The sequence below is a fragment of the Rattus rattus genome, chromosome 13 (assembly GCF_011064425.1).
Source record: "Rattus rattus isolate New Zealand chromosome 13, Rrattus_CSIRO_v1, whole genome shotgun sequence".
In the NCBI taxonomy this organism is placed as follows: Eukaryota; Metazoa; Chordata; class Mammalia; order Rodentia; family Muridae; genus Rattus; species Rattus rattus.
This window is the reverse complement of record NC_046166.1, coordinates 42,507,551-42,651,729: the sequence shown is the minus strand read 5'-3', so window position 1 is coordinate 42,651,729 and position 144,179 is coordinate 42,507,551. Positions and strand designations below refer to the sequence as shown.

The following is a 144,179-nucleotide window of genomic DNA, read 5'->3' as shown; positions in this document are numbered from 1 at the left end:
CCCATTAGCATTCCCATAAGTAAGATTACAGAGGAAATAGCCTTGGGAAGTGGGGAGCCCAAGGAATCATATCCCAGACAGTACAACAGCTTTACCCATTGGCTTTCAGCCCTCCAGCTGCCCCAGTGGTAGGCTTTTTAGGGAAATTCTTTGTCATAGTGATTCACACTGATTCACCTCTTTGAATACTAATCTAGCAATCATTTTTCTATAGCTAAGAAGTTGTCAGAAACTAATAATGAGGTTGCCAGTACATTAATAGAGTCATTAATATGGTGGGTGAAAATCTGGTGGAGTGATCTAACTTCTTAGAAATGTGATTTTATTTTTAGTACTATTTGTTCTGCTGAGGAACATAGAAGTTTCTAAGTTTTTGCAATTAGTGATGTATAAATGAGAGTAATTGTTTATATTAACCATGCTGAGTCTCCAGACAAACTGAGACATCGCCAATCTTGTTTAGAACCATTTACCACCATATACTCAGTATTTATTTTATTGATCACACAGCACATATTTGTTTTCAGTATAACATTGTCATTGACCTTGACAAGTGAGGTTTTATAGAAGTCATTTGAGAATTGAAAAAGGATGAAAACAACTGGAGATCATTTTAAGGGGTTATGTTATAAGTATTCATAGAAACGGTTTTTAAGTTTGTTAAAATGGTGTCATACATATTTTTTGTTATTATATACTCATTCACACAAGAAATTCAAGTGACAATGTTTTGAGTATTATGGGTTTGCTGTAATCCAGATGAGTGTAGAGGTGACTTTATGTGTGTGTCACTGACATTTGTGTGGGTAGATGCATGCAAGTGTATGCAGCAGCAGAGGACAATCTTAGACACCGTTTCTTAGGCACCTTCTACTGTTGTGCCCAGATCAAAAAATCCCCAAAGAGACCACCAGGAACCACAACTCCAATGCAAGCATATGAGAGTCTTTATTTGAGTTCAAGTTTGGGCTGCAAACTTCCTGGACTCAGTAGAATACAAAACCAGGGCCTGAGGTCTAAGGGAAGGGGGTTTACAAAGGGAAAAACTGCAAGTGGGGATTTCTAAGCCTTGGTGTTACATGATTGGGTAAGAGGGTAAAAGGAATGTTGGCCTTTAAGTTAGTTCACAGCATCTGGTCAAATCACAAGGAGGGACCATACATCTAAAAGGAACATCTTGACCTGGGAACGACTTATATTTCCTTAGCCCACTCTGTTGTTATCAGCTAGGTGTGGTTGCTGTGTCTGTTTTGCAACTGCCAGGGACATTTTGTGGTTTTTGTCAGAACTCAAGAGTGGGGGCCATGCCTCTCTGAGGACAAGTTAACTTTAAATGGAGTCTGAAAAACAAAATGAAATTTATTATGCTACTTTTATAAGACCCCTGACCCTCGGTCAGTGCTACTTACTATAGCCAAAGGGGTAAAACAACACTGGCGGAAGCCTGTTCAACCAGGTGATTATCTGGAAGGCAATGACATCAACTGTCCCTAAGAAGAGTAGTGCAAAAATAAATGGCATGGGGGACAATAAAATTCCACACTTATTACCACTGACAAAATCTGAGTCAGGTTTTGAGAGAGATCAAGCTGAAAAGACGGAAGTGTGGGAGGAACATGAAAAGTACACGTTGCTCTTTCTCAGCCTCATAGCAAGGTGGAAGCAGTTAAAGGGCAAAACATGTGACAAGAGTTCAAGCACAAAGCCCAGAACAAAGCAGCCAAGGGACTGTGGTCCTTTCCTTCATAAACATCCTGGGGCCCTTAACTCTAAGGCCTCAGATATGAATGGAGAACTGAGGTGTGTTTGGATTATTACTGATCAAAAGAACAGTAAATGTGGGTACTCAAAGACAACAGACTTCTGTGGGAAGCCACTTTGTGCTCGAGAGTCTTAGTAACAAAGTCTGTTTCTCTTGGGCAGGGTGATGCAAGAAACAGCATGTGCCAATCTAATTGGTGCATTTCCAGGAAAAAGGATAACACACCCCTAGTAGCAGGAGAAATAGTTAAGGAGATGACACCTGGCATTCCAAGGCTATACAGTGATGGGGGACATTAGCATACCTGGGCTGTCACAACAAAATACCTTAGACTGGGAGGACCAAACAATAGAAACTCAGTTCTGTTTTCTGGATCAGTAATCCAGGTGGAGGAACGGATGGTCCAGTGGTCATCTCTTCAAAATGCATTCACATGCCTCTCCTGGGTACATGCGGTATGACCCCTCCGAAGGCAGCACTGATGCTGATAAGCCAGGGCTCTGTCCGCATCATCTTTATTTTTACTTTCTTAAGGTGGTGCTCAAATTCAGCCACATTGGTTATTGAGGCCTTTGCTATACGATTGGGACAAAGGAGAAAAACACCGAGTCTATGTGATAGGGGCTGACCCTACAAGAAAGAAGGCTTTGAAGTACAAGTCAGGTTATAAATAATCAAATTCAGATTGCCACTAACCTTTGAATAATTAAGGGACTTTGGAACTGTTTGATCCAAAGTAAGACCACGGAAATGATCTGCCAATTCAGAGGGGCTGGCCTTCCTAGGGAAACTGGCCCCTACCATTTTCTTTCCTTTCTTTGAAAGAAGGGAAAGAGAGATTTGGGAATGAAATACTCCCTAATTAGTGTCAGCACTCAGAGCTTGTAACAAGTGGGAATGCTGAGGAGACCAGATCTTGGCAGAATCCTGGAGTGACTCCCAACCACCCTATCTCTGCTAAAAAAAAAAAAAGCTCCCATACATGGAATCAGTCAACCAAGGAGTTCTTCTTCTTTCTATGTTTCTTTGAATCTTTCTTTGTATCATCCTCCCTCCCTTCCCCCTTCCTTCCTTCCTTCCTTCCTTCCTTCCTTCCTTCCTTCCTTCCTTCCTTCCTTTCTTTCTTCCTTCCAATGTCACTTACTTAGTGAGTTACCTTACCATGATCATTATAACCTCAAGAACTACCGCTGATGCTGCAGGAGTCTGCTGAATCAGGAAGAGGCTGTCCAAGTTAGGAAGCTGGTCCTACCTACAGCATCATGCAACCCTCTCTCATTATAACCCATGATGGTAAAGCCGATTGTGAGCTGTCTTCACCATATGAATCAGTTGCAAGTCAGACTCTTTAAGGTCCTGGCTGGGGAGGGCTGGGATCACTGGCAGAACTGGACTGCAGGCTCAGATATATTAAAAACAACTCACCATCTACTTTGGAAGGAAAGACCAAATTCTTATTTTCCATGAAGGTCATGATATGTCCTCAATCTTGTTTCCTCAAAATCCGATGGTTGAAACCTTAATCTTGGTCTAGAGACAGAGACTCCAGAGAGATGATTAAGATGAAATGTAGGCACAGGGTAACTCAGTATAAGATTGGTGTCAAATCAGGAAAGAAAGAGCTATTCCAAGGACCTAGCCCGCTCTGTACACATACAGAAAGAAAGTCATATGAGAACAACCCAGGAAGATAGGCCTCATTGAAAATCAATACTAAAGACACCTTGCTCTTGGACATTCAATTTCCAGACCTGTAAGGAGATACATTTATGCTGGGCTCTGTTGCCAGCACTCAGTTAGGGCTGGTACAGCAAATCACTGCGGTATTCAATTTTCATCATAACCAGCATCATCTTCAAATATTACAATAATTTGAAAAATAAAAGGTAGATTGATAATTCGACATATATATGATACATATTTGATATTTACCTAATGCTCTTTATAATTCCACATTAAAATTAATTACCATAAAATAATGCATTTCATTTGGCATTTTCATACATGTGTATCATGTACTTTGCTTATATTTGCCCTGTAATTCATTTTTCTTGCTTCCTGCCCTCTCCCACCAGCCCTTCTCCACACCTGCTATCACTCTTTCTACTTTTGATTGACAAAGAATATCCTTAAAATATGATCTTATTAGCAGATCCCTAGTGACACAGAAGCAACCAATTTTACAGCCAGAAACTCTCTAAGGATAATGATTATATGTGCATGTGGTGGGTCTCTATTAATCTCTCTGACTTCTCTCTTCTTCTTCCCAGGAACTTATGATCTAGTTAAACACATGAAAATATCAGAGCAAACAGAAACATTAGGCAAGGCATAGGAGAATACAATTATAACAAGACATAATTTTGTGAACACTTCTGTTAAGTTTTTACATAATTAGTTTTCAGGTACTATTCCAAGAAATAGAGAATTATTACAGCATGTATTTTTTCCTCTTTAACCATATTTACAATATGAAACAATTTCATATCAGTGAGAAGTGCTTTACCATAAAATTGCAAGTGTATGCATGTATGATACTTTATTAGTCTTAAAGTTAGGGACTTTCTCCACTGCCTCAGGATACCCTTCAACATGTGATTCTCATGCCTCAGCCTTCAGAGTGCTGCGATCACAGCCCTGTGTTGCCACACTGGGTGTCGTACTTCACTCTTATACATTGCATGTTATGTATAATATCTTGTAAGATTCTTACTCCCTGTTTCTCTTTTGATTAGTTATCAGTCCTGCTGCCACATCTAGGAACCAGTAAAAGCTTGTGTTTATCTTGTAGTAAGAGGTAGAATACAGCACCTCAAACTGTTTTGTCATGATTCTAAACATCCTCCTTCCTTTCTTCTCTAGGTATTACTTGAAATAGAATTGAGCAAAAGAAGAGTTCCGGTGCTTTTAGTAATATTACTTCTTTCAGATTGTGTTCGTGTTTCCTTAGTAACACATGTGCTGGATTCTCCTGTAATCCTGGTCATGACTTAGATCATGTCAAGGGACTACTAGGGAAAGGAGAGCCATTGGTGTAGCGCACAGAGCTGTCTTTCCATCCAGGCTTACCTGTCACAAAGTCAAGACCTAATGAATTAGAAGTAACAAGTCAGCTTCCTGAAGCCTTTTTTATGTAAACATTTTACACTGGAAGCGATATTACATAGTTACTATCTGTTGCAGGTTAATTCAAGCAATGATAGATGATTTTAGAGACTAAAGGTTAGGAGAGAATGCTACAGGGACAGATGGTAAGTGGGAGCCAGGCCTCTCTGGGAAGGCAATAAAGAGATCCTGTGAATCAATACAAATTTCAAACTCTAATTTCACTATTTATTTTATTTCATGTTTCTAAAAGTGAGGTCCCCAAATCTTCATAGGGTTCATCTGCCTTTAACTTTAAAATATTGACTCCACCTTCCTGGTGCCTTGTGATGAAATCTATGAAATCTACCCAGCACTATTTATATATAATGAAAACCATAAACCATTGTAAACATTTCTGCATAGGAAACCATAATGGTCTATTGTGGGGTGGTGGGCTGTGAAAGGTACAATATTCCTGGTCAAGATAGGTCAAACCCCCGGGGACCCTAAAAGGGACGGCAGGCTCAATCCCAGTCTCCCAGGATATCAAGGTCTCATGTAGCTGCACCCCCACAGATCCATGTAGAGAGGTTGACACAGACCAGTCACGTAGGACAACGCCCCAAGCCCCTCCTCCACAGGTAAGGACATGACCACAGGTCACATAGGGAGATCAGTCATAGAAACAGGACCATGCCCCGAATATGTAGATGAAGTCTTCCCAAGCTCTCAGGCCAAACCAATAGGAAGTACCTGCTGTCAGACATTGACCCATCCAAAAACTGTATTTAAGAGTCGTGTTCAGGATTAAAAATATGCAGGAATTATTCCATCGTCTGAGAGCTTCTGTCATAAGAGCTGTAACACCACTGCTTGGGGAAGAGATCTGCTCTCCTGAAATCGCCACCAGAAGCTCCCGTGTACCCCTCGCTGACTAGTCAGTCTCCTGCTGACTCAACCCAGTCAAGCAAAAAGTGGCAGTGGTAGAAAGGAGAAGGACTAGCAGCAGAAGGCTGTGGAAGAGTCCCTCCTCCTTGCCTGAGTTCTCTCCCCACTGACCTGAACCCACATACATAGCAGGGCCAGAGATCACCATGGAGAGCTCCAGGTGCCAGAGCCCTACAGTCTATAAATAAGCAGTAACTTTGTGTTGAAAGGTAGAAGTTTTAAGGTTGCCCCCCTAGACAAAAGTTTAGAGCAGAAGAAAGAAACTGGTTGGGCCCTGGAACTGCAATCACACCAGCTGGTTGGACAACTAACTCTCTCCCAGGAACTAGCTGACCATAAAGTTAGATTAAAATCTTAGAGAACAATCTTGAGAAGCAGGAAGCTTCTCCCAGGAACTAGCTGGCCATAAAGTTAAACAATCTTGAGAAACAGGAAGCTCCTCCTTGTGATTTTTCACTGGTATTCTCGACATCTTCCAATGACGCCCTCCCTACCCCCTTGGGTTGTGGTTTCTTCCTTTAAATTCCCCTTCTCTTAGCTACTGGTGGTCGAACTCCATTGCCCCTGCATGGGATATGAGTCTCGACCCCAGTGCACTGGTTCCTATCAATAAACCTCGTGTTTTTACAGCAAGGACGGTTTTACATGAGTTCTTGGGGGGTCTCGTCATCCCGAGACTTGAGTGAGGGTCTCTCCGCTCCAGGGGTCTTTCAGTGTGTATGCCTTCAGTTACCCATATTGCTATAACTGTTATTCAAATGATCTGCCACATACCACAGAGTAGCTATGGTTAGACACATTGCACACAGCTGAACCCACCTCTTTATGCTTCCTATCCTCAGTCTTCCTATGATTGAATAGAGCATCCCTTCCTTCTCCACAGTTACCCTTACAGCTAGAATTACACGCTATGGCATGATTCATCCATTAGTATTTTAGGGCAAACTTGAGAAGCATTGAGTTGAATAATCTACAGTTAATGGCAATTACCTCATACCCATCCCCATAGCATTAAACTACAGTGTATTTTGTGATGTTATTGTATTTATGATACTCTATACGAAGCACACATACCAATATGGAACAACTGTACTGTGTGGTTGCTACTTTTATATGAATGAATTCACCATTGAGGAAGAAATTATATTGTAAAAGAAATTGAGAATTTGCCTGGACGTCCAAAAATTGTAAAAACAGTTACCATCAGATGATGGATTTCATGTATTTCCAGGTATAGTGTTTCATGTATTTTGAGATATACATCTGAACTTGACCCTCTAAGTTCTGAGTTCATCCCTTGGGCAACTTAAAGGACACTTCCCAAGACTAAGTTAAGAAAGTTAATAATCAAGCCTGAATATTGAGAGGATAATTTAAAGACACATACGAGTGAAAGTATTGGTTTGTCTCAAGGAGAAACAAAGATATGGGTGAGAAGTAGGTAGGAACTCAAAACCCAGGTTCAGCTAAGAGAAAGTCAGAAAAAAATGTACACCCAAAAGCTTTACGAGTTTAAATACTGAGTGTACGGGCTCTTTAAAAAGATGAGCTCTTTTGTTTCATATAAAGTGTATCAAGATGTGTATAAACATAGCATAGTTTACTCTTAGCCAATCTAGTAACAGTTGAATGACTTTGGAAATGCCCACGTCCTAATTTCCAAAGACCATGGTGGATGACAGCAAGAAGAACTGAGGATTCACGTAAAATGTGGGTCAAATTCAGGCTAAAGTACATCTCGCTTTAATATAAACTGAGACTAGCCACACTACTAGGTTTCTATAACCAGGTCATCTGAAGCATCCTTGTGGGGTACCATGGCAACCATATGGCAGGTTACATCCTACACCCCCCATTTAAAACGCCCATGCTCTTCCCATCCCAAGGAATCTAATGTGTTTTTACTTCAGAGCCTTACAGAAGCCACCTTAGTCTCTGAGCGGTGCTACAGATTTCTTTTCTACTTACCTCTCTAGTTTAGGAATTCATTTGTGCTCGATAAACATTGAGTCTTTCTTATTCATGCAGCCATACAGAGACACAGTGACAGAATAGCAGATCCAGGAGTGAAGTCCTGAAAGCCATAAATGTTCATCTGTGGCAAAATTCCTGAAAGTAAAAAGGCTCCCTGGAGCAAGTCTAACCAAGGTTGGGAAGCATTTATCGAAAAATGACATTTCCCCTGCCATCAGCCGCCTGTCTGAATGGCTCCATCTGAGTTTCCTGGCAACAGTTTTAAATATGAAAGTGTCGAGCTCTGTGCTTACGGAAGGTGACCTGCAACGGGGCCAGGCCTCTGCTGAGCCCGTGATGAGCTGTTTGAGGGAGGGATCAATGGCTTGCAGGTTACCAGGCAGAGTAATGAAAAGAACTGGGACAAAGGCAAGCAAAAGTCAGCTGGAGAAATAAGGCTATTGAGCAAGAGTGGCTACCAGGAGGGCAGAACTGCAGGGAGCTGGGACACGGGGCAGTAGGAGGTTACTGGTGGACACTGAGTGGGAATGACCAGGCTTCTTTGAAAAGTAAAACCTTATTAACTTTGAACCTTTCTGTGCCTTAGATGAAATGACTTTCTGTGGTCTTGCTGGCCCCCAAAATCACTCTTGGCCCTGACATGCATTAAAGATGGAAATTCATGAGGCCTGAAGAGACATAGGGCTTGTAACATGCAACGTATTTGGAATGCAAAACTGAACACACGCATGAAATGTTGCAGTGTGATTAGTAATTATATATATTATATATCTGTATATATACATATATACACACACGTATATACATATATATATATATATAAATATGTTGCACATGATGCAGACAGTCACAGGAAGAAATTGTCAATCTCAATAGAAAGGCCAGAAAGGATGCCCAAGGCATGGACAAGGGAGTCACATATGAAGAGTGGGTGTCCAGGAGATGTGATAAAACCTTTCCAGAGGGGAGCCGAGAAGGCGAGAGCAGAGGGATTCTGAACACCTGGCGGTTGCCCTGTGATGTGACAAAAGGCTGCAATGGGCAGCAAAGGACCAGACAACGATAGTCTCAGAAGCTCAAGGGAAGGACCTGTCTATACCCTGATTGTGATATATTACATGGGGAATTTCTTTATGAAAAGACTATCTTGGAGTGAGCAGATCTTTTGACCAAGCTAAAGATGGTATTTATGGACTATGTTTGGAAAACACAGAAGCCTACAGGAAAGTCGACTTCTAAGACTGTGTACATCCTGACTGCCCGTTTGTTTTAGCTATGATAGTAGGTTGAAAATGCAGGGAACTGTTCAATGTTGCAAAAGTGGCAATCCATTTCTAAAACATCTTTTTCTCACATTGAACAGTTCCCTGTATTTTCAACCTACTATCATGACAAGAGGATTCCTAGTTTAATAGAATACAATTATCTTGCTGGCTTGGGGTTCATTTTACTCATCACTGAAGGGGTGTGTGTGTGTGTGTGTGTGTGTGTGTGTGTGTGTGTGTGTGTGTGTGTTTTGTTTTTGTTTTCGTGTACTTTAGTGGTTTTACAGAATACATTCATTAGGGAAATGTAAGGACCAATGTGAACTCTGGTAGAAAACATCACCTAGTTCAACCTTATACAGTTGATTCTGAGGTTAGCCAGTTAATAACTAATAACAGAACAATCAACTACTTTCCCCTGTCCTTCTCTCCAATAGCAATCTACATTCAGTGAATATATACCTAGATATATTTATCTCTTTAACATATGAAGAGAGCTAATTCTAGCTACCTGGTAGGCACAGGCATTGTGCACTGAGAATTATACAGACCTTGGTTGCTTCCCTTTATTATTGTTGTTAGGAGGAGGAGGAGGAGGAGGAGGAGGAGGAGGAAGGGAGGAGGAGGAGGAGAGGAGGAGAGGAGTGATAGTAGTAGTAATTTACTTTACATTCTAATCAAAGCTTCTCCTCTCTCCTCTCCTCTCAGTCCTTCCCTCTCACCTCCTCTTTCCTCACCCCACCCCCTCCCTTTCTCCTCAGAAGGGGAGGCCTCCCACAAATATCAACCCACTTGGCATATCCAGTTGCAGTTGCAGTAGAACTAGGCACATCTTTCCAACTTCTCCTATTGAGTTTAGACAAGGTAGCCCACTAAGAGGAAAGGGGCTTGAAGGCAGGCAACAAAGTCAGAGACGGCGACTTCTCCAGTTCATAGGGGTCTCACAATAAGAACAAGCTGCCTATCTGTTACAAAAGTGTAGGGGGCCTAGGTCCATCCTGCGCATGTATTTTGGTTGGTGGTTCAGTCTGTGAGCCCCTATATGTCCAGGTTAGTTGATTCTATAGGTTTAGGGTGTCTTTGACAGATCCTCTTTGGCAGGCGATTGGGGGGAAGCGGTTTTACCTGGTAGTCCCTGGTGCCAGCAGGCCTCTGGGGATGCAGGCAGAGTTGTGGTTCAGAAATGGAGTGCAGGGGACAGGGCATAATTCACTGCTGCTGGGTGTGCCCAAGGGGGTCTGGTGGTGGGCAGGGTACCTGGGACAGAGCCCTACCTGGTTGTCCCAGATGTTGACAGGCCTGATTGTCCCTAGTGCCAGCAGCAATCCAAAACTGCACTCAGAGCTGGATCAGCTGTTTTCTTTATGATGTAAAATAGTTAAAGACATTGGCACATGAACAGAAAAAGACGAAGACATAATTTATTTACCTTACAGATATAATTTAATTATTAATTATATAACAAGGACAATACTATATTTTACAAATTATTTTGTTTCCTCCCTGGGCACCCTGAAAGTTTTCTATTGCTGTTTGCAGTTATCTGGAGACTACAAAGACAGTCTCAAATCAATGAAGACAGATATTATGTATGGTTATTTCAAACTTGCTTATAAACCTCCTTATAGATGTTTTCACATTGTCCTTGGCTGTGTACGTAACCTGGAAACTATGCACAGAAATCAGAATCCATAACGTTAAGAATCCTGGATTCCCAAGTCATCACTTGGAAGGAACATACATACACAGGAGTGCCACCATTTAGGTCTATCTAAAGTGGATGTTGTGTGAATTAGAGAAGGAACATTTGGTGTGCCGAGGTTTGAGAATTGTTACAGTGGCCATTTTTCCTGAGTAATGTAAGCTACTGAGACTATTAAAGCAGGCTCAAGCCTCATTTGAAAGAAAACTATACAGAATAGGTTAATGTGAGGGAACTTTCTTGATTAGGAAATATCACTGGTCTAATACTAAACTCCTAGTATAAAAATGTAAGAGGAATAAGATGTCAAGAAGTTTTTAATCTGTGTGTGGATAACTATTGTCTTCATTTGCTTTGATAGGTACTTCTGTGATAAACACCATGATGAAAAAAAACTTGGGGAGGAAAGTTGGGTTTCTTTCGTCTTACAGTTTACTCTCCATTACAGAGCGGGCCATCAGAGCACAAACTCAAGGCAGGAACCTGCAGGCAGGAATTAAAGCCAAGGAGGACGAGGGATGCTGCCTACAAACTTGTTCTCCATGGCTTCTTAATGGCTTTCTGTAACTCAGGACCTCCCACCCAAGGATGGCACCACCTACACTTATGTGGGCCTCCCCAAATCAATCATTAATAATTTACCTAAATCCAGTTTGATAGAGTTTGTCAAGTTGACAGAAATAGCCAGCACAGTTATGTTTGGCTAATAGCTCAGGTAAGGGTGTATCTTAGTGACACCCTGGTGGCCTAGCTACACAAGGTTTTGCGTTTACTTCATATTACTGTTTTTAAACATGAGAAAACAAAACCCAATACGGGGAATAGAGTACCTTTATTTTTGCTAAGTGTTGTCTGAACTATCCCAAGCCTATAAATTTAGATAATTAAGATCATAAAAGCATAAAATGCAAGTTGGCCATAGAAATGAGAGTTTCTACTTTGAAACTTTTTATATTTTAGATAAATATTTAGAATTTCCTCTTTAATATAGCTTTAAATTTTATTAATGATATTTAATATTACAGTAGTACTAAAAATGTAGTTGCTGCATATTATTTCTTATAGATCTATAAAAAAGAATTAAGGATTTTAAAACACATTTATTCCCCCCTTTAATGGCAGTTTTTGCATTTATATCAACAAAACGATGTGAAATAGAATTTTAAAGGTCTGGATTATGCTAACGTTTACTACTAAATGTCTACCAAAAGATAAATTAATAAGATAGTAATGGTTTGTGTCAAATATCTAGGTGTTAGGACTAAAAGGTAAGATGATGTTGAAAACTGAATTGTAACCTTCTTTGATGAAGCTACTGTGAGGGGGTCCATAAAATGCTACCCATGAGGCATGTCAAGACCTCATTCAAGAGGAAAAAGTTGAGCTAGGGAAACAGGTACAGTACAATGGCTGCCACCAGCCATGGCAGATGGGGGATTCATTGTACAAAAGGTAAGCCAGGTGTATCCAGTTGGGATAGCTCTAAGATCACATGGTATATACCTATTAAGTGGAACGGGCATACAGAGAAAAGTTATTTGATACTCAGAAATGGGTAGCATCCACATAATTTTTGGCAATTTAATCCAAGGCAGAAATACAGAGAGCAGGGCCCTGGAGAGGAGGGGTTGGTAACAGTAGCATTGACAAAGGAGCCAGATTCTGGAAGGAAAAAATTTGTTAAGTTGACAAAAACAGCCAGCACCATTACATTTGGCTAATAGCTCCGGTAAGAGCGTATCTCAGTGACAAAACTTGAGATGGATAAACAGAAATTTAGCTGAGGCTCAAGTTCAGAAGGAGTGTCTGTGCTTTAGGCAGAGGAAGTGGAAGCATAGACCCACTGGTGTGGACTGACTCTCATCATACTCTGATTATTGATAACGCAGCTAAGAGTATTAGCAGACGCCACCTATTGCGTACTTACTGTGTACAGAAATGCATCTCCCTTCATTTCACTTTAATCCTCACTGTAATCCACTGAGGTTATTTTACCAGTGTCTGCATTTCGAAAGATAGACAAATCTTGACAGATTTGAAAAATCGAGCAAAGTCACATACCACAGACCAACACATAATTTCAATGAAGATTTGAGTTCCCAGCCTGTCTCCTGGATGCCACCCAGCATGTCTGATACTAAATTCTCTGGCAATGCTGCCTGGTCAGGATCTGAGGGGGGACGGGATGGTCCAGATCAGTTGCCGGAAGCATCAGAGCCTTAACAGTGCAGGACTTTGAATCATTGTCTCTTTTGTCTGTAGCCTTAATTGCAGTGCTTTTTTTAATTCAATAAATGGATGTTTTTATTTTTATTTTATCGACTTTTATTTATTTATATTTTCAGTGTGGCGAATGAAGACCAGTGCTTCACGAATGCTAGGCAGGTGATTTACCATTGAGATAACAACTCAAGACTTTTGGATTGGCTTCTAAAGAAAAAAAAAGTAAGAAGATGAAAGAAACAATAAAAAATTGAAAATAAATAAATGAAAACAAACAAACAAACAAAAAACCCAACTACAAGCCTTCTTGGTAAGCCCAAGATAGACTTATGGCTAGTGAAAGTGAAATCTCTCCCCCATGAAGGCAAGACATGATATATATCTGCCCATAAAATTCATGCATGAGCCTTCAGGATCTATTTGCAACCCTCCAACTGTACACCTTTGAAAAATCAGTCACGTCCACTGTTCCAATTCAGTGCATTTATGTGCAAATTGGATTAGGTATCTATTGGCTAGCCAGATGTGTTAACTCAGTTTGTCTCTTCAGATATGCTGTTGCTGTGGGTGCCTGATGCATACTAAGTCGTCAATAGTTGGCCCCTGCTCTAATTTGTGTTGTTATTATTGTGTACAATGTAATCAATGCTATTGCTACAAAGGCTTTAGATTGAAGACCCCATATTAAAGTACGTCTGTATTTCTAGTGGCCATTAGCCAGGACATCATGAGGGACTTTAGAAAAGATTAGCTAATGAGTGGTTCAATCCATTAATGAGACAGCTCAGCTGTGCTTTCCCCTCCCTTAATGGCAGATCTTCTTACTCTCCAAGGCGCTATTAAAGCCATTAAAATAACTAATAAGGTCATTACCATTGTCAGAAAAGCCCCAGCCTGAGCAGATATTTTTCCTAGTAAATGTTTCATTCGTAAGTATTTGTTCGAGTAGAACTCCTTAACACGCTTAATCAAATCAACAGGGCTCAATAACAACAGACCAGGGATCTGGTTCTAGGACATTTGGGTCAGAACAATGAGAACATATTTGCCTACAGTTTAGATTTTTTTAGTGAGATAGCGTGTGGTTCCTTTTGCATTGCTCTAGCGAGGACCTGAGAATGAGTTGGGGGAAGAAGGATGTATGTTGGTCCTGTTTCTCAGATTTCACTCTGTGGTACTTGGTCCCATTAATTCTGAGCGTGTGGTGAAAGTGAACATGTCCATCCAGGGCCTGGGATGCTTTGCATCATGGCTGACAGGAAGTAGAGAGGGAGGAAAGAACTGACTCTGAGCAATTTGCTTCTCTCAGCCAGGTCCTGCCTTCTAAAGAACCACCCAAAACAGCACCAATAGCTGGGGCCACACATTCAGTGCATGAGCTTGGGTGCCATGTTTTAGAGTCAAACCATAACAGCCCTTCATGAAAGGCGATTGAAAGGTCAGTGGATTTTCTACTTTAAATCATAAAAACACAATAGCTTTACACATTGATCGGTCCTACATTAAATACATATCGTATCCTATGCGGGTTTCAGGTTACAATGGCATCGTTGGCATCAACATCTATGAGTGCCACGTCCATCAGATGTAGCTCCCTGGCCCACTTTTTGTTGAGTGGGAAAGATAAATCCACATAGCTAGTCCACTAACATAGTATATTACTCCAAGAATCCACTAGTAGGATTGCACGAAGCTAACAGCTTTTGCACAGCAGATGATACTGTTAGTAGCGTGAAACACTCAAGACTCTGAAAGCTGAATTTCCATGTCTCCTTTCTCCTTTGCATGGCTGTATTTTGTGCCATTGTGTTTTCTTGAAAAATTGTCCCCATGCAAGAAGTCTGCTTATATTAAACTAATAAACAGGTTCCTCTTCTCCCATTCTTACGCAAATTTGGGTGATCAGTCTTGGTTTAACTGATACATATTTGATCAAATATATTACGTCCTATATGGATTATTTTTCTCTTTTGCTACTTTAGAATATCTGGCGGAAGGAAACAAGTTAAGGGAGAACAGGCTTGTTTTGGCTTACAGTTTCAGAGCCTTTTTCAACCCTGGTGGGAGAGGCATGACGGTCTTCATGGCCACACATATAAGCATATGATGGTGAACCCACAATAGCAGCAGGCTAGGAAGAGAACAGAGCAAATCCAAACGAGAAAGGCATGCACCTGGTGATTTAATTCCACTATCTCCGTGCTTCCTCCTAAATGCCCCACAGCCCTCAAAATCCGCCACAAGCTGAGGACCAGCATTCAGAACATTAATCTCACTCTTTTGAGTCTTGGCTCCAATATGACAAAAAAAAAAAAAAAAAAAAAAAAAAAAAAAAGGAGAACAGTTGAGCCAAAAGGGCCACGTCCATGTGCAGCCAATTAGCTGCACCAACTGTGCCAGTGCATGCCCAAGGATAAGGCCATTAAGAAGTTTGTCATTCGGAACATTGTAGAAGCGCTGAAGCAAAGTCTTCGACACTTATGTGCTTCCCAAGCTCTATGCCAAGCTGCATTACTGAGTGAGCTGTACTCAGGAATCAATCTCGTGAAGCCCAGAAGGACCGAACATCCCCCCACCATGATTCGGACTTGCTGGGGCTGCACCACGACCTCCACCAAAGCCCATGTAAAGAGGTGATTTCATGAAGGCAGAAAGAAAAATACCTTGGAAAAATAAAACGGAAGTTATACTTTAAAAAAAAAGAACATTAATCTTAAGGACATCATAAAATCTAATCATAATGCCTTGGATCCTTTTAATATAATCATGGGAACTCACATGGGTGTTTCAAATAGTATTATGTGTTTTTATCAAATAGGTTGAACTATCAAATTATAAATAGTTAAATCCAATGTGTAGGCTGCTGTTTTGTCTTAATGACAGTGTCCCTTGCCTTACAGAAGGTTTTCAGTTTCATGAGGTCCCATTTATCAATCGTTGCTCTTAGAGCCTGAGCCATTGGTGGTCTGTTCAGGAACTTGTCTCCCGAACCAATGTGTTCAAGGCTATTTCCCAATCCCTCTTCTCTTAGATTTAGAGTATCTAGATTTATGTTGAGGTCTTTGATCCAGTTGAACTCGAGTTTTGTGCAGGGTGATAGACACGAATGTATTTGCATTCATCTACATGTAGACATCCAGTTAGACCAGCACCATTTGTTGAAGATGCTTTCTTTCTTTCTTTTTTTTCATTGTATGGTTTTGCCTTCTTTGTCAAAAATCAAGTGTCCATAGTGTTGGTTTATTTCAGGGTCTTTGATTTGATTCCATTGATCAGCCTGTCTGTTCCTATGCCAGTACCATGCCGTTTTTATTGCTATTGCTCTGTAGGACAGCTTGCGGTCATGGATGGTGATTCCTCCACGTGTTCTCTTTTATTGTTCAAGATTGTTTTAGCTCTCCTGGGTTCTTTGTTTTTCCATATGAAGTTGAGAATTACTCTGTCAGGGTCTGTAAATTTTGTTGAAATTTTGATGGGAATTGCATTGAATCTGTAATATTGCTTTTAGTATGATGGCAATTTTCACTATGTTAATTCTTCTGATCCATAAGCATGGGAGATCTTGGGTCTTGGGGACTTTTATAGATGAGTTGGGGAAAGGATTGAGGCTCTGAAGGGGATAGGAACTCCACATAAAGACCAACAGAGCCAACTAGCCTGGACCCTCAGGGGCTCTCAGAGACTGACCCACCAACCAAAGAGCAGCGTACACGGGCTGGACCCAGGCCTCCTGCACAGATGTAGCAGATGTGCAGCTCAGGCTTCAGATGGGTCCCAAGCAAATAGAGCGGGGACCATCCATAAAATTGTTGCCTGTCTGTGGGATACATTCCCTGATTTGTCTGTATTGTGTGGCCTCAGTAGAAGAAAATATACCTAACCCTATAGAGACTTAATGTGCTATAGTCAGGGGCTACCCAGGGAGGGCCTTTGCTCTCTGAGAGGAAAAGGGAAGGAGGTATAGGGGAAGAGACAGTGGGAGTGGTGCACCCGGAGGGGGAACAATGATTAGGATGTAAAGTGAGTGAATAAATAAATAAATAAATAAATAAATAAAATTGTTTAATCTTTGAATTTTATCAAATAAATATATCTTCATTCCTAAATACATATATATATTTCATGGGGGAATTTTGTGCACAAGTTTCTAATTAATTTGTATTTAGCTCACCAAATGTTCAAAAGTAGGAGTTTTGAACATAGGTCACTGAGAATTAACTTGTTTTCAAATTCTGTAAATGATGAATAATTTTCATTGTGTATCTTGGTAGGTCGACATGTAACTATGACTCATTAGTACATATGGATCCACAGTATAAACTATAATTTACCTAGCAAGAGTTTTAATTCTCTTTCCCAGAAAGCCAATGAATCAAAAGAGCATATCATCTAAATTGAGGAAATTGATTATATTTAATTCATTTCAGTAATTAAAATACCTTCTGTCCCATAACAATTTAATGAGACTTCCAAAGGACAAAAACCAAAACACACTTCATGATGAGAATATAAAGTTACAACTAGGTGATATTAGAGAAAAATATAGCTAGCGCTTGCCCAGTGTGTGTAAGAACCTGGGTTCAATTATCAGCAAGACAACGAAAAACACCGATGGAGTCTACTGATCATCTCTTCAAAGACCAGGTCTTAACAAGGCTTTGTTGAAGTCCTATCCAAACAAGTCCAAATGCCAACTCAGACAGCAGGCCAGAGCCAAGACACTAGGGTAGTATAAAGAGTACCACATACTTCAATAGAAACATAAAGCCGGGAATATGGCTTCCAGTTGGAATACTTTCAGTTATGAAATGGAAATGATCCTCTCAGGCACTGTGTTCCTAGGAAGCAAATCTTAGTTGGAACCAGAGTGCATATTGCTGGGCTTGTCCTCACTCAACCAATGGGGCAAAAAATTGGGAAATTCTGGTGGCCACTCAACACAATATTTTTAAAAATTAAGACTAATAAGAAATAGCAAAACTCATGGAAATGACTGTCATATCACACTGAATTTTCCATATCTTGAAAACCCATGCAGTGTTGTGATTTAGATGTGGTGTAATTACTTAATTGTTTTACCTAAGAATCGACTGTGATTGAAGATTTGGACCTCAGTGTAGCAGTGTTCGGAGATGAAGCTCAGAAGGAAGAAGTGAGCACCTTCTTAGAAAATATAAGAAATGCGAACTCTAAGCCGGAAGGAGGAAAACTTAATGAATTATAATTTAAAATCGGAATTTTCACAAAGTTCCAAAGTGGGAGTGGGTGACACCATGAATTGTTGAAGCATGAGTTAAGAAAGGAGGTAAGTAATCTAACAAAACATGCAAGGCATGCTTGCCTGTTCTCTCTCTCTCTCTCTCTCTCTCTCTATATATATATATATATATATATATATATATATATATAGATAGATATAGATTGATATAGATATATGATATAGAGAGATGGATATGGATATAGACATAGACATAGATAGATAGATAGATAGATAGATAGATAGATAGATAGATAGATATCTCTCTATATATATGTAAGTGTTAAGTGTTGATTCAATTAGAACCTACAGGTTAATCTGTCTTTACTGTAAAACAAATTTTAAGCTAAATGTACATCTGAATTAAACATTTTCTTCATAAACCATTTTCAATCTCCTTAATTTGTTCAGAGATATTTATGATATCTGATTAAGCGTCAATGAAACTTAAGTAGCAAGTCATCTCTGGATAATTTGAACTTCCCTGAAAAGCATTACAGCCATTGATCTACCTACCACTTCTTGATCATAGTCTTTATGCCTTTGCAAGCTACAGCCAGTCCTTTTTGTGTATTCTTTGGGAGCTGTGTGCTGTGCTAATTAAGCATTTATTTTTATCAATGCCATGAAAATTCTGTATGATTATCTATGAATTAAGACTAATTTTCAAAGAAGGAGTTATTCTTTCAGGAAAGTGATTGTCAGCTAACATCAAGGAGGGCAGAATGTGCCACCATCCTTTCTGTAGTGCCTCCTTCACCCCACCATTCCCTCTGATGCTCAAGCTTTTGTCTTCTAAGTAACTACTCAGTTTTGGCCTTCTGATTCAAATGTAATTACTTCTATTAATTCATACTCACTGTCAGAAAGAATAAATTATCCTCATTCTTTGTTTGATGTTGGTTAGCAAAATCCAAAGACTCCCCAAACAATGTAGATGTTATCATTGATCTTGGCTGACTCTCAGAACCTGAAGGTTATACCCTATTGCTGAAGATACTACACATGTCTGACACAGGACTATGGGGAATTGAAATTGAAATGACCTGGAAGACTCCTCCCTGAGAACTAGCTTTCATAGGACCTGAAGGTGCTATGTGAACTGCCCATGGGAGAAAATCAAATAAAATTTCTACCTAGCTGTAGAGCCCACAAACCACAATGACCAGGGTGACAAGATATCTCCAAGGGTTAAAATAGTGCTACTTATGTCTTCGTGGTAACCAGTAGCCACTTAATTGAGCTTAAGCCCTGCTTAATAAGAGGAGATTCGTGCTTAGTACTGTAAGCCTAACCAACTCTCCGTGGCTGGCGAGTCATGGATGCTAGAGGATACCCTACTGTAGCCACTTTCCTAAATGAGCATAATTTATAACTCTATTCTAAATACTTATCCTTGTACCCACAGATAAGCGTGACCCTTACACTGCCTAAGAGAAGCTCTTACTGAAATACACAACTCATCAAAGCACAGAGAACTGACCCCGGAGTGCCCAACCTTAGGCTTAGGAACATCGTGGAAGACTATAAGAGGTGTTTGTTTGTTGTTTATTGTTGTTATTGGTAGTATTTTTTCATTGAAAATTGTTTTCTGATACAATGTATCCTGATTATAGTTTCCCCTCCCTCTACTCCTCTTAGTTCCACTTCCCCTCCCCTTGAGATTCACTCTCTTTCTGTCTCATTAGAAAAGAACAGGCTTCTAAGACAACAACCAATGAGATAGAATAAGGTGAAGCAAAAGCTGTAAAATCAAAGTTGGACATGACAATCCAACAGAAGAAAAAGAGACCCAAGAGCAGACACAAGAGGCAGAAACCCGTTATTCTCACAGTCAGTAGTCCACATAAAAATATTAAGCAAATAGTTATACTACATATACAGATGATCATGTGCAGATCCATGTAGGAGTGCTTGTTGCTACAGTCTCTATGAGACTGTACCTAGTTTAGTTGATTCAGGAGGCTTTGTTCTCCTTGTGTCCTCCATCTCCTTTGACTCTCACAAACTTTCTGCCTCCTTTTCCACAGGATTCTTTGAGCTCTGAGGGGAGGGATTTGATTGAGATTTTCCATTTGGACACTCAGCATAACATCTGGCTGTGCGTCTCCACATCTGTTCCCATTTGCTGCCTCTCTGATGATGACTGGATAGAGCACTAGTCTATGAGTGTCTTAGTTTGGGTTTTACTGCTGTGAACAGATACTATGACCAAAGCAAGTCTTCTAAATGGCCACATTTAACTCGGGCTGGCTTACAGGTTCAGAGGTTCAGTCCATTATCATCAAGGCCAGAGCGTGGCAGCATCCAGGCAGGCATGGTGCAGGAGGAGCATCTTCATATGAAGATGGCCAGGAACTGGGGCATCCTTAGACAGCTAGGAGGGCAGTCTCCAAACCCACCACCAGAGTGACACACTTCCTCCAACAAGACCACACCTTCTAATAGTGCCACTCCCTGGGCCAAGCATAGGCAAACCATCACAACAAGAATAGCAGAATATCATTAGGAGGCATTTTATTGTTTTGTCTTGTTTACTTTAAATCTCTGGATTATCTAGTATCTGGGTTTCTAGGTTTGGTTACCTCACTCTGGATGATGGTTTTTTTCTAAATCCATTCATTTGTTGGCAAATTTCAGGATGTCATTTTATTTTAACATCAGAGTAATACTCCATTGTAAACATACCACATCTTCCTTTTCAATTCTTCTGCCCTTTAACATCTAGGTTGTTTCCAGCTTCTGGCTATAAAGAATAAAGCCATAATGAACATGGTTGAGAGAGTGTCCTTTCAGTAGGCTAGGACATCCTTTGAAAATATGCCCAAGAGAGTTATAGCTGGGTCTTGAGGTAGAACAATTGCCAATTTTTGGAGGAATTGCCATATTGATTTCCATAGTGGCTGTAGAAGTTGGTCCTCCTACCAGCCCTGGAAAAAAGTTCCCCTTACTTCACCCCCTCCTGGATAGCATGAGCTGTCTCTTGTGTTATTTATTTTACCCATTCTGACAGGTGCAAGATAGAACCTCAAAGTAGTCTTGAGCTGCATTTCCCTGTGGCTAAGGATATTGAACATTTAAATGTTTCTCAGACATTTGAGATTCCTCTATTGAGAATTCTTTATTGAGATCTATTATCCATTTTTCAATAGAATGAGTTGGGTTTTTTATATCTAGTTTCTTTACTTCATTATACATTTTGGACATTAGACTTCTATAAGAAATGAAGTTGGTAAAAAAATCTTTTTCCATACTGTAGGCTGTTGCTTTGTTCAATTGACAGTCTCTTTTGCTTTACCAAAAGGAGCTTTTCATTTTCATGAGGTTCCATTTATTAAGTGTTGATTTTAGTGCCCAATATACCAGTGTTCTGTTCAGAAAGTTGTCTTCTGTGTCAATGCATTGAAGGCTCTACCTCATTTTCTCTTCTATCAGGTTCAGTGTGTCTGGTTTTATATTGATGGCTTTAAGTCAAATGGACTCGAGCTTTGTGCAGGGTGGTAAATATGAATCTATTGGCATTCTTCTACATGCTAACATCAAGTTTCACCAGCACCAATTGTTGAAGATGCTATCTTTTCTCCAATTATTTCTGGCTTTTTGTCAAAAAGCACATGCCTATAGGTGTATGAATTTATGTTTGGGTCTTCAATTTGATTACATTGGTCGACATGTCTGGCTTTATGTCAATACCTGTAGTTTTTATCACTATAAATCTGTAGTTGAATTTGAAATTGGAAACAGTAAGTCCTCCAGCAGTTCTTTTATTTACAGGATAGTTTTAGCTATCTTGAGTTTTTGTTTTGTTTTTCTATGTGAAATTGAATATTATCCTTTCAGGGTTTGTAAAGAATTGTGTTGGAGTTTTGATAGAGATTGTGTTGAATTTGTGAATTGCTTTTGGTAGGATAGCCATGTTGACCTTACCAATCCATGAGCATGGGAGATCTTTCCATTTTCAGTTATCTTCTTCAAAGACCTGAAGTTTATATTGTACAAGTCTTTCATATGTGTGGTGCCCCCATGTGTTTGAATCCTTGGCTTATAGGGAGCTATTAGGAGGTGTGGCCTTCTTAGAGTAGGTGTGGCTTTGTTAAAGAAGTGTGTCACTGTGGAAACAGACTTTGAGGTCTCATATTCTCAAGCTAGGTCTAATATAGCAGTCTTCTGTTGCCAGTGGATCAAGGTGTAGAATTCTGAGCTCCTTTTCCCACACCATGTCTGTTGCTGTTAGTGGTAGTGGTTTGTGTGTGAGTCGTGTGTGTTTCCCTTCTTTTGTTTTACTTCTGTGAAATTATTTCCTTTGTTTTCATGGGTATAGTTAACATCATCAGGTTGGAGATTTTCTTCTAGCACCTTCTATAAGATGGGATTTGTAGATAGATATTGTTTAAATGTTACTTTATCCTGGAATATCTTATTTTCTTCATCTATGGTGATTGAAAGTTTTGCTGAGGACAGTAGTCTTGGCTGCATATGTGGTCTCTAAGAGTCCACAGCCCTTCTGGCTTTCAGAGTCTCTGTTGAGAAATCAGGTGTTATTCTAATATGGTCTTTTTATGGTACATGGTCTTTTTCCCTTGCAGCTTTTAGTATTTTTTCTTTGTTCTGCATGTTTAGCATTTCAATTATTATGTGACAGAAGGACTTTTTCTGGTCCAATTTATTTGGTATTCTGTATGTTTCTTAGATCTCTATAGACATCTTCTTCTTTAGGCTAGAAAAAAAAATTCTTCTATGATTTTGTTGAAAACATTTCCTGGGCCCTTAAACTGGGTTTCTTCTCCTTCCTTTACATCTATTATTCTCAGGTTTGCCCTTTACAGTGTCCCAGATTTTATGGATGTTTTGCACCAAGAGTTTTTTTTTTTTTTTTTTTAGATTTATCATTTTCATTTATAATGCTTTTGACCAATGTATCCATTTTTTATCGTATATTCAATGTCTGAGATTCTCTCTTCCATCTCTCATATTCTACTGGTGAAGCCTGCCTCTGTAGTTCATATTAGAATTTGTAAAGTTTTTATGTCCAGAATTCCATCAGTTTGGGTTTTCTCTATTGATTCGGTTTCCACTTTCATGGCTTAAACAGTTTCATTCATTTCCTTCCACTGTTTGTTTTTCTGAATTTCTCTAAGAGATTTGTTTCTTTCCTCTTTAAGACCTCTATCATATTCATGAAGGCTGTTTAAATGTCTTTTTCTTATGCTTCAACTGTGTTGGAGTATTTAGGGCTGTGTTAAGATAGCTGGGTTCTTGGACTGACCCTGGGCCCAACCTCATAGGTAGCAATGAATAGCCTAGTAAGAGCAATTCAGTGAAGGGAAGCCCTTGGTCCTGCCAAGGTTGGACCCCAATGAATGTGATTGTTGGGGAGGGCGGTAATGGGGGGAGGATAGGGAGAGGAACACCAATATAGAAAGGGAGGGGGAGGGGCTAAGGAGATGTTGGCCCGGAAACCGGGAAAGGGAATAACAATCGAAATGTAAATAAGAAATACTCAAGTTAATAACGATTAAAAAAAAAAAGATAGCTGGGTTCTAGTGAAGACGTATTGCACTGGCTGACATTGTGCTTTTGTTCTGATTTTTAGGAATCTGCGTTTGAGATGATTATAGGTCTAGGTGCTGGCTTCTGGGTTTGTCTTTACTGGGTGTTTTCTTTCTTGGTTTCTGTTTCCTCTCTGGGTTTTCACAGAGTGTGAGGCTGTGTCCTGTGTGCTGCCTGGTTTCCTTCAGGCTCAGTCTGGTGTGTTCAACACCTGCTGGTGTTGAGCCGGAGATACTGGGTTGAATTAGGGGAAGGAAGGTTGGAGGGAAAAGTCTTTGTGAATCTTTGGGCATGGGGTAGAGAGGAAAGGGAGACCACAGCAGGTTTCTGGGGATGAGACTGAGGGATTGATTCACAGGAGCAGCAGGAGTGGTGTAGGTCTGCCTTCAGCTTGCTTGTTAGCCTGGAGGAGGGACCCTTGGCGTAGAAGGGGCGCCTGTTAGATTGGAGTCTGGGACAAAGCAGCAAGTTGAGGGAGGTAGGTTAGGAGAGGAAGATCTGTGAGGCTCATGTGAGATGGGGTCAGGAAAGGCTGCCGTGGGTGTTCTGCTACAGAGCTGGGGATAAGACTATGAGATTGACTGGGTGAAACAGAGAGAACTTGTTTGTTTGTTTGTTTGTTTCATAACAACTTCTCACCACTTGGACCAGGCTAGCTAGTTTCTAATTGACAGTGATCCACTTGCCCCCAGTTTTATACATAAATATATATATATATATATATATATGCACACGTATATACATATTTTATAAAGTGGGATAATAAAAATAATAAAAGAGAGGCTATAAACTTGAGAGTAGTGGCATAGGAGGGGTTCAACTGAGGATAACTCGAGGGGGCTGGAACAAGAAAAAAAGGGGGAAATGTAATAAAACTATATTTCAATAGTTGGAACTTTTTTAAAAAACTAAAGAAAACAAGAAAAGAAAGAAAAGAAGGTCATGAGAGCCAGTGAGCTAGGACATCTGTGACAAGGCAGGATCTTCTGTATATGATAGAGAAGATATGGTCCCCTAGACAAAACTAGCACAAAGACACTGGTTGACATGCCAAAGTGGGCAGGTAGGGAAAGTCTCCCAGGGCCCCACCCAAAGATGAGAAACTACAGACAACCAATGACTACTGAGTGAGGAAAAGTCAGTCTTCTCCAGTGATGAGCCCTTGGGTTCCCGAACCACTCCCTGATGGTCAGCCTAAAACACACACAACACACACACACACACACACACACACACACACACACACACACACACACACACAGAAGGATACACTCACACACGCACATGAACATATGAATGGCACCATGCCTGCATCACAAACACACCATGCACGGACCTCAAATGAATCACGCATGGACCACGAACACACCACACATGCACACACTCGTCCATGCACCGCATTCAAGCACACTACTTAATGGGCTCAGCAGGGTGTGTATGCATGTATATATTTATATATCTAACATTGAACATTAAAGAAGTCACGACTTAGAGAGGAAATGGGGAAGGGACAGAGGAGGAGTTGCAGGAATAATGTGATCCCAGGGTTTGTATATTAAATCTCAGAAAACTTGAATGAAAACAAATGAACACCTGACTTGCCCATTTCAAAAACCTGCTGTAAAGAGGAAAGATAAGTGTGATTTGAAAGTTGTTCTGTGTGAGGGAGCTATTATGGTGTTAGTGAGGTAATGGCGAAGTTTTGGTTTGCTATACTGTAGACATAAGAAGAACATCAAAGACAAACAAAATCTGTAGAGCAGAACTTAAACATGTTTATTCCCCCAAAGAAAATAGGTATAGTACTTAAGAGAAAAAAATTAAAATACTATCAACAAAACAAAAAATACCTTTGTTTCCACATCTGTGTAGAATCTTCATAAATTTGAGTATTAATATAACTGCAGTCTTAATAGTGGCAGCATAGTTAAATAAGCTGAACTGAGCTTGTGAGACATAGTTTAAAATCAACCACATCGCCAGTTCACTTGTGACTGTGGAACCATCCCTGGCCACTTGCACCTCTGGAAAAGGTAGCTGAGTGCTAATATTCTACCCAACTCTGACCGAACAGTTTCAAGGCTGCAGATAACTGTCTTTGGAGGCAAACTGAAACACTCAGGAAACCCTGGGGCGGTCACAGACAGTACCTTGAATACTTGGCCTTTACAGTTCCCTTAGTAATTTTGCAGACACCATTTCTTCTCTCAGGACCTTAGTATTTCATTATTGAAAAGGACAACAGTTGGCATTCATCCGGTCAGTCTTGTGAGTGTTTCTTTTATAAATCAATAATAAATGTTTCATCAATCAGTGTGTGCTCCCTTTGGTGTGGAATTGTTTCACAAGGGCACCAGGTCCCATTGTCAAGAGTTCTATGATTAGACTTCCCTCAGGAGAACTCTATGATGAGCAGCCACCCATTCATCATGTGCTTACCACAGACTCCCCTCTGACCTTCAAAAGAGCCCCTGACTCCATTTTCATACTTCACGTGACCCAAGGCCATTCAGACTCAGAGCACAGACTCACACCCACCAGGCTGTGCCTGGGGGCATTACATCCTAAGCAGTGTGAACTTCTCAAAGATGAGCAGATTTTGTTAGTTAATTATAGATTTATGCAAATACTGGGCAGATAGAATAGCGTTCCTCTATGCCCTCTTCTTCCCCTGCATAGCCTCTCCTGTTACTAACATCTTCCATTTTTGCAGTATGCAAGTATGAATCATACTGATGAATTATTATTACCCAACATCTACAGTTTGTGTTAGAGTGAACTTAGGAGCTTTCAAGAAATGTTTATGGACATATAAATACCATTATAGTAGGATAGAGAATATTTCACTTCCTTAACATTCCTCCATGTTTCACGTATTGTCTCTTCCCTCCCTCTGAACCTGTGGTACTCACTGGTCTTAGGTCATTTAGTCCAGAGACTTTTCAGACTGACTTTTTACTTGGTTCCCCCATATACAATTTTTTCACTCATTCATTAATTTATTTAGTTTACATCCTGATCCCAGTTTCCCCTCTCTCCTCTACTCCCAGTCTCTCCTTCTCTCCTCTCTTCCCCTCCTTTCCATCTCCCCAGAAAAGGAGAGACCTCCCATGGATATCAACCCACCTCGGCCTATGAAGTTGCAGTAGAACTAGGCACGTCTTACTTTGACAAGGTGGCCCAGTTAGGGGAAAGGGGTCCAAAGGTAGGCAACAGAAGCAGAGACAACCCTTGCTCCTACTGTTAGTCCCCTATATATTTTAATGGCTACACCTTGTTTGTTCTAGTACTCAAGTTGAAGTTTGTCTATCCATTAGCCACAGGGAAATACCAATAACTTCCCCTGTTGGCAATCATAGCTAGAGCTACTATAAAATCCATATGCCGGTCTTTAAATTTCAGTTCACTTGCAGGAGTGCCAAACCATGATCTTTTGTGAAGAACTGCCAAAACGGTGCTTTAACTGTGTTGGTGGGGCTGGGAGCATGTCCCAGTTGGGAAAGGCTCACCTTGAAAGCATAGGGACCCGAGCTCAATCCCTAGAACCTACAAACAAAATCTGGGAATGTGGGATGCACTTGCAATCCCAGCCCTGGGAGGACAGAGACAGTGGGTCCTTAGGGCTCACTGGTCAACCAGATTTGCTGACCTTCAAGTTTCAGGAAAAGATGAGGAAACCTATCTCTAAAGTAGTGCCTGGTATATGGAAAGACGACATCTAACATTGACTTTTGATTTCGTCCTTTTCTACACATACATACACATGCACGTGTAGCCGCTCGTTTGCGCGAGCACACACACACACACACACACACACACACACACACACACGGGAAGGGGATGACAATGACAGTGAATGAGTAGCACTGGTGGGCCTCGTTTAGGTTTTCTACCATTCTAAGAATATGTAGTGTTTACATCACTGTGTGAATTTTCTTTCCTCTAATGTCCAAAACACTGGACATCTGTAAACCAGTTTTGTGGTCCTTTGAGAATTCTATACATGGGTTCTGTCTTTGCATCATTTCCAGTTCTCTCTCTCTCTTCTCTGCCCCTACCCCTTGACTTCCTCTAAAATCTATTACATTTGTCCCTTTATTGTTGTTGTGCACATAAACTTATGAATATATTGTATGGTAATAAATACACATATAACTTGCTGAGTCCATTTAATGTTAATCATATGTGTATATGTTTAGGGCTAACCACTTGGGATTAGATTACCTATTGGTTCCTGCCTGAGAAGACTAAGTCCCTCTCTTGGATTTTGATTGTCAGAAGCCTTCCTCTAAGAATGGCGCCTTGTGAGATTTACTCCCTTCTTGTTGGGATGTCAACTGGTGCTGCCATTTTTCAGGTTGTCTAGATTTTATGGGTGCAATTTCCTGTCATATACAGAAAACTCTATTTCCTATAGATATCCTGGTTCTCTGGCTCTTAAAATCTCTTCACTGTCACTTTCTGCAATGTTCCCTGAACCTTAGGTGTAGAAGTAGTAGTTGTAGATGAATCAGTTAGGGTTACGCAACTCATGGTCTGTTCTATATTTTGACTAGGTGTGGACTTCTGTGATGGCTTCCAAATGCTGCAAAACAAGCTTCTTTGATGAGGATTGAGAAGTGCCCTTATCTGTGGGTATTTAGAATGCTGTTGGGAATTATGCTGCTTTAGTAAAGTAGCTTTAGTAGGTTCTTGGGGTCATGGCCTCACCAGTCACAAGTAGGTGGCCAGGTTTACAGTACTAGACATGAATTCAATTCTGTTGATCAGGACTTAAGCCCTATTAGGTGACTTTCAGGTACTTCTTAGATATAAATACCACTGTTGCACATTGGGTATGCTGGTCATCATTGTGGTTTGTAGACTTTACAGTTGGGTGGGGTTTTTGACTGTTGGCCTCCCCTGGCAGTGTGAGTATCTTCAGATGTTATAAAGGCTAGTCGGTCCTCAGGGAGGAGATCGCCAAGTCATTTACAGCTCAATTCCCCCAAGTCTGGTGTCTGAAGTGTGTAGGATCTAACAGCAATAGTTTAGATTGCTTTACGAGTCTCTTGAAGTCCTATAATCAACAACCAGAGGGGAGGTTTTTCTTAATGCCTAGCATGGGGTTTTTATTAAATAGTCAATGGGTCTTGGAGTAAGCAGTTTTTTTTGTTATAAGTATTTCTTTGATGAGGTGTCTTGCTGTTTTTCTTTTGGAAGCATTGAGAACTAAGCCCTGGACTTTTCAAACTGTAGGCAAGCTCTCAACTGTTGTGATGCATTCTTATTTCTTCCTGGTTCTCAGTGAGGTCTCAATACAGCTACAGGGCTGGCCTTGAATTGTCTCCAATTGGTTATGATTAGAATCTTGAGCCAGCAGAACCATTAGATCCCCTGCTTGCCTTTAATTGTTCTTATTTCTTATTCTTGAGAGACTCTTTCTAAGTATTGGGTTCAGTTCCTTATCAACAATGTATTCTGCGAAAATCACCTCTTTGGCTATGGTATGTTTGTTCATTCCCTGACAGTAGCTTTTACAAAGAAGAGGGGGTTTTTTGTTTTGTTTTTATTTTAATGACTTATACTTTTCTTCTTTTATAGATCTGACATTTGGTGCTTTGATCACCATATCCAAGAGTACTCAGATTTTCATTCATATTTGGGGAATTTATCAGTTTTCATCATTTGGTTAAGGTCTTTGATCCAGTTTGGGGTGTGTGTTTGTGTGTGTGTGTGTGTGTGTGTGTGTGTGTGTGTGTGTGTGTGTGTGTGTGTGTGTAATGTGTAATGTTTGTGGTAAGATTCCTTTATGTGCATGCAAATAGTTTACCATGAGTTCCTTAAAAAATTACACAGGCCAACCTGCCCACTGATTTTCTTGGTTCTTTTGCCAAAGAGCAGCTCATTGTCCTGTACTTCTCTTTCTGGACTCTCAGTTCTGTTCCATTCGTCTGCCTGCTCCTTCTCCAAAATCACTCCTCCTTGTCCTCAGGAATACAGTAAGTGGTAAAGTAGGGACCAAGTCTTCCTATGTCCTTCTCTTTCAACAGTCTGTGCCTCGCTTGGACCTTCTGCCTCTGGTGCAAGTTTAGAAGCAGGCTCTACTAAGGACAGGGGAACATTTCAAAATACTGTCCTTCCCTAAGCCTGAGGGAAATGTTCATGCTTTTCCTGTGAGGCTCCTTGGAAGTCAACTCAAAACCGGGAGCCCTGTAAGATAGGGAACCCCTGTAGCATTCTTACCTCTCAAGCTTACCCTCACTAACATGATGGAAATTTCTTAACTACAATTGTTTTCCCCTTCCATTAATCTCTATTCCACGATGCTGGGATCCACTTATCTGTTAGTCACTTCCATTTGGGAGATGGTTCCTCCATGTCCTCAGTTCTCAACAAGATCTAACACATCACTTACTTATAGTTTGGTTGGCTCTTAGAAGAGGAGTGATGTCCTTAAGTTCCTTATAGGCTGGACCAGAAAGTGGAAGTCCTGTTTACAATTTTAATAGTGAATAGAGATTATCAATGGAAGCAATTAAATATATTTACAAGGTAACATTTACTATGATGAATGTTTATGTAACTTCTTGCCTCTTAACTCGAATTCATTGCCATTCTTCTCTATTAATAATTAAAGCAGTGTAGTCAGTAAAAATACAACAAAAGTACACAATATTTGGCAGAAACAAATACGACCTACAATTTCAGCAACCATCAATAATCTCTGTGGATATTCTGATGTATTTTATTCCAGTATGTATGTAAACCTTGTTCTATTTTTCTCCTTCCTTCCTTCCTTCCTTCCTTCCTTCCTTCCTTCCTTCCTTCCTTCCTTCCTTCCTCACTTCTTTTTTCTTTCCTCCCTGCCTCTCTCTCTTTCCCTTGCCCCTTCCTCCCCATAGGCTCACATGCTGAACATGTTGTCCTCAGTTTGTGGCACTATTTAAGGAGATTGTGATACATGTAGTGGGTGTGTCCTAGCTGGAGGAGGTGGGTCACTGCAGGAAGGCCAGTGAAAGTTAGACCTGTCCTTGGTTTCTTCCTCTCTTACCACTTTCTGTGTGGCATGAGGTGGAACATCTCTGCAACAGGAGCCATAGTATTCTCTCAAAGCCTGTGGGGACAAGCAGTTGTGAGTGAGACCTTTGAAACCTTGAGTCAAAATAAGACTTCCCATCCTTAAATGTTTATGTCAGTTCTTTTTAAAGGGAAAAAACCTATATTATACAATTTATAAAATACTATAGTATATACTATATTTTCATAGAAAAATACTATATTATGTTTTTTTTACTATTATCCCTTAGACACCTGTTTTGTTTTCTAAAGAGACAGAAAGGAAGAGGATGCACACTGGCGGGGAGGTCGAGAGGAACTGGGAGGAGTAGAGAGAGAGGAAACTGTAACCAATGATGTATTATGTGATAAAAACATATCTGCTTTTGATAAAATAAAAAAGATCCCAGAGTGCACAGGATTCTGTTTCACTAGCATTGTCTATAAATCAGCCAGATATGCCTGTGTCTGTTGCAGTAGCTGCTGGATGACTGTACTCACACTCAGTGTGGGAATTCCGTGAATAGCACTGAACTGCCAACCCTAGCAAAAAATCCCTTAAGAAGCCACACTTGCTGACATGGTTTTAACTCCTGTGCCTCAAAATGAATAGAAGAGGAAAGCTCGATGCCATTGATTTAGATACAGCGGATAAACAGAAGCAGCTTTTTCCTCTCTTTCATTTTCAGTCCTGGAAATACTAAGGTAAGAGCTGCTTCTAAAGTAGTTCACCGCAGTTCGACTTCAGCCCAAGCACTCAGTAGCCAGCGATGGGAGAATCTATTGCCAAGCCCTTTGCTGCAGTCAACACCGTAAAAGCCTGATCCCTTCCTGCTAAATACAATTAAAGATCGGAGGGAAGACCTTGGACAATAGGGTTGGCACCTGTTTTGCCGAAGATCTTCAGCTTCTAGTCTGAGAAAAATGAGATTGTTTTTCTCTAAGAAGTCTGAATTGGTAAAAAGTAATCTCGAGTCAGTAATCAGTGTGGGTTATGAGAAAGAAGGCACGAGAAAGGGTTGTCATTTCAGCTAGACAAAGAGGAAAAGAGGGAAGCCATTAACCAGGATTAGGTTGTACCACTCTCACCACCCACCCTCTTCCTATCTGTGTGGCTGCAACGGAAAAAGCCATTTGTGTGAAATCCTCTCTGTAAAAGGTCAGCTTGTTCTTCCTTCCTTCCTTCTCTTTCTTTCCTTCCTTCTTTCTTTCTTTCTTTCTTTCTTTCTTCCTTTCTTTCTTTCTTCCTTCTTTCCTTCCTTCCTTCCTTCCTTAATGTATTATTTTTGTTATTTATTTACATCTCAAAAATCCCCCTTCCTAGTTTCCCCTCCCCCAAACACCCATCCCATCCTCCCTCCCCCCTGCCTCTATAAGGGTAACCTCCCACCCACTCCCACCTCACACCCTAGCATCCCCCTATGCTGGGGCATCAATAGGCCCCACTTTCTAATGTGATTTTCTATATCAGTCCAAACATCTACACTCCTTATAGCTGGGGACAAAATTTCAAGACAGTTTACCTTATTCCTACACAAAAAAACCCTGCCTTCTGTCCACATGCACACACACACAAACACACACACTCACACACACACACACGTGTGTGTGTATGTATATATATGTATATATATATATATATATATATACATATGCGTGAAAGATTTGCAAAGTCGCAGTGTGCGAGAAGGTATTATGCTCTGCCTCTGTGCCAGGGAAGGGGATGTGATTAGACAGAAGGAGAGAAGGTTGAACTGTGTGGCATCAACACTCAAAGCTTTGGCTTTCGTTTGCTTAACTTTACAGAGTCCTACTTTCCCCATTTCTGAGTTTTACCAGGTGAAGCTGTTCTGTTCTCTATCAAGCCGTTCTCTGCACATTTCTAATCACAGTATATGAACAAACTCGGCTCAGCGTGTCTAAAGCTTCCTCTTCATGTAGAAAATAAGGTTAACATTTAGTAGATTGATTCGGAATCGCTTCCCATGAGAGGGCGCAAGCACCATGACACAGAAGTTGAGGGTTATGGATAAAGCCACGGTAAGCTGCCAGCCAACCTTTCTCCTTACTGAGTGGCTGCCTCCACACAAGTTACCAGCCAGTCCTTGACTAAGTTTATTAATTCATAAAGTGTTGGAAATATTAACTAACAATGCTTGCGTATTATTAAAACTATTAAATAAGATAATCTTCATTAAAGCAATATAGCGCTAACATCATAATAAGAGTTTAATAAAACGTTGCTACTGTTAGTCATCCTAGTACACACATTTGGGGATTGTTTGGTATTTTTAAAAGACAGATTCTCATATAAATTACGCTGGTCTTAAATTCACTGTGTAGCCAAGGCTGGTTTTGAATTCCTAATTCTCCTGCTTCCTACTTCCAAGTACTGGGAATTACAGGCGTGTGTAGATGACCAGACATAATTCAATTTTAATACCATCTATGGCAGTATGGCTACCTTACAGGTAGAGTAATCCTGGAATACCCCCTCAGTGTCATTTAAAACCAAACTGAAGAAAATAAATGAGAGGGGAAGACAGGGAAAGGAGGAGGGAAGAAAGGCAGACAAAGAGAACCCCCGGGATTCCTAAATACATCCCATCATGACGGCATTCATGTGACACCTCTGGACCAGACCCTTGGTTCTTAGTCTAGCAGAGTCCTCTTCCTCCCATAGAAGTGGCTCCGTCAGCTGTACTCTTCAGTGTTCTTTCTTTCTCCCAGCTTCTCTCCACTGCTTCCAAGTCCTAGTCCCGACTTCCAGTTCTTCAGGCCTTATGAGCTCTGTGGTTACTTTTGTCATTGCTGTGATAAGTGCCTATCAAATGCAAATTAAGGAAGAAAGAGTTTCCCATGGCCCATGGTTCGAGAGGATAGAGCACACCATGGCTGAGAAGTCATGGCAGGAGTGGGAGATGACAGGTCACGCTGCATCAACAGTCACAAGCAGAGAGAAAGAAGTGCTGGTATTCCACGTGTTCCCTCATCATTGTTCAGTCTGGAACTTAAAGTTCATGGGATGATGCTACCCACATCCAGGATGGCCCCTCTTTCAATTAAACCTCCTTTCAAATGTTTTCAGATTCGTTTAGAGGTGTGCCTCCTAGGTGATTTTAGATACAGTCTAATTGACAATGAACATTTACCATCGTGCTAATCAAACCTCTGTAGACATAACTGAAGAGAAGAAAGTTGGATGAAAATATAAAAAATTAAGCTAAAGTGGGCTGTAATCATAACTATGGAATGCAAAACTATAAACCTGCCAAAAGATGATAAAAAATACTTTAATAACCTTTGGTAAGGATTGTCATATATAATTCCAAAAGCACAAGCCATTAAACAAAAATAGGTAAAGCAGGTTATATAAAACCCTAGGTTTCTTCTCTGCAGAAGGCAGTCCAAAGCTTTGGGGATAAGACATATAATAAAGATATAAAACAAAAATAAGAATCAAAGTCCTCTTAAAATTCAATAACATTAAGTAGACAACCTCTTTTTGCTCTTCATCTCTGTGACAAAAAGTTTGCAGAAATGACCTAAGTGGGAGAAAGGTATGATTGGCTCACAGTTTCATAAATTTTAGTCTCAGGTCAGCTTTCTTTGGGATTGAAATGAAACAGAACATGGTGGCCATTGGAATGCATGGCAAAAAATATATACTCCATGCTGGCCAGGCAAGAATAGTAAGAGACCAGGGACAACTTTCTCCAGCTAATTCTCTTGAAGTTTCCAATAATTCCCCTGTCTTAGTTTGGGTTTCACTGCTGTGAACAGACACCATGACCAAGGCAACTCTTACGAAGGACAACATCTGGCTTACAGGTTCAGAGGCTCAGTCCATCATCATTAAAGAAGGAGCATGGCAACATCCAGGCAGGCATAGTGCAGGAGGACCTGAGAATTCTACATCTTCATCCGAAGGCCAACAGGAGAAGGCTATCAAGTAGCTGGAAGGAGAGTATCAAAAGCCAACCTCCAAAGTGACACACTTCCTTCAACAAGGCCATACCTTCTAACAGTGCCATACCCTGGGCCAAGCATATTCAAACCAGCACACTTCCCAGATAGAGCATTTACAGGGGACCAAATCTCATGGACATGAGTCTGTGAGCAACTGTTTCTATTCAAAACATAACCCAATCCCATAAAAAAATGAGAAGTGATCTGAAAGAAAGATACTTCACCAGCAATTAATAAGCACATGAAAATATTCCACCATTATAGACTCCCAGAGAATATAAACTATGAAATTCTAATAACACACATGGGAGACTGAAGCAGGAGACCCATGAACTACAGAGTATGACCCCACCCAGAAGTCACAGAAAAAGAAAAGATATGCCATCAAAATTACACGTCAAAGTGGCTAAAAATAAAAAACAGGAGAATGGGATAAGGCTGAGCATGTGAAAGCACTTGCATGTCATGCAAGTGTGAAACCCAGAGTCTAGATCTCTAGAACTCACATAAAAGCCAGACAGGCTGCAGCCCTAACGCATGGGTGCTGAAGATGGAGAATCCTTAGAGCATGAAGAATGATCAGAGAAGTCATCTGATATCAGTGTTTGCCTTTTACCTGAATGCTCACGTGTGCACTTGCATTCTACATAATTTTGTGTACACCCCACACCGTGAATACACATATATAATGCACACACTCAACACGCAAACACATGCACTAATAATAAACCAAACAGAGGACTTGTAATAATTAGACAGGTTTCACCAAGGTAAATATCATTATACAATGCAATCAAGCCATTGTACTCCAAGTTGGAATTGTATTCCAGTTGGAATTATCCAGCCGATTTAAACATTCACTTCTGTAGCTTTACTGTGAATATTCATTGCTGCTTTATTCAAAAAGGGCAAGGAAACTATTAACAGTTAGGGCATAATTCTGCAGATTAACGGATAAATAAACTGAAGCGTGTAATATTCGATGAGAAACATGAACTATGAAGCCATATAAAGATAGAGGCATCTCTCGCTAATTGAAAGACATCTATCAAGGCTGGCCTCAGTGTGGGGTTAAAGATGTGCTCACCATGCCCTGCTAAAATTGGGTTGAATGTGTAACGGAGACCCAAGGGCTGGGATTGGCAACAGTTGAAAGAATTTGGCCAATGTGAACTGGAGTCCATGGAACACAGCTTTTGCCAAACTCATCTTCTATAAGTATATAAATAAATGTTTATAACCACTTTACATATTTAAATGAATGTCTACGATATTTGAATGGAAGGTAGTAAAATTATGGGGAAAATTTAGCTTTCTCCCGCATTCTCGTGTTTTCTGCATTTTCTCTCCATACCTAAAAACCAACTAGCAACACCGTCTCATTATGGGAGAATGAGACCCTCAACCCTTACATATCCAGAAGTGGGTTTTGATGTAGTGATCACTACTTTCCCACAAACAGAATAGTGAGCCTTCCCCCTGGTGTTTGTGGGTATGGGACACCATGCACATTGTTGGGAGTAGAAGAGCAGAGCCCACGATCTCTTTTCCTCGATAAGGTCAGACTTAGCAGGGCACTTGAAGGCAGACCTCTCACTACCAATCAAAGGCACACAACAGGCAACACTGTAGCTCAGGGGGTGGAATTTTACCCAGTTTTAAGTTATAAGTAGGTATATACGGCAGTAAAAGATACCATGGGTATTAGAAACGGCAAATAAAATGTCAGGACCACTAAAGCAGGAGAAGAGGAGACTAGATTTTGCTATCGTATTAACGGAGAGGGTATTAGGAACCAAAACTGAAGAGAAGAGTGAGGAGGAGCAGATGCCTTACATGTTTTGCTGAAACGTGTGTGTGTGTGTGTGTGTGTGTGTGTGTGTGTGTGTGTCTGTGTGTGTGTGTGTGATGTGTCTGTGTGTGTGTATGTGTGTGTGTGAACCTGTGTGAAGACATCCTAACAGCCCAGCAACGTGTGTCAAAGGAGGGGCTGCGTCTCAAAGAGATTTGAGAACAGGTTCTGTGGCTTTTCACTGGAGAGACCATGAGGAGTTCTGCTAATTCAGAGTGTAGTTTCTAGTCTTGACCACACTCATGGAAGTGGTTATGTTCTGGAATTCACAGGCTGTAAAATATATTTAGCACTGAGGGATTCTAAATTTGTTCTGAAAAATCCAAACAGAATTTCATTTTATTTGGTACTTTTCATACCAAACATAAAGTATCAGTTAAGGCTTCCTGGTTGACACTCCTTCAATTGCCACAAAGTCATCTAAGAAGAGGAAATGAAGATGCATTGAAAATATAGAATTTGTCTATCATTAGCACAAAATATATACTCATTTAATTCTGGCACCTACAACGGTGTCAGCCAAGGATCACGTCACGAATTATTTGTTGAGTGAGTGAATGAACAAGTCTTTCAGTGAGTACTTATGTTGGACCCACACCCCACAGCTGAGATAGATGTCCTTGGTAAAGCCAAGTGCATGGCCTAAGAACAATGTTACGAAGTTCTGTTTTACAATTAGAGGTGAATTTCTTATACTCACTTTCCCACTGTATAACAATGTTCATCAAGGACAGACACTGTGTATCATTTCATGACCCAAGTAAGCATGGGAGCCAGACAGCCGGGATTGTGTTTCCTAGTCTGCATCTTATATGTTCTCACATTGTTTCTGTTTATTTAATTCAATCTTCGTGTTTACAAAATAAAGCTAAGCACAGTTTCTTCTAATGAATATATAGTTAGCAACATGTAAGTACGATACATTGGACTTCCCATTAAAATGGATAGATTGAGATTCAAAGGCATTAATATAAATGTAGCAGAATCTTTTCTATTGACGTTACAGAATCCATGTTACATAATGCAACAGAGTTAGCAGGCAAATTCAATACCTTGAGAGGAAAAATAAGCAGTGTGTTTTAAAGCACAGGATGCTATTCTGATAGAAGTTGTATCATATGGAACTGAAGTTTATAGATGTACAGTCAAAAAGTCCTCAAGGAAGAGGGGATGAGGTATTATGTACTTTGGTATTTTAGGGATCATAGTAAACTAGACTAAACAGGGGGTGGTAAGTAATAAAGATGAGAGGGAAAATAAATAAAAGAATAGAAAAACAAAAGAAAAAATCAATGAGAGTATCTCGGCTTTTTGAGACTCTATAGCCAATAAGCCTTTGGTGAGTCCCAACAGGAAAAAATAGAGACAAGGCACAAGTTACTAAAGCTCAGACTTTAAAAGAGAGATTACTCATGACCTTGTAGGAATAAAAGTCTGACACAAAGAACCCAACTCAGATGAAGTAGATGAACTTCTGAAACACCCAGCTACCGAAACTTACTCAACAAAAGGTACATAAACCTAAATCAACCTATACTTCACTAAGAAATTACATTGTTAATTTGAAATATTTCACAAAATGATTCCCCAAAGCCAAAAGTCTTGGGTTATACATTTAAAAAATTAAAAGCCCACATCAAGTCTTCATAGCATCTTTGAAACAGGAAACAGGGCTTTCTCCCTACCTCCCTCCGTACAACCATTATCATTCCAACAGTTCAGCCAGAGGTGTCCCCATACAGCAAAGCCACTTCCTGACATCCCTATAGACTAAGATACTTCCAATAAAATATTGGTAAAAAGAATCAAACGATATATAAAGAAGGTTAGATGTTGTAACCAAGAGGGTTTTATTGTAGTGACACAGGGTTTGTTTCACATCCCAGAATCAATCAGTGTAACACTTGGTAAGAATAAAGGATAAAACATTGTGATCATCTTAATAGCTGCAGAAAAAAGCACTCAGCAAAATCGAGCACCTTCTCACAATAAAAATGCTTATAACCTACAAATAAGGGGAACCTTCTCCACTTGATAAAAAGCATCTGTGAAAAACACAGCTAATGTCACACTTAATGGGTCAGGTCGAAATGCTCTCCCCTCGAGATCAAGAGCAAAAGGAAGATGCTAACTGTAGCCACTTTACTCACGTTACATTGCGTGTCATTGCCAGGGCAATTATAAAAGGATTTCACAAAGCTTTGTATATGAAGATTAAAAGCCACTATAAAGATAGCATGGATATGCGTTATAATTTAAATATGAAATGTCTTCAACAGGATTGTGCATGTTTTGAATGTTTTTTCCCCTGGTTGATGACTCTATTCTAAGAGGCTTCGGAAACCTTGGAAGGTGGGGCTTAGCTTGAAAGAGCAGGTTACCAAGAGCAGGCCTCTGAGTGTTATATCTCTTCACCCCTGGTTCTGCTGCATTTGGCGTTTCCTAGACTGCCATGATAGAGTGAACCTCTCTGAAACCAGGAGCCAAATAAACCTTTACTCCTATAAATTGTTCTTGCCAGGTATTATGTTCCCAGAAACCAAAAAGTAACTAACACAGAAATGGGTACCAGAAAAGTAGGGTTGTTCCTGTGAATAAATTTGACCAGATGGTTCTGAAACTGGTTTCCAGAAAATCTTGTGGCTCTGCGGGCCACAGGAGTTCTAGATTATCCAGCATGCAAGGTATGGAGACCACAAGGACAACGGATTCGGCGTCCTTCTCAGCTACATAGTAAGTTTGAAGCCAACCTGGACTATATGAGGTCTTGTCCTGAAGAAGGGGAAAGAGGAGGAAGACAAAGAGGAGGGGGAGGAGGAGGTGGAAAAAAAAGGAAAGAGGAGGAGAGGGAGAAGAAGGGAAAGAGGAAAGAGAGGGAAGGGGGAGAGGAGGGGAGAGGGAGGAGGAATTTGGGTGGGTATTGGAGGAAGGAAGAGGAGGGAGGGAAAGGCTGCCAGGGTACAATATATGAGCAGAGCTTACTGGTTGAGTCTGATGGGGTTAAAGACAAGAGTTCTAATAGAACTATAGACAGTGAGTACTAGGATCATGAATCTTCAGACGGAAACAAAGATTTTTATTGGGAAGTGGACTAGAAGCCTTCCCTTTAATGTTACAGTCTAGGGAGGATTTGTGAACATCTTGTGAACATCTGTCCTAAAATTCTCAGGTGGATTAGGTAGCTTGGTGGAGGAGACTTCGAAGCAGCCAAACGTTCAACCTGTGGCGTGGTTACTGCTGTCTGCTTCTATCCGGTTGATGGGGGAAACTAGGACAAAGAGCAGAGCAGAAAGAAATATGTGAAAATTAAGCAATTTCTCAAGAAAAAGAGTTGTGTGGGCAGCTTAAACTGTGGGTAAATTTATTATCATTAAAAGAGGCTCTGGGCTCTCTGTTGATACAGTAAGAAAGGTGTCTTGGGGGATTTTTGTTGGTGAGACTCCATTCATCATGCAAGCCAGTACATAAAGCACAAATTAATTTAAAAGAATTTCCTTCGAAAAGAGAGAGTCTTAATGGGGGTGAGGGTGGGAGGTCTACTGAGGGAAGGATTTTCCCATTTTCAGCTGCCCAGAGACTCAGAAGCTGTAGGCATCATAGAGCATGGAGAGCCATGGCTGCCACAGCCATAGAGGAGGCAGAAAGTCCTCGGTCTAACAGAAGAGATTGATCTCATCCGTGTGGTGCTGGTTTTCCAAGCACACACAGTGCAAGAGGTATCAAGTCATTGACATGAAGAAGAGTAAGAAGATTAGTTATCTTGTTTGACAGCATGTGTGGGGAGAGCCGCCAGTGAATGTGAACCCATATGAGAGCCAACTTCGCACTTCAAAACTAAGACTCTCATCAGATGCAAGCATTGTAATCATCTTAGCAAGAATGAGGGTGACCAAAGAGTCATTTGTAAGCTTTGGCTGGTGATCAGAGTACTGTAACAATGGACTCCAAGGAATTGGAATATCCCTAGAATCTCACTCTGTAGGAGAGCCTGAGGTCTATGGACTAGCCAGAGTGGGAGCTTATCTCCAGGTAACAATCACATCTTGCAGGAGACCTTGCCTCAGATTGGTACTGTGACCATTGCAATGGGCAGGACCCCACCATGACCAAGGTCGCTTAGTCATACATGCCTCTGACTCTCCACTTAAACCTTATCCTCATGATAACACCCCAAGAGCAGCCTGGGTGTGGCACACAGGACCTCCTTGTTCTTCTCAATGCACCTCATTGAATGAATTTCCTTTTCTTTATTCATTTATTTTTATCATGATTTATATCTTTAACTGGTTCACTAAGCATGGGTGATGCATGTTAGAACTGACAGAGCACAGGCTCTGACCTTAATAACACTGGGACCAACACTAATGTCCCTAAATGCAAGTCTCTGATTTTTCTCCAGTGTAATTTTACTAATATCCAGGCAGGGAGCCTGGTGCCCTCAGATCCTGCTTGAGTCCACCTCTCTCCCGCCCTTTTCTGCAGGGAGCGACTCCGTGCTAGCAGTATCTGGGATAGCTCATGAGGCTCCACTGACTGGGGTGTGGGGTACAGGCAGAACTATGGAAACAGCATCATTTTGTTCTTCTTTATTTCAAAACGCCTTCCAGACTCACCTCAAGCCTTATACAAACAAGTCTTTAAATCTTAGCATTCGGTTAACCTTCCATAGACTCTCTCTGGAGACGAGACAGGTTCATGAAGCCTGTGGCTTGCCATATGACCCTTCATGCTTTCATTTAGGACTGATGTCTGTCTCTCGTGCACAGATCTTTCAGGGTACGTACCTTGTCTTAGGAAGAAAATTATACATAACCCGAATTGCCATGAGCAAGCATGGGGGAATAGAAAAATGCTGTGAACTAAAGTATGTTTCTCAGGTTTTATAAAGAAATGTTTATGACGACCAGTGTGGTGCAGTGGGCTTTCCAAAGGAGGGTTTGTTTCCTCACTCGTGCAGTAGAGAGCTTTCAGAGGCTGGCAGGAAAATCAACAACGGTAAGAATTTTATATCATGATAAGGGCTTTAAAAGGGGGAAGTATTGAGCTAGCAATGGCTCAGGGTCTAATTATTACAGGTAGGAAAAACTTTGTCCTGGTTGTGGCCATTGAGACACCACACACACACACACACACACACACACACACACACACACACAAAGTGTGAGAGCACTAACATAAAAGAATAGAGAACATTGGTCAGGGAGGGACTGAGAAAGATTAATGCCTGGGTTTGTCAAAATATCAAAACCCATGAGTTCATGAGCAAAATAAGAGTTGTGGTGGCTAAGGATTCCAGGGTCCATACTCTAGAAGATTCTAAGCTGGCCAGCTTCCTCAAAGGCAGCCTTTTCTCCCTTACACCCTCACACCAGGAAGGTCTTGTTGCAAGGAAGTAGCTAGCTGTGTGTTATCTTCTGTCAGCAACTTCTGAAATCTCTATTCCCTGCTACCATCTTCTTGAAGAGAAGTAGGCAACTTAAAAATCCAGAGGGATCTCTGTAGCCCATTTTTAATTGGGTCACTTGGTTTCCTGGAATCTCACTTCTTGAGCTTTTTGTGGTTTTTGGATATTGGCCCTCTATTGGATGTAGTGTTGGTGAAGGTCTTTTCCCAATCTATAGGGTGCTGTTTTGTCTAATTGACAGTGTCTTTTGCCTTATAAAAGCTTTCCAGTTTCATGAGGTCCCACTTAACCCAATTAAAAAAATGGGGTACAGAGCTAACCAGAGAATTCTCAACAGAGGAATCTCAAATGGCCAAGACGCACTTAAAGAAATGTTCAACATCCTTAGTCATCAGAGAAATGCAAAGCAAAATGACCCTGAGACTCCACCTTACACTAATCAAAAAAGCTAAGATCAAAAACTGAGGGGGTCAGCACATGCTGACAAGGAATGTGGAAAAAGGGGAACACTCCTCCATTGCTGGTGGGATTGCAAACTGGTACAACCACTCTGGAAATCAATTTGGTGGTTCCTTAAAAAATTGGAAATAATTCTACCCGAAGACTCAGCTATACCACTCCTGGGCATAAACTCAAAAGATGCTTTACCATATCACAAATACACATGCTCCACTATGTTCATAGCAGCCTTATTTGTAATAGCCAGATGCTGGAAACAACCCACATGTCCCTCAACCGAAGAACGGATACTGAAAATGTGGTTCATTTACATAATGGAATACTATTCAGCTATTAAAAATGAGGACATCATGGGTTTTGCAGGCAAATGGATGGAACTAGAAAGTATCACCGTGAGTGAGGTAATCCAGACCCCAAAGGATATGTATGGTATGTACTCACTGATATTAGCCAAAAAGTACAGAATATCCATGACCATATGAATACACAGACCATATGAACCTTAACAAGAAGGAAGATGACCCAAGTGTGGATACTTCAACCCCACTTAGAAAGGGGAACAAAATAAACAAGAGAGGCAGAGGGAAGGAGAGACCTGGGTGGGAGAGGGGAGAGGGAGGGGAAAACAGGGACAGGGTCAGGTATGGGGGTAGACAGGAGAGAAGCCCAGAGAGCCAGCAGAATGAATAGAAATATGCAGCAGTTGGGGGGTAGAGGGCAGGGGAAACCTCTAGAAACCAAATACCAGGGATGTGAGAGGCTCCCAGGACCCAGTGGGGATGACATTAGTTGAAATGTCCAAGAGTAGGCCCCCCAGGCCTCTACTGTCTGCAGATCTCTCTATAAGAAGAAGGTGTCTCCTCTCAGCACACTTCTCGTTCCAGGCACACAACAGGGCACCTAGGAGCTGGGGCTACACAGTGAGCAAAGGCAGACATAGACATGACCGTCTTCAGTGCTTGGCCTTCTTTGCCAGGGCTTCATACAATGTGCGGGTTAACAAGAGAGAAGCCAAGCAAGGCTATCACCCTGGCAGTTCCCATCAGACCAGTGAAAAAAACTACTTCTGTCTTGGAAAATCACTCTCAATCTACTCACCGGGTTAAGCTTAGGGTCGGTATGGAAATACTATTCCAACAACAACAGGAAGTCCAAGAATGACAAGGCAAAAGGGAGCAAGGCGTTTCAGACTAGAGAGTAAAGCCAGCTGGATTCCACTGACACCTGCTGGTCTCACATCTGGACAGTTGAGCAGCTGTCCCCCAGCAGGGGAAGATCTGCATCTGTCCCAAGGGGTGAGTTAGAAAGACCTTCTCTCTGTGTGAATCACCCATCACCTTCCCGCTCTGCTTGTTCGCTCGGTGGGCCATTCGAGCCTGCTGGCCCCTCGCAGGCAGGGCACTGCAGCACGCCACTCTAAACAGGCCTGGGAGCCAGACACACAGATGTTCGCTGTATCTCGTCAGGGAGCTCTCTGCACAGCTTGATCTCCCACACTGAGGGCAGGATCTGAGGAAGGGCTGATTTATGGCCTTGTTATAGGGTGCTCCAGCTGAGATTGGCACCCTAGGGCTCCCTGCAGAAGAAAGTGTAAATGAAATTGAGCAGGGAGTGGGTTTCCAGAGGTTTCTCCACCTCTTTGGAGGGTGGACTAAGAGCTTCTAGACAGAGTCGCTGCGCCCTCTGGTGGGCTTTTTGTGGAAGCGCTGAGGGCAAGGAGGGGGCCAAGGAAACGCAGCTGGTAGGAAACCTCTAAAGAGGGATCTGTCCCTTGGCATGTTGGGGTGACTGAATCTGTAACTGCCTATGAATATGTACGTACTGTATGTGTGTGAATGTGTGTATGCGTGTATGCAAATGCTGTGTGCATATGCTCTGTGTATCTATGTGTATGTTGTATTGTATAAATGTATATGCATATTTTATTGCTATGTGTGTATGCATGTATGCAAAAACGCTGTGTGTGTGCTCTGTATCTATGTGTATGTGTGTGTTGTATAAATATATATGTATGTTTTATTGCTGTATGTATGTATGTATGTATGCAAATGATGTATATATGTGTTCTGTGTATCTATGTGTATGTGTGTATATATTTGTATTGTGGTATGTGTATGTATGTATGCAAATGTTGTATGTATGTGCTCTGTGTGTATTGTGTATGTATGTGCATGTGCCGTGTGTGTATGCACTCGTGTATATACATATACATGTGTGTGTTTTCATGTGCTGTGTTTTTGTGCATATGTGTTTTGCGGTATGCCAGTTGGTTTTGTGTTATTATACAAAATCATACAAGAGACAGACACATCTTCATAAGAAGAAAGAGCTCTATTTAGCTCTCTGCCAAGTTCGAAGGCTGAGTGCCTGCACACTCTAACTAGGGATAACGGATGGCCGGGATATCATGGTTGGAGTGTGTGGGCTAGAAGCAAACCCTCTAGCAAGGAAGTGGAGAACCACAGACTGGTGTTCCACCCTGCCTTGAGGGGCAAGCCTCCATAGACCTCCCATTAGATTTGACTTCTCAAAAGACCCCAGAGCCACTTCATGCAGCCACCCTGGAGGCCAAATCTGTAACAGTCACCCTTTGCAAGGTGCTCAGTCAACCAACAACCAAATGTACTCCTTGTTCTGAAGTCCTTAGTCAGCCTGTTTCCAAAACAGTACAGCATAATTTGAGAGTTACTGGTAAGTAATCACGGTGTAGACTCTGCAGATTGGACGCAGAAGATGCTGCAGCAAAGAGAGATTTGAGGAGGACAGCAGGCAAGACTGGCACAGAGCCTCAGGAGGCAAATGACAGTACTTCTGATGGAACTCCTACTGCTGTTTTAGGGGCGTGTGGGGAGGGCAGCTTGATGCTACTTTGTAAAGAAAAGCGGGAGAAACTGCTTGCTAGGGAGTAGATATTTACAATTATATTACATTTGGAAAGTCAAGTATCTCTGAATTGAAGCAGTTTGATTTAATAGCCCCTGATATTACATTCACAGATTATTTGTTTAAACCTGCAGACTGTATTCTCTCTTGCTTGCATTTTTGATGGCAACACAGAAGTATAAAGGCGCCATCTAGTGGCCAAACAACAAAATATTTGCAAGCTGAACTGTTGGCCTCAGCTGGTGGCTTCATGGCCGGGCGAAACTTTAGGAGATGGGAGACACCTGGAGGAAGTAGTGCACTTCTTCCTGTCCTGCCATCTGCTTCCGGCCCACCAGGCCCCAGTGTTGGGGGTCAAGTTACAGTAGGCTGGACTGAGAAGCCTTCTCTGAAGTTCTTGATGTTGAGCGGTGAGTCTCAGGGACCAGAGAAACAGCTAGTGCATAGTTTCAAACAATAACATTCTACAGGTCAAGGCGGAAAAACACTTTGGTGAAATCCATTGTTCTGTAACAGACAAAGGAAGCTTGTCTATGGGAATCAGAGCTAGCTGCAGGAGAGAGAAGATTGAGTGAGGAAAGTGCCGGATAGTCTACAGAGGTTCAGTTCGTTGGTGTGAGGAAGTGAGTCTTCTCATTGCATTTTTTTTCCTTATAACTCATAGCATTCTTTATATATCACGATTAAGATGTTGCACTTGTATTTAAAGTTAAGATGTAAACATTTCTGAAATACTCCCAGAAGACAGAATACCTCCTCAATTCTCTATTTGAAATGAAATCAATAGGTTATAAAAGGTCCTAGTTGCTTGCTAGTTGTGAAGTTATGGCCACACTTGATCCCGGTTTTGCCTTACTCAAGCATTTTGGATCCAGCCTGCTTATACCATTTCAGTTACACTGATCTCTGGTCTTTGCTTGTCTGATGTCTTTGCTTTGTCTTGCTTTCTACCCCACTCTCTTAGCTTATGCTAACTCTTCTTCTTCCTTGTTGTTTCTTAGGACCCTTTGCGTCCTGAACATCTCTGTTAGAAAGTATAGATTTTGTACAACTGTTTTCTTTGGTTTATACTAAGTCAACAAACAAACGTCATGAAGCAAGGCATAATTTATTGGCTGGCGCTTAAATTCCCAAAGCTCAACAAGACATTCTGACATGATTGTGCTCCATAAACAGTTTCTATTTGGACATGCTGACTGAACAGTATGTGGGCGTAGTTCAAATACTACATTATTGCCCCGTGTGAGGACAAAAGTCAGGCCCCCAGAATACAGAGAGCTGTTTTGAAGAGGCTGAAGCCTCCAGCGAGACCACGCTCACCTCCACATTATCTTCCCCTGTAGTAGGCACACCTTCAGCACTCATTTCTGTCCAACACATTCATTCTCAGCTCTTTGTAAACTCACACTCACTGGCAGACCCTGGTAGGTTTTGGCTCGCCTTCCTTGTCTCCATCCGTCTGTCCTTTCCCTCAACACTGCAAAGGAGCACAGGCTACGCTGAGAAATACTTCACGAAGCAAGCAAATCAGTAAGGTGCGTCTTCAAGGTACCACTTCCTGGCAAATTGTTCCTCCTATAGGCAGCCCATATGGAGATTAGGAAGTCTGCACTACACCTGAAATTGTGCTCATCCAAACCAACTTGAGAAGATGCAGAGAGGAGATTGAAACGGCCACTGGAGAGCTCAGTCAGTAAAAAATGCTTGCTAGGCAAACTTGAGGACTCAAATTTGACTCCCAGCATCTACAGGAAATCTGGACAGCTGGCTTGTGACCTGGCTAAGAAGGTATAGCCATTTGTCACCAAATATGAACACCTAATGTCCATCCCTGGATCTTACACAGTGGAAGGAGAGCATTGACTCCTGAAGATTGTCCACTGACCTGCACATGCACTTTAGGACTTGAACATTTGTGCGTGCACAGCCATACCCAAAGACAGGCGGGAGGGATAGAGCAGGGAGGGAGGGGAGGGACAGGAAGGGGAGAGGGAGAGAGATAGAGAGAGAGAGAGAGAGCTGAGCACCATGGCACGTCCTTCTTAATTCCAGTTTGGGGAGGTAGAGACAGAAAGGTCCCTGTGTTTGCTGGATAGCTAGCTACCCAATTAGCAAGCTCCAAATCCCAGTAAGACACTCTGTCTTTGAAAAACTAGGGTGGAGAGCACACGAGGAACAATGCAAGGTTGATCCCCCCCACCAGGCACCTGCACACACCTAAACATGAACACACACACACAGACACACACACACAGACACACACACACACACACACACACACACATAAAAACCTAACAGACTTCTCAAAACCCATCACGGGATTGGGTCGGTCTTCCTTTACACAGGAGGGACATTCATATAGGCAGAGAAGAAAAGATTCCTGTAAATGGACATTTGGAGCTCCTGTCTGCGTTTCTTCTGGGTTTTCGATCTTGCACTTAACAGCTCTTTATATGGTTTCCACCACCTTTCTCTTGGTGCCAGCTAGGACTGCCTCTAGCCAGAGGTGCTATCTGGGAAGGTGGGAGTTTAGGGAGTGTGGTGTCATTGGAAGAAATAAGTGATTGACAGCAAGTCCTTGAAGGACCATTCTTGTCCCCAATACCTTCCTGTTTCCATTTGCTTCCTGGTTACCATAAGCTGAGCAAACTCCTTCCCCACCAGCCAGTGTTGCCATGGTGTTCTGCCTCACCTCAGGCTAACAATAGAGCCAGCCAAACAGGTCATCGCTGAACCCTCAGGAAAGGTGGGCAAAAGACCTTTTCCCTTTCATGAACTGCTTAAGGTATTTGTCCCAAAGACTAAAAGACAAACAGCACCATTACTCGATACTTTCCTAGTTTATCTGCTGTGTTTTTATTTTAAAAATCTCCTCGATGTATTGGTTTCCTTGTGAGTAGCTGGATACAGAAAGCAACCTGTGACTCTCACAGATCGGGAATTCTGAAAATAATGGTTTTCTTTCTGTGCGTTCTTACATACTTCAAGCCCCTCCAGTTCCTGACAGTGAAGATACAGCATCCCCGTGTCTTCATGAGAGACATCAGGCTCTCTTCTGTGGAATAGTCTTCCAGGGCCACGGAATGACACCTGTTGAACTCTTTCATTCCGACTGAGTTTTCTCCAAAATCCAGTCCACATACTTGGCCACGTTGGTGTAGACACCCGGCCTCTCTTTCTGGCCGCAGCCTTCACCCCAGCTTGTGATGCCCACCAAGTGCCAGACCCCATTGTGTTTGCAGGACAGGGGCCCTCCAGAATCTCCCTGTCAAAGGGGGAGAGAAAAAGACACATGCCTGGATCACTTTAGGCACTTCCTGAATTAAATAGGTATTGTTCACAGCAATTTTACCTGATATTCTGGCCCTCTGGCAAGCACCTACACATCCACGCACTCTCCCTGAACCAGCTTTCCTATTGTAGAGTTTAGTTTACCTGAAAAAATAATCCCACCAAGTGTCCTGCTTGTGATGGCTAATCTGAGTTGTCAACCTCAGACACCCGGGAAGAGAGAACTTCAGCTGAGGAACAGCCGCCATCAGCCTGGTGTGTGGGCATGATGTTTCTCGACTGCTAACTGCTAAATAAATATATTTTTACTAAAGAAAAGTAGCGGAACAAGAGACTAAACACAAGCCAGTAGGTAGCACCCCTCCATGGCCTCTGCTGCGGTTCCTGCCTCAGGGTCCCTCCCTTGACTTTCTCCTATGGTGGACTGTGTTACCTGTAAGCTCAATAAACCTTTTCCTTCTCTGAGTTGTTTAGTCAGTGCACTGGCTGGTTTTGTGTGTCCACTTGACACAAGCTGGAGTTATCACAGAGAAAGGAGCCTCCCTTGAGGAAATGCCTCCATGAGACCCATCTGTAGGGCATTTTCTCAATTAGTGATCAAGAGGGGAGGGCCCAGCCCATTGTGGGTGGTGCCGTCCCTGGGCTGGTGGTCCTGGGTTCTATAAGAGAGCAAGCTGAGCAAGCCAGGGGAAGCAAACCAGTAAGTAACATCCCTCCATGCCTCTGCATCAGCTCCTGCTTCCTGACCTGCTTGAGTTCTTATTCTGACTTCCTTTGGTGATGAACAGCAATGTGGAAGTATAAGCTGAATAAACCCTTTCCTCCCCAACTTGCTTCTCGGTCATGATGTTGGTACAGGAATAGAAACCATGACAAAGACAGTCAGTGTTTTACCACAGCAACGGAGAGCACCCCAGGACACTGCTCGACGGTAGAGCGGTTTGTAAAAGTGCATTAAGCACTCACTCCAACCTGACATAACCGATTGCTTGGGCCAGTCTTACCTTACACGTGTCCTTCCCTCCTTCCTTATATCCTGCACAGATCACCTTGTTGGTTATTTTATGTTTTCTGTATCTTGTTTGACATTCTTCATTCGACACCAACGGTACCTTGGCTTTCTGGAGAGTACTTTGTACTTCATCTGAAAAAGGTCATATTAATGTTTTAGTGGAATGATTATTATTCCACTCAATTGTATATGTACAATTATATTTAAAAGCCCAATTTTTACATAAAAATCTAGAAGGAAAAATTACTAAGCTCAATTCATAGGTCATTTTTTTCTAAGTATGGAGTATAAAGAAAGACATCATTTCTACTATTGTGTATATAATTTTATTAATGTTATTGAGTTCAAAATTAATTGTGACATTAAAGTAGAATTTCTTTTCAGACAAAAATGATTAGAAACCAGGCTAGAACTTTTGCATAGAGTGTTAGGTCCCACACTAAAAGTCTCCTGTTAAAACAGTTTTTAGAGGGGTTTAATCATATTTAATGTTTCTGATCAGATGTACTGATCTTTGTTAACAATCTTCTTGTATTTGAGTAGTGTCACTTTACTCACATTTTGGACATATGACTAGATAGAAAACAGAGGCAATGTTTAAGCTCTGCTCTTCGATTTCAGGATCAAGCAGAGACAGAAGCATGGTTTGTTACCTCTTGATTTTGTGTATCCCCATCCAGTCACCCAGCATTCTGTGTGCACTACGTTTCTGTCTCCTTTGGAAGGCAGGCATATTGGCCGCTGAAAATCTAATTTTGAAAATCACAGTTTAGTCACTAGAAGCCGCTATGGTTTGGATCTGAGGAGTCTCCCCAAAAGCCCATGTTCAAAGACTCTATCGCAATTTTTGGCACTGCTTAGAGATGACAGGAAGCAGGGCCTAAGGAAGGAAGTTATGTCATTGAGGGTGGGCCTTTGAAGTGGCTATTAGGAGCCCAGCCCCTTCCTTTCTTCTTCCCAGCATCCGGGAGGTGAACAGTTTGCTACTCTGCACATTTCTTACCAAGGGCTCCAAAGCAGTGGAGTCCCCCAACTGCAGGCTGAAGCCTCTGACATCATGAGAGCCCATATTACCTTTCTTTCTAACAAGGTGGTTCCATCAGGCATTTTGTCACAGTGGTGAAAAGGTGACCGATGCAGAAAGAAAGCCAATCACTTTTCCCAGGAAGGATTGTTATTTCACCTAATCATTAATCATGCTTTCTTTCTTTATGATGTTCATGTTACCTTTTTCTCATGTATTTCATGTCTTATGTTCAGTGGTGTATATCAAACAACCCCAGCAGAAGGGACAAGAGAAGGATAGGACGTGCCTCTTTACACAAACTTTCGTTTTAACAAGGTTTAATATTCTGTAGCATTTGCTTGACCATGCTATCCAGCCCTTTGTTACTAAAGCAACATGTCAATCATTACTATTACTCCTGTATTTTATAAAATGATGTCATTCTATGTACCTGAAGAAGCCCGAAGGCAAGCATCTATCTGCACTCTTAATGTGTGATCTAGTATTCTAAGGCAAAACTGTCGGTCTCAATGAAGAACTAGAGTTTCAAAAAGGTTAAGGGCCGGACGTGCCTGAGGGAGAGCCAGAGATAGGACTTGCCGGACCAGCTATCAGCCCCAAGGACACTGACCATCTGGAGCCATCCCCTCCCCTTCCTTCACTCCCCAGAAGTGAGTCATCCCCTCCTTGAGTGAGATAAGCCACCCTGCCTGCATTGCTGAGCTGCTAGATAGCACATACTCCTTGCTGATGTAATTTCACGCCGAAAGTAACTGTGCACCATTTGAATTGACCAATCATGTGTAACCGCGCGAATGCCCCTAACCTCCCCTATATAAACCCCCGCATTTGGAAGCTCGGGGTCGATTCCTCTGTCTCCTGTGTGAGATACGTGTCAACCCGGGATCCCGCTAATAAAGCTACCTCTTGCTGTTACATCAAGACCGGCTACTCGTGATTCCTGGGGGCACCCCACCCTGCGATTGGAGCGAGAGACGCGGCCCCCGTTCAGGGGAGCGCTCTTTCATCCACAGAGGCCATCTTTCTAGACTTTCCTTGTCTGGCTGTTGATTGGGTCCCATAGGTGAGACTGTGAGTCTCCTAACATGAATGTTTTACCTAGGTCACCTTTATAGATCCCTTTCCACCTAAAACTCTATGTACCTGTGTAATTCATGGCCGGTTCCAGTTTTAACAGGGCAATATCAAACCCACTTTCTGCCGACGTATATTGATCATGAATTATCATTTCTTGAACCCTGAAGAAAGCGGTATCTTCATTTATTTCTGATTGATTTACAATACCACCGTAGACACGCAGAGTTTTAGGTGTGTCTATCCTAAGGAACAAACAGTGGAAAATAAATCTAAGCGATTTCCAAATATTTGTGTTTCATAGTTTTTTGTTTTTGTTTTTGTTTTGTTTTTTTGTTTTTTTGTTTTTTTGTTTTTTTTTTTTTTATAATCTGCAGTTTCTGCCTTTAGGTGGGAAAAAAAGTGATTTTATTCTTAAAAAATTTTGTCATACGTTTCCCCTGCAAGGAAAGCACTGGATTAGTACTTTATACTAATATCGAATACATTAAATAAATGGTCTTTTGATTGTCCAGCACATCCCTGCTCAGGAAGAGTTGGGTATTAGTCTCGACCTTGTCTGGGACAGAATAAAGAATCACTGGGACTTTCTGTATTTCCTCATAGGTGCTTGTAAAGGGGACAATTGACCTCATTTCATAGCATTGTAATACAAGTACGTGCACGCATGCATGAAAAAAAATAACAAACAAAACCAATTAGCATGTACACCTGTGTCTGGAAACAACAGACACACTAAAAGCACAGAAAAGTTTCGCTCAACCAAATTTCCTTGAGATATACACTTCCCCCGGCCTAGATACTTATGTTTGGCCAATACTGAAAAGCAATGTGAGTGTGGGATTCGTGTGCTGAACTCTATTTAGAAAAAGAGAACATAGGGGAAGGATTCAAAGAGCTGGAAATTTTGAGCTTCCTTCTGGCCCTGTGCACTGGCGCCAGGAACCAGCAGGAAGCCATTGAAAATTATTTGCATTTGAATGAAAAGGCAGAATGGCGTCCAAGCAACAACACTCCTGCACCTGTTCTATTGCGGCCAAACATGAGTACTGGGCCCTTCTACACCCTCATCTCGGCCCACACAGAGAGAATTAATTTAGTGAACAGGATTGTTTCTATTTTCAAAGTGTTTATTTACTATGATGATAGTCCCAGGTTTCACCTGTACTTGGTGATGACGACCCCAGGCGAATATCCTTAATACTAACCCAGAGAAACAATGAGCTGCTGTCAATATCCACTGGTTTCCAATGATGGAGCCTCCACACAGGTGTCCCTGGGTGGTGTGCAGGGTCACCTGCCATGGCCACTCGCCGTGAACAGACGCAGCTCCTCCGAACACCCTGGGCCTGATTTTGGTTGTGCACACTACAACAGAGAGAGTGCACAGTAGGTTAGCAGTTACTACGACTACACTGTCCCGGCCATTCTGTAACGGGAGAAATCCCTCAGAAGAGTATCAACCTATAAGCAAGAAGGTAATGTTTAGAAAGTTAAAGGGAGAGCAGTAACTAGGACACATTATCAGTAATCCCAGGGTAAGCCTTCAGGAAAAGTTCTATCTTGATGTCTGTTCCACTAGCTTATACAGAATGCTGAAAACTTACAGAGCTCAACATTGCAATTGGGATGAAGAAACACTTCTAGCGGCGTTACTAGGTGTCTTTAGAAAGTCAAGTTACATCAGAGACCAACAACAGTAAATATGACAAACACCTCTGTTAGATGCTCCCTCTTACCAAAGGGTATTGTAGCCTGATGCTGCACAGTGTAACCTACTTCTCTAATTTAGGCATCAGAAGGCATACAGTTTTATTACCCTCCATATTTTCTCCTCTATCAATCCACAACCGATCTGTTCTGTCACCTGTACAGGCCAAAGTCTATAAATTCAAAGAGACAAACACAATGGAGGCAGAAGAGGTAAGAAATGTAATCTTCGATTTATCAAGGTGCCTCTTCTAGATCCCAGTTTTTAGAGCACACTCACATCACTGAACAGTCTTTTCTCATTGTCCCATCTACCTCTTAGAAGTAGAATTAAGACAATACTTGTTTTGAATGTCCCTTCTTACTAGGTAAATTTATCACTAGCAAAACACAGAATATATGAACTACAAATTAATTAACTTTCTTGGCGCAGGTCACCCAGAGAGTCCATCAAACCTCTGAATTCTAAGAAGGCGTGTTTTCTGGATGGACGTCACAATTGTTGGGACCAAACATCTGAATGTGCTTTACATCAGGTCCTCAGAAGTTAAGGGTAGAGTCACCTTAACTCCCAATAGCCCAACGATGTGACACAAAAGGTTTTGTACTTTTAAAACTTTCACAAGGAGTAATTAGTGTCATACTTTGTTCATTAAATCTCAGCTACATCATCACAATTCACAGGGTAACTTAACACTGGACATTATGATATATAGATATATATCATGTTTCACTGAAAGATCCAGTGGGAAGAAAATGAATAATTTAATGGACTGATTGGTAGTTTAATCTCTGAGAATTAAAACAAAAAACTATTGATTTTGAAAACAAAATCATCCCTCTGGGTCTGTCTCATCAGGAAATGCCTCTTGAAATGACTAATATATGCATACACATATACATACATATTATGGAAAAACCCCTAAATTTGATAACTTACAAACCACTTCTCTTCCCATGTCTATTTTGTTGTCATTTTGCTCTTTAATCCAACCTGGCATTAAACTTCTGATTCTCCTGCCTCAACCTCCTGTATATAGGCCTGTGCTGCTGTCTCCACCCCTCTATGGTTGTGGTAGACCAGCCTTTCGTGGACATGACGCTGACCATTTCCCTTCAGCTGTATTATTTTCAAGTACTCGCCATTATCCATTTTGCACAGCCTCAGCGTGTATCCAGAGATGCCTCCCCTCCCATGAAGTATTCTAGTTGGAGATCCGTTTGAAGAAAGCTTTAAGTAACATCTGCCCCTGCGGTTGAAAACAAAACTGTGTAAGCAAAACGCATTCCGCAAGGAGGTGCTCCAGGAGCATCCACCTAACGCTTGCTTGCCTTACTTCCTCTCACTGCAAGATCCTCGAGAGGGATAATAGGTAAAGAACTGGCAGCGGACGTTATCGGAGCACATTTTCTGGCAGGATTCTTTGCCTTTCACATCGACGATGTCCAGTTCTTCTCCCAAGAAATCAGTGTCGTTGTAAAAGTTCGGATGACAGAATACTAGACAACAAAGCACATGCCAGGTTTGAAATGTGTAGCCTTTGCAGTCGCCTGGTTCCTCAGGACTGCTGAGCTCAAGGAGAAGGAGAGCCTTCGCCGTAGCCTTTGCAGTCGCCTGGTTCCTCAGGACTGCTGAGCTCAAGGAGAAGGAGAGCCTTCGCCGTTTACCTGGGACGCTGTGCCTGCAGTGCTGGAGACTGAACCCGGAAAGGGCGTTGCTCTTTGTGATGCGTGTGCTTGGAAATCCGCTTTCAGATGTTTTAAGGAGGCAAAGATGTCTAGAGGACCAAAGGGGGTGTATGAATAGATCACGTAAAATATGCCAAAGAGAAAGACCACTGTTACAATAAGTATGGAAAGTAAAGGTAACTCGGAGAAGAATTTAATAGCAACCACACCCCTAACACCACTTCTCCAGTCACCAAGTCACGTCCCGTGAATTGTGTTGTCACTAAGAACTTTCCAGAACAAGTTTGAACCTTGCTCTATTGTCAGTGGTCCCAAAGTCTGTCCTCCCTGTTGATGCTGTCCGTTTCAACAATTCAGACCTACCTCAGAGTCCAGAAGCCTCCTGCTCTTTGCATAGCTCCCATCTTGGTTGTGCAGCACGCTTCGATTGGCTGGTTTTAAAGGAGAGCAAATGACCCTTAATGGTAGCTCCTTACCTCTGAGATTCTTTTGGCCACGCTTGGGTAAAGAATGTAAAAAACAGGCACGTGGGGTGATGCGTGCAAATGCGACGACAGACAAAAGCATCTGGGGCCAACACGCTGTCAATGTTAAGGTCTGCAAGCACGGTGTTCGGGAAAATGTCCCTGATACAAGCTGGACGATGAGAGAAACTGCGTTAGGAAGGCGGGGGCACCAGACAGTGTGTGTAAATTATATTACAAATGGAGAATTTCATCCGAAGACCTTTATTTATTTATTGTTGTTATTGTCGTTTATAAAAAAAACAAATTAGAAGTTTAAGAAGTCCTTTCCAGAACTTAATGAACTGTGTCACACGAAGACAGTGAGAGGTTACTGGATTCACTTCACGAGTGAGCATCAACGGTTTTTAAAGTTAAACGCCTTATCCTCAGCTTCATAGGGGCTTAACGGTGCCAGCATCTCACTGAGTTAAAAAATGATAGTTACCCAGGTTCGAAAGCCCACAGGACTTCAGTGAAAATCCAGATACCACACTGTCGAGCTTTGTTATTGAGGTTGGCATCCCCGTTTGGGTGTACTTCAAAAGACACATTTTACTGAATAAAAACAGAAATGGAAAAATATTATTCTTTCCAAGGACATAAAAGCAGGAGAGGATAAGAAGTTACCGTCCACAGGGGGGAAATGACTGTGATAACAGGGGGATTGCCCTGAAGAGTGTCCACCTGCAGGGCGAGAATCCTGGCGGCTCTCCTCACCACAGGGTGGCCCTGTGGACTCGGGAACGATGTTATCTCACCAGTGAATGGACGACCCAGGAGACCTGAGGTGGTGTGAGGTGACTGTGTGAATGGGTTCACTTTAGCCCTCAAATACGCTTTTGCATAAACCCTAGGAACATTTTCCTGGCTTGCAGCTCACATTCTGTGAGGTCTAGGATGTAAAATTTGTCCTCTGAGGGGAGATAAAGAGGGCCATAGAAGGCTACTTCCCAATTATTTTATTACTCATTTTAAAATTCATCTTTAATGCTTTGCTTCCCACTCGTTTTTTTTTTTTTCAAAATTACAGAAAGTAGTGAATGAGGAGTCAATGTTAAGATTCAACTATCATATAACCTTGGTTTACTGTGCAAACATAGATAATGTCAAAGATTCCTAAATCTAAAAATGAACCTTGAGAGACGGAGAGATGGCTCCTCTGGCCTAGACAGCTATTTGCACAGGTGTGCATCTAAACACACAGGCACACACAAACATAGACACACGTACCTACACGCACACACACACACACGTAAAAATAAAATATTTTAAAAAGAACAAGTTATATACTTTTCTAATAAAAATTTAAATCTGAAAATGCACACACAAATATAAAAATAAAATATTTTTAAAAGAACAAGTCATATTTTTCTAATAAAAAATTTAAATCTGAAAAGGCAGATCTAATCATTCATTCCCCTTAGCCATATATCTTTATATAATAGGTTTCTTCCTGGAAGAGTGTTCAAAATCCCACACCGAACAGGATAAAACTTTGCACATGGGTTTCAGTTACTTCTTCTTGGGTAAGGAACAGGATTGTACTTCTAGGTAGATAGAGAAACAAACTTTAAGTTTTGATTCCCTGGGTCAGGACATTTGTTAGACTGGGAAGAACATTGCCAATCAAACCAGTTGCAGGGCTCTCAGAACTACAAAAGGAAAACTGTAATGCTTTTTGAAGTTAGTTAGGATATAGGGGAAGCTTATGTCTGCTCTATAGCAGTGTCACTGAAACACAGCATCTGTGGGGCTGCATATATGTATTATATATGGTATGTGGGGCGTACGGGGTATGTGGGTATGCAAGTGTGAATAGAAGTCCAAGGAAGGACCTTAGAGTTCCTGCCCTATTACCTCCCTGCCTTTCCCCCTCCAGACAGGATCTCTTATTAAGCCTGTCACTAACCAGTGAGTCCCAATGATCCTCCCTCTGTCCCTTCAGCCTCCCATGCCCCAAGCACTGGGCTTAAAGGCATGCACAACCACATCTGGGTGCTGGGATGCAAACTCGGGGTCCTCCTGCTTGCACAACCAGTGTGTTTACACACCGGGCCATCTTCCAGCTCTGAAATCTGAATATGACTTAAATGTGTGTTAATTAGACATGCAACGACCTCTTCAAGACAAAACAGTGATTGCTACTATGCAAATATCTTGGGGTTAAAAAACAAAGTTTAGGCTTCAAGTTGATGAAAATACCTAGTGAACCAGTGGTTTTCTTTCCCCAGGCAAGCTTGTATCCAGGGGCTCGGATCCGGCTCACTCACCGATGGTCCACACTGGGAAAATGCCCCGTTGCGTATGTGAAAAACTGGCAGTGGGCATCATTGGTGCATCTCTCCTGGCATTCGCGAGCATTCTTCACAGCAGAACTGTTATAGTTCATGCCCTTCATGTCCAGGTTCACGTACACATTTTTGCTGCAAGCTGGAAATAAAGGCGGAGAATCCAGGCGGCAGCAGAAGCCAGGGGCAGCTACAGTACGCTGCCTTGGCGGAAGCCCTCCTGAGGTAAATGTTTCGTTTCTCGCCCACTCTCCCGTGTAAGTTCTTCGTTTTCTTTCACTCGGCATAATTCCCACTTCCACTAGGAGGTAGGATGAGGACGCCGATGTGCTTCTTAAACTGGAACAGCTTTAAGCTTGTACATGCGAGACAGGAGAGGTGGCTCAGCGATTAAAACCACTGGCTACTCTTCCAGAGGACCTGGGTCTAATTCCCAGCACCCACATGGCGGCTCACAACTGTGTGTAACTCCAGTTCCAGGGAGTCTGACACGCCCACACAGACACGTGGAGGCAAAACACCAATGCATATCAAATAAATAAATAAATTTTTTAAAAACATAGATGCTTGCGACTTTGTATTTCGACTTTCTGACCTACTACCTAAACCGCACTGACCGGTTGGTTCACTCCTTCCTGAAAAGTGCCCATTTCACTATTAAAATGTGTGCCACTTCAGTCTGCATTTTCTCCTTTTGATTTGAATTAGCATTTATAATAAGGGTGTTTGTGTGCAGTTCTAGGCTGAGAAGGAAAAATAATAAAAACTGAGGTGATAACAAGCTTCTCTGAGGTTAGGAAATGTTGTGAGGGACAGTGTGCTCATGGGAAGAGGAAAGGGGACAACCATGTCCTCTACTCTACATAGGAAGATGGTACCTTAGTGGGAAGTTTAGTCCTAGGTGGTAGTATCTTATTTTATAGCTACAAAACTATACCTGAAATGATTACATGTGTATATTATAGTGGCTAGAATTTATTGTATTTGATGAGAATCTTACCACTTAATTGCTGAGGGCACTGCTTGAAGGAATATCCAGAAACCGCTCCTGTCACGTGTACCATCGGCAATGTTTCTGTGAGACTGTCCTTCAGGATGCAGGCAAACCTGTTCTTTTAAAAAAAAATAAATTAAATTAAAATAGCATTATTCAGCGGGAATTAATGCTTTCAAAGTGTGGATCCTAAGGTCAAAGAGTAGGAAACAAATGGCTGCGTTTCCTGGCAAAACAAATGTTTGCTTAGCAAGATTTGACTTTGCTTTTGATTACAACATCCCTACATCTAAAGGAACACATATGACCCTCCATTCCAATAGGACATGAACAGGAATGGATGGACTCTGTCCTATTGCTAAAATGTTGTTTAAAACCTACCATTTTTGTGTTGTCCTCTCTCTCTCTCTCTCTCTCTCTCTCTCTCTCTCTCTCTCTCTCTCTCTCTGTGTGTGTGTGTGTGTGTGTGTGTGTGTGTGTGTGTTCAGATGCATGAGAAAGGCGAAAGGCAGAAGATAGCACTGAATCACCTGGAGCTTGATTTACAAATGATCGCAAATCTCTGGAAGCTGGGGTAACAAACCGTGGATCCTTTAGAAGATCAGCCAGTGAACTTAACCACTGAGCCACCCCTCTAGCCCGCATATGGTTACACTGTGAAATAGTGTTAGAAATACAGAACATTCTTCTATTTGCCTCTAGCTCAACAAAGCCTAAAGTTTTATCCCTGTCTTGCCAACCTCTGCTCTAGATTCCAGAAGAATAATTAATGCTTATGACAGTATGTAACTATCTGAGAAACCAGCAATAACAAACAAAGATATTGGCAACTTAATTTAGCATAAGAGGTTATATATTAACATTTCAAGTTTAGCATAGAGACAGATGCAATATCTAATGTTTTTTAAATGTGAGTAGAGAGGGAAAATATAGCCATAGGGAACCTGCAAAATTTGACTAGAATTTAATTAACAGCTGAAATGAACATTTCAAGTATGTTTAACTTTGTTAAGCTTCTTACAGTTTCCTTACTGTGAAATTCGTGTTGAAGTATTTAGAGGTACAGGGCTATGGTATTTTAAAATCACTTTCAGTATTTACCTATGATTACATAAAGGTAGGTAAAGCAAACATGACAGTGTTGGGGTGATGTTTCTTACATTGTATTAAGGTGTATCTCTGTATTTTCAATTGTTGATCACCATACTGTAAAGAGCTAAGTTCCGGCAAGATTTTGGCATCATCATTTCTATGGCTTATCACCAGCTTCCGATTTGTAAGTGCTTGTCCTTCCATACCTGCCCAAACAGCCCATATTGCCAACAGACAATCAAAGAGATGTTCCAGCATTGTCTTACTGCTGATTGGTTATAGTAAAGATCTGACAGCCAATAGCTGGGACAGGAAGTACGAGGGCGGAACTTCTGGGGAGAAAGCGGGGGAGGAGGGAGGGAGAGGGAGAGAGAGAGAGAGAGAGAGAGAGAGAGAGAGAGAGAGAGAGAGAGAGAGAGAGAGGAAGAAGAAGGAGGAGGAGGATGAGGAGGAGGAGGAGGAGGAAGAAGAAGGAGGAGGAGGAAGAGGAGGAGGAGGAGGGGGAGGAAGGAGGAGGGGGGGAGGAGGAGGGAGGAGAGAGAGAGCCAAGGACAAAAAGCTTAGGTGGGGAGATTCAGAGCAGACAGGGAAAAGGAAGGAAGGAGATAAAGAGTTAGTGGCAGACAAGATAAGTTTAAGAGCTGGACCTGCCCCAATGAAGGGCCCAGTTTTATATAAAATCCTCATTGAACCACTGGTAGGAGCAAAAGCCATTACCATTTGGTAGGATCGTCAAAGAAGATGAATATTTAATAGTTCACTTTCCAGCCGAAGTAATAACATCCCATTTTGTAAAATGACAGGAGGGTGTTTGTAAGTAGGTAATCCGCATTGGTGAGTAACTGGGCTTGGAAATCAGTTCCTCCTCAGAGAGACATAAACCATTACCATTTGGTAGGATCGTCAGAAGATGACTCAGTCATGAACGTGAAGAGCAAGCAGCGTGGGTGGTGTGTGCAGACCAGCTGGCAGTACGTGGCACTCGGTGTGAAAACGGTACTTAGGTCACCTCCTTGAAAGCTGATGTCTTTGAAGACCTTAGTGATACATTCTGCAAAGAAGAAAGGTGGGCCCGCATGACTGTGTATTTTGGTGGGCACTTATCTTGTTACATGGTCTGTTAAGAAGCCAATGCAAAATGTGCCTGAACTTGGACATCAGATCAATCAATGCTCTTAGGATTTGCTTCTTCAGTGAACACCCTCAGACGGAAATATAAATCACAAACATCGTGGTCTCAGTGGCATCACATTCATGAATGACTGTCTTGGGAAGACTGTGGGAGTAATTCAGTGATTTCTCAGCTGTCAACCAGCAACACATGCTCCTCAAGGAACCCCTCTGGGTCAGCAATGGCTTGCTGTGTTTTCCTTCATTCGTTGTTTTGACACAGAAACAAACTAAAAGTCAAGACTGATGGCCCCTTACATGATGTCATGTTAACATTAAAAATGGACTCTTTACCAACATTTACCAGGGAAAAGTCATTGAGTTCTATTTAGCTAAAACCTTAGATCAGTTTTATTTTTAAAAAGCCAAAATGCATAAAGATTCAAAAGTCCTCTGTTGCTAGAAGAGATACCTAATAATTTAATATAGTATGTGACCTTTTAAGGGACTGTTGCCTAATGACTGAAAAAAAGGTTACAGTTCTTCATGCAGCCGTACAGGCCCATGGAGAGGTATTGCTAACCCATTTCTCTTTATAACATTGAAAACAAATATCAGACTCACGTGGAAGTGAAATCTAACTCAAATAAGGACTGCTGTAACGACCATCAATAATGTCTTGAGAAGATCATAGGCACATAGCAGTCAAAACTGTCCCGTGAGGCTTGTAGGACTTAGGTGACCAACGAACTCAAAACAAAAATCCTATGTGGCTTTTCATTGACCTCTAACTGAAATGGGGTACGTACATACCTGTATTATTAATGTAATCAATTAACAGGATTAACATTTGTCGTGTCTTTGATGATGACAACACATCACATCACTATGATTGATCCAGCATTTGTCGGTTATTTCTACTCAGTTTTAGGCACGCCACTAAATCTTGTCGAGTAAGGTGTTAACTCAGAGCCACGGCTAATTCTGTATTGAATATTTTCCAGTTTAGGTGATCATATTTCAATATAATGAATTTCCCCAGTAGCCCTATGTATTTTTATCCGTGCATTTAGGAGCATCATTCCAAGGACAGACTCCATAGTATCTGTCTATCAGGTTGCTGAAGGGATTTGTGGGGAAGAAGAGCAACCTCACCACAGATCCTTCTCCACAATTCAAGTTTTCTCCACCACTGGCAAGTATCCCAGGAGCTCTGAGGGGATTAAACTTCTTTTTCCGAGTCCTGTGTTGTCTCCCACCAAACACAGCAGCCACTTCCAGATAATTGGCGGTCTATTCCCACCTCACAGTTTGCCTGTGAATTCTAAGAAACTCAACGTTTTACCACAAAGCCATTGCGACACTTTAAAATGTTCTTATCAAGCAGAACACCGGGATTTGATAAGTTGAGCTGATTTTTAAAGGATTAATAAATGTCCAGTCTTGCTTAGGATTGAGCCACTACTTGAATCGTTTAACCTGTAATATTGATTTTCATAATCTCAGCACAGTTCCTAGTACTGGTGAAGGTTGGCTACTGCTCTAGGGCCTCAAATGTGCCCTCTGCCTTCTGAGTCCTGAGACTACAGGTCTGGGACTCCACTCTTGGTGGCACCTTGAGTTTGTAGACTCCCTGCTGATCTGCCTGAAATAGTCGGTGTTCATTACTCTGAAGTTTTCTATGCACCTAACTGTATTTATGGGAAGAGTCGGCTAATTTCCTTCTTTCTCCTGACCCATGGGTCCTTTTGCCTTCCCTACTGTGGCCTGTAGGGTCTCTAAGGTTTGAGGGAAGTGACCGTAGATCGTCTCTCACAACATTTACATTCATTGTATATGAATGGCATATATTCATTGCACAGTGGTGTGTACTTTGACTGTATTTATTCTTCCTATCTTCTCAGTTTTCTCTTTCCTTCTAGTCTCCTTCATTCCCCTAGAGTGTGTCAGTTCAACTTTCCTCTCTCTCTCTCTCTCTCTCTCTCTCTCTCTCTCTCTCTCTCTCTCTCTCTCACACACACACACACACACACACACACACAGGATTTTATGCATCTATATAGGATCTAGAATCCACAAATTTGAGAAAGCGTTATGCTTATCTTTCCCAATCTGACCTATCTCACTGAATAGGATGATGCCAATTGCAGCCGTCGTCACCTACATGGGACAGTTTCATTCCTCATTGTGGCCAAAGAGAACAAGAAGAGCACAAACTGGGTAGGCACAGAGTGGAGGTCGGGGGGGGGTCTGGGAGGAGTTTGGGGAGTCGAGGTGAATTCGAGCAAAGTACAATGTACGAAGTTCTCAAGGAATTCATGAAAATTTAACAAGCAACCTTCCTAGCTAACACAGAACAGGCCTCCCCCTACTGTGCGTACATCCAGCATTTGCTTTACGCACTCGTCTATTGATGGACACATGGGCAGACTCCCTAACTTGGTTCTTGTGAGTAAATTTCCATGCTAGCGAGGCTGTGGGCAAAAAAATCAAAATCTGTAATGAGATTCCACAGTAAACTAAAAGGCGAGCTGTACCCCTCCTGGGAATACACATGATGGACTCTAAGAGCTTGCACCTCTCTGTTCCTTGTTTCCTGTGCACAGTAACCAAGTTGTGGATCTCCTTGCCTTACCCCAGCACCTCAGAGAGACACCAGCTCAGTCCCCATTAGGTATGAGTTTTCTTGAAAGCTTTTGGTTTGATTTCTTTTCTAATTCTTTTTGTGGTTGTTTTACAGTACTATTTGGTTATTGGGAAAGTTCTGAGTTTGCTAAACTATTTTTTTTCATGAGTAAAATTTTCTCAAGACAAAAATATTAAGTATTAAAAATCAAATAAAGGGGTTGGGGATTTAGCTCAGTGGTAGAGCGCTTTGCCTAGGAAGCGCAAGGCCCTGGGTTCGGTCCCCAGCTCCGAAAAAAAGAACCAAAAAAAAAAAAAAATCAAATAAAAACTTGCTGCATGTGTTAGATGATATTAATTTTGTTTCTCTATGGCAAAACGTATATGACATAAAAATCAGCCACTTTGACCTCTTTCAGGCCTATAGAGCTGTAGAGTGAAGTATGTACACTGTATACAATTACCACCACAATTCTAGAATTCCTTCAGTTTTTCCAACTGAAAATTTGTACGCATTAAATGATCATTAGCCTTAACTCCTGGTCGGTTCTCTTTGGTCTTCTGTTTCTCTGAAATTGGCATCTCTGGGCACCGAACATTAGTGGAATCATTCATGTGCTCGTTTGTAAACGACGCATTTCATTTAGTATAAAACCACGAAGGTTCAGCCAAGCCACACTGTGTGGTAGAATGTCCTTCCTTTCATGCTGAATAATATCCCGTTTTGCATTGCATGTGCACACTGTGATATTATAGTTTAAACTTCTGTCCGCTGATGAATGCTCAGGTTGATGTGGGTGAGTGTCAAATGCCCACGTGTTATGCCTTGCCAGTACCTGCAGGACAGCAGGACGACAAACAGCAAGTGTCTGCTGGAGTCTCTTCTTTCAATTCTCTTGGGTCTACGTTACATCCATTGATTCTCTTTTCATATCAAAGTAACTCCTCACTCATGGGTTTAACCAGGCTCTGCCAAACTATGCCAATGTAATTGGCCTTTTTATTTTATATCCTAAAAAATTTTTTAAAACTTTGTTATTGTGTATGTATGTATGTGTGCATACATGTATATATGCCACATGTGCGCATGAGTATGTGTGTGTGCCTGTGTGTGTATGTGTGTGAGTGTATGTGTGAGTGTGTGTGTATGTGTGTGTGCGTGTGTGTGTGTGTATTCCTTGAAGCCAGAGTCACAGGAAGTTGTGAGCTACCTAACGTGGGTGCTGTGGATTGAACTGAGTCCCGTGCAACAGCAGGAAGTGCTCTAACTACTGAGCCATCTCTCAGGCCTCCCGTTTATTTTCCTTTAATATACGCATTGGCTGGTTTGGTGTAGCCAATTTTGAGACAGTTTTTTGAAACAGAACCTTGTTATGAAACCCATCCTGGTCTCAAACTTTCAATCATCTTGTCCCAACCTTCTCTGTTCCGGGATTTTTAAGTATGATACAACCACAATGGATAATATTTCATACTGCATATATTCATTTCCAAAAAAGCCTTATAATTCTCAGGATGTCCCTGTGAACTTAGCATCACTGACATTTTGAAATGGGATGCAGAGCGTGAGCGGACACACTTCTAATCTATGTTCTGTTTAATTCAATTCTGCTAGTTCCCCCCACCCCTGTCTTCTAACTCCTTTGCATCCACTTCCTTCCCCCTCTTGAGCACTGATTTTTACCATTTCTCTATCCTAATGAATATGCATACATTTTTACAGGTCATCTTAGTCCCAATTTGACTGCATTTCAAAGTTTCACATTCCACATATTAATTATTTAGATTTAAATAAAAAGTTATTGTGATCTCGTCATTGAATCATATTTAAGAACACTTAGTTAACCCAACACTTGGAACTTTCCAGTTATCATTTTGCTACTTTTTAGCATGGTTCTTTTACAACTAAATAACGTGCTCTGTTTAATTTTTACCCTTCTAAAATGTATAGAGACCTGTGAGGCACTGGGAGAGCCTTGATTGAAAGTGTAAAGGACAGGTGAAGTCCTGAGTGGGTGTGTATTATTTGTTATGGGCATGGTCATGTCAAGGTCAGTGCCTCAGACCCCTGGTAGTACCAAAGCCTTACTCTGAGGTGAGACTGGGAGAATAAGAAAACCTTCCTCTGGTCTGAGTATGAATGTTGGGAATATGTACAAAGACCAGTGACCCCCGCTTCCTCCTCATGGACAACCGCAATCTGAGACTTCTTACCTATTTCCTGCCTCGCCTGGCTAACTCACCCCTTGTGCTGTACACAGTGAAAGCACTGAGGTTCCAGGCTGTATTGCAGCTGCTGCTGCTCCACCAGAGTGAACACAGCTCATCCAATCTGTCTTACTGTGAGCGTCTGTATATCTGTCCTTTCTTCAATCCCTAGCGGCCCCAGCTAGGTTTCCAGGACCAAGCCACACAGAAGGAGGCAGAGACTTGTTTAGAGTGGTCAGTACTTGTCACTGTCTTCTATGTACACATAAATATCCTGTGTATGTATCAACATGGTTGTGGAATTCAGTGTTTAAGATGTCAAGACAGGTGACCGAGTGATGGTGGTGCACACCTTCAATCCCAGCCCTTGGAGGCAGAGGCAGGCAGATCTCTGAGTTTGGGGTCAGCCTGGTCTACAAATCGATTTCCAGAATAGCCAGGGCTATCCAGAGAAACTCTGTGTCGAAAAACAACAACAACAATGAAAATGTCAAGACAGTACTATACAGGACGGTACAAATAACAGTGGAATTTCAAAACATTAACAATGAAGGAATAACCTGAACATTGATCTAATCACAAAGAAAAATGAAGCTATAAACTGTATAGTTTAATAAGCTATGTAATGTTTATTTTATTTTAGATCTGCTACTGTTCACATGTGCCACACCGAAAAGAACTAACTATGCTTAAATGTCAATGACAGTCTCGGGCATTTAGTATAACATAATTAAAAAATGCTAACATTTTTATTTCAAATAAAGAATAAGCCAGAGGTGAAAAATACACTAAGTTGTTAGGATCAGTATCGACGTAGTAACTTCCCATTTCATTCTACTGGAGAGTAAGCAAACGTATTCGCTGGATGTGAAGTAGAATGGAAGCATAACTACAATGGTTGAATTAACCAAATGCGTAAGCCGTACGTTAATATTTCCATAACATTTTCAGTCCAGAATTGGTGAGTGTGTGTGTGTGTGTGTGTGTGTGTGTGTGTGTGTGAGTGTGTGAGAGAGAGAGAGAGAGAGAGAGAGAGAGAGAGAGAGAGAGAGAGAGAGGGTTACTGGATTGAATCCCTTATGGAATTCTAATCAATGAAGTGAGTCAAGTCCTCTCTTTCTAATATTGCTCTTAGGAATCATTGCAATGTGTTGTGTAAATAGATATAGATGCAAATATATATATATATATCAAATGATATAGCATTCAGATGATATATGTGTGGACTCTTTGGAATTTTATACTTAAATCTCTTTCTTCCTTTGACCCCTTAAAAGGAAGCCTTAATTGGAAAATAAATGATGCTGTTTCCTTCCCTGGAGTTCACAGCATGGAATTGTTCTACAATATATGGGGACTAGAATGTAATTTCTCTTTGTGGACTTACGCTGTTTCCCACACTACAGGTCAGGGAATGAGCCACACTTAAATATTGAAGAGAGTCCTTTAAAATTGTGATAGAGGTGCTGAAGTTTAACTCTTCGCAGTTGACGGCTTCTGACTGGGTGAAGGGCGGGGATGGAAATGGGGGTGTGAACTCAGTTTTCTTTAAGGGGCTGACCACTGGGAGTTTGACCACACTCCCAATGAGTATATTCTCAACACAAATTGGACTTGGTGGTGTTTTTTCAAGGGGGAAAAGGTTGAGCGGGAAAGGCTTAAGGGTGGGAGGGTGAATGCAGGAGGAATGGGAAATGAGTGTGATCGGGGTGCATTGTGTGAAATTCTCAAATAATAAAAATATTATGTTGGGGGAAATAAATAAAGCAACACTTACCACTAGAAACGGAGGCAAAAAAGATAAAATATAACACCTGATGTAATGAGGTCATCCTAAAAGAGAAGAATGTCACTGTGTTTAGAACAGAGAGTGTAGATTTAAAACAAGTTTACCAACATCAGAATTTACACAGAATGAGAGGAGCGGCTCCCTAGGCGGTGTTCACAGGCTCTCCTCCCCCTCCCCTGGTAGTGTTAGGATGGCCCCAACACAGTGCGGGCTGCTCAGTCTTGTCAGAGTTCTGCAGAGGTCACAAGGGACACTCCCTTCTCCTGCCCTTTCTCCATCCCCACGTCACTCCCAATTCTGAAACACCCCCAGTCATTGTCATCTGAATCCCTTTCTAAGCCAGCTTTCCATCTTCATTTTCTCTTCCAACTTATGTCATTTCTTTCCATTCTTGGATTCTCTCTCTCTTCTCTCTGTTTCTGTCTCTGTCTCTCTGTCTCTCTCTGTGTCTCTGTGTCTCTGTCTCTATCTCTGTCTCTCTCTCTCTCTCTGTATATGTATATGTATGAGTGTGAGTGATATAGATCAAAGAGCTCTGACTGATTATCCTCTTTATAACAGTTTCTATTCCTAAAAGAAAAATTATTGCAAATTCATTAATATATTGCCTTGGTCACTTGTAAATGTATATGCCCTACTAAATATTGAACAGACTGTACACACACACACACACACACACACACACACATACACACACACACACACACACACCTTCATATCCAGTCCTTGTACTGCTTTTGAATCTCTTTCTCTTGAAAAATAATTCTTACTGAAAATAAGTTATTTATCTTCCCTTCAGCCTCCGCTAAGGATATCTACAATGTAAAATCAGATACATTTTAAAAACCAACCTCTACTGAGAAAAGCCAAGCCCTCATTCCAGAAGTTGTTGAGAGAATTGCTCAGTTTCAAGCCGTACCTGCAGATCTTTCTCTGCCTTTGCTGCGGTCCTCGGAGGAGTGTTTTCTTTCTTTGCTATAGTCTTGTTCTTTTTCTACATGGGCTTGTATGGGACACTGTTACTTAAATGTTTACTTGTGCTGGTTTCCTCTGTCATGTGACATCCTGTCTTTGCACAGCGTGTCTAGCGTCTGACAATGTCCTTTCGGTCTCTGATACTGAAACCTGTCCCAGAAGAGCGGCTAACTCTTTCAGCACTCCGACGTTGTATGTTTTCTTTCACCGAGTGTTCAAATAAGCAGTATACACTGAGAGGGCTGGAAAATCTGAGGTCGTCTGTGTGCCTTAGAAGTTGAAACACTCACTCTACACTCCACAGACCCAAAGAAGCTAAATAAGAAGGAAGGTCCAAGTGCGGATACTTGATTGACACTTACAAGAGGGAATAAAATAGTCATAGGAGGAAGATGGGGGAGGGACTGGATGGAGAGGGGATGGGGAGGGGAATGAAGGGGTTCAGGATCAAGTGTGGAGAGGGACAGAAGAGATGGCCAGATGTCCACGACAACTGGCAGGGGTGGGAAGGTGGGGGGGAGATGGCATCTAGAGGACATGCAAGAGACCTGGGATAGGGAGACACCCAAGAATCAGTGGGGGTGACCTTAGTTGGGATTCACGGCATTGAGGATATTGAATCTGAAGATGCCACCTCCCATAGCCAGACAGAACCCCAGTGGAGCAATAGGGACAACAACCCACCCACAAAACTTTTGACCCAAAATGTATCCTGCATACAAGAAATGCAGAGATGGGGGATGGAGCAGAGGCTGGGGGAGTGGCCAAACAATAACTGGCCCAACTAGTGACCCATCCCATGGGCGAGCACCAATTCCTGACATTATTAATGATACTCCTCTATGCTTACAGACAGAAGTCTAGAAAGCCTTTCCTCTGAGAGGCTCCACCCAGCAGCTGATCCAGACAAATGCAGAGACCCACAGACAAACAGTGGATGGAGCTTGGGGACTCTGATGGAAGAGTTGTGGGAAGGATTGAGGATCCCGAAGGGAATAGGAATTCTACAGGAAGACCAACAGTCAACTAACCTGGATCTTTGGGGACTCTCAGAGTCTGAGCCACCAACCAAGGAACATGGGCTGGACCTAGGCCTCTCCAAACATATGTAGCAGATGAACAGCTTGGTCTCATGTTGACACAAGCTGGAGTCATCAGAGAGAGGGGGCCTCAGTTGAGGAAATGCCTCCGTGAAATTCAGCCGAAAGCACTTTCTCTGTTAGTGATCAGTAAGGGAGGGCACAGCCTATTATGGGTGGTGCCATCCCTGGGCTGGTGGTTCTGGGTTCTATAAGAAAGCTGACTGAGCAAACCATGGGGAGCAAGGTGGTAAGCAGCACCCCTCCATGCCTCTGCATCAGCTCCTGCCTCCTTGACCCTGCCTTGTTTGAGTTTCTGTCCTGTCTTCCTTCAAGAATGAACAGCAATAAGGAGAGTAGGAGCCAAATCCCCAATTTGCTTTGGTCATGATATTTCATCATAGCAATAGAAACCCTAACTAAGACAAACACTCACTTGCTAGATGTGGTGGCACACATCTACTAATTCCAGGACTCAGGAGGCAGACGCACATGAGTCACTGAGTTCAAGCCCGCTCAGGTCTCCATAGTGAGCTCCAGGACAGCCTGAACTACAAAGATAGAGATACCCTTGCCCCAGACAAAACAAAAACACAAACTATAAAGATTGCTTCATGGTCTCCTGTTACTCTATCAACACACACACACACACACACACACACACACACACACACACACACACACACACACACACACACATCAAGATGAAAATAAACTGATTGAGGGTCTAATTTACGACCAAAGGGTGCCTACCACCAAGAGTAATGATGTAAGTTTAATTCCAAGAATCTCCATGGTGGAAGGACAGAACTGATTCCTGTCGGTTCTGTGGACACTTTGTGATAGAAACTCATAAATAAACACATGGGATTTTTTGGTTTTGTTTTGTTTGGTATTTAGATGTGATTTAAGTAACTTCCAGAGAAACATAATCGAAGGTTCTGAAAAGTCTCCCAACTTTCTATGGAAAAGCTAAGTGAAAGCTCACATTTATCAATGCAAATACAACTAAGAAACTATTCTGACATCCATAACAGAAATGGATCTGCTGAGGTCACGTGTACCAAGGAAAACATGTACTTAGTTCAAGGACAGAGTGCCAATGTCAGCTTCTGAAACATCTGACTTTCAGTATTTCAATATTTGGGGACACAGTCTCATTCTCTGTGTATCACAGTCATGTTGCTAGGAGCTTTCTAAATAGATTTCTGAACCTGTCAGATATCCAGGCCTCTGTGGAGAGAAGAACCAGGATGAGAAATGCTAGGCAGCCCTTTAAACACTCCTACAGGAAGAACAAAACACAGGGAGTAAGGAGGAAGAACTTACTGGAGAAATAGGAAAGGAAGAGTCAGCAACTTGATAGTAAAATGGAAACATCCCCATAGAGACATGCATTTCTGCTAGGGCAAGAAGTTAAGGTGATCAATGGTGTGAAAGTGTGGGGTGTGTGTGTATGTCTGTCTGCCTGTCTGTCTTCATGAGTGTGTGTACACATACATGTGAATGTTTGTTGAGGATTGGTCTGGTGCTGCTATGTATTCAAATGCTAAATTCTGTACCCCAAGACCCATTTGCCTCAACAGAAGTGAATTCTCGCCTACACCAGCTTTTGTTGTGTAAACCTTGTTCCCCAAGTTAATTGGTAACTAAAAGGCTAAAGCCTGTGATTAGGAAGTAGATAGAGGTAGGCTTATTTTCAGTTACCTGGCTGGGAGTTGTAGAGAAGAAGGAAGAGGTCATCGTGGGGTAGCATGAATCCTAAGCACATGACAATGAGGGCTGGCCTCATGGAGCAGGAGCGGCCCAAATAAAACATGGCAAGTAGTATCTCCAGCAATTTGATAGGGAAACAGACGAGATAGCATAGAGGGTTGATATCTGCCCAGTGCTCTAAAGTTTATTCTAAATCCAAAGATTCCTGTGTCTTTTATTTGGGAACTAAATTGTCTAAAGTAGGGTACAAATACCTAATAGATAGTTAAAGGCAAAAAGGGGGTATAGTAAACACTCAAAATAATGGTAACTACAACACGTGTGTATGCATGTGTATGTGTATGTGTGTCCATGCGTGCCTACATGTGCGTGCATGTGTGTGTGCCTGTGTATGACTTTGAAGAGATCTTGACATGAAGGACTACTCTATTTTATTCTGGTAGAAGGCAGTTGCTCAGAAGTTACGCTTTGATCAGTTGGTGTCAGGCACTAGCAACCACGTGACATACAATTACACAACACATCAACAAAGATAATAAAGGTAAATCTAAAGGGAGACATGTGCCACATGCCTATTCACATGTAGTATTGATGAAAGAGAGAGACAGAGTCAGGGAGAACCTCCTTCCTAGTTACTGACAATCTATAGGGCTGCCAGGCATAAGCAAGAATTACAAGAAGAAAAGTCAACGATGAGAGACAGCCCTCTGAGCTTTGGGTTGAACTCCACACATGTGAATAGTATGCCGTGTGTTCTGCATGTGTGACCCAGGAAGAACCGTGTTCTTTCCCAGAGATGACACTCCCTTTCTTGGATGGACCTGCCAAAGATCTAGGGCTTCCTGCCTCCTCTCTGCCTTATGACAGTGATGTTATTCAACCCTCTCATTTTCTCATTAGCCCCATAAGGCTCCAAGTGGAAGACAGGCTACTTTGTGCAGGAACACACAACAAAAAATAAACAGAGCCTTCCAATCTAACTGGACTCCCATTGGCAATTTTATAATGTTACTTTATGCCCCAGGGAAATTAAACATTTCAAAACTGTTTAGATCAAATGAGGCCATTCCTTGAGAAACCGAAGCCCAAGGTCTACCCAGCCAGCACTCTGACATCCTGTGTAAACACCTGTTAGGGTTATCAGTATGAAATCCTGAGATACGTGACTTTCATTGAGAACCACTTCTTTCATTTTAAATATAAAACAACTTCCACACAGAACAGAATAAGATGAAATCGTATACAAAATTAAAAGTTGAAGTTGTGTGCTTTAAAGGGGAGTGATTTCATGGAAATCCAGTCAGATTTTACAAAATCCATTTATTTGCTCCTCAGATAATAACCACCTCCTCCACTTCCTGTGGCAAATTCTGTGGGTAACCCACTGGCTTTTCCATATTTAATCCTCTGCACTACTCAGCAAACCTTTAAATTTGCGGTGAAAGGTTTAATCTTCTTTAGGAAATTTCACTTTTCTGTTTGTCTATGTAACTTGCACAATAGTTTGTAAATGGCTAATTCTAAATATTAATCAGCTTAACTAAATGGAGTTAAGCCCATATGGTCCACTTTATGAATCACTGGGAAGCTGGAAATTTGTCTTACATGAGGATTACTGTCATCCCTTCCAAGATTGCTTTTTTCTATCAACTCGACTACAAGCCTGAATTTTATACAACACTTTACATCCAATGACATTTCATGAATTACTATTGCAGAATACAGTATCAACCAAACTCCGAAGGGTTCCCTGGGGGAGATTCTCATCAGATTCCGTGCCCTGTATGAGTACTGTGTGATAAGCCTATTGTTGGAGCTGCACACAAGAAGAAAAATATAGCCCTACAGGTCTTACATGCATACGTAGACAAGACCATGTGGCAATGTGCCAAGAACCAGCCTTGGCTTGGAGAGGAGTTCCTGAGAGAAGGGGTGTTTGAGAGTGGTGAAAGAAACAACTCGAAGTCAAATGATGGGGTGCAAGCTGACAGCCTTATAGCCTGCTTGAAATGGCTCCCTAGACAGCTCTTTGTAAATAGCTCTTGGCTCTGTAGTCTGATCGAGATAGCTTTCTGCTCCAGGCAGCTCTCTCTGATTGAGAGAGCTGTCTCTACTTGAGACAGTTCTCTCTTGAAAAAAGAAATTCTAAAAGCTCTCTGGATAGCTCATGGGTTTTCTGACCAGTGTCAGAAAAGCTGCTATAAAAATTCTTGGATTTTCTAGAAAAAAAAATAGCAATATTTACTCTCTAAGCAGTTCTCTCTGGGTAGCTGCTAGAAAAAAATAATCTAAAAAAAATAGAGACCACTGTTCAATCTTTAGCTCCACACAGCTCATCCAGATAGCTCAACATTTGCAGACCAAAGCCCAGACTTTTATGTATCTATCAGTGCAGTCATTTACTCTAGGTTCCCTTTTGATTAGCCCATGAATCAGCATTCCATGACTCTAGACCCGTATCTCTTAGGAAAAGACATCAGGTACATTTTTTTTAACATGGCCTTTAAAAGCATAGACAATAAGCTAGCTGAGTGGGACCCCCATTATCCTTGGGCCTAAACTAGCTCTGTCCCAGGATGACCTTGAACTCAGGAATCTGGCTGTCTTTGTAAACACATAATAAACTTAGCTGTGGGATCTTGCCCTGTGATAGCTACTCCCCAAATCTCTTTATCTCTTTAACTCCTTCAGTAGTATCTTTCTGACAAGCTAACTCATAGTGTAGCTGCCTCTGTTCTCTTAGGTCCATGAATCTCCTTATATAATTCAGATTGTATCTTTATATTTTGCATTGTAGAGAAATTATATATTCTCATGTTTCCCACAATCTTAAGGGCTGCCCTGACAGAGAAGGCATTCCCTAATAACCTACGCAGAGAGAATACTTCCCAAAGGAGGAACTTGAAATTTATACAAACAAGCCTAACATCTAGCTGGTTTTGCTCCAGGGGTGGGAAACCCTGTCACGAGCCCCTTACTCATGACCATGCAGGACTCAGCAGCAATGGCCAGAAAGGTGGTTTATATGAAAAGGTGCTCTGTCCCATCAAGTTCAAGTAGAACATCTTTTTATTGTAAAGGAAATGTTACAAAGATCTCTTTTTCCCAGTGGATAGAACCAGGTTTCTCAGTTCTTTGCTCCAAGTGGAAGAACAGCATCAGGTTCCAGTACACAAATGTCAGAAGTGGACAGAAGGTAACTCTGATCTGCTGAGGTCCAGAGTCAACAGTTACATGAGAATGGTTCCAAGGACAGCTACCTAATTTCACTACCTAATAAAAATCCTTTGACCATTTTATTTCCAAACAGTCTTGGTAATCTTTGGATAGTTCTCATTGGCGTTCCTGTTACTCAAGGCAGGAAGCACGCTTGAGCATGGCGCTGTCTTTAGCAACTGTGTCTACATTTGGACTTTCAATCCTATGGTAAGGATGCGAGGTAGACACCACTATCGACATTTTGCAGAAGAGAACTCTGGAGCTCTAGTAGGACTTGAGTGCAGGTGGTAAAGCTGGTGCCAGCTGGGCTCTTCCCCGTCGGTACCCAGCCTCCTCATGCTGGAGATGTCTCCAGAGCTCTTTCCTTGCTGCTCTGTATCTTCTCCAATATCCAGTCCATGTACTCAGCAACTTTGGTGTAGACTCCTGGTTGCTCCTTGCGGGCACAGCCTTCGCCCCAGCTGGTGATACCCACCAACTGCCACCTTCCACTGTGTTTGCAAACTAAGGGGCCACCGGAATCTCCCTGGATCACAGTGAATAGAAAAAAAATGGTAGAGAGCTGTAACAGTGATGATTCAGATTAGGAGCCCCTCATTCAAAGATAGATGTCTTTAACATTTTGCTATCATATTTTACATATCACACATGCAACTTCTCAATTTCTCTGCACCCATTAGCCATGAAGAAAGTAAGTGGATGGTTACAAGGACAATTTATTCCCTCTCCAGTTCTCAGATAAACCCAACAATTTTAGCATCTTTACCCAAAGTTCAAATAAATCTATTTTCTTGTATTTTAGCATGACCATGTATGTAAAATTGTCCTTAAATATGGCATGTCCCTGTACTGACTGTGACACACCTGTCACAGTCAATACAAATTCTAACGTAACTATTATAAGGAACACATGATGTGCATTGTGCATGTTTAGTTTGTTAAAGGCTGTTTAAAAATTCTCCAGGTCTGGGGCTGGAGAGATGGCTCAGCAGCTAAGAGCACTGACTGTTCTTCCAGAGGTCCTGAGTTCAATTCCCAGCAACCACATGGTGGCTCACAACCATCTGTAATGGAATCTGATGCCCTCTTCTGGTGAAAACAGTGACAGTGTACACTCACACAAATAAAAATAAATCTTTAAAAAAAAAAAAGTCTCTATGTCACTTAACTCTGCAACTTCAAAACTGAAACTAATGAAATGTAACTTGGGAAATTTGCTTTTGGATGAGCAGTCTCCAGTGAACTATTACGTATTTTTCCCAGAGTTACCTTACAAGCATCTATTCCACCTTCTTTGTAGCCAGCACAGATCATCTGCTTGGTTATAACATAATCTCTATATTTTTTCTGGCATTCTTCATTTGGTACCAAGGGAATAGTTGCCTTTTGTAGAATATTTTGGGTCTCACCTATGAAGCAATCAGGAAGTAGCATTAAAGAGAGGAAATACAATAAGTAGGGGAGTAAGAGGGAGAGGGAGGGAGAAAGGAAGCAGGAAGTGGAGGGAGAGCAGAAGAGGGAGATGGAGATGAAGAAGCAATGATCTGTGTTGACTGAAGCTCCCCTATCACCCAAGCTACCACAGACTCGATTTCTCTGATCTCAGCCATCCTCCTGTATCAACCAAGGCTCTCCTCAGAAAAATACGTTGTTTTAAACATTTGTACCTTTAATACGTGGATGTTCTTGCCTTTCATTGTTTTATAAATTCAAATTATAATAAAAATATACAATTTATGAAAATAAATCCCAAACATTTAAGAGCAGAGAAGTATTTTGTTCCATACCCATTTCTATATTTCTTGGTTGTATGTATGTATGTATGTATGTGTGTATATATGTATGTGTGTGTGTGCATGTGCACACATGTATATGTGTGTGTCCACGTATTTGTAGCCAAGTCAATGTAGTGAAAATGAGGATTAATTGAATACAGTACTAACTGGTTCAGGAAATATAAAGAAGACACAGCAATCATCTCTTTTTAAAAAAAATCACTCAAACACACTATCTGGCACTCGGTCTAAAAAGAAAACATGCTTATTTCTAGAGAAATGTCTCAAGTCTTAACACAGAGAGCCCTTGATTTGAGAGCCACGCATACAACTGATCTATCCATAAACTCCGAGGAAGGGAAGGAGAAAAACTCGCCTCTACAGCCTCTCCCTTCCAAGTAAGGCTGAACCCCACCCTCTGTTTCAAATGCAGATAACAAATACGGAAGTGTGATATTGTCACCGGCACTGCTGTGGAAGAGTCACGGGTACTTTGAATTGTAGTTACAACAGAAAGGGAGATATTGCTCATGTGCATAGTTATTTAAACATTATGGTAGATATTCAAACAACTTGCTAAGGAGTACATTAATACAGATGTATGCTTATCCCTGTGTGAAATTCTGCTAGAAATATTGGCAATTGTGCTGCAATCTACTTGTCTTTACGAATCTATGTATTTTACATAAGGAGTTAACAGCATAATTAGAGGGAAAGTTAGATTTATTATACTACAGAATGGCATGGAGATATATATATATATATGGCACTGTCCTTAAAGAGAGATGCTACCACTTCGGCTATTCACAGCAAGGGAGAGCATAGTAAACAGGGATGCTATGAGAACTGAGGATCAGATTAGCTTCGGTGGACTTAAGAGCACCATAGGGTTACAGTCCTTGATGCAGAGTCATGAAAATGATCTCTATATGAGTAATATGTTCAATGGATTAGCTCATCAGTTTTTAATGCAAAAAAATCATATTCTTGGGATCATTTTGGAATGAACAGAAGGATCATGACTAAGGGTTGTTGAGTGGATCTACAGAAAGGTCATGAGTATGGGATCTAGAGGAAGGTCATAAGTAAGGACTGTTGAGTGGATCTACGGAAGGATCATGACTAAGGGTTGTTGAGTGGATCTACTCCATGTACCTTAGCACATAAGAGAGGAACATTCCACATTCCAGGCTTACCTCGTTCCTTTGTGTAGCCCCATCCAGTCACCCAGCAGTTGGTATAAATTGTATTTGTGTCAGCTTTGGAAGGCAGGCATATTGGTTTTTGGAATTCTGAAAGAAAATTTCATGAATAGATTTAGGCTAATTACAACCATAGATAGGGATCTGAAAAATTAATATCTATCTTTTCCCTTATTCTTTTTCTACAAAGCAACAGAGCAAGAATGAGCCATATGGGGCTGGAGAGATGGCTCAGAGGTTAAGAGCACTGACTGCTCTTCCAGAGGTCCTGAGTTCAATTCCCAGCAACCACATGGTGGCTCACAACCATCTGTAATGGGATGTTCTCTTCTGAAGTGTCTGAAGATGGCTACAGTGTACTAACATATAAATAAAATAAATAAGTTTAAAAAAAATGAGCCATATGGGACTACATGGGAGGAGTAGGGAGAACAACAGGAGTGGGAAGGACAAGAGAGGGTGAAGGGGGTGCATGCAATCAAAACATACCACGCCTATGTATGAGATATAACAAAACAATTGCTGAAACTAATGAGTAAAAAGAATGGCCCTCCAGCCATTTCTAAAGCCCATGATTCAAGGAAATTCTCACAGTTTGAATGGCATTTCAGAATGAAATTTCCATGGGGAAAAGGGACTCTTCAACCAAAATGTATCAGTAAACATATGTCTCCTTCCTTATGCTTTGGTAAACCTACACTGTAGCAGAATTCAGAAGCAGAGCAAACATAGCCATGCTGCCCTGGTATTTTACTTGAATATCTTGCTTAATTATTGCAAGAAAGCAGTGAAGTAGTCAGCACACATACAGCGGATATTAGAGGTGGAAGGAAGAAAGGCAAGCTGTCTAAGGTCACATGACTGTTAGCAGACACTTGCAGCTAATGGTATTGGCAGGCATTCTGTTTCTGTGGAGTGATGTACCACCAAAGGCAGTTCCATTCTTCATGTTCCTCCACTGTCGGCCCAGTGTCTTCTTAGGCACTAACCTCTAGTCCCATTCATGTTCATATAGTTGTATATTCCTAAGCCCAAGTAATAGTCATCCTGCCAATCATGTCAAAAGATACCCAATGTCCCCAGATGTCAAAATCTTCCCTATACTGACTGTTTCAATACCATACACTCAGCTGCACTCTGAGAAAGTAATGAAGCTCTTTTGCCCCCTTAAGTAGCAGCAAATGCATGGTAGGTCGTGGGGTTTTTACTTCCCAGGGAGCCTCATCTGTCCCTCAGCCCCACCAACCAGGACACAAAGACAATTGCTGCAGATCTGTCTTCTCGCTTAAATTGAAGTGAAAGCTAACACCAACACAAGTGAATTGTACAGTTTCCCCTTAAATACTCTGCATACCAGTATAATTCAGCGGTGTCTGAAGCTTTATTAAGGCAATATCGTAACTGCCTTCTGACATTTTGTATTTCTGATGAATAATAAGCTCCTTTATACTTGAGAAAGGCGTTTTGTTTGTAATCTCTGACAGATTAAGAATCCCGCCATATATACGCCACACGTCTGGATAGGGAATCCTAGAAGAGAAGCAGGAGAACAAAGTAACGTTGGCATCCTTCCCTGCTCCTTTTTCTTAGCACATTTTTTGAAGGGGAAGAGGGAGGAGAAAGAAAACATTCCATATGACCTAGTTACTTTTTCTGGCAAGGCAACCTGTTGTTTACAGCAGCAGTGTTGTACTTCGAAGATTTAGTTTGTAATAAAACTTTGTCCATGTAAGACTCCCTTTTGCCTGAAAAGATAATTTTTTGTTTTTGTGTGTGATTACATGAAGCAGGCACACATATTAAACATTTACTGATGATATATTATAAAGAAACTTACTACAAGACAATTTTTGGTGCACAGATAATTTTACCACTTATTAGCAAATGCACATCTTAATAGAATAACGTGTTTATTTATGTCGACATACATAATTAAAATATGTCTGAATATTTGATACTATAAGACAAAGAACATCCCCAATGTTTTTAAGAGTTTCTTAATATTTTACTTTTATAACTGATAATGCTAAGAACACCACTTCACATAAATATGGAGGACCCAATGATAGTCTTAGATTAAGGACCATTTAGAAAGCTTTGGAAACTCTAATACCCAAACCCAAGTTCATTCAATGAGTTTTTATGAAACAATGTTGAAAATCAAAGTTTAACACTGTACAATCCAAAGGCGACTGCGACAAGAGACATTTTAATGCTTTTGATCTTTGAAATTAAACTCTTATGTTTCTGTAAGAGCAGAAAACCTAAGGCACCCATACTACAGACACCATGGTTCACAACATTACCTAATCTTCAGTCTGACTGTCTTTAGGGTACCATCTGTTGGTACTACACAGCATGGTGGCATGCACAGTGCACAGTAAGTATGTTGTATGTTTACAAACACAGGCTGCAGTGGAGTCCTGAAATATGCACAGGAGAGGATTCTCAGAATGCCTCGGGTTTGTCGTAACGTTTTATTTTGAATGAATTTTGGTCAGTGTTCCTTCAGGGACCCTTGACTGTTTCTAAAATCTTTGAGAGGCTCATATTCAGCTGAACTGTGTCCATATAGGATTACAGTTCACAGTATAAAAGCTGTGGTTGAAAATACTCAAAACGAACTTAACAATTACTTTATATTTATTACAAGTAAAAATACAGGAATGCTTTTGTGCCTTTTGAAGAAGCTTTAGGAGAATTAAGTTCAGTTTACCAGACCTAAAAGCAATTGCTTTCATTACATCAGAGCCATCAAGCAGCTGTAATAATTAAAATAAGGCCCAGTAGGAATTAAGGTTATTTTGTTGCTTAAAATGTACCTACATATCTTTTGAATTTTAAATTAACCATGTAAAAGATATATAAGCTAAATTTAAAATCATAATATTTTCTAGACAAAGGCTTGGAAACTTTTATTATCATCAAAACAAATACCTCAGGGCCAAGGAGATGGCTAAGTGGGCAAAGGGCTTGCTTCTCAAACATGAAGATTCAAGTTCAGAGCCCCAACACTGAACTAGGGCTAAGAATGTGCCGGGAGACAGAGGCAGACAGATCTCTGGGACTGGCTGTGCAGCCAGTCTAGTCAAAAGGGTTAGCACTAGATTCAATGAACAACCCTGTCTCAACAAATAAGATAAGCAAGCAGTACACGAAGATACCTGAGGCTAACCTCTTTATATACACATGTGCAGGTAAGGGTCCATACACGTGCATGCTCTCTCTCTCTCTCTCTCTCTCTCTCTCTCTCTCTCTCTCTCTCTCTCTGTCTCTCTCTCTCTCTGTCTCTCTCTCTCTCTCTCTCTCTTTCACACACACACACACACACACACACACACACACACACACACACACACACACACACACACACATTGGTAAAATAAGATGGATCAAAACTTACCCATCAAAGCAATGGGCAGCCGTCAGTATCCATTGGCGTCCAATGATGGACCCTCCACACATATGATTCTGAGATACCAACTTCACTTGCAGGCTGACCTGCCATGGCCACTCTCCTAAAGAAGAGTTTGTTCCTCCCACAATACGTGCATTTATTTTTGTCGTACAGTCTGAAAAGTGTTGAGATGTGTGGCAGAATTAGACACAGATCAGCATTCCTTCCCTTTATCCAAGGAAACTGTCTTCGTTAGGGTTTTACTGTGCGAACAGACACCATGACCAAGGCAACTGTTATAAAGACAACGTTTAATTGGGGCTGGTTTAGAGGTTTAGAGGTTCAGTCCATTATCACCAAGGTGGGAGCATGGCGGCATCCAGGCATGCATGGTGTCTTCATCTGAAGGCTGCTAGCAGAATACTGACTTCCAGGCAGCTAGGATGAGGGTCTTATAGCCCACACCCACAGTGGCACACCCACTCCAACAAGGCCACACTTACTCCAACAGGGCCACACCCTGGGCCAAGCACATATAAACCATAACAGAAACCATATAAACAATCCCATTATATAAGACCAAGACATTCGTCACAACAGTCAAGCCAGCCATGCAGTTCCATAACAAGTGAGCTTCACTCACCAGAGCTCTCCACGACTTTACACAGTCTCAGAGAATAACCAGAGATCCCCTGTGCCTCATAGGTGATCCTAGTTGGAGAGCCATCCGTGGATAACCTTAAGGAACATTTACACCTGGAAAAAATGAACAGTACAAAATTAAACCCACAGAGAGAGAAAACTAGAAAAAAGTTACCTTGCTGATTATCATTAAAGAAAGGCTACCTTACCCCTCTGCCTTGCAGTCTTGGGGAAGCAATGAGTAAGTAAAAAACTGACAGCGAATGGTCTTTGTACAAGTCTCTTGGCACGCATCTGCTCCCTGCACAAAGGTCGTGTTCAGTTCTTCCCCTTCAAAGGCAACTCCAGAGTAAATCTTGAAATGGCAGGGTTCTGCACCACATACAAACACCAAAGGAGATAGAACAAGTCAGGACGTAAGGCATATTGGCAATGTTTCTAGGGACTTGAGGCCCATTTCATTAACTCTTAGAGACTCCCAGGATGTGGTACACCTAGTGTTTGTCAACTTGACACAAAATAGAGTCACCTGAAAAGATGAAACATCACTTGAAGAATTGCCTCCCTCAGGCTAACTTAAAGGAATATCTATGGGATGTTCTTTGGATTAATGATGGAAAGAAGAGGGTCAGCCAACTGGGGTAGTATCAACTCTGGGCAGGTGGTCATGGGATAGGGATACACACACACACACACACACACACACATACATATCATATGCACACGATGCATACATCATATACATCGTATACATATACATCTACAACCTATACATATACACATACACACACAAACACACACACAAACATATACACATATATATACGTCATATACACATCATATACACATACACACACAAACACACACATACACATACACATACACACACACATACACATACACATACACATATATGATCAATCACAGGAGCAAGTCAAAAGAGCAGCATTTCTCTGGGGTCTCTGCCCAGTTCCTGTCTCTGCCTCTGCTTGAGTTCCTAGCCTGACTTCCCTCAGGAATCGGCTATGACGGGGACATGTGAACAAAACACCTCTCTCCTCCCCAACTTGCTTTTGGTCATGGTATTTATCACAGCAACCGAGAACCAAACCAGGACACAAGCCACACGCCATTGGGGTTGAGTGACATTACCAGGGCGAGCTTTTCTGCAGGTGAAGAGACTGTATCCAGATACAGCATTTTCTTGAATAATAGGGGGACTTGGTCTTCCACTTTTAGATGTCTTAAGAAAACAAACATTTCTATTAAAAATAAACGAGAAAGAGAAAGAAGACAGCATTAGAAGCACTAGACATATTCTTTCTTTCCTTCCTTCCTTCCTTCCTTCCTTCCTTCCTTCCTTCCTTCCTTCCTTCCTTCCTTCCTGTACTGATTGGTTTTGTGTGTCAGCTTGACACAAGCTGGAGTTATCACAGAGAAGGGAGCCTCCCTTGAGGAAACGCCTCCATGAGATCCATCTGTAAGGCATTTTCTCAACCAGTGATCAAGAGGGGAGGGCCCAGCCCATTGTGGGTGGTGACATCCCTGACCTGGTGGTCCTGGGTTCTATAAGAGAGCAAGCTGAGCAAGCCAGGGGAAGCAAGGCAGTAAGAAACATCCCTCCATGGCCTCTGCATCAGCTCCTGCTTCCTGTCCTGTGTGAGTTCCAGCCTGACTTCCTTTGGTGATGAACAGCAATGTGGAAGTGTAAGCTGAATAATTCCTTTCCTCCTCAACTTGCTTCCTGGTCATGATGTTTGTGCAGGAATAGAAACCCTAACTAAGACCCACCCTTCCTTCCTTCCTTCCTTCTTTCCTTCCTTCCTTCCTTCCTTCTTTCCTTCCTTCCTTCTTCCCTTCCTTCCTACCTACCTACTTACCTTATTTCTTTCTACCTTTCTTTCTAAAGCAACTCTGTAAATTGTATTCTGAGAAATTCTCTTCAGTCAGTCAGACAACAAGACTCTGCAGGGCTTAAATGTAAATGGAGTCACCTCTCCCTCGGGCAAAAAAAAAAAAAAAAACCTAGTAAGTACAGACAGCCAGAAAAGAGGACAGAGGATTAAAGTCCGCCTTCTAATTAGACAAAGAAAAAGAGAAGGCGTCAAAGGACTGTTGGTTTGGATTTATGCTGCCTGCGGTGTTACATCCACACGCATCCTTTTGCAGGCCCCAGGGTATACATAAAGGAAATGTTGTGTAAAGATGAAGAGGTCAGACTAGACCCTAGATCAGGGTAAGCAGGGCTCGGATTTCTCACAAGATTAAAGGATGGATTGCATGAGCAGCTGTTACCCAAGCCAATCCTAAACCTTAATGCCAGGGAGAACGCCGCCTGCTCCCTTTGCCCCTGCCGCTGTGGTCTGAGTGAATAGCGCGCTTGTTTTATGGAAGAAGGAAAGTGTGAGGATGAATCTGCTAATCTGCGAAGTAACCTGCACCTGTCTGGAAAGCATCCCGTTAAACCACAGGCTGCAGTGCTGTTAGGGAAACCAGCAAGACCCTTGCAAGCCTCTGCTAGGACCGGAAAAGGCTAGAAGGGAGCATATGCTGCTGACACTCACCTCTGTGATTCTGTCTCCCACTCATTCGTGTAGAATGTGAAGAAGAGGCAGTTGGGATGGAAGGTGCAGATGGTGCGACACACGAAGGCATCGGGGGTGACGACCTGGCTTACATTCAGGTCTGCAAAGGCAAAGTGCTGGAAAATATCCATGGGGCAACCTGTGAACTCAGTGGTGAACATTTCTCAGTGACACGATGTGGAGTTTGCTTGTTTTTCAACATAGTAACTAAGGTGATTATGACAATTGGTATTTGCAGCACTCAGCATCCTGAGTTTTAAATTGCCTGTTCAAAGACTGAAACAGCATGCACTGGGCCTGCGCGGGTCTGCAAGAGGCTCGCGGAACATAGATAGCTTCCGGTGTTTTTATTGGGATTCCTGAGTGTGTGGGCATGTAGCTCTCTGACTCTTGTGCCTTCTCTTGGACTCTTGTTTGCTTCTTTATTTTGCTTCAATTTCAATGTGTTAGCTTTTGGTTTTTTTTTTATTATTATTTTATTTTTGTTTTGTTTTATTACTTGCCCTTAGAAGCCCCTTTTCTTTTCTGACAGAACAGGAATGGAGAGGGGAGGAGGGATTGTGGGAGGAGTAATGGTAGTGGAAACCCGAATCAGGATATATTTTTGTGAGAGAGGAAAAAAAATCCATTTTCAATAAAAGAGAGGGGAAGCCTGTTAACTTATCTGAGAGAGCTAATAAGTGCTGTAGAATTAGCGGCACCGTCATTTCTAATATGAAACATTTAGGTGACTCGTGTTTCCCTTATATTATGACTAAGCCTTGGGAGCATGCTGTTTTATGTTTTGCCTCTGAGTATCATGAGAAATATTTTAAGGAAAGAGATTAACGTAAATTCTGAATGGCTAACAAACATGCCCTTTGACAGGAGAACAGAAAGGTTGCATTTTCATTTCCCTTAGATAAGTTTATCTCCCTTAGATAAGTTATCTATTCCCTTAGATAAGATAACTATTTTTAATAGTTACTAAAAATAGTAACTATTAAAAGTGTTACTATTTTTATTTATGCTGTTTACACCAGTTTCTCAATTCATTAGAATGTAAGAATCAATGTGATTCCATACTAAAAGAATGGAAGCTTAATAATGATAGGCCAGTCAAACTTAATATAGTTAGATCAAGAGAGCTCAGGCCAAAATACGCCCATTTGAGAAGTCTAGGAAGCTGATTCTACTACTTGAATTAAAATGAAATGCATGAAGACCCTTGCTACTTGAAGTATAGGTATATGTGACAACCCACAGCTGTGTCCTCTAAGATATGCCTGGCGGGTCGTTCTACAAGTTTACTGAGATATTTGTAGTTGAACAGGAGTTCACCACCCTGTGACAAAGTCAACGTCTTCCCTGGACCACTGAAGATGTTAGGGACTTCCAAAATTATTTTCTATAAAGTTCTGTCTTTCTAAAATCACCCTTTGGGATTGTGTACTGACCCATTCCTTAATGACAGTCTGTCAGAACAGAAGAGACTTTGCCAAATGCTAAGGTTAATCATCTTGACTCCTGTTCAAGGTGACTAAACTTAACATCTTCCTACACTCATTTCTAGATTATTCCATTCCTTCTTATTCTTTCAGGATGGTTGCCCTAGTTGGCTGTACTCCAGCTTTCTCTTACTCCAGGCAAATGCAGACTCTGAACCAGGCGAGATGAGCATCTGGTATTCCAAAGACTTCTTTTCACTCTAAAGTTAGGTTGTTAATGGAGTGTACTGGCTGGTTATATGTCAACTTGACACAAACTAGAGTCATTAGAGAACAGGGAGCCTCGGCTGAGAAAATGTCTCCACAGGACCCAGCTGTAGGCAAGCCTGAAGGGCATTTTCTTAATTAGGGATTGATTGGGGGAGCCCCAGCACGTGGTGGGGGTGCCATAGCTAGGCTGGTTGTTCTGGGTGCTATAAGAAAGCAGGGCTGAGCAAGTCATGATGAGCCAGGCAGTAAGCAACACTCCTCCGTGCCTCTGCATTAGCTCCTGCCTCCAGGTTCCTGCCCTGTTTGAGGTCCCGCCCTCCTGACTTCCTTCAGTGTTATGTAGAAGTATAAGGTGAACTAAAACCTTTCCTCCCCGACTTGCTTTGGTCATGGTGTTTCCTCACAACAATAATAACCCTAAGTAGGGCACTATGTTAATTAAAAGTGTTACAGAATTATCGAGACTGAAATTATCGAGAATAAAAGTGCACAGAATCCATCTTGTTTGTTTGTTTGTTTGTTTGTCAAGATAGGCTTTCTCTGTGTAGCCCTGGCTGTCCTGGAACTTACTCTGTAGACCAGGCTGACCTTAAACTCAGCCTCTACCTTCTGAGTACTGTGATTTAAAGTCTGCATCACCACCTACCAACATTCATCTTTTTTTTTTCTTTTCCGGAGCTGAGGACCGAACCCAGGGCCTAGCGCTTGCTAGGCAAGCGCTCTACCACTGAACTAAATCCCCAACCCCTCATCTTTTTTTATAACTATGTTGAATACTAGTAAAATGAGTCAAGCCACCTTATTTTTTTTCTTATATCCCTAGAAATTAACAAAAGGCACACATAATCGTGGCTAATCCTGGGATAGAAAGAAATGGCTAGCCTTCAGCAAGAGCTCTGTGATACTGAACTTGCCCTATATTTGTGCCCCCTCCTCAGCTCCATAGAGACCCTGAAAAACAACCCCAAGGATGTGCTGAAAACCAACATGTCAGAATGGTTGGAGTGCCTCCAAGGCTACAATCCCTCCTTCCCAGACAACAGTCATCACTTTATCTGCCTGGACGCTCCTTGGAAAATTCCACTTAGAGGGCTTAAGTTTTTTGGTCCTGACCCCTTTTTTGAAGCCTTTCCTTGAGAGCATGAGTCTGTAGAAAGAGGAAGAAGGATGAAAGGAGGTAGAAAAAAGAGAGAGATGGGGGAGGAGAAGAAGAAGGGGGTACAAAGGAGGAGGAAGAGGAGAGGGAAAAGAGAAGAGGAGGAGGAGGGAGAAGCAATGGATCCTGGTGACTATGGGACATGACATCTGCCTCCTAAGGTGGAAATAACAGTCAGGACAGATGCCAAGCCAACGACATGAAGAGGAAAGAGTCCTCTCAATTAGAATTGCAAATAGTATTGATCCATTAACAGGGGACGCATGATTATCTCCAAAGCTTTCAAAGTCCATGCCTAACCTCTGAAAACCAGCCTTCAAACACGCTTAGTCCATTTTGAGTTGAGAGGTAAGAGGATAGATCCTCTTTAAAAAGGAAGGGAGGACATAGAAGTTCATGTGATCTTTACTTAGCAGGTCTGCTATATGACCTTGGCATAGGGTTTTATCCCAGGAACTACAGTTTCTCATCTGTGAAGCTGGAGGCATTGTTGACTGACTATGTCACCCATGACTTATGAATGTCATTTAGGCCATTAGTCCTAGAGACAACTTTCCTATGGCTTAGGTTGGCATGTGAGGGATGTGAAAAGTCCTGCCTCTTAAAAAATCAAGGCCACGGTCAGAAATATCCAGGATTTTTTTTTTCATTCAAAGAAAGACATATTTGATCAGACTGAAGAAATATGGGAACTCACTCACACCAATTCAGGAAAGCAGATACAGGGGAGCCCGAGGCTAGGCATGTGTGAGGCTGGGCACGTGACCTCAGTCTTTGTGGTTGGAGACAGCACTTGTGATAGACCCGAGGAAGGGCAAAACCTTGTCTTTAAACTTGTGTTTCAAAAATATTTAGAGCACTGTGCTGTTCTGGCTGCTGGAGTGTGCTGTGCCCCCAGCAAACATCTTGGTGACACTTGTTTCTCAGGGTGGCTGTGTTGGGAGTCTGGCCTGGTGGGAAGTCATGAAGTTGCCTTCCACATGAATTGGGTAATATCTCTTCCTGCCCTCACTGGACTAGGTCAGTTGCCCAACATGGGCATGTTGTTCTAAACCAAGGCTTCCTCTTGTTTTGTGTACCTTCCACACATGCACATTGACGTGCAATTTTCTCCCATGGTGTAGGGCAGCATCAGGTCCTGTGATGGCAAGCATTATGTTTGGAGGGTACATTTACTGTGCTTGGCTTGTAAGAACAAACTTTTCTTGTAGCTCGTATAAGCCATGAAGAAGTTGCTCCTCCATTGAATGTACCCTGTAAGCTGGCCAGAGATGGACTACGTCCTGGTGCGGTTGGGCTACTCTAAAAATAAAATTGCTGAGTGTTACAAAATATTTCAGTGCTGCAGCTCCTCCTACAAGGTAACGGGGCACAAGATTAAACAGGCCAGCTGCTAAGTTCTGGTTTTGTGTGATGATGGAGTCTCTTGCTAGACATCTGTTACAAAATCAAGTCTTGCCCACACCCAAATAGAATATGAGTGAATTTGGCTTCCCAAAATATCACATTGTGGTTTTTGCTTTTATAGTCCTTTGGACTAGAAACTATATAACAATTGCTAGAACCTTAGAGACTCTTTCTGGTTCGATTCTAGCCAATCTTTTTAATAAAAAGTCTATAATTTACTAAAACCAAAAGCTTGAGTCGGAGTGGCGGTGAATCTCTGAATGACCCCAGACCCACAACAGCCCTCGCCAGAGGTAGCCACCCCATATTGAGCTTCCTAGTCTCTAGAATCATGAGCTAAATGAGTTCTTTTTTTTTCTTTACATATTTCCCAGTCCTCTGGCATCTGGCTATGGCTGCAGGGTGCAGTCTAAGATAAGCGCAGTATACAAAAGGGAACACTGTTGAATAAAGAGCCCTATCTCCTATAGACACGTTTTCAAAAACTAGAAAAGGGGAATATTAAAATTAAATAGTTAATATATTTAAGCCATCCGAATGGCACAGCCTGGTGGGGACACATAGAGAAAAGAAAAGACAAATAGGGAAAGAGCTATGTTGTTTTTGACTTCTCAGTCTTTCATACAGAGGTCATACTGCAGAATTCGGAAACCTAACACAGGACCTGGTGTAGGGCCAGCACTCAGTATTGGTACTATTTACTATAAGTGAACTGGTCTCAGTAAATCTCACCACTGGCACCTCGGTGTCCTAAATTTGAAGGCAACTGTCTGGGTAATTCATTTAGCGCTACCTCTGTGTGTTAAGTTACGGGGCTTGGTTGATTCACGGCAATGTGCGTATTTCTCTGGATATGGATACTACAGAATGACCTTGTGGTTTTCTTTATGGTGGAGCTTCCTCTCCTAATGATGTTGTTGTAGGCATATTATAGTAAAACTAGAGGTTAAAGCAACATAAATTTATCACCTTTCCTAGAGGCTGGAAGGCCAAAGCAAGTCTTCCTGGGTGCCAGTCAAAGGTTGGCTTGCTTCTGTTCCTCTGTTCTATGTCCTTTTCAATGTCTACAGACCACTGGTACCCCTTTGCTTTCGGACTCTTGTTCCACCTTTCAAGTCTATCTACCTCTGCCACTGACCCCTCTGTTACCCGCTTTATCATCTAAGAACCCCTGAGAGTGGATAGGCACGTATTCTGGTAATCCCAAATAACTCTGATTGCAAAGTATTTCCACGTAATCACATCTATAAAAAGGGAACAGCATGTGGATGTTTCTGGGAACCCTTCCTTAGGACATCACAGTCACAGAGGAATAATCGTCATCTAATTACCGATCTCTGAGAGCGCACAGGACTTCAGTGAGAATCCAGACACCAGGTTGTCCACTGGCTTTATACTGGTGGGCGTTCCACTTGAACTGCGCTTCAGCAGGCAACTCTTCCTGAGTGTCAACGAAAGATGTTATGCTTCCTTCCTTGAGGTGCGCGAAGGTGTGCAGATAATATTTGTGACCATAAAGGGGCACAGTTGGGCCATTAGTGATCAATAGACACTTTTCCCTTCTGCAAAGGGGGCGGGCGGGTGCAAATGGAGTGGCGGACATTATTGTCTGACACTATGCCCATACATAGCTTACCAGTCACTAAACGAAGTTCACTATCTCTGGGAGGAAATTCCGTTGAAATTAAGTATGTAACCAAGGAATGTAAGGAAGGAAGGGCTCAGGACCACGCCCCTTGCATTTTGACTGAGGGAAGCAGACTTGTTTTTTTCACTGCGGATGCTGATGCATCCTGGAATGTCCTCTCGGGGAACCGTGATTCACTCACCTGTACTCTGGTCTGTGAAATGCTTTTGTAGCATATGTGAAAAATTGGCAGTGAATATTATTTGTGCACAGTTTCTGGCATTCTTCAATACTGTCGGTCTTAGATATATTAAAGTTGGACCCTCTCATATCAAGTCCTTCGTATATGTCTTTGTGGCAAGCTGAAATGAAACACAGAGAGACATTCGACCAAATATATATGTATATTAGACACAGATAAACTGCTCAGCCCTCGGAGTCATTTTGAAGACTAGTATCCCGTTTTGGTGAGTACAGGAATTAAAATGTTTATCACGTGTCTAAATTATCAAGTGCTGCTAGCCATTAGCTCACCGCAGGTGCATTTAATCTGACCTTTGCATTAAATGCAGGTTATTCTGCTTCTTAAACTGCAAGGGATGTGCAACAATCCAGAACAAAACAGTTTCAGAAGGAGGCTATCAGAGGTATTGATAGGCCAAGAAAGCAACCTTCCTGATAGTGTGTGACAGAGACGCAAAGTATTTGACGAATAGCGAGCCTTTGACTTCCAGTCAAAAGCAAAACAAAAACAAACAAACAAACAAAAAAACCCAAACCAAAACCCAACAACAACAAAACAAAAAAAAACAAATCAACAAAATCACGATCTGCATCTATTTCTCTTCCTTCATCTATTCAGGTCTGATTGTGATTTGTGACTGTTAGTCACAACACTGATATCTGTGTCGAATCTTTTACAGATTATCTCAATTTATTTATATGCACAATGAAATCATTTTCCTTCTTGCTTTAAAACTTTCTTAAATTCTATTAACCACCATCACTACTACCACCACCGCCGCAGCCACTGAACCCTTTCTTGTCCTTTCAAAACTGGCTGGCTTGGAACTCCTGTGGTAACCGTGGGAAGCCCTGAGTAACTGTGAAAGGAGCAGGTGAAATCTGTGGTTTGAAGTCCGTAGCCATGTGAAGGACCAATGGCTCAGACCCACGGGACATTGGCAAAACCTTCCCTGGGTCTCAGCAACAGTGTTTAGGAACTATTGACCAGTGTGTACCGTGACGTCACCTTCTGCTCCAAGATGATTACAGACCAAGAGGAGAGACCAAGAGGGAGACACCCCTCTGTGACTAGTTAGCCCCTCCACTGTGCTGTGTCTAATAAGCACTCCGGGGATTGGAGGTTCAGTGCTCAAAGCTAACACTGTTCCAGCTTCTCTGCACATGGGTCTCTGTGTCTGTCCTTTCTTATTCTCTTGATGTTCTGCTCAGTTTTCCAGGGCCCAAGCCATGGTGGATGTGGTAATCTCCCACTTCAGACCAGGCTGGCTTTGAACTTAAAATGTTCTTTGCCCCTGCTTCCCTAGTGCTGGGATTATATCCATGCACTAGCACGCCAGTTTTAAAAAGTTTCTTCAGTTTATTTAAAGCATCCCTTCATTGAAGTTTATCTTATATGTTAAAAATAGTTGATTCTTTTAACAGAAATCAAGCCAAATTAAGCTCTTAGGTTTTGTTTTTAAGACAACATAATTAGATTCTTAGTTAAGCAAGCAGTGTGTGTGTATGTGTGTGTGTGTGTGTGTTTGTGTGTGTTTGTGTGTGTGTTAGCACAAACAATATTCTATTGTACATAACTATAAGTTTCTAAGAATTGTGAAATTAATTTAAACACAGGAGACAGAATGTATATATAAACTAATTGAAAAAAGCATTATGTTAGGGTGTAGGGGTGCTAAGCTCCCAGCAGTTTACAGGGCAGAAAATTGTAAATCATAAAAATGGGGTTCTTTTAAATTTGCTTCAGATAAGAAAGGAAATGAACTGAGGGTTGGAATGAAGTAGTTACAAATAAAACATATTTTTTAATGATTATCTGTAACTATTAAGCCTGCCTCTCAATAGTTTTTACTAAAATCGGTTCCTGAGATCACTTTTTAACTTGAAGATCTTTCTTGAAGGTATTTGGGAGAAAGTTGCAAATAAACTTTAGAGTCGAACTCAGTGAAGAAGGTTAAGCTAGGGGGGAGGGGGCATGTGACAACTAAGCCGCTTTGGGAAAGGCATAATGTTTCTATTTTTTTAATTTTGTTGTTGGTCACAATAACTAGACACAACATTTCATCAAATAATATACAGCAAGTTATATTGGTATATGGGTTTGATCTTATAAGATAGAGAAGATATTACACCACTGAAGCAGTATTTATAGCTAAGCCATTGTCACCCTTCATTAACTCCCTAAAGCTTAGGTTTCAGACTCTGACTGTACATGTGGTGAGAGGGTTGTTGTTATTGGGGCAAAATGAGAACATTTGAAATTTGAACCTATGGAATGAATGACAAAACAAAGCTAAACAATATAACCCAACTCACTCTTTGTTAGCACTTTCACTTTCTAATAGCCCCCATCGTTTTATTAAAATGCCCTCTTTGTATTAAGCCTTTAAGATGGTGTGGAAATTTGGATACTGTTTCCTTGGACATCAGTTGCAATGGCAGCCTGAGGGAAAACTCTCTAATATCCTTGCATTTACACCTCTTGCAAGAAATAGTATGCTTAGCAAGATCCACAGAACTCAGTCCTGCAGTCTGGACTGAATGGCAAACAAGATCTCTTAAGCCAGCATTTCTCAACCTGTGGGTCATGACCCCTTTTGGGGGGATTGAAAGACCCTTTCACAGGAGTTGCTTAAGACCACTGGAAAACACAAATATTTATAATTATGATTCATAAGAGTAGCAAAATTATAGTTATGAAGTGGTGATGTAAATAATTTATGTTGGGGGCCACCACAACAAGAGAAAGAGCTGCAGCGTAAGGACAGTTTAGAGCCACTGTCTTAAACCCTTCTCAATGACCCTAGTGGGGGCCAGAACTTTTCAGAACTTTTTTGTTGTTGTTGTGTCTGACTGCACCAACCTTGGCCATTACCATAGAGTACCATCTCTCCCAGTTGTAACCACCTAAATTGTCCCCAGAGAATACCAACTGTTGTTTGATGTGGAAAGGGCACAATCAGTTCTGGTGGTGACTATGAATTACTCTCCAGGGTTCACTTTGGGATGAGATGTGTCCTGAATCTTTTTTTTTTTTTTTTTGGTTCTTTTTTTGGAGCTGGGGACCAACCCAGGGCCTTGTGCTTCCTAGGTAAGCGCTCTACCACTGAGCTAAATCCCCAGCCCCGTGTCCTGAATCTTATCTGAAAAGTCTGCTATGGAACAGAAGACCTATTATCTGGACTACACATTCATTTCCCACAAATCTTACGTTGTGTGTGAGTACTATAGATAATGGAGGCCCTTTAAGGCCGTGAATTATAACTGATAAAGACATGAACATTATCAGGATGAAAGACCCCCTCCTTAGGTCCATGATGCTGCTCCATCTGTTATCTTTCTTGGTGTTCTCTTCTAAAAGTCCATCATAGTATAGACTTTCAGCAAAAACTACTCTGAGTTTGAGTGTTAGTAACATAAATTTAGTTGGAAAAAAAGTCCACATCTTACCATTTAATTGATGGCCACACTGTTTTAAAGAATGACCAGAAATGGCCCCTGTCCGGTGTATTCTTGGCAAAGTCCCTGTAATGCTCTCTTTCATGAAGCACCCAAACCTGGTTTTAAAAAAAATCACATTTTAAAAGGGGAATAGAACGACAAATACACATTAAGAAATTATACAGCATTTTGGATATGTTAATAAATAAAATAAGGTCAGGAAACTAATTACATTTCTCGACAGGTGCTGGAAAGGACATTCTTAAGACAAGTTCATACTATCTACATCGTTGGTTTTCTTAGTGTTCATGCTTCGAGTGCAGAAGGCCAACCACATTCCAGAGCTGAGGATTATTTCATAGCTCCCCTTTATGTGGGACTGAGGAGGAAAGCCTGGGCTTCAAATATGTTAATCAAGTGCTAATCACTCAACAGCCTCATTCCTCCCATTCCACTGCCAGCTTTTATTTAGTTTATTTTGAGAAAAGATCTTGTTAACTTGCACAAGCTGATTTTAAACCAATAATTCTCCTGTCTGAAACTTCTACGTTTTCTAAAATGGTGGTTATTTTTATAAACATTGTAGTTTACGTTTAAAAATTTGAATCTGCTAAGTTGGGTCTGTATGTGATATTCATCTGGTTTATTGATTCCTGGTAGTTTCCATATAAGGGGAGGTTTTTTCAATCTTCAATATCAGCTCGGTGTTAACTTTACTCTTTATAAGAATCCTAGAACCTAGTTCAAGTTTTAAAAAAAGTGAATCACACATACAGTCTGGGTTTTGTTTTTGTTTTTTGTTGTTTTATTTTGTTTTGTACAGGTTAGCATGTAGAGATCAGAGAATGAGTTTCAAATTTCTAATTCTTAAATTCAGATAGACCAAAGATAAAAGTAATGTGTATGAAAATGGAAGGCAAAAATTTACATTTGACTATTGATCAAATGAAAGAAAATTAAGGTAAAATTCCGAACTATATTTCTAATATTTGTCCTTGCCAAAATTACCACTTAATGATACACGCACATGCATACATGCACATGCATGCACACACACACACACACACACACAGAGAGAGAGAGAGAGAGAAAGAGAGAGAGAGAGAGAGAGAGAGAGAGAGAGAGAGAGAGAGAGAGAGGCTCACTACATATACCATTGAGGCTTGCCTGCTGGATTTCAAATCTATTATCAACAAAATTCCTGGTTTGTACGTCCTCAACTTTGCTCCCCATAAATACGGTAACAAGTAAAACAAATATATTTCTTTATGCAGGTGAAATTTTCACCTTCTATCAGCAAGCAATATATATGATTAAAATATATATATATTTGATAAAGTATAGAATCCTTGCGAAGTTCCATGCTTCCTTTTCAAATGACTACTGTAACTGGATAGAAGGTCCCTGAGTTGTACAGTCTCTGGATCTGGTTAATTTGGGTGTGTGATTGTTTCATTTGTAGCATTTGTAGTAAATTATAATTAATGCATAATAAATCATGAATAAAACAGAAAATATATAAAGGAATGCTACTTAGTGCCGAAGAAAAATCAAATCACAAAAACTGTATGAAAATGGATGGACTTAGAATGTGTGATATTAAGTGAAGTCATATGATCTCGGAAAGGAAAAAACTCGTTCTCCCTCAGATGCAGAACCTGGCTAATAGCATATTTATACACATAACAAGTGTACACGTGGGGACGGTATAGCATGTTGAAAGTGAAGAAGAAAGCTAAGTATTACAGCGTGAAGAAGGACCCGTTCTTGTTACACGCTCTGTCTTCAGGCCTTGGCTGAAGCATCACTCCCTCCTATGCTGTGTGAACAAATGCCTTGGTCGTTTAGAATCTCCGTCTCTGGGTTCAGCACTCCAGTAGTCTGCATTGGAGAAAACCCAGCCGAGGAGCTTCTGATGCAATCAGTCTGTGAACACTCTGAGAACTAGGACGCCATTTTCGCATACAACAGGAAGCAATTTGAGAAACGTCTCACCCGGCAGTGATAAAACAGCACTGCTTACCTTTTATCTGTCTCCTTGGTTGGACTGACGGACATCTTACCTTTTATCTGTCTCCTTGGTTGGACTGACGGACATCTTACCTTTTATCTGTCTCCTTGGTTGGACTGACAGACATCTTACCTTTTATCTGTCTCCTTGGTTGGACTGACGGACATCTTACCTTTTATCTGTCTCCTTGGTTGGACTGACGGACATCTTACCTTTTATCTGTCTCCTTGGTTGGACTGACGGACATCTTACCTTTTATCTGTCTCCTTGGTTGGACTGACGGACATCTTACCTTTTATCTGTCTCCTTGGTTGGACTGACGGACATCTTACCTTTTATCTGTCTCCTTGGTTGGACTGACGGACATCTTACCTTTTATCTGTCTCCTTGGTTGGACTGACGGACATCTTACCTTTTATCTGTCTCCTTGGTTGGACTGACGGACATCTTACCTTTTATCTGTCTCCTTGGTTGGACTGACGGCGAGGAAGCTGAAGAGCAGGCACCTGGGGTGAAATGTGCACATCTTCTGACAGTGCTGGGCATCCGGGGTGTAGATGGCAGCCAGATCCCCACCTCTGAAGAAGGTATTTGCATACAGTTGAGACAGACACCCTGTGATATAAAAGTTGATTCCGGAGAAAGTGTAACCATTTTAGTAGAAATACATCTGTGTTGTTTTTCCTTTTTATTTATCCCAATGACTACCCAAAGATCTATACAACCACACAGGTAGAATGAAACATTATGGCAACTGTTTAAACAATACAGCACGCTATTTAAAGTCATCCTATGGACATTTATGCATAAAAGTTGACTTTTTATTGCCTATATAATTTGTACATAAAGTATCTGTTAAAATATATTTTTTCTGCCTGCTGTCTAACAGGCTGGGGAAACATCTCACCTTAAAAATGGAAATACAGCATTTTTTTCAAAACGCTTTTAGGACAACAATCTCCCTAGATTCCTCAGTGCTTTGAGGGCGACTTGAGGTCAGGACTATTATTTGCATTTCTTTTTTTTGTTGTTGTTGTTGTTGTTTCCTTTTTTTTTTCCATGAAGGAAGTCAATAACTGAGTCTCAGAGATGTCATTAGTACCACACAGTGAATAAATATCCTCGGACATAAACTCATCCTTCCTGACTCGCAATCCTTTTCTGTCCTTTTTTCCAACACAGCAGGTGCTGTCCCATGATGCTGTTTACCCAGCCTTACTTAAATAAAATAATAAATATTGAGTACTGATTTCCTACTAGCTCATTTCTTAATAAAAATGTATTTGTAGAGACCCACACTCAGACATTACACACACACACACACACACACACACACACACACACACACACACACACACACGCAGAGCGAGAGAGAGAGAGAGAGAGAGAGAGAGAGAGAGAGAGAGAGAGAGAGATGGGGGAGGGGAAGAGAAGGAAGTCAGAGTCCTTAGGACACACAGCTCTGATGGTATGTCTCCATCAAATCCCTCCCCTCAGAGCTGAGGGGTCCCTGTGAAAGAGGAGGGAGAAAGACTCTAAGACCTAGAGGGGATGGAGGACACCGAGAAAACAAAGTCCTGTGATTCAACTAAGCCAGGCTCATATGAGCAGAGACTGAAGAACCAGGGCCTAGACAGGTCTGCACAGGGTCCTCTACATATATTTTATAGCTTTCAGCTGAGTATTTGGACTCCTGAATGGGTCTCCGATTCGTGTGCCTTCTCTTAGGCTCTTTTCCTTCTGTTGGGTTGCCTTGTACAACTTTGATGTGATGGTTTCTGTTTTATTATATTTTATTTTATTATGTCTGATTGCTATCTCTTAGAAGTTTTGTTCTTATCTAATGAGAGGCAGAAAGGGAATAGATCAGGAGAAGATGGGAGGTGGGGTGGAACTGGAAGGGGAAGAAGAGGGGAAGTCATAATCAGGATATATTGCATGAGAAAAGACTCTATTTTCAATATAATGGGGAAAAGGCTAAATAATTTTCAAATTATTACAAAAATGAAAGTAAGCTAACTTGAAAATAAGATACACTGCTTGTGCTGACACACAACTCCATTATGTGGGTATCCTGCACCCCACATACCATTAGAGAACTGTTTTTAAATCCATTGAAGGATTCAGATTTCCCTGAAAAGATTCAGTTCAAATCATTTTACTTAGCTTTCCAACAGGCAGCCTGTCCATTTTCAGCAGTCAAGTTTTCATTAATTATGCAATACTCCAGTGGCAGTGTTGTCCATGTTGCCATTGCTTGTTAAGGAATAGCTATCTAGACAATATGTCTTTCAATAAGAACCAGAAAGTTAAGAGTTTTTATGTTCTACTTATATGGAGATTCTGCCACTGAGTCCAATTTGGATGAGGCAACCTTGCAATACTGTTTTTCTTCTTACCAGAGGGGTGTTGCCATGCCTACCTTCTTAAGTCAGATTTATATTTGGAAAGAGGAGATTTTCCTGGGTAATTGCTCCTAGGAATATATGTTCCCAAGTGTACAATCCAAGGTGTCCCATTTGCACAACACACTGAGTAGCAGGCCCAGTGCTGACAGTAGCTATAAAGAGACTTGGTTTTTTTTTTAATGTGTTAGCATCTCATAATTATTGAGCAGAGACTCCTTCACCATCCCATTGGACAGACACATACAAAATCACAAACTATCATGGAGTGGCAGCCTAGAAGTTTCTATCCTGCAGTTGAGTGTTGGTAAACTAACATGTGACTCAGTCAATGAGAATGAATGAGTAGAAACATTCTAACTGGAGAATGGATTATCCTCCTCAGTTGGTGATGACAGCAATGATAACGATGGTGAGCAGTAATGATTAGAACAATGACAGCCTTGTTTGTACAGAGTCTGTATGACCTAAGTGACCTATAATGATGTCTTTCAGTTAACTGCAGGTCCATGGACATTGGATGAGTTATTTAGTCATATTAAGAATGTACATAATCAAAAAGAAAGAAAAGGAAAAAGTCCATAGATAAATGAAGCATCTTAACTCAAAACTCTAGGTGAGTGGCAGAGAGAAAACTGAGCCTGCACATGTTGTCTTCTCATCTCCACATGTGCTCCACAGCACATGTGTATATATGTACACGCATGTGCAGATATAGAGTAAAAATAAATAAATGCTAAAACTTTTAAAATTCAGTGTCAGATATGAAGATATAGAAATTAAAAATAAATAAATGCTAAAACCACCCTTTTAAAATTCAGTGTCAAATGGACACTGAAAGATACTTTACTCAAATTAATTTAAATAACTGCCTGAACTAAGTGTATAATGAAGACAGAACTGCTAACAGCCTGCAGGAGGACCCTTTTTGCCTTGAGATAATGGGCTGGGCCTCTGATATCTCATTAAATCCTGTCCTTTACCTTATGGCTCAAGAGGTATCATGAAAGAGAGCACAGAAAGGTAACGATAGCCAGAATATCAGGAAGTTTGCTGTGAAACAGTCCCTCCTGGAAGGAGGCAATATCCAGAACGATGGCAATATCAATGGATGTAGTAACATGGAAGGGGGAATTTCATGGGGTCCCACCCTAGACAAAGAACTATAGGCAACTAATGACTTTTTGGAGAAAGAGAATTAACCTTTTCCAGAGCCGAGCCCACTTACTGGTTGTTCAATATACACATACAAACCATGTACCCACAAAGAAAAATGGACTCAACAAGTTGCATTCATACATCTCTGTGTACATATGTACATATGCCTAATACTAAATGAAAAGAGAGGCAATCAGCTTCAGAGTGAGGGGAACATGGGAGAAGCTCAAGGAAGGGTTCCTAGGAGAAACTAGAGGGAGGAAAGGGGGTGGTATAATCCTTATTTCAATTAAAAACATTTAAAAACTATCATCATTCACAAAGTCAATACATATAGGCTACAGATTAATTCTTTCTAAACTAGAAAAACAAATACACGATATTCCACCTGATATTTCATATTAGTGATAATTTAGAAAACTTTCTAAAAAAGAAATCATTGTCTAAATTGTTATATTTTAAGAATGTAGATAACACATTCTTTTTCTGAATTAACAATATAATCTCTTAGAAATGATATGTCAATATTAAATACATTTTATGTTAAAAAACAAAATGTAAGAGTCTCAGACTCACAACACTGGGTTAAACAGCCAGGTTAACAAAGATTAAACTTGAAACAATATTTGTGTGCTGGCTTTGTTCACAAATAAAAGAAAATCAAGCAGTGCAGTTTGAATATAAGTGAGTTTAACAGTTCAGAAACCCATGTGCCCACAGCCAATGGCTTATGGAGCACTAGACACTGCTCAGTGATGGCCTCCATGCACAGTGTGTCAGCGTTGATTTACTCTATTGTGTGATGCTGCCTTCATCTCAAGATGCACACTAGTAAGGCAGGACCAGCAGCTCAAGTTGAGTTGGAAATAAAAATAAATCTGAGCCTTTTTCTAGGTCTGAGAAAAAGCCTGTTGCAAGACTAGCTCTGGTCAGGTCATCACACCAGCACTGTCTGCAGTTCTGGTCTGACTGTCTGCAGCAGGAGAATCATCTCCAGTACCATGTGGGCCATCCATTGGAGATGGTTCCTCAGGAAGAAATCTGGATGCTATTTTAGAACGGTGATTCTACACCAGACTACAGAGTAACAGATGCCTGTTAGGACTCACTCTAACTGGGATGGTTGAACACTCCCACATGCTCGTAGGGAAAACCAAACAGAGGATGCCTTTCTGGGAGCTAATACCATAATGTATGCCATAAAACCTTCAAAGGTTTTCACACGTTTGTATCTAAAAATTTTTATTTCTTAAATTTGAATCTGTAGAAATAATTGAGTGTGTGCATAGAATGTCACATATATACAGAATAGCGTGAAGAAGAATGAATGACAAAAGTGCTTGTTTGCATTAACATTAGCTATAAATAGCAGAGGTAAGTTAAAAATGATTTGTCATTAATAGTCATACTTTCTCATTAAAATTATTATTCACGAATAATACTTTTATACAACAGATTCATGCAGAAAAATAAGAAAGACTAAAGAAAAGCTAGCAATCATTATTTTGTACTTTAGGACTATGTAAAGTACTTGTTCTCAAGTATTAAATGTATTTCCATGTCTCACGTTCCTGTCATGATCGTAAACTTTATAGCCATGGCTCATAGCATCTCTGGCTACCACTGCTCGTGTTTAATTGGTTTGATCATGGCAGTAGTTGTGGCACAGAAAAGCAGTTACAATTGATGGGCCAGATGGAGGGAGCAGAGAGGGAAAACAATGAGTTTACCCAGAGAAATGGCTTCTATTGACAAGGATAAGCTCATCTTTGCCAAATATTTGAGAGTCAAGATCAGTCCTTGAGGTGTGGCTAGACAAAGTCAGCTTTGACTCGGAATACTATGTTATGCCCAGGGAAATCTCACTCTATAATGACTATTGAGAAGGGGGTGTCCAGGGCCATGCTCACATTCTGAACCGTAATGGAATTCACAGAGAAAGAACACTGACATCTAGTGTTGAAAGCTGTCCATCCACACTACCAAAGGGTTACTACACTCATTAAATCCAAAGCAGGTATTTTCAGTTCAGAAATGGCTCTCTATGCCTTATATTAAAAATACCATATACTAATCAGAAGCTTGGATTGGACTCAATCATTATGCAATATCTGACATTCTTTACGATTTTCAGGTAGAGTTTTTATTTAGAGGGCTGGTAATAAACACAAGCAAATCTTTGGGGTGGGAGGACTCTGCTAGAGAGTAATCTTGAAACAGAGATTTCTGCTAGCAGAAGCATTGAAGCCTCTAAGCTCCTCCCCACCCCGTTCTGTGCCGGGAGTAATGTATCTAAGGAGACGTCCTTGCCTTGGACTATCAGCAGCTGCCTTCTTCCCCAAAGCTGTTAAAGGCTTTCTCCAGGAGTGGTACAGTTTCACACACTAACTTAATTTGAACTCCCAGGCTAATACTTACCACAGGAAACTGTAGCGAACAAGGAAACAAAATAACCCACTTGTTTGAATAAAATCATCCTTTGAAAGAAAAAAAATACATTTAGCTACTACTAGGTTGAGATCATGTTTACCATGTATTTAATAGACAATTTAATTTAATGTACACTTCATCTTTTTGGTAAATATCTAAACTGCAAATCACAACACATAATCACCAGGAGAAAGAGGATTTGGAGGAGGGGACATTTTGGATATAGAAAATTAAAATATTTATCATGCTCCCCAAGATACAAATTGAGACCTCTAGACTACAATTAGTGTGTATTAGTGTATTTATTGTTAATTTTGAAGAATTATTTCTATTAATTTTGTAAAGAGAGTTGATGCAAATAATTAAACTCTTATTAAATTTCTAGATTTATGCAAAATTATTATGAATGGGTACAATAATATCACCCACAACCCCCACATAAAGGGCATCTTTGAAAAGAATCAAAAGCTTATCCTTGGCTTTAAAATATTTTACATTAATATAGCTGTACAAAGAAAAACAATTCCTTGTAGATTTTCTAAACCCTCAGGAAATTAGTGCATTACACCAATAGACTTTTTCATGCAGATATAGTTACACTTTTTTAAAAAAAAATTCCTAAGACATAGGCTACAATGAGAATGGTGGAGAGTAGCTACCTGGAAGGATGTTGCTTTGTGCTGCTGGAGGAGAAGGAGTCTTCACATGAAGCTGGTCTTCAAGCTCTCCGAATATGGCACCGAGGTAGGTCCCTGCTTGGCTCCAGTGTTGACACTGGGCTTCTGGCATCACTGTCTTCTGTTTGACCTGTCAATATAGTCCATGGACCTTCCAGTCCAGGTTCAAGTACTTAATATGTTACCGATTCCAGAAGGTCATGTAAACACCATGACTGAATTGGAATCGCCACCATGCATCCCTTTGCAGAAGAATCCATGGGAACAATTCCCCATGCCTTTCCAAGTGTTAAGAAAGCCAGATGATAGGTTACAGCCCCCGGCGGAACTGTGGACATAGTGAATAGGCATTGAAAAGTGTTCGACCCTTCACAGTAACCATAAAACCCTGCTACTAAGCCTGGGCAGCTCAGAATGGCGATGTGTTCCCTATGAATAAAGACAGATGTAAACAAGCCCACCCCAGGAAATCCCAGTATCAGGCTAGACCCTGTAGACCCAGGCTCCAGGATGATACCTCAGGCCCAGCCACCAGATCGTCCCATTTCCAGGACTCATTTCCAGGACAGTGATCGTAGATTCAGGAACAAACCCATGCTCATGGGCTTGAGTACGTTAACATGGCCACTGGAGGCTCAGTTTTCAGGCTCATTTCAATATCAACACGTTAAGGCAGTCCTCAATCATAAGATCGTGGCCCCACTGATCTGAGGATCCAAGCATAGGCTCTAGGAACTCAGTCATCGATGTAATCACGGTGGACCCTGATGCCATGCTCTTTTCTGTGAACCCAAGATTCAAACCTAGCCTTGCATATCCAACTCTAACTACACAGTTGGCTAACCCAGAATCCATTGATGAGATACATGACTACTAGGTTTGCCCAGTGAAGCAAGCTTTAAAAGTCTAAAATCATCGTGGAGCTTGCAAGACATGTCAGTAGGTCAAAGGCATTTGCCATCAAGCCTGATGACCTGAGTCCAATCCCCAGAACCTGCACAGAGGAGGGAGTCAGCCAATCCCCGAAAGTGTCCTTTGACCACCACACCCACACTTCTGTGTGTGCACACCTGCACACACACATAGCCATGCAATGGGTGAATAAATTTTTAAAAATTAAATTTAAAACAGCCTCTTATCTAAAAGTGCAAACATCAACACAAAGCCAGAAGATCACAAATAATCAGAAAATAAAAACAAAATTGCCAAAAGAAAAAAGTTAGGAACTTATAAGCAACCCTAAATAAATGAAGGTCAACTGATGGGCAGATTACAAATTTGACATAGGGGCTTGAGGTATTGGATTGCAGTGATGCAAAACTGGTGGAGATAAAACATATGGCCACGTAAAGAGCTATACTTACATGTGGCATTTGAAAAAGGCGAGCCCTAGAAACAAATCATGGTGAGTGTCAGGATCTGAAACTTGTTGTCATGGGTGGTGTTTGTGAAAGGATACAAAATTTCAGCTTTTAGAACTAATAGATTGCAAGATACCATGCCCAGCAATAGCAACATTAGTTAAATTTTAACCATTTATTTTATTTCTAATGATGTGTCTCTATCAGTGCAAATGCGTGCACGTTGCAGACGGACAGAGGGAATCAGGTCCCCTGGAGCTGGAGACACAGGTCCCTGTGAGCCACTTGATGTGGTTGCTGGGTGGGAACTGAGCTTGGGTTCTCTTCAAGAGCACCCCTGAGCTGGTTTTTTTTTTTTTTTTTTTTTTTTTTTTCATCCTGTAGAGCAGTATTTCTCAACCTTCCTAAGCTGCGACTTAATATAGTTCCTCATGTATAGTGATCCCCAACCATAAAGGTATTTTGTTGCTACGTCATAATTGTAATTTTGCTGCTGTTATGAATTGTAAATATCTGATATGTGACCCCTCTCCCCAAGTTGAGAACCACTGATCTAGATCTTCAGCTGGATTATAGGTATACACACTGTACCCTGGTATGCAGGTATTCGTAACATACATAATAACTGTCTGAGGTGGTGACTGTATTAAGTAACTTTAGAGTGGAAATGTTACAGTGTTCATGTATACCAAGATATCATTATATTACAAGCATATCAAGAACCCATTTTAAATAAATTATACATGGGAAATGCATTTAAGTGCTTATGCTGAAGAAAGAGAAGTGCTTTATACTAGGGACACACAATTCAGGCATAGGTCTCCCATTTTGAAAATGGTCATATCTCTTTATTTGGGGACTAGCATCTTGAGTCTTACCTATTTGCATTTACAAGTGTGTGTGTGTGTGTGTGTGTGTGTGTGTGTGTGTATGTGTGTGTGTGTGTGTATGCATACTTCTATTGAAATTGCCTGGAGGCACACCTCAATGTGGGGGGTGGAGTGGACAGCTCCCCCTATAGGAGAATCAAAGCAAGGTATTGGTTTTCTACCTTTTTTAAATTGGATTTTTAAAATTTACATTTCAAATGTTATCACCTTTTCCCAACCCAAAAACCTACCTCTTTCCACCTCCCCACCTTGACATTCCCCTACACTGGGGGAGGGTCCAGCCTTGGCAGGACCAGGGGCTTCTTCCTCTGGTGCCCAGAAAGGCCATCCTGTGCTACATATGCAGCTGGAGACATTGGTCTGTCCATGTGTACTCTTTGGAAATTAGTTTAGTCCCTGGGAGCTCTGGTTGGTTGGTATTGTTGTTCTTATGGGATTGCAAGCCCCTTTAGCTCCTTTAATCTAACTAATTCCTCCAATGGGGACCCTGATTTCAGTTCAATGATTGGCTGCAAACATTCTCCTCTGTATTTGTCATGAGCTGGCAAAGTCTCTCTGGAGACAACTATATCAGGCTCCTGTCAGCATGCACTTCTTGGCATCAGAAATACCGTCTGGGTTTGGTGACTGTATGCATGTGGGCTGGATCACCAGGTGGGGCAGCTCTGAATGACCATTCACTCAGTCTCTGTTCCAAACTTTGTCTCTGTATCTTCTCCTATGAATATTTTTGTCCCCCTTCTAAGAAGGACTGAAGCAGCTGCATCTTTGGTGGTCCTTCTTCTTGAGCTTCCTGTGGTCTGTGGATTTTATCTTGGGTGATCCGAGCTTTTGGGCTAATATCCACTTATCAGTGAATGCGTACCATGTGTGGGTTTTTTGTGATTAGGTTACCTCACTCAGGATATTTTCTACTTCCATCCATTTGCCTATAAATTTCATGAAGCCATTGTTTTTAATAGCTGAGTAATACTCCATTGTGTAGATGTGTTACAGTGTCAGTTCTGAGTACAGGCAGAAACCAGACTGCTCCTGGGTTCCTGTGTCCAGAGGTCTCCAGGGGGAGTCCTCTTGGGCCAGGAATGTGAGCAGAAGCAGGGGTCTCCCCTGAGCTCTCAGGATTCTTCACATTTCTGCTTTTCTACCTTTTTATAACACTGGAAGTTCATGCTCAGATCCACCCAGTACTGAGTTAATAATCCACTGTTTACAGAACAAATCTTGCTTGGGATTTGTTCTTCTAGCTGAAGTTTTAATGGAACACAACCATACCCATTCACTGCTGCACGATGTATGCCTGCCTACTTCCTATGATTACAGAACAGTCTTCAGTAACAACAACAAAACAAACAAGCAAACTAAGATTTTATTATCTGGTCCTCTCCAGCAAAGCTTACTGAAACCTGCTGGACAACACTTTTTTTTTCTTCTTAAAGCTTTTACTTTGAGATATCATGGAAAGCTTAGAGGTAGGCATGGAGAAGACATGATCACAGAATGGAAACAGCGCAGAAGCATCGATGCCTGCAGCTGGTCCTGGAGATGGAGTTTTGAGTTTGACATAATACAGGGGCTAGAGGAAGGAATTAGTAGTCCTCTCTCTCTTCTTCACCCCCGCTTTCAACAGAATCTATCCCTGTATGCTATGCAATTATTTAAATAATGTTCTTTTTATTCCAATTTTAATATACGTGCTGCGGAAGCGAGCACTCTGAGTGTTTATGGCACCCTCCAACTAGGCATACCTCTGCCTACGTGAAATAGAAAGATCCACATATTGGCATGATCCTGTTCAGAGATTTTATATGGAGAAGAGGGCATGTTTGTGTTTTTCCTACAGGATGCTGCAGGAGTGTGCCAGCTGCCTGAGTGGCTGGTGAGATGTGCTGATCCTGGGAGCATGAAGATTCAGCTCTCCTGGTTCGGGTCCCTGGAGTCATTCCTGTGCCCTTGGAGGAAGATGGAGGATTCCCCTTCACCTTTTGTCATCACAGAGATTCTGGCATTGCTGCAGTCATTGTTACCGCCACACATGTGTCCCGTCCCACCAGAGCCTGTGCTCCGACCCTCTGTGCACCGCTGCATGCCGGAGAAGATTGGGCTCTAGCCGTTACCCCTGCCCCTCTTCATTCCCCTGGCAGCTGTTGCCCACGTAACTGGTGTTGCCATTTTGCAGTCTGTGGCCTCACAGGAATGCCATCTGCGTGAAGTTGCTGGAGACCAGGGAACTCTGCCCTGGTTATGCAGATCTCAGACATGGTTCCATTGCCTGCCGGTTGTTCCAGAGAAGGCTGATCGTGAACTGTCCTGGGAAAGACTTTGGCATTTTTGCTGCTATTGTAGCAGCCATTGCTGCTGCAGCCACTGGGTCTGCAGTGTCTGGAGTTACCCTCCCTTCCTTTTCTTGCTTAACATGAAGAACCTGTGTGTATGTGTTCTTTAATCCCGCAGGCTTTCGCCCAATTCTCGGTGCCATGTCGGTGCGTGCATCGACAAGAATCCACACCAACCTTCTCACAATCCTTCTCTAGGACAGCCATGTCTTCATGGGCCTCAGAGAACTCCCCCTCCTCCTCCATGGCCTCACCCACATACCAGTGCACAAAGGCATGCTTGGCATACATCAGATCAAACTTGTGATCTGGGCGAGTCTAGGTGTCGCTCAGCATGCACACAGCTCTCTGGACCTTGGCCAGGTCATCACCAGGTGGGACTGGTAAGTAATGCCAACCTTGAAGCCAGTGGGACACCAGTCCATAAACTGGATGCTTCGCTTGGTCTTGATGGTGGCAATGGCAGCACTGGCATCCTTGGGAACCATATCACCAAGTGGGCAGCAAGCAATGTGTTTACCCTGGTGAGGGTCACATTTCACCATCTGGTTGGCTGGCTCAAAGTAGGCATTAGTGATCTCTGCTACAGGAAACTGTTCATGGTAGGCTTTCTCAGCAGAGATGACAAGGGCATAAGTGGCCAGAGGGAGGTGGATGCGAGGGTAGGACACCAGGTTGGTCTGGAATTCTGTCAGATCAACATTCAAGGTCTCATCAAATCTGAGGGAAGCAGTGGTGGAAGACACAATATGGCTAAGAAGGTGGTAAAGGTTAGTGTAGGTTGGGTGCTCGATGTTGATGTTTCTACAACAGATGTCATAGATGGCTTCATTGTCTATCAAGAAGGCATAATCAGAATGATCCAGGGTATTTTGGATGTAAGGATGGAATTGTAGAGCTCAACCACAGCAGTGGAAACTTGGGGGGCTGGGTAAATGGAGAACTCCAGCCTGCACTTCTTTCCATAATCAACAGAGAGACGCTCCATTAGCGGGGAAGTGAACCCAGAGTCAGTTCCCCCACCAAAGCTGTGGAAAACCAAGAAGCCCTGGAGACCGGTGCACTGGTCAGCCAGCTTTCGAATTCTGTCCAAGACAAGGTCAATGATCTCCTTGCCAATGGTGTAGTGGTCACAGGCATAGTTCTTGGCAGCATCTTCCTAGCCTGTGAGGAGCTGCTGGGGGTAGAAGAGCTGGCGGTAGATGCCAGTGCGAACTTCATCAGTAACTGTGGGTTCCAGGTCTATGAACCTGGGTCACGTGCTTGCCAGCTCCTGTCTCACTGAAGAAGGTGTTGAATGAGTCGTCTCCTCCCCCAGTGGTTTTGATGCTTGGCCTCTGGCCATCAGGCTGGATGCCACGTTCCAGGCAGTAGGGCTCCCAGCAGGCATTGTCAATCTGGACATGAGCCTGGCCAACGTGGATAGAGATGCGCTCACACATGATAGCTATGGGTTAGAAGGCAAGGGTGATAGAAGCAGGAACTGGGTCCCGGTTATTGTTCCCGACTAAGAGATGAGGTAAGTAAGGCAATGAGGCTATTGGATAGCACTTCTACATGGAGTTTAGATTCTGTCCTGCTCAGGGAACTCTATTTTACTTTTAATTCTTAGAAAAATGTTTCCAAATACAATAAAATACATACACTTCCTTGAAACTTCTAACTTTCCTGGATTTACTGACTAATAATCTACTTCTCTTTTTTATTTGTTTTATTCAAAGGCTAAATATCTTCTGTTTTCTATTTGGCAAAAATTACAATATGCCATTTTAACTAGTGCATTAGATGGAGAGAATTGGCTCATAAATACTTCATAAATGTTTCTGGAATGCAAAACTGTATTTATTACGAACAAAGGATAATGTTGCCAATAAATATCTCTGGAGCATCATGAAGCGGCATATTTAAATAGCATGCTGTACTGCTTTCTAGACAAAATGGTATCCCACCCATCAGCAAAGCAAAACCCTCTGCTCTCTAATGTGTAAAAAGAAATGAAATTTGCAATCGCATTAGCAAACCAGGCTCAACAGGGGGTAAAAGCACCTGTCTTCAGAACACAAGACATGCTCAGGGGTTGCTTGCCTAAAAACTAATATTCTAGATTTAAGACCTCCATAAATACACTTCTCTGCTTAGTCTGAAGGCTCCTGAAAATGAAACAGAAGTTACAGACCCATAATGTAATGAAAACTAAAATTTCACCATGGATTCGGGAGAACAAAATCAGTTATGTGGAAAAGAGCCATCAGTAGGCAAGATGCCAAGTGTTCACCCTGAAGTTCCCATTCTGATCCTGTGGATTGTGCAGACATTGTGAGCCAGCACCTCTGCAGCGACTGGCTCACTGACTGTGATCCCTGAGAAATGCCATTTTGCAGATGTAGTCAAGGAGACTGCTCAGCTGACCCCAAGCTCATCAAGGTGGATTATCTGAATGGGCCAGATCTCATCACCAGAACCCTTTAAAGCAGTTTTTACTTCTCTCTGTGTGTGTGTGTGTGTGTGTGTGTGTGTGTGTGTGTGTATGTGTAGCTTTGTGTGTTTGTATTTGTGTGTGTGTGTGTGTGTGTGTGTGTGTGTGTGTGTGTGTGTGTGTGTGTGTGTGTGTGTACCATGCATAAGCCAGGGGATACTAATAAATGTCAAAAGCAATTTACAGCAGTTGGTTCTCTTCTTCCACTACCTAAGCTCTGAAGATCGATGAAACTTGGACCATCAGGCTTGGCAGCAATCACCTTTACCTGCTGAGTCACGGCACCTCCCCCGTGCTGCTCTAATGAGGGAATTAAGAGCAATTCAGGGAGATTCAAAGTATAAGAGGGCTGAGCAGCAGGGAGACATTTTCAGTGCTGCCTTGGATATGGAAGAGCCCCGAAAATGGACTTGAGGCTCATCTCTGCCCAAAAGCTGTAAAATAAAATGTGGTCTCAGGGCTACAACCACAAAAAATTTAAGATTTCCAATGAGTGAGTGAACCTGGAAGAGGGTCCTCCTTCTGATCCTCACTTCTAACCTCCTGCAAGCTCATTTTCCCTTACTTTCTAATCAGTGTCGCCCCAGGTATGCACGCGCTCACATTAACCAGCTCCCCACTCAAATGCCCCCTCCTTACAGTTACCGCACCGCCTTCCTTTTCTGCGTTCACTTTCCTTCTTGCGCTGGCTACCAGGCCTTACGTCAGTCATTCACTCATTCTGTCCTGCATCTTTCACAGCTTGCTGTTAGGACCTGGGACTGCAGTTGCCCGCTGTCTTTCCCCAGAGCCCTGAATGGTACTGGGTGTTGAGTGAGGAATAACTGCACGTGTGAGCAATTCAAAGTTCTTAACAAACAAAAGGGTAGATACCAGGGACAGGTGGTCCCTCCGCCCACCGCTTTGGGTACCACGTTTGTGTAACTCACAGTTCTACTGTAGGCTAAGCTAAGAAGTCCACCTTACAGGAGCTAAAACTGACCGTTGGAGTAATAGCCACACCAGCCCTAGCGATAATGAATATTCTGTTCCTGTTAAAGCTAGTTATTATAGCAACTAGATTTTAATTTGCACCTATGCTATATTTTATATATGCAGCCACAAGAGTATACCACAGCACAGCGATCAAGTCAAACCAGTTAACCTACCTACCACATTGCATACTTAACCATTTTTGTGTTGAGAGCATGTAATCTGCTCTTGTTTTCAAGTGTGTAGGCAAAATATTGTTCGAGAGACCCAAGAAAATTGGTCTTGCCTGCAAGTTTTTATCTTTTGGCCAACTTCTACCTATCTCTTTTATTTGATCCATGGGAGGCATGGAGCCTTGTCCCATGGTACAGTAGAAGTCTGAAATGAGGCTGGCACCCATTTCAGGGGGACAGATGTGACTCCTGATTTTGTGAGTACCGTTCTTGGCCTTTGCTCCTCCGGGACTGTCATCCTGAGGAAATAGCCCTATTGCCGAGCACAAGGGGCAGGCCTGAACTATGGGTCTATTGGAGCCCAGGATGCAGGGATTAGCCCGGAACTTGGGTGTTGCCTGATAAAACTTCAGACCTCAGACCTGCTAGTCTGATCTGAACTGTGGATGCAGCTAGAGTTAGATCCATGGGACATAGCCTGAAATTTAGAGGTGGAATTTGGCCCTAAAAGTCCAAAGTTTCTGGGCAAATGGCTGAGGGAGGTGGTGCAACTAATCTATTATTAATAATTACAGGAGACAGAATTGACCCAGAAATGTGTAATACAGCTATCCACAGGAAAGGCAGAGTGAGCCCACCTTAGTTAGAAAAAGGGGAAAGAGACTGGTTAGTCTCCAGATTATAATCAGATTAGTTGGCTGCATTATATTGTGGATCTAAACAGTGTGATTGAATTTTCAATTTCCTATTATCTAGAAAAGAAAATCTGTGTTATCAAATGCTATTGCACCAAAATAGCTAGCCTACATCTACACAAATAAGACAGCCTACAGAAGAGATAGTATTTTCTTCAGAAAGGAAATAGGATGAAAACCAAGATTATGTCCCAAGAATGAGACTTGATTCTTTATTGCGAAGCTAAACTGATAAACATGGAATTGCTTTGAGCTATGAAAAGAAAAATCCACTAAAACAAGCTGGTGTCCAAGGTGTGGTTGAAGTGTGGGTAGGAACCCAGCATCATTCAGGGCATCCTGTCTTCTCTCTTCTTTTCCCCACTCATCCCTTTCATTCATCTCCTCAAAGTTGCTCCAGAAGAGTGATCAGTTTCTTCTGAAGATTAACATTCTTTCCTCCAACCCCAGCTGGACAAATCTCAGGGATCTCAAGTGGCTTTACCCCACTTGGGTCAATAAACTCAAACAGAGAAAGCAGCTCATGCTGGAACACATGTGTGCCTGTGTACACACATACATATACACACATACTAAATACAAGAATAGATAATGTATAAAAAGTGTACAAAATATAAAAAAAAGTATAGAACAAGGGTTAAACATGTGTTATAAATTGGGAGTAACCCCATTTTATACAAGTAAAGTCCATTAAAGGATCCCCAAATCATTTGGGGTGAGACTTTTGGCTTAGTCCCAGTTTCTGGGTAGTAAGGGTAGTCATTTCCTGGACTCTTTTCTAGTGATTATCTCCCTCCTTGGTGGTTTTTGTTCTCATCGGCTTAAGGCTCGAGTCCTGTGTCCTGGGGCTCTCTGGAAAGTCTAACAACCCTGTTTGGCAACTAAATGACCCATGTTCTAGTACTTGCCAAATAACTGCTTTTTAAAATACTGTTTTCCTTTGCTGCTGATTCATGACACAAATTCTACCCTTCCTGTTTCTTGCTTCTGCTTGCTAAGCCATGGAAAACTGAAAACGAAACAAGTCACACAACCAATCCTGTTAAAAATTATTTATTAAAAGAAAGTTTCTAAGAGTCATGGCATGAGGAATAGTAAGTAGCATTATATCACCAAATAAAAGCAAGGAGTGGAATTCAATTGCCAGTTTGATAGGGGTGTTCCGTGGGACTTAGTTAATTAAATATCTTGTGCTGAACCAAGTGTGATAGAGTGTAACTAAATATAGAAGAAAAGATTCTTTCTTCTAAAAGTAGAGGAATTACAAGAAACGCATGCCCACATTGAGGGCAGAAATCCTGAGTTCTGATTCATCCAATCACAGTCCTGAATTCCATAATGCCAAAGTGTGTAGTAGGAGAGAGTATTTCAGAAAGGAAGTGGAGAGGCCTTGGTGTAGACATTTTAGCTACTTCTAGCCATGACAGAACGTGGGCAGAAATTTGCTGTCCCCTTTATTCCACACCCCTACTCTTAATTAAATGGCACATAAGCAGAAAGTTTCTGTGGTCACTTGAACATCAAATCCACTAATTATGCCCTCAAATCTGTCAATGCATCTCCGCCATTTGATATGCAATAGGACACTGCCTGAATGCAGAGGGCCAACATAAATGCCTTTCCTTGTTAAAGATGTCTGTAGAGTTAGCAGTTAATGCTGAAGTTTGTCAAAAGCTCATCCAAACTTATACTTGTAAAATACACCCAAAATAAATGGATCTGCCTAATGTTTATTGATTTTAAAAAAGCCACTAATTAAGCTTCTGCGAGAGGTAGGACATTATGGAGAGGAATCTCTTCTAAATAATAAGATGTATAAAGTGTTTGTGTCCACCAAGAACAGAAAGAAGATTCTAGTTCACAGTCAACAAGGTGACTGGAACTTGACGCAGGCATGCAAGGGACTTGCTTTTCATTATAAGAGCTGGAAGGGCTCTGGCAATTATGTTATGACTGATACACTGATGACATTATAAAAACTTAAGCCTGGTATCCTGAAAGGCTTAATTATCCAACATTTTCAAATGCTATATGGATTTCCAAGTCAACAAGGCTATTTTCTTAATTCTGAGATTTCATTAAAATGATGACCTTTGCGTCTAACCAATGGGATTAAACAGGCTGGTGACCGCTCTGTTATCATTTTTCCTGCACGTTTATGCCAGTGCTACTTCAGCTTGCTAACAGTGCCCTCGAGACAGAGAACAGGTGTGACATTGTCATCTGTGCTGCTAACAAACATACAAAAACTCTCAGTGATAGACTGGGTCTCAAGATCGGTGGGGACAAGAAAGAAGAAACACTGGGTCTGAGGATTCTGAGTTTTCAGCTCATAATCTAAAAATTGCAGATGCCACCTTTCTTATGGAATGATCTTTGTCATGATAAGGTCTCAGCTTGAGGACGGCGTTAGGGGTCATCTTCATGCCTCCTCTTCAGCTTGATCCAGATGCCATTATTTGGCCTAAGAATCAAATCTCCAGCCAGGCCGAGTTCTTCTCTCTTCTGGTTGGATTCTATCCAAAACTCCCTCAGGATACAGGCAAGAATGGTCTTTTCCTCCATGACTGCAAACTTTTGACCTTGAAGTAAACGTAAATAGCATCACTTGAATTGTAGATGCAGCAGAAACATGAGATACAGAAGCTGCCGGGCAGTCCCCCAGTCTCTGCACATCTATGTGATCCGCAGAACAAAATCCCCAAGAAGACTGCTGAAACTGAGGAGTTTGACTGCTCTGTTTGCTCCCACAATAGTTGGATTATCTGTGACAGCCAGACAATCTCGACTTTCACAGCACTGGGGACTCTCTATAGACTATATCTGTGGATTCAACTGACCATGCATTAAAATACTTTTAAGTTACATCTTTACCGAACATAGCCTTTTTGCCTCATCATTCATGCCCTAAGTAATACAGAGCAATTATTTTACATAGCATATTTATTGTCATTAGTATGGTGGGAATCTGGAGATGACTTAAGTATCCTTGAGGATATAACTAAGCATTCACATGCAAATTATACCAGTTTATACACAGGCTTTTGCATCCTCTCTGAGAGGTCCCGGATCAAATGCAGTATTAGATGGGTATCAGAGGACACCCAGGGATGACACCTCTCACTCTATCTTTCATTTGATTACTTGACAAAGAGTCTCACTATATAGCCCTGGCTGGCCTTGCACTCACAGAGATTTTTCACTACTTCTGACTCCTTAAGTATAAGCCACCACACCAGGCCACTTCCAACACTTTATACTATGAATATAGTTATAGATAGGACCTTTAAGTAAAAAAAAAAGTAATAATAACGTTGCATGGTTAATTAAGTTTAAATGAGTTAAATGAGGTCATTAAGGCAGGTCTCTGTAGGAACTAAGACAATGACATTTAACACGTAGGCACACACAGAGGAAAGACCAAGTGAAGACATACAAAAAGAAGGCTGCCATGTGTAAAGCCAAATGAGAGAAACTTCCCAAGACACACTGGCCCTATAGCCTGCTCAACAGTGAGAGGTTTAGTTTCTATCCTTCCGAGCCATCTACTCTGTATTCTGTCTCACAGAGATCAACTGTTTCTGCCTCCCCATCACTAGGATTTCATAGGCACACAATACCCAGCTTTAAATGCCATCTAGGGACAGACTTGGGTCCTCACACTTGCACAGTACCAACTGAGCTACCTCCCCAGCCCCTAACAGTGACATCCTAGAATTGTCGTGTATAGAAGAAAACAGAACCTTTTCAAAGTCTATTGCCTATGAGTAATGTCACACAGTGCTTCAGAGATTCATGTGAGAAATCTATCATATGGGCCTGAAAGGTGAAATCCACTTGCACAGATACAAACCAATGCAGTTTCTAGGTCCAGCAGAGAATGGCACATAGGCATAGGGGTGGCGTCCTTGGGAGTTTTCAGGAAAGAACCGCTCTGGCTGGAATTCCTCAGGGTCTGGGAAGTATCTGGGGTCTCGATGTAGTGCATAGGGAATGATGACTGCTTCTGTTCCTTTTGCGATTTTGTAACCCGCTGTCGAAGTAAGCAGTGTGTCAGGACACTGGGGCCAGACAGACATCAGAAATATAACTCCTGCCTCTCCCCTATGCCACCACCGTTAAGACTACTCACCCACTTCACAGTCTTCGCTAAGACTCCGGGCAAATAAAGGAACAGAGGGGAAAACACGGAGGGTCTCCTTAATGACACAATCCAGATATTTAAGTTTCTTCAGGTCTTCCAAGGTGACAGGGCGATGGGATCTTCCTGGTTACAGTAAATGTATAAAATCACACACACACACACACACACACACACATACACACACACACACACACACTTAGTGAGGTAGACATCAGGGCAATGCCGGACCACAATGCAGAATGTCAAATGTCCACAAACAAAGCAAAATTTCTAATACCAAAGATAACCAAATAAAATGAAGCACTGTGCCAGGTCAGAGAAACCAGTTAAGCCAAGACCATCTGCAGTTTTAATACGTTAATAATTACATTGTCATATTACAAAGGCAGAGATCACTTATCATTCCATTTACTGAGACAGGAAAATAAAATGGTGACTGCCAGTGGGGGGTTAGGGGTAAGGGGAAGAAAGATGAATGGTTGACTAGTAGTACAGGTTTCCTTCCTGGTGCTGAAAATACTTTAGAGATGGTAGTGCTTATTGTACAGTAGAAACAAATCCCCCTGCTGCATCACTCACTGTGTCAGATGCAGTCACATAAAGGGACCCTCCCTTTCCCCTCATAACTAGCCTTGCCTTCCCACACAGCATCTTCTTGGCTTTGCTCAAGGCACAGCACAAGACACTAAGCTGAAGGTACTTGTTTCACCTATTCAGCATCAGGACCATTGTGACCAGTCTCACTGATCTGTGCTTCCTTAGCTTCTACCCCGGGATAGCCACCTGTCAGGACATTTGTCAGTTGCCTGCTATGGAATTCACTAGGCCTTGTCAAGGAGACAGGTACAGGCAGGAGTCCTACACCATGGCCTTTCTGTTTATGACAACGGCATCCCTAGGGATCAAGAATGACCATTGAGGGTTGGGGATTTAGCTCAGTGGTAGAGCGCTTGCCTAGGAAGCGCAAGGCCCTGGGTTCGGTCCCCAGCTCAAAAAAAAAAAAGAATGACCATTGCTTCTGTGGACTCAGAGTCCCCAACAGAGCTAACCAAGGGGCCCAACATACCAAACACATCATCCAGCTCCTTGTCCACTTTTCTCTGAACTTCTGGATTAGAGCCCAGGAGGTATAAGGACCAGTTTATGGCAGCAGCAGTTGTATCGTGACCCTGTAAATATAAAAAGGAGACGTTTAGATGAAATGACCTAGAGTGGGAAGAGGAAACTTGTAGAGCCCACCTCCAACAGAAGGACAGTCCATCAAGTGAGGGATGGGGTTGCTATCAGTCAAAACTCTGACCCATAATTGTTCCTGTCTGAAAGAACTGCAGGGATAGAAATGGAGAAGAGCCTGAGGAAAAGAAGGTCTAGCGACAGGCCCAAAGTGGGATCCAACTCAAGGGGAGGCCCCAAGACCTGACAGCATTACTGAGGCTATGGAGTGCTCACAAAAAGGGACCTATCATGACTGCTCTCTGAAAGACCTAACAAGCAGCTGAAAGAGTCAGATGCAGATATGTGCACCCAACCAATGGACACAAGCTGCTGACCCCTGTGGTTAAATTGGAGAAAAGCTGCAGGAAGCTGAGGAAGAGGGTGACCATGTGGGAGGACCAGCAGTCTCCAATTAACCAGACCCCCAAGATCTCTAAGACACTGGATCACCAACCAGGCAGCAGACACCAGCTGAAAGGCCTCCAACACATATACAGCAGAGGACTCCCGGGTCTGGGTTCAGTCACAGAAGATGCACCTAACCCTCAAGAGACTGGAGGCCCCAGGAAGTTTAGAGGTCTGGTGGGGTGGGGACATCCTCGTGGAGACAGGGGGAAGGAGGAGGAGGTATGAGATGTGGAAAAGTCTGAGGGTGGACCAAGAGGAAAATAAAATCTGGAATGTATTAAATAATTAAATAATTAATTAATTAATTGGCACGGTCCTGCTGGGGTACATATGAGGAGGAAATTGAACTCAATCTGCTTCTCACAGCTGCAGTGTGGCTGACACACCTAAATCACTCAGTGCAGCGGCTCACCTCAGAGACAGAGAAATTCAACAGTTTCTTAGCTGGGCAGAAGTGGCACACTTTCGTAATCCCAACACTTGGGAGGTGGCCGAGGCAGGAGGATTGCTGTACTGGTTAGTTTTTATTGTCACCTCTACACAGCAGGGAAGAGAGAGACTGGATTGAGGAACTGCCTCCATCAGATTGGCCTGCACGCACATGTGGGGGCTTCTCCTTGATTAATAATTGATGTGAGAGGGCCCCAGCCCATTGTGTGCTGTACCATCCCTAGCCAAGCGGGGCTGGGGCTAAACAAGAAAGAAGGCTGAACATCAGGGGAAGCAAACCAGCGAGAGGCATTCCTCTGAGGTTTCTGCTTCAGGGTTCTGCCTTGAGTTCTTGTTTTAGCAGGCCTCCTCTGCCAGTGCAGACCACCAAGGATTATTTGCGGGTTTCTGAGCATGTTCTCCCACTAACACATTGGCTAAGAGCCAGTTTCACACTTGGCTAGTATCAGGCAAAATGCTAAGTATTTTGTAGAAACTAATCTCCGTAACTCCAGAAATATTCGTTACTAGTATTTGTATTTTAGAGACTTAAAAAATGTAAATAACTTCCCCAGGAAGTAAAATCAGGAAATGAACACTGGGCCTGACAAACAGCAGAGCCTGCACCATTCTGCTGTGAGACTCTGGTAGGCCTGTGGTAAGGAGTCAAGTCGCCACCAGGACAGCCTGACGCTCCACCTATTCCGTATTTCCGGCCTTCACCTCTTTCTCCTCTCATCTCGCTGGGCTATTTCCATACAACTGCAACCCTTTACAAAGCAACTCTGGAGTACAGCCAAGATCCAAGAGCTATTGCTTGACTGTCTGCTAATTCATGTAAAGAAGCACTCCTAATAGCTCAATGGCTTCTCTTGAATATAAATAATAACCCCCACTCAAGTATGTGGGAGAAGATGGCTCCTGAACTACCTATGGATGAAGTAAAACATGCCGAAGACTTTACAGAAGCGAGCACCACAATGGCTGAATCATTTCAATTAATGGCCGGAATCTGAGGCATGGAGCCCTGGAGGTAACAGCTCGCATCCAGAGCGTGGAGGATACTCAGTATTATAACTGAACGTGGTAGACTTCTACTCAGTACAACAAAGAACACTGTCAAGACTTCAAAACACGCTGGAGCTGCAGCCTGGCTGTTTTTACAAGAGGGAAAGCATGGTTGTTGGTAGGAACCAGATGTGTAGGCTTGCACACACACATGTGTACATATGTATTGTGTATATGGGTACATATGTATGTGTTGCTGTGTAAGAACATGAGAAAAGTAGAGATGGTGTGAAATGCTAATAATGTATTTGCTGCATGTCTCTTACGTGACTTCTATGATTGCCATGTACTTTTAATAGCTATTCCATGAAGCCCATGCTAATAAAATAAGAATAGAGAATGTGGTTGGTTGAACAAGAATGGCCCCCATAGGCTCATATATTTCAATGTTTGGTCACTGGGGTGTGACACTACTTGAAAGAAATATGGCCTTGTTGGAGGAAGTGTGTCATTGGGAGTGGGCTTTGGAGTTTTACAAGCCCAAGCCAGCCCAAGTGTCTCTCTTCTTGTGGCCTCAGATCTGAATCTAGAACTTTCAACTACTTCTCTAGTACCATGTCTGCCTGTGTGCAGTGATTTTTCCTGCCTTGATGACAATGCACTAAAGCTCTGAAACTGTAGCTAACCCTAGTTGAATGCTTTCATTTACATGAGTTGCTATGGTCACAGTGTCTCTTCTGAGCACTCAGTGACAGCTGAGGCTATAGCCCAGTGGAAAGCACTCATCTATTATGCCCAGGGCCTTTGGTTCAATCCCTGTGACTGAGAGGAAAAACAAATACTAAAGCCCAGTGGTCCAGAAAAGCTAGGTGAAGTGCTGGAGGCCACACTTCCAGTGGATTGGAACTGTGATTTGGCCCCAGAACCCATACTTAACACTTCTCTGCCTTTTGGCTAATTAAGATATCTATTTTCTCTTTAAGATGTCATTTTAGAAAGTTATATATGAGTTACCTTTTTGTTGCTATGATAAAATACCATGATCCAAAGGAACTGGAAAGGGGAGTTTGTTTTGATTGTGGTTCCAGAACAGAAGTCCATCTAAGTAATTTGAAGTTAAAACTCCACCCAGCAGGCATGAAGCACAGGGTTTGGTATTTGGCCTGCTGTTCTTTGGTCTTGCTTTGGTCCTGTGGTTCATGACTATGCCCACATTCCTCCATTTTGGAAAAGAGTGTATTTTCTATGCTATTGTATACTGGAAATATGTAATTAGTGTTTTGATTTCACACGAGTCACAGTTAAGAGACTAGCATGAGTCCTAGCAGAGACTCCAGACCTATGAACAGTAAGACTGTGGGATTTTTAAGTTGGAATAGATGCATTTTGCCTCACAAGATAGTCATGAGCCTGTTGGACAAAGGTGCTGAATGGCGGTGGTTTGAATGAGAAGCATCCCCCAGAGGCTTAGGTATTTGAGCACTTGGTCCTGTGATGGTGGTACTATTAGGGAGGTCATAGGGCATTTAGGATGTGGAGCTTTGCTAGAGAAAGAAAATCTCTATCACGAGCCTCTCCCAAATTGGGTTTCGTCCTCTCAGCTTCCTATCTGATAAAGGTGATCAGCCAGCAGTTGTTTTGCTGGAGATTGAACCCATAGTCTCACACACACTAGGCAAGTCGTCTACCACTGAGATTCCCTGGCCCTGGCCCAAAGGGAAAATTTTAAACCATTGACTCATCTAGATCTCTGTTTACAACACAGAGAAACCAGTTAGAGCTGGAATGGCCAGAAGTGTTTTATTTAGTTCATTGGCACAGATCCAGAATAAGAACGAAGGTCTTCAGATCCTTCATACAGCTGTGCTCTCTTATGGGGTAGAACCCTTCCCTAGAGATAAATGGATGACCCAATCCATTTGCATATTGTTGCTTTTGTTGCTTATGGTTTTAGGGGTCATCTTCAAGAAATTAGTTCCTAGACCAGCCATTAGGGAGCTCTCCCCATATTTTTCCTTATTAGTTTCACAGTGCCATGCCTTACAGCTACATCTTTAATCCATTTTGAGTTAATTCTTGTTTAAGGGCTGGAATGGGGGTCAGTTTCTACCCTTCTGCATGTGGCTATCTAATCTTCCATACTCCTTCTAATGTAGATTCTTCCCACTGTGTATTCTCAGCATCTCTGCCAAACATTGACTGATTATAAGTGCAGAATTACTTTTTGGATCTCTAGTCTATCCCATTGGTCTCTATATAAGTTTTTATGCCATAAACATGTTCTTTTCATTACTATAGCTTTAAAGTGTATTTTAAAGTAACCAGATGACTTCTTTATTCTTTCTTCCCAAGACTGTTTTAACTTTTCAGGGACTTTTATGGTTTCATAATTTAGGCTTGTTTTTCCTAATCTCCAAAATAAGTCATTGGGATCTTGTTAAGAACTCTACTGAATATGAATAACAGGGATGCTTATAAACAGGTGACCGGATTTTAAAATTGTAGTCTATGTATAATAAAATCATATATATTCTTAAAACTAGGATATCCTATTATTTGTGATAATATGGATGAACCTTAGGGAGTATTATGGAAAGTAAAATAAGCCAGAGCAGAAAGAAATATAATACATGATCTCACCAACATGCAGAAACTAAAAATAGTCTAACTCATAGGCATTCCCAGTAGAAAGACATTTGCCAGAGGATAGGTAGTAGCGGGGAAAACAGTAAGGAGAAATACTTAAAAAACACAAATCTCAGATGTAAGCAATCAGTCCTCATGATCGAGCCACATGTTTGTGGCTACAATTAAATACAAGGTATTAAATACTCCTAAAGAGTAAACTGTGGGGCCGGAAAGATGGCTTAGCAGTTGAGAGCACTGGCTGCTCTTCCAAAGGTTCTGGGTTTAATTCCCATCAATCATGTGGTAGCTAATGACCATCTATAAAGGGACCTGAATCCTTTGAATGTTCTTACTCCAGAATTGGGTAGATGGACACATTAATCAACATGATGTGAACATTCTCTAATGTGTACATGTATCAAAGTATCACACTGAACTCCAGAACCCTATACGATAGTTATTTACCAGTTAAAAATGAAATAAGAATTTTAAATGAAATCAGGAGAGCATGGACCCTGCATCTGGACAGCAGGAGGCAGAGCAGCCAATGCAATGCAAGACACAGCACTCAAGGACCCTCTGGAAGCCCTGCCCATTTTCACAACCTCCACTTCCAAGCTGTTGCTGCATCATAGGACTTTCTGAAACCTTAATTTCTCAATCCACATGTAGAAAGCTCCACTCTCTGTAACATTCTTACAATAGTTTCAGTATTTTCAAGAAGTGTTTTTAAGAAATATTAAAATGCTAAAAAAAAAATCCCATTAGAATCACAACCTGGTAAGATTCTGTCTAAATCTCATCACAGTAGCCAAAGGCCAGACATGAGGATAATGGCCCTATTTTCAGGAGTGTAATGGCCCTATTTGGTGAGGTTAAGAAAGAACGTAAGGCCAGATAGGGAACTGAGGACAACGTGAGACTTTGTATCTTAGAAAAAGTCTGGAGATCCTTAAATTTCCTTTATATTATGTGTCTATCATTATCCTGTTCCTAAGTTTTATAATTTTGGATGATTATATTAAAATTTTCCAGTTATACTGATTAATTTTTTTTTAAATTTATGCCAGTAATTCAAAGGGTCATTGAAATTGGAGAGATTTTTAATTACATTTATTTATATATGTGCATACACTAGACTGCACACATGTTCATGTGCGCACGTGTGTGTGTGTGTGTGTGTGTGTGTGTGTGTGTGTGTGTGTGTGATGGCACATGAATGGAAGTCAAAGAATGACTTGTCAGAATTAGTTTTCCTTCTTCTATGTTGTTCACAAGAACCAACTCCAGTGGTCAAGCTTGGTTGTAAACACTTCACTCCCTGGGCCATCTTGATGGTCCCATTTCTGTGGAGGATTTTTTTTTTAGGTTTATTTTTATGTGTATTGGTGTTTTGCCTGAATGTATGTCTGTGTGAGAATACCATATTTCCTGGAAGTAGAGTTACAGACAGGTGTGAGCTGCCAGTAGGTACTGGGACTTGAACCCAGGTCCAGCCAGTGCTCTTAACTGCTAAGCCATCTCCCCATTTGCTTGCTTGTTGCTGTGGCGCTGGGAATGGAACCCAGTCCTTGTTGTCCGGCAAGCAGGTGTTGCCACCATGGCATATCCTGTTGTGAAATACAGCCAGGAAAATTACCTGACAACAAAAGTTACCTCAAACATGAAGGTGTCAACTTCCTCTCGGATGTCTTCATGGCTTAATTTGTTTCCTTCCTCATCAGTCACACTCAAAAGCAAGTCAAGAAAGGCCTTGCGCTTAGTTTTCGAGGGGAGAGGACCCCTGCCAGCACCTATGCAGTCTTGCTCTGCCTTCCTTTCATTAACTCGTTCAGCAATGACCTGTGGGATTTCAATGACATTGAATCAAAACTTGCACTTTTGGGGAGGCATAATGGTACACTTTCCTATGAAAACATGCTGTCTTCTTTAACTCTCCTCCCCGCCCCCCAGACTTTCTCAGTTCTTTATTTCAGTGACAAGTTAGGCTCTTGTGAACCAGCACCAACGCCTCTGGTTAACGCCGAGGATGTCATGTGATGAACTATTAACTACAAATGTAATGACAGGACAAACTTGGAGTTTTCAAGTACTATTTTTGCAGCCTTTCTAACAGGGGAATAGAGTCAATGTCTACTAAACATCTCTAGGGATGTGAGGGAAGTAACGAGGAACAGTGCAAGCTACACCCAGCTACAGAGTGCACTGATTCTAGGATGGTTACGTCAAGTTATGGAGAAAGGTGATAGCAAGCTCATGAGCCAACAGCTGATGCCAAGTCACCCCACGGGCTTGCTCTTCAGTGAGCCCGGTATGCTCTGCCCTTGAGAGCTTATGTGACTGGATCCCTCGCCACTTTCAGGTCTCAGGTGATAGCCACACAAGAAGTCTTCTCTGCTCGTGTCCACTCTTGCCCTTAATACTCTGAAAGCTCCTGACTTTTATTCACAGCCCCCCCACACACACTTCATTTATTATATGTTACCCCACAAACACAAAGCTACCATCCACTTAGTGGAGTCAGCCTTTGTGTATTGATTTTCTCCCCAGATCAAGAACACTCACAAGTGTTCTAGAATGCTCAATAGATACATCTGAATTAGCAAAAATAGTCCATACACCTGCTGTGCTTACATAGATTTTCTTTTTCCTGTTGGGTAACTGAGTGTTTGGATGAAGAGGCTTAAGGGAGTAGATTCTCAGAAATTTGGGGGCAAAATACTATGTTTTCTTTGATTCTTTGTGGATTTTTTAAGTGTTTATGTCTTGATATAGTTTTCAATATTTGCAAAATGAACGGTATCTTCTATGCAGGCTAGAATTCATTACGTATTGTCACTGATGTTGATGCATGACCTTTAAGGAGGAAATGTAATTATACAATGTGACCTGCTTCTCCTCCTGTTACCTGACGCTTACACTGTGGGCCACTCAATATTATCTCATTCACTTAACAGCCACTCACTTAACCACTTGATCCATTGGTGGCTTTTCCTTATCCCAAAGAAGAAATCCTAATAGACTTCAAGCAATAATTACAAGAAAGAAAGAAGATATTTAAACGGGAACATTTCAACACATTTAAATTGCATTTTGATGTATGGTTTCAATTAAACTTTGCTCTTTGACAAGCATATCTTCAATCCAAAAATGAATCTCCTATGCTTAAAACAAAACCCTTATCTCCTGCTTATTTTTCAATTTGGAAAAGAAAATAGTGCAATCAAATTAATTTTCACTGAATTCTGCCCTGTGCTGAGTTACATGTTCTTTCGTCTGAGCGCTACCTGCCTTCCCAAAACATTTCCCAAGAGACTTGTGCATGGTTCTCCAAGCCTTTCCTCTCTCATCAGAACCCCGTTGGCTAATAAGCATTCAAATCCTTAGATGTTCTTTAATTGATGTTATAGATGACCTACTCTCCTAGACTACTCTCCAAGACGGTAGGGAACATGCTGGTTTAACTCGTTTCTCTGTTCCCAACACTGGGTACAGCACTCGACACTCAGCAAATACTTCATTAATGCTATTCAGATATGTAATTAAATGTAATACTGATCATTGTTTTGCATTTCTATTCAATTTAAATTTTGTAGAACAAACATTCTACTCTATAGTCTACATTCGGGTTTGTTATTAACCAGAAAAAAAATTCTAACAAAGAATATTCTAACATTTGGTAATAGCTGCATAACATCGTGAAATTGTTTAATTCCACTGGATTCTATGCTTTATCTCTATTCATGCACCCACCTCCCCACCACACACGACTTACATTGTTGGTAAAAGTATGTAGACTCTTTAGTCCCTTTTTGTGGTCCCTTCCTTCTTTAAACATAAGGTACCAAAGGTCAAACCAAAACCAGGGCATCTTCATTCTTCTGTATATCATATCGCTCATCCTATAAACGGGATAACATCACCTTTTATATCAGGACATCTCCTGACCTTTGCCACCTGGCCTTGGCAACGTTAATAAATGAAATGCTGTTGGTTAGTCTTCAGTGCTAATGGAGACCCACGTTTAGTGCCAAATGGTGAAATAAGAGACTAATACACATACGGTGACACTGAAACAAATAATGGATGTATCAGAGAAATAAAAAATAAATCTGCTATGAAACATGCAGACGGCTTCTGGTCAGTGCTTTTGTTTCTACAGTGCGCGTTCACAACTTCCCAGGAACGTCAGCGCATCTGGACCAAAGTTTTAGATGAAATGTGCCCTCCTTAACAGCTCTTTACAAGGGCCTTTCCTGGGCACTATTTTCTACAACATATCCATGCTTTGTAATCTGGTAACATCTTGATCGTCTCTTTGTCAACAAATGTTGCAGTCCCTAAATATATATTTCTTGGTTCAATCTCCTACGCTATTCTGTTGTCTGTGTCAGTTTAGAGCTACCTGGTAATTGCGTGATGGCTGCTTGATCGTAGCTGTTCAATAAGTAGTTGTTTGGATGAGATTAATTGAGGAATGAATTAACATAGTATAAATCAAATCCTATTTCCATCTCTTAACAATAATTCCAACCACTTTTAAAGTTAAAAAACAAAAAGGGCTGCCTCAATTGCAAAATCAGCACCCACTCAATGCAGAAGATGTGGAAGAAAATAAACAGAATCAAAAATTTCCCAGTAGAAAAGAAAAACAGACACGGAACAATGGTAACCACTGTCAGCCCTCTGATATAGATCTTCCAGAGCAGGGGTTCTCAACCTTCCTAGTGCTGTGACCTTTAATGTAGTTCTTCATGTTGTGGTGACCCCAACCATAAGATTATCTTGTTGCTAGTTCATAACTGTAATTTTTCTAGTGTTATGAATGCTAATATAAATATCTGTGTTTTCCAATGGTCTTAGGTGACCACTGTGAAAGCATTGTTCAACCCCCAAAGGCATCAGTCATAACCTGCAGGTTGAGAACCACTGTTCTAGAGTATTCTTCTTACAAATAAGTTATATATGGAAATAGTTGTTGTGCTCTTAATGCTTTTATATCTTTCTTTGGTCATTTGGTATTAAGATATCACTGGAGATTTTAAATTTCTGTAGCGCTCAGACATACCGTAACTTATATTTCCAATGAAGTCCCTGTTAATAAAGTTGATGCTTATGTTATGAACTGAGTTTTTTGTTTTAAAATTCACTTCAAACACGATGAAAACACCACACAGACAGATGTGATTAGCCATGGTTTTCAAGCCCAGATCAGTAACAATTTTAAGGAAAAGCCGAAGACCTTCCCCGCAACACACACTTACTTATACACTGTACGGACATACTCAGAATCACCATTACTTTGAGCTCCAATGTTCTTCCCCATAGCCGTTTCTGCAAAACACAGGTGAGAAGCAGCCCTTTACTAACTATGCAGTCAGCTTGTGTTTGCTGGGTGACAGGGGACACTGAGAAACTCTGAATCCTGTTGTTCTCTTCCGTTTGTTCTTCTTTCCCCTTCTGTGTCTCCTACTTCCATTTCCTGTCATCCCTTCCCCTTTGACCTTTCAGATAAGGTGACAAGGTGACTGCTCCGGTCAACCCCCTAGAAATGGCTGCTGCTTCTTTGGGAGGCTCATATCAGTAACACCGCCCTGAAGGATGCCGGTTCTTTCCAATCAGTCCCTTCGTTGTCCTACCTGTGGAATCTTGTTTTCTACTTAAGCCATTTCGTTCCCATGGCATAAACTGATCAGACTTACCACAGATTATATCCAGAGCACAAAGAGTGATGGGGAAAAAGCAGTTAAAGGCCTCTTGGTTGACATGTTTTTCGAGCTTGTTAACCAATATATTTGCTTGCTCATTCATGACATCTAAGAAATCCTCCAGAATTGTAAAATGGAAACTGGGTGTTAACATCTTCCTCCTGGCACGCCATTTGCTCCCAGTACTGCAAGCACAGCACATCAGAATCAATCAAAGAGGAATAAAATAAAATAAAAAATAAAATAAAATAAAGTAAAAGCCACGGCATAGCAGCCACGAACCCAGACCAGTCAATACAATTCACAGCATCTCAATGATCTCGCTCGAACAAGAAAGACAGACGTGTGTGACATTCTCACGTATGCCCCCGGTGTAGGTATTTGGACTCTGTCCTATGATGCTAACAGCTAAAATTACTTTCATAAAATAGAAAATGTTGAGGCAACTTTGCCCATTTCTAAGAGGAATTTCTGAAAACCAGTCCCTCCCCTAAGCTTTATCTTTCAGGACCCCACATGCTCCATGACTCAACCTTAATTTCTGGGGCTGGAATCCTGCAGAATAGTTTATACTAAATGCCTTTTCCTGGCTGAGACCTCTCTGGGGAAAAGATGCTGATTCCAGGTGCCAGGTCAAGGCTGACTTACATACCGATCTGGGGCTGCCTGGCTTCGCTGCTAGCTTTGAAAGCCTTCCCTCCACCGTGTGCGTTCACACTTCTGCAGACCTCTTCACTCTTTGAGTGCTTTCCACACTTATTAACGTGTAACTTCTGGTTGTAAGCATGCCTAGGTAGGGACTGCCTATTACCATGGGTAGAGGTTACAAGACACTCGGAGGCTGTCTATCAAACAATCGGATACCCTCTTACTGTTAAGTGTCAAACCCTAAGGTACCTATTTAACACCTGGCCACCGGGATCTCCCAGCAGCCCTCCATCTCCAGCCCAGGGTCTACCTTTGCCCTCTTGGTTCCAACATCTGGTCCTCCTCTCCTCACACAGCTCAGGGGTATGTGAACTCTGGACTCTGGACTCTCCCAGATGTCTCTGTCTCTCCCTACGTTCTCCCTTTTCGCTACAATAAACTTTCTCCCCCACCACACTTAGGAGCAGTCATGTCCTTTTCTTTTCATTCACTCACCTTGTAAGAAGTCCTAGTCCCAGCCACGGCTGTAGGAACTTGTACATAAAGGATTTATCAATTTGCTTCGAACTGGTCAAAATCACCTTAAAAAGAGATTTATTTTTTAAATGAGAGATTTACATGTCAAAACGACTATAGTTATTAGAGGATCAGATTTAGGGCATTGTCTGCTTTTCAGATCAATGCTTTATCAACCTTTATTTTTCTCTGTGGTTCATTTCATCTTTACGCCTCAAAGAAATCTACTCAAGGGTTTTGAACATAAATAAGTTGTCAGCCAAGCCAGGGGACCAAATGGAGCTGAGGAAAATGAAAAGTGAATCCCCTGACTGTCTTCGGCTTTTGCTGTCAGGATGGGGAATGCTTTGTTTCCTGAGTTTGCACTTACACACAGCACCTAATGGCTCTACTCATGGGAAGTGGAGCTAAGTCATCCTTAAGCCGATTTATGAGCTTTTAAGTACTGGTCAAAAGTATTGTCCCTGGTATCCCGACCATGGGACCCTTGATTCAGAAACATGGAGAAAAAACATTTCACTCTTTGGAAGCAAATTAGACTAGCTACACAGCCTTATCGAAAAAACAGGGGGAACTTACAAAAAAAAAAACAAAAGCAGAATCCCACCTCTTATTGAAGCACATACACTTCCTGGTCCCAATTCTCCATCCCTTTGACCCTACCTTGTCCGGCTAGTCCAGAGCTAAAGATTTGCCTTTACCTGAAAACAGTCAGGCTACTGCCTTGGATATAAAGGGTGGACATGATGTTTACAAATTTAAAAGCTTTTAGCAGTCTGTTTACAAAAAGATAACCTTTAAAGTGGAGACTTAGCAACTGCGCCTCAACAACTCACCAGTACCGAGATTAATAAAGAAACCAGTCTAACCCCACAAGTGCTTAAGATGACATCCCAGTTATTAATCAAGTTCTGCCAGTAGCCCCGTGGTTGCTGACTCCCAAAAACTCCCTCCTCTGCTGTGGTCCCTCAAAACAACCATGTTGTTACTGATTTAAAGGTTTTATATTCCTTTACACATTGATGATATAGGAAAAAAATGCCTTTTCAATGCCGACTCCAATTATCTAACTCTCAAAGTTCTGCTTCACTCTGATCAATCCCCTTACCTCAGCCAATGGTGAGAAAATAAGGCATACACCTCCTTAACACGAATGTCCTAAAACCTACATACATTTCATTGTACGGAGGATGCCGTATTAGCCTCCTCTGCTAAAGACACAAATCTAATTATTTTAAAAGGTTTACAAGCTTCATGATAAAGCAGTTACAGCTTACCCAGGCAAAAATTCAGCTAACTTGGATATACTGTTACTAATCCTTTCATTAAACCTCATCATTTACAACTGTCTGCTCACCACCAAAAAAGGTAACTTCAACAGCTTTTAGGCGGTATCAATTAACTTTGACCTACCTTGGAAACTCCCATTGCCACTCCATCACACCCTTTAGTGAGAAAACTTTAGTGAGGAAACTGTTCTAAACTCACCTCAGATGACAACTTCACCTATCATATAATGGCTACAGCTGTTAGCCCAAGCCTTCGGACAACAAACCACTTTACTGTTGCTGATGAGAGTTATGTCTCTATTTTTCTCTAACCACTTACATTAGCCATTGGGTGATTAACCCTCCCCCTTCAGTCATTTTAAAATGGCTATTTCTTCCCTAAACAAAAAAAACTTTTGCCTCAAACCAACAAAGAGTAACCTTTACTTAACGGAGCTGAACCAAAACAATCCATTCTCCCAAGTCTCAAGACACCTTCACTTTTAGTTTTGTCTTATAGACCTCAGAAGAAAAGGAAAGAACATTTACAGGGTTTAGGGGACAAATTTTGCTTTGCTTCTTTTCCATAAAGACTACATATGCAATCGCACCACTTCCCATAGGGACCTTTCTCCCATAAATACACATCCTGTTTCTCATGTGAGCAATAACCATTTTATCAGATGGAGCCAAGCAGTCAGACAAAGGGGGCCATTGCATAGCACTACGATGCGGAACTGTGGCTCTCCCCCGTAAACCCTACAGGCACTACCACCCAACCAGCAAAACCTCCGGCTGCCCATTCGGCTTCCTGACTTCTCCAAGATCAACCTTTCAGTCTATTAACCATTTCTCCCTGTGTGGCTCAAGCCACTCCACGTTTATTTGAAGACTCCTTCTTGTCATCACCATCTGAAACATCCCTCTAGACAAATCCAATATATTCTTATTCAATCCATACAGGAGTAACCGGCCCATCACAGAGGAAAACCATCATGATGACACCTATTTGTGTCTTTTCTTGAACAGGCCGCTGCTTTCCATTCCTTGTTTCACCAAGAAGCTGAAGCTTTACAAAAATAACTTCAGACATCACAGATCCAGTTGCAGCAAGTCACCCAGTCCTGTACCAACTGTCAGTCACTGGGTCCCACCGGCCCAAAAGGAGTTAACTCCCGTGGTCTTTATCCAAATGGTCTCTGGTAAATACTTGGGTACATTTCTTTGGTTCTTTTAAATTTGTTTGTGTTTGACACATTTTTTTTTTTAGCCTTTATCTTTGTTACTACACAAACTCATGAATCTGCTAGAACTAAGCCAGATACCTATTACCGGCTTTCTCTATAAAGAGGGTCCCCAGAAAAACTAAAATAATTAACACCCTACTGGTGCATGAAAAGCTTTTATCTCATTTTGCCAACTTTGGATATTTATGTCTGTCATGGCATTCCATAAAACTGTCAAGGACAAGCCATAATTAAATGAGACCATTTGTTACTCAAAACTCAAATATATAAATGAAAACTAGGGAATAAAGAATTTCTTTATTTCTCAACTTCCCTCCCTAACACGTGCAGGAAAATATTATTAAGAATCAAAAAGTTTAAAAAACAAACAAAACAACAACAACAACAACAACAAAACCCTACATGGTTTTATGTAAACTCCCTCAAGAGCTCATCAAGGAGCTGCATCCCATTCCATTCATTAATTGGGCCTAAGGCTCCAGACTTTCTATGAGCCGCAGCATGACTGAGAAAATCCACACCATAGGTTAGCACCAGAAGGCCACAATAGAAGGGGGACCCTCTCCGGAATTTAAAAGGCATTATACCTTCTCCAAGAATCACTAAAACCATAGAAATGCTAATTCATACCAGTCATCCAACATATTCCACCATTACCAACCAAACATCAATGGCTTCCTTGATTGCCATGCCCCTTAATTAATAAAACAAAGGGCTTAGGATTATAGGGATAATTTTTCTGAGAATGCTGCCTGTAGCTTGCCCTTACAAACCAAACTTTCATCCCATCTGTAACAAACTCATAATGTGACAGGAGATCATTTATGCTATGTTCTCGTCCTGCTTAAAGGCTGCACATTCAACCTGCTTAGTATTAACTTATCTTTAGGAGAACAGTGCAATCAGTCTTCCTATACTTTGGATTCCCAATGTCATTAACTCCTATAAGCTCATCTGAATGCATAGTTTGAATGTATCATATTCCCTAATTTTTCTTCATAATCCCCTCATGCCTCTGACTCAGAACAATGTACGTGGGCCTAAGATGTGACAACTAGACTTAAGACGATTCCCTGAAAGCAGCAAAGCTTTGAAAGCAAAGCACGCACACACACACACACACGCACACACACACACACGCGCGCACACACACACACACACACACACACACACACTCCACAGTGCTGAAAGAAGCATGCGGGTAGGCCTTGATAATATTTGATTGTGGCTTATGTGCTATTCTGAGCTAAAAGGAGTAGAAATGCATTTTTTTTACTTTATGAGAGTTCTAAAAAAGATTGATTTAGACAAAGCTTCCTTGTTCCTTCTCAGTACCTTACATAGTCCCTGTGTTGTTTCGTAAATGGAGAGAATAGCCTCGATGATGGTTTGAAGGAGAATGGCCCCATAGGCTCGTGCATTTAAATATTTGGCCTCCCATTGGTGGAACTACTTGAGAAGAATTAGGGGGTGTGGCCTTGTTGAATGAGGTGTGTCATGGAAGGTCAGCTTTGAGGTTTCAGAAGCTCATACCATTCCCAATTAGCTCTGCCTGATTCTTGTGGATTGAGATGTGAGCGCTCAGCTTCTACTCCTGCTGCCCGCTGCCCACTGCCAATGCCAACGCCCAACGCCCAATGCCCACTTCCCACTGCCCGCTGCCCCCTCCCCCCTGCCATGATGCTCATGGACTCTAACCCTCTAGAACCCTGGAGCCCCAAATTAAACTCTTTCATTTATAAGTGACCTTGGTCATGGTGTTTCATCACAAGCAAAAGAACTAAATAATCAAGAAAACCTCTGTTCTAAACATCAGGTCAGAAAACCCCAGAAGATTCCAGGCTCACTCTTGGGCAAACAACACCAAACCTTGTTTCTTTTCCTCATGCTCCATATCCTCAGTATATTAATAAATACATCGTTGATGTAATATGAAGCCCCGAACACCATGACAAAAACACCCCTATTTTATTAGTCACGAATTTTGAACTCTCAGAACTGTGCCTGGTACACGAGGCTTGGTGCAGGGTCATTGTACTAGCTAGCTATTCAGGAGGCTGAGGTAGGAGAGGTACAGGCAGATTTAAGGGTTGTCTGGAGCTATCAGATGAGGTCAAGACCACCTTGGGCAACTCAGTGTCTCAAAATTAGAAAATATAAATAGAGCTCAATGGAAGAACATTCTCACGGCATGCAGTGGCCTTACATTAAATCTCCAGTACAAAACACTAAAACCCAAAATAACAACAACAATCTCCCACTGAAATTTCTTTCAAAAGCAGAGCAAATACACTGAGACCTAATAAGAGATACACATAGCCATGGGGAGTTATTCTCCCAGGATTGCAACCTAATTGCCACAATAAATCACCCAGTGGCCTGCACGATGCCTCATGAAATGAAATGCTGTTTCGATAGAGTATAATGAAATTCGAAGATGCATTTGTTCCTGTGTTCTGGTGAAACGCTTGTCTCACAGCCTACACAGGGAACTATCTGCCGGTGTAATCCTATGTACTCACCTCCACATTCTCTGCCTTATAAAGTGCCACCAGGGGCACTGGTCCAATCCAGAGTTTAATGATGGGCAGGTGTCGGAATTCTTCTGTGTACTGAATTATCTGCTGAAAAAATTCTGGAAGAAAAATGTTCTTGTTTTAAATTCAATCAGGGCGAGAATTTGTTCATTGAATTGTACAAATGTTCACTCTCTCCTTTCGACAAATACACAAGCCATATTTCATATCACTGTTAGAGGAAGCCGGAGAGGGGATATGAGCTCGCAGGAGTCGTGCAATATTCCTGTAGCTGTAAGGTCATTTAAACATAATATCTGTCTTCAGATAAATGACGTAAGTTATTATTAGGTAATTGTTAGGATTTGATATGGTAAAATGTACATTTTTAATAAATTAATGCCCAATACCATGGACCTGTTAAAATGGTAAAACCTGGATTTGGCCCAAGACTCAGAACTTGACAACTGAACCACTGTATCACACTTGAAAAAGAGACCACAAATGACCACAAATGAAATGGCAGAGAAGGAGCTGGAAAAATGGTTCAGCCAGAAATGTCCGCTGCTGTGCATAAGAACCTGAGTTTGATCCCTGGAATCACAGCGTAGAAGGAAAGAGTTGGCTCTAGGCAAGTGCCCTTTGACCTACACATGCACTGTGGCATAGCATGCATCACACACACACACACACACACACACACACACACACATATTATATATATACATTATTTTAAACTTTTAAAAGTTAGAACTGGAGAAATGGCTCAGTGGGGACTGCTTTTCCTGAAGACCCACGTTCAATTCCTACCACTCACAGCAGAGCACCTTGAATCCAACTACAAGGGATCAAACATCCTTTTCTGACCTCCACTGGCACCTGCAGATATGTGTCATGCACTCACAGAGATACACACATATACATGCATATGTATGTATGTATGTATTGAAATATCTTTAACTTGTGTGCTATCCCACATCATTAGTTGCAAAGTCTTCTGGTTTACATTAGCACTATGCCTGCCTTGGTCTGATATGATGGGGAGTTAGAAGCTTTTGAATCTGTGGTTGGAAGGAATCAGATCCAAAAGTTGGGCTCTAATGGGGAAGTTGGTTATTTAACAAAGAAGACTGGAAAGTGTAGGTGTTTAGAGGGCAACGGGAGTCCACGTGCAACACTGACAGTGAGGTCACCAAGGCCTGACTCTGGACATTAGCCGCAGAATAAAAGGCACAGCCTCTTGTATAAGGGACAGTGTCACTGAGATCAGAGGTTGTACCTTAGCGGGTTCTGATAGGCCCAACTCTGCTGAGCTCAATGCTGAGTACAAAGGGCCTCAGGAAATGCGTGGTTGGCAATTAAAAGACCTATCGTAAACAAGCTCATCTTAGACAAAGATCTGGGAATTTGGCTAAGATTACGTTTTAATCCTCAAACAACTGCAAATGTTATTTCTCTAAACTAAATGAGTAAGAGCAACAACAAAACCCTTAGCGCAAAGAGTTCTCAGCCACTTTCCAAGTAAGGCAGTTTCATAACTGAAAGTTGAACAACGCTTCTCATCCTCGAATCCAGTGCTTGTTGACGATGGAATAAGTGGTCCCTTTGTGAGGGGCTGCTGTCCTCCCTCAGGCTTACTCCAAGGAGAGCAGCTTTAAGGAATCCTATCAGCTCAAAGTTCCTTTCAACTGGTCTTAGTCACTAAAGACTTCTACAAAGTAGGAGACCTTCCAAGGGTAAAGTTGGAGGGGTTCTAAGGTCAAGACTACCCCAAATAGAATTTTGATCCCAAGCATTTATAATGAGGAAAATCAGAAAAGATCAAAATATCTAAAACCTACAATCCTGAATGGCTAACATCCTGAAAATAAAATTACAGAAAAATAGTTTGTGAAAATGAAGGAAAGACATTTCCTCCAAATTATGGAAAATGATTTGCTTGAAAGACTGTAGAGAGAAAATAAAACAAAACAAAATAAAAACGCTAGAATGCTCCAGAGGCCACTTTGTGAGATAAAATAAAGCAATAACACATGGTTTTACAATCAAAACACCCAGACATATCAATGAGCATCATGAGCAGATCAACTGTGTTCAGAAAGAAAAGGTTCCAAACCTAAAATATATAAGCGCATAGCACTATCTTTGGAACTGTGTTAACCTCCCTGAACCATTGTTAGCATCTCAAGTGTCATGGCAACGGCAGACAACGGAAATGTGATGGTGACATGGAATTCCCACAATGAGGAAGTGCAGATGTCCAAAGAACTAAGGCCTCAAAGTTGTCTTCGGTGGGTGCAGATCTCTTCATTCCCCGAGGATGCTTCAATGTTCTTACACACGGGTGCAACATACACTCACATACACATTCACACACACATGAAAACACACATACATACACACACAAACTCACTCATACACACTCACATGCATGCACACACATTCATACACATACAAACACACACATACATACTCACACTCACATTCATACACATCCATACACACTCACACACATACATATATACACACATATACATACAAACTCACACATACATACACATACGTACATACCCACACATGCATACACACACTGGCACACGTATTCATGCACAGCACACATACATACACACATACATTCACACACTCACACACACATATACACAAGCACACACATACACTCACATTCACACATATACATGCACAAACACACACACACACACCACATACGATGATTCCTCAAAAATTCAACCTAGGGATAATGTATTGGTGTTGAGACCAATGTGCAAAGATAATGCCCAAGCTGGATTAGAACCCTTCAGTCTTTGAGTCTAGAGTGTCGGAAGAAGCAGCAACCATGGAAAATGAAATACTTGCATAGAAAACTGGGGAAAAGGGAGCAGGAAAAGCCATGAGCTTGCCTAAGCAGTGACGTCTGAAGGCTGGCAAGCCTGGACTTCTGATGACCAAGGTAGCTGAAGAAAGTCCCAGAGGGACACCAGTTTGCTCTCTGCACTGTTTCTTCTGTGCTCAGGGGGCTAGGTTTTTGCTCATGTTAGAGATGAGGCTTTCCTATCTGGGCCGCTCAGATTCACTGCCCTCCTTGAAAAGCTCTTCACAGACACACTTAAAACAATGCCTTACCAGGTTTTCAGGTGGTTCATTTTACTTAGCGTGATGGGACTCCCTGTATAGAGCCAGAGACACTGAACGTTTCCCGAGACTCTGGCTTCCTACAGAAATCTCCCTTTTATTCACCGATGGGCATTTTGGGTTTTAGATTTCCTCTTCTGTGATTTCCACAGTGGAATGGTTAGGATACACTCTCGAGTGTCAGAGTGGAGGGGGGAGGTAGCTTTCTCTTGAGGATTAGCCAACCAAGCAGCGTGCGTTTTACCACACAGTTTTAATATACATAAATGTGTTGTGGGTTGCTTCTAAGTCATGTGGATTGTTAGGCGATGACTGTTTGCTTGGATTTACTGCTAGAGAGTATCGTGGTGCAAACCTTCCCATGATGTCCCGTGTTATTCAAGTTAAGTAGTTGTGACAGTTTTTGTCTGGGGTCACAGAAGCGATAATAAGGGATCTTAAGAAGATTTAAAATTGACAGTCGGCCTGTAAAACAACTATTGATAGTTAATCTGAAGAAAGGGCAGGTTCTTCTAAAATGTGCCATCTGGAAGGATCTCCTCGGTCTGGGTGTCCCAGCGGACACAGCCATGAAGAGTAAGTGTCAAGACTGGGTACACCATCCCTGACAGAGAACCACAGATTCCACTTTTAAGGCCTTTCTGACTTAAGATACTTGCTTATGGCAATAGAACAAACATTTTTGCATAAAGCATCTTTTAAAAGTTATCTCAAGTTTTTAAAAAATACGGAAAAAAAAAACCCAGAAACAACAAAAGGTTCTTGAAAGTAAGTAAGTAAGGTTCTTGAAACTAGACATATAAATTTACCTCAAGCAAATTTACCTCAAGGCACTAGAAGTAGAGTCTGCTGAAGTGGCCTTGAAAGACTTCCTCAGAGGAATCAAAATACAAAGGCCAAGAGGATTTTAAACATATTGATCACGTTTTACTTGGAAATACTGCAATCTGTTATATACACACATGTATATTTGCTATGTTCGTTATAGGGTCGGAGACGCACAAAGCAATTTGGAAGGCACCAGAGTGGAACCCGGAATTGGGAGAATTAGGAATCTATTCCCTATGCGGATGAAAGATTTCTTCTTTCTCGTAGTAGCCAATGCAAAAGGTGGGTCTGAGGACCTCAACTGTGGCAAGACACAATTGGGAGGGAGGGGGAGCAGTCCATAGGCTTCTCAGACTGACAAGGACCCTGGCAGCCTTGGGGTCCGAGTAGAGATTTCCTTGTACAAACACATACCTGTGTTGTTGGGCTTCATAAACGGCGCGTGTCCCACCAAGGGGTAAGCGCGGGCCACCGACGGGATTGGCCGCATCTGCTGCCACTTTCGTGCATAGCTTACCAACATCTGCAGGATGTTGAGCAAGACAGTGGCGCCGGCCACGGAGACCGCGCTCGCTGCGCCCCAAAGCAATAGCTTCTGTCCGCTGAGCCCTAACCACAGCCACAACATCTCTCTTACTCCCCTCTTCTCTGGGGCTTCCAGTGAGAAGGTGGCAAGCAGTCGCTGCAGGCTGTAGTGGAGGGAGGTCTTTCTCTAAATTCAGGGGACAGGTTCGGAACTCCGGGAGGTAGGAGCTTCGGGCTCAGTGAGAGGACCCCCGGGGCACGCCAGGTCCTTTCGGGTCTTCCTGCTTGGAAGCCGGGAAAATCTTTACCGCAGCGCCAGGCCCTGGAGACAATTTCCCGAGGCTGGCAGGGAAAGCTCCCCCGGTCTGTTGTGATGCCCTGCAGCAGTCTGAGTAATGCGCTAGCCTCGGGAGTGCAAGGCGAAAGCGAAACACCGGAACAACTTGTGAGCGCTGAAGTTCAGAATGTACTGGAAGCTCTCTCTCGGTGTGGAAAGAAGACAACAGTAGAGGAAGTTGAATTTAGAATAGCTTCGGGATGGAGAAAAACAAAAAGAAAAAAAACCAAAAAACAAGAAATTCACATCACCAGGTCCAGACACCCTGGGGCCTGCTAATGTGGGCTGTTGAGGATTTTGCAACTCCCTTGGTGTGCATGGAAGAATTACCGATCTCCTCCGCGCTCTGTTTAAAGACTTCAAATGAAGAGTCCTCGCTGTTGAAAGGCACTCTTTGGAATTCTAAATTCACTAGCCCTTGCGCAAACCGGTATCGCACTCTGGCCTCTGCTTCAGGGTCAGGCACAGCAATCACCTTCCCATGACCTAGAAATTTAGGAGAGCCGCTTGTCCAGCGCGTCAGCTGACAGACTGAGTCACTAAAGCTAAAGGAGATCTCAGTCTAGGCACTTCCCTACACATTCTCTGATCAAAGAAAGCCAGAGAACAAGGGTTGGGGATGGGGGTGGGGTGAGGGTGGGGGTTGTTCAGAAGAGGATGAAGAAGGCGTGCTATGAGGGGGAGGGGGTTGGAACCATAATTACGGCGCACAGTCAAAATGAAGCTAAAACTGCCAAGCCTGCAGAAGGGAAAGGCCAGAGAGAAGGCACTAGAGGGGCTACTCTCTAGCTACCCATGGAGGTGTACAGCCTGAATACTAGTTCCGTTCTACACCCAAATCTCCAAAGGGCGGGACTACGAGTGCTCATGCCTACTGCACTCTAGGTAGAGTGCCAAGAAAGTTAAACCGAAGATGTCTTGGATTCCCATTTTCCTGAGTTATTTTCTTACAAAGACTGCATGGTTTGCCCACAAACACCTGTGTGGACTCTGTGACCTGGAGAAAACACACCCAGGGCTTTTCTCAGTTGAATTAAAATTGTTATTGGGGGCTGGAGAGGTGGGCTCAGAGGTTAAGAACACTAACTGCTCTTCCAGAGGTCCTCAGTTTAACTCCCAACAGCCACATGGTGGCCCACAACCATCTGTAGTGCATACAATTTCTTCTTGAGGTGTGTCTGAAGGCAGCTACACTGTACTCACATACATAAAATGAATACATATATCTTTTAAAATGTTATTACATTTTTTATCTTTATGTGATCATGGAGATCGGAGGGTGGACAACAACAATCTACCATGTGGGTTTGGGGGATCAAACTCAGGTGGTCAAGTTTGGTGGCAAGCTCTTTGGCCAGCTGAGCCATGTTGCCCACCACCCCTGCCGTTACTTTTTTAAAAAAAGAGCCACCAGTGTGTACTGATTTGAAAAGGAGTTGATAAGACATTAAGTGAAAGAGCAAAAGAAAACAAATAACAAAGTAAAATATGCATGATCACTTTATCACTATATTAGTATTCAAAGTAGCTTGTTACATATTGTATTTATCTATTCACTAGAACATTGACATATTTCATAAAACATCATAATATAAATATAGATGTTTCCATTGTTTTCCACGTTTCCTATGCTATGAATAATTATGAATATTCCTTCTCTTAGATATCTTTTGACTCAATTATGTACATATTTCCATTCAATATATATATACATATACATATATACCTATGAGTAGAAGTGCTTGATGATGTGATAGTATTCAGCCTTAAAATTGCCTGTTTTCAAGAATCGTATTAATTTACTGTATTTTTTATATTTCGTGGTCTATAATGCACATATACCAATATGCGTAAATATAACAGAAGAAAACTTTTCTTTGCAACTACCCTAGGAAGAAAGTGTCATGGAGGCAGAAAACAGGGGTTTTTATTTTTGAATTTTCTTCTGTATTATTGAATCCCTTTCAGACTTCCTTAAGAAATATCATGTTTACTTACTGTTGTTAAGTATGTCTCATGGGCTTTCCTTTCCTCCCCTCTAAAGGGAGCCCTAAAAGGACTGAGGCTGAGCTCTAGGCTCAATTACAGCTCTAGAAGTAGAAGATAAGCCTCTGTGTGATTTGCTGCTAATCTCTGTGGACAAAGGAGAATTGTAAGATAAACCCATCTCTTCAAAAACAATCTGGGGCCCATCTCAGTAAGGGACAAATGGGGATCTGGGTATAGGCAAGCTTCCAAACATGGGGAGGCAGAGTTTTACCACACTGTCAGGGTCCCTCTGTAGAGCACTGGCTATTTTCGGGGAGGTAGTTCAAAATAATTTCAGCATTTAGGGCAGAACAGACAGTGTCTGGACCCCAAGCTTAGGAGCTTTGTCAGTGTTTCAGAAATGAGGAGGATAGGCGTTTGCCGGGGTCCAGCCTCCACACAGGATGGGAGTTCACAACTGGGAGCAGGGATATCTGGAAGACACATAATAAATATGCACAGGCTACTCTTTGGGTACAAACTGACAGGCAGTTTAAAGGCTTAAAGTCTCTCTCTCTCTCTCTCTCTCTCTCTCTCTCTTGCTTGCACACTCTGAATTCTCTTGTGCACTCTGCTTTTCTCCATTGTGCTTTTCTTTTCTCAAACTCCCACACTCATGCACACCTCTGTTCATTACCCTTTCATTCTCACACACACTCTTCATACACACCTCACATTCTCTCTTCCCTCACCCTTCACATTCCCTCTTCACTTACTCTTCACATGCGCTTCTCATGCTCTCTCGTCTTACTCTCATCCCAGTCCTTTATTGATAATTCAAAAGCAGGTAGAAAAAAAGACATTGTATATTCATTGCCAAATCAAATTCAAAAAAATGACCACAAAGAATTAAGAATTACAATTGTTCCCCAAAGTTTCAAGCTTCTCCTTTCGGGCAAAATAATAATTGCAAACTTATCATTATTTAAACTTTAACTTTTGACATATTATACTTCAGAGCTCAGAGCAGTCACACACGAATGAAATCTATACAGCCATTGTCCAGGGCTAAGGTTAGGAGAAATGGGAGCAACTTTTTTTTTTTCTTTTTACAAAGAGCTGCTGAGGGCTACTGAGATGTCTCCATCCTGGCCTACTCTAGGCAGCCTCTTATTTCAGATGGTGGATCCCCTGGAGGGATGCGTCTCCTGCTTCTCAGGGTCCCAGGTGCCACCCTTTTTTACAAGGAGCTGCCACGGGCTTCTGAGATGCCTCCATCTCGGCCTACTGCTGGCCGTCCCTGTCATTGTATGTTGTCCCCAGCAGGCATTGAAGATTTGTCCTAAGGGTAGGGAAAGTGGTCAATTTGTAGATGATCAAAATAGATATCTACCTCCCTCCCATTCTCTCTCCCTGTCTACCTACCTATCTATCTACTATGAATTTGCTGGGAAAAGTCTTCTGTCTACTTAGAAACAATTAAATAATCTGGGAATAGTGGCATACACCTACAATTCTAACACTTGGGCCATGGAGGTGGGTGGACCAGGAGTTCAGAGTCATTGTCATCCGCATGGAGAATTTGAAGCCAGCCTATAATTACATGAAGCCCTGACTCAACCAACGAAAGAGTTGGGTACCCGGCGCTGGTGGCAAATGCCTTTAATTCCAGCACTTGGGAGACAGAAGCTGGCGAATCTGAGTTCAAAGCCAGCCTCATCTACAGAGTGAGTTCTAGGACAGCCAGGGCTACACAAGGAGCCCTAGCTCACAACAAAAGTACACAAGGCAAATCAAGAAAGAGAAGAAAGGAAGGAAGAAACAGATGTTTATGTGTTTCAAACTGCAAAATGGGAGACAGTTGCAGAATTCATATACTGTTGGAATGTAAGGGTGCTTTTATAGATTCAATAAATTCATAAAAGTTCTTTTAACATTTTACATTTTATTAAAAATTAAATGATTAAAACTCCCAAACAATCATCCATTGTTATAAGAAAACAATGATAGTAAAAAATATACTGAAATCATTTATGGCATTAAAAATTAACCTCTCAATTAGTAGAGACATTCCATCCAAGTTCAAATTAACACAAATATAAAGACATAAGCTAGTTCATCTATATCTTGCTATCTATCTATCTATCTATCTATCTATCTATCTATCTATGTAGCTAGATAGATTTTTTTTCTTAGAAATCTAGACATTTTCCATTAAATTTTATATTTTCTTGAATTGTTTTTAAAAATTCCCACATTCTTTCTTTGGCTTGCGATAAATTAAATGTATTTTAATTCATGGAGTCGCTAACCTGTATTTGAATTTTTTTCTCAGACGTGATTTTCCATTTTCAATTTTTTACCAGACAGCCTACGATAAGAGTCATTTCTGGAAGTAGAGTATTGTAAAATCACATCCCCTGATATTTCCCCTTTCCAGTCTAAGCAGCGCCATCCTCACACAAGCATAATTTACTAAGGTACATGTCCCACTTCACCTATAAATGAAATTCCTTTAATACAGGATTGAAAATAAGTTCTGGAGAAGGTTTCTTTTAGATTCAGCAAGACCTCTGGGTTTTAAGATACCGTCTAATGGTATTTTGCTTTCCACTCAAAATGCCTGGATGATTAAAAACTGTGCTACCTGTTTCCTATTTCTAATCCATTACTTTGTGGATGTAAAGAATACATTTCCAACTGTAGACCTCTGAAGGCAAACACAGTCGAGCTGCCACTAAATCACTTCCGTGGCTCTTTGGAAAGAATAATAATTTATCTAGGAGTATTGTTAGATGTGTTGTGAGCTACCCCTCTTTTCAGACTTTGGGTTGAAGAAGAAACCATTGGATGGCACCTAGGAATTGATATGAAGTGAGCTGGTGGGATGTGAGAGCACAGTAGATAGCTCTCTTAGCAATGATAACGGACCTCAGAGCCGTCAGCCAGGCACTGGTGAACAAGATGGCAGCCACTCTCTATCCAGAGGTCGAGAGCAGCTGCCTGAAGACTGATGTTTTCTCTGAAGTGCTTCCACAGCTTGTGATGAGAAATGAATGATAATGCCCCAAATGCTTTGGTGTGAGACACTGAACCCTGGGCACATTCCCCAGGCAAAGAGAGATACCCTCCTTAGAGTGGCCAACTGGAACGACGTTAATCAATACAGTAGCTTGACCACTACCCAATCCCTAGCATGTCTCTAGCATGCCCCACCACTGCAGAAACTGGAGTGGAGAGAGCGAAGCAGAAACTATCAGCTAGGACAAAGGTTTGAAGTCACCTCTGATTTGTCATTCTATGTTAAAGAGCAGGTTCAACTCTTTTCGCCACAGAGGGGTCAATTTCCAAACATCTTTAAGTAGACAATGATCCTCACTTCTTATAACAAGAAATGTCCTGAAAACAATTTATCACATGTTTAAATGCTATATACACACACATATATGTAGTAAAGTTTCTTTTTCGATTAATAAGATTCATGTTGATAATGTCATTAGCTGATAAAAAGGGGAAAGTATGCTGACTTGAGATGTTTGTATATGAGAATGAATCAGGAATAAGTACCAGAAAGGAGCCTGGCCTCCAACTGACATTTCTTTGTCTTCTTTACTCCCCTGACTATAGTAGTCAGGTTGGACATACGGTCGGGAGAATCCACAGTAGGAAAAGGGCAGAGGGTAGAGGGAACTGCTGCCTTCAGCAAGGGCTCAGGGAGGCTGTAGTGAAGAAATTATGTCACAGCAGAGATAGGTCAGGATGATGTATGTAAGGATGTTGGTGTTACAATTCCCTCTGTCCAGTTGTCAAACGTGTCAACCTAAATGTCAATGTTGGGACCATATGCAATGGATTTTAATTATTCTTATATTCCCCTTTAAATGTGGGATACTTTTAGATGCACTGCCTACATTTGACAACAAAAACCAGTTTACTCTTGCATTTTTAACACAATTGGCTTACCAGACATCTCTCAGGTATTCACGGCTAAATCAGTCTACCACAAAGGTCATCATGAAACCCATCACTTTATACATTGAATATACAACAGTTATTTTAAAGTCAGCACAATGAACAGAAAAACCAGAATCGTTTTTTCAAATGGA

General features: G+C 41.7%; 3 protein-coding genes and 1 pseudogene across 4 annotated transcripts; all 4 read right to left on the bottom strand.

The window, feature by feature from the left end:
- Positions 1–51,987: 51,987 nt before the first annotated feature.
- Positions 51,988–67,831, bottom strand: LOC116914735 (coagulation factor XI). 2 transcript variants are annotated; one of them, XM_032919171.1, is made up of 10 exons: positions 60,945–61,062; positions 58,971–59,077; positions 57,953–58,112; positions 56,128–56,237; positions 55,653–55,812; positions 55,156–55,265; positions 54,825–54,987; positions 54,631–54,737; positions 52,986–53,145; positions 51,988–52,017 (listed from the first exon to the last, which is right to left on the bottom strand). In XM_032919171.1, the coding sequence occupies exons 1-10, from the start codon at positions 60,977–60,979 to the stop codon at positions 52,008–52,010; spliced, it is 1,122 nt and encodes a 373-aa protein (XP_032775062.1). In that variant the 5' UTR covers positions 60,980–61,062; the 3' UTR covers positions 51,988–52,007. The 2 variants fall into 2 exon arrangements, with proteins under 2 accessions (XP_032775062.1, XP_032775063.1); XM_032919172.1 differs by lacking the exons at positions 51,988–52,017; positions 52,986–53,145; positions 54,631–54,737; ... (2 more) ...; positions 55,653–55,812; positions 56,128–56,237 and adding an exon at positions 67,777–67,831 and having other exon boundaries at positions 57,949–58,112; positions 60,945–61,107.
- Positions 67,832–74,604: 6,773 nt separating this feature from the next.
- Positions 74,605–102,668, bottom strand: Klkb1 (kallikrein B1). The gene is made up of 15 exons (XM_032918986.1): positions 102,613–102,668; positions 101,942–102,000; positions 96,413–96,575; positions 93,959–94,065; positions 90,468–90,627; positions 89,970–90,079; positions 84,358–84,517; positions 82,946–83,055; positions 82,003–82,165; positions 81,795–81,907; positions 81,158–81,326; positions 79,109–79,284; positions 77,749–77,844; positions 76,047–76,186; positions 74,605–75,303 (listed from the first exon to the last, which is right to left on the bottom strand). Exons 2-15 carry the CDS (start codon positions 101,997–101,999, stop codon positions 75,112–75,114), a joined length of 1,917 nt encoding a protein of 638 aa, XP_032774877.1. The 5' UTR covers position 102,000; positions 102,613–102,668; the 3' UTR covers positions 74,605–75,111.
- Positions 102,669–106,467: 3,799 nt separating this feature from the next.
- LOC116914761 lies at positions 106,468–108,656 on the bottom strand (annotated as a pseudogene).
- A 3,911-nt stretch (positions 108,657–112,567) lies between these two features.
- On the bottom strand, positions 112,568–138,603 carry LOC116914766 (cytochrome P450 4V2). Its single transcript, XM_032919215.1, has 11 exons — positions 137,658–138,603; positions 133,272–133,384; positions 128,214–128,299; positions 127,065–127,255; positions 126,627–126,696; positions 125,138–125,264; positions 123,019–123,204; positions 116,741–116,843; positions 115,663–115,797; positions 115,384–115,563; positions 112,568–114,112 (listed from the first exon to the last, which is right to left on the bottom strand). Exons 1-11 carry the CDS (start codon positions 137,869–137,871, stop codon positions 113,940–113,942), a joined length of 1,578 nt encoding a protein of 525 aa, XP_032775106.1. The 5' UTR covers positions 137,872–138,603; the 3' UTR covers positions 112,568–113,939.
- Positions 138,604–144,179: the final 5,576 nt, after the last annotated feature.

Excerpts from the sequence above, each read along its gene's own strand:
- LOC116914735 (XM_032919171.1), bottom strand. The coding sequence starts at position 60,979 with ATGACTGAGTCATCTTCTGACGATCCTACCAAATG. Across the intron at positions 58,113-58,970 it reads GTGCCCTCAGCAATTAAGTG|CTTGCAGCAAAAATGTGTAC; the intron begins GTAAGATTCTCA and ends CTTTATTTCCAG. Across the intron at positions 54,738-54,824 it reads GGATCTTGCAGTGAGAGGAA|GGGCAGATGTTACTTAAAGC; the intron begins GTAAGGCAAGCA and ends TTTCAACCGCAG.
- Klkb1 (XM_032918986.1), bottom strand. The coding sequence starts at position 101,999 with ATGATTTTATTCAAACAAGTGGGTTATTTTGTTTCCTTGTTCGCTACA. Across the intron at positions 90,080-90,467 it reads TTTCACAGACCAGAGTACAG|GAAGAGTTGCCTGCTGAAGC; the intron begins GTGAGTGAATCA and ends GTTGACACTCAG. Across the intron at positions 81,327-81,794 it reads TAAAGTCGTGGAGAGCTCTG|ACTGTACGACAAAAATAAAT; the intron begins GTGAGTGAAGCT and ends AACACTTTTCAG.
- LOC116914766 (XM_032919215.1), bottom strand. The coding sequence starts at position 137,871 with ATGTTGTGGCTGTGGTTAGGGCTCAGCGGACAGAAGCTATTGCTTTGG. Across the intron at positions 125,265-126,626 it reads TATGTCCGTACAGTGTATAA|GATGAGCGATATGATATACA; the intron begins GTAAGTGTGTGT and ends TCCCGTTTATAG. Across the intron at positions 115,798-116,740 it reads GGAGCTGGATGATGTGTTTG|GAAGATCCCATCGCCCTGTC; the intron begins GTATGTTGGGCC and ends TACTGTAACCAG.